Source organism: Carassius auratus, chromosome 15 (genome assembly GCF_003368295.1).
Source record: "Carassius auratus strain Wakin chromosome 15, ASM336829v1, whole genome shotgun sequence".
Classification (NCBI taxonomy): Eukaryota; Metazoa; Chordata; class Actinopteri; order Cypriniformes; family Cyprinidae; genus Carassius; species Carassius auratus.
In genome coordinates this window covers 11,257,401-11,401,579 of record NC_039257.1, presented here as the reverse complement: position 1 = coordinate 11,401,579, position 144,179 = coordinate 11,257,401, and the positions used below count along the sequence as shown (strand labels likewise).

The window sequence follows — 144,179 nt, the reverse complement described above, 5'->3', positions numbered from 1 at the left end:
GTTATAGCTCTGCTCCATAGCATGGTTCGGACAATTTTAAGGGTTAGCTGAATCTTCAGTTACTGCTTTATTGTTTGATTGACAGTGCAAGACTACATGGCTAAAGACATGTACTTATAATTCTTTATGTATTTAGATAGAACATTTTGAGATCTGGTCTCGGTGGATCTGCTCCTGGATAGGGGTACCAGGGCAAGTGGCTAACTAGTTTATCCTGTCAGCATGGGGTCTGGCTCCTCCTCCTATGCTCCCAAAACCATCTATTTGGATGTAGATGGTAAAGTTCAGAAGGTGAGTGCCTCTTTTTGGTGTATATTTTTTCTGGATTTAAACTCACAAGCTAGTGTTTCTCTTGCAATCTTGAAGTACTATTGGTGGTCGACCAATAACTAGAAAGCAGGATGTCTGATGGCCAATATAATCCTGACAACTTAATGAGTGAGTGAATTTAATGCACACACAATTTCTTAAATTATATGGATGCATTTTATAGAACAATGCTGAAACAGAAATATTATCAATTGAAAAAAAATGGTCCTGGTCAATATATATGTTTATTACAAACTGTAATGATGATTGAAGAACTCTTGTGTTTAAGTCCAATTTACAGAGTGTTGTTCTACCTACAGATCTTACAGATGCTCAGTCATACTCACAATCTGCATATTATAATCTCTGATTGATGAAAAACATTTTATGTATTTTAGAAATGCATGTGTCAGATTCAGCAGTTCATCTTGACCCATACACACAACTTCCCAGAGAAGCGAAGTGGTCATCGAGAGCGTTGAGTGTGGCATATGTTTACTGGCGATCTCAGCCTGTCTACCACAGCTGCCTCTTTCACCTTTTGTTATTCTCTGTTTTAATGCTTTTAATTAATAAACTCATTTAATTGTACATATTAATTCTAAATTTAAATTCTATCTTATTTACATTTCCCTTTAAAATGTGGGGGGTGTAAGATTTTTAAATGGTTTTGGAAAAAGTTTTCAGAAATCATTTTAATATGCTGATTTTGTGCTCAGTTCTGAATTAAGTTTTAGACCATTAACTTGGTGATACTGTGAGTATGTGGATAGCAAAGCTGAAGTACTTGATGGTTGAGTTTATATTTTGGGCTATGACTTTTGATGACAAACTTGGTTGTCTTTGACAATCTGAGTAAAGTGTGAATCTTGAGCCAAAATCTCTATTATTTTGGTTTAGGAGAAACATTGAGATAGTAAAGATTTTTTTTTCTGGTGGAATCAAATTCATTAATTTATCTCTGCACCCCATAAACACAATCAAGCATAGAAAAAAGCTGATCAGCCTCTTCTTTAAAATCCCCAATATTTTCAATGATATTTGAAGATAATTTTCTCAAGTTCTGTGTTTGAATTGCACTGGAGTATTAATAGCGCAGTAGCATGAGACTATTAGTACAGGTATGACAATAAATACACCCATAATACAACTAACACACCCTTATTTGTCCTGCTCAGGTGCTTTTCAGTCGTCACTGCAGCCCATGTGATATTAAAGAACTGCTGTGTTCCTCCTCCAACATCCCTAGGTCTGTATATCACTGATAATCTACACATCAATACATTTTGCAAATCTGCATAGGTTGAGAAGGAAGTTCTCTGTAGAGTACAACATGTTCAGTGCCAGACATAATACAATCATACATTTTTTATTTCTTCTGTCTATAGGAACACTGCTATAATGATGGTGAACCCTGAAGGTGCACTTGTGTCCATTGATCCCACAATGCCCACCAACACCCCCAAGTAAAACCCAGCCTGACCCTTGTTTCTATAATCAATTAAGTTTATTTTCAGTTTAATCTGTTATTTTGTTTTTTTAGCTCCCTGTACAAGGTAATTCCTTCGTCTGCTGGCCAGCTGGGAGGTAACATGCTTATTTTTTATTTTTATTTCATACAGTATTTGACTCACTTACTGGAAGACCTTTAGTGCCCATGTTTACATTTGCTTATTATAATGTTTCAAGCTATGAGGTGTCCTGCCCTGATTTATAGCCTGTGTATTTAACTCAACAGAAAAGGAAGATATGTTTCAGACTGTAATCTCACAGGTAGCAGAGCAGTTCAGCAGGTAACGGACATGTTTGTTTTCTCATGGACTAAATATGAATCTTTATCACCATAATGGTTTTGTACTTAAACCAGGTTAACATGTTTCCTTCCATCTACAGAGCATTCAGGATCAACGAACTAAAAACGGAAGTGACCAACAGACTGGCAATGCTGGAGAAGAGAGTAGAACGTATGTAATGACAGTGTTGTTTGACTGCACTACACTTTTCTAGTTATTGCACGAAATAAACATGAATGAACATCAGAAGGTTTCATGTTTCAGTCGCAGAAAGATGTAAATACACATCATTTTTCAAGTTCAGGTTCACATTAATCTACTCTCCTGTGTGGTTTGTTTGTCCGGAAAATGGCATTATGATTGGTCAGACTGCCTGTCAATCAAACTCCTGGCGAAGGGTCAATTATAGCTTGTTGAGGAGAGGTGCGATATTGCTTTTGTAAGCCTTCACACTTCTGTTAAACATCCTGAGGAGAACCCTGCACCATATGTTCTTTTGGCTCAGGCCTCCCTAACAACAGCACAGACAAGTGATAACCACTCTTCTTACTTTGATGATGTTCTATGCAGTGGAGGGGTTAAAGGTCATAGAGATCGAAAAGTGCAAAAACGATTTGAAGAAGCTGAGAGATGAGATGACTTCCAGAGCAGGAGGAAGGTAAGTGAAAGAAAATATCTTCCAACGCAAGCGTGAGGATCTATCTGTTTATCCATCTAGAGCGGCTCTTTTTCAAAAAAGAAACAGATTTATATAAATGACTAATCAGCCGCTCTCCTTTTAGAGTAAATTGTCCATGCAAATACAATTTCTCAGACGATGGAAAGAAATTAACTCCTAGACGTGACGTCCCCAGCTACCCAAAGGTGCTTTAAAGTTTTATGACACGCTTTGATTGAATTATGGGCCCTGCGTGAGAACATCTTGTCTCTATGTGCTATTAATCTCTGTTCATCTTGATTTCCTCAGTACACACTTTCTCAGGAGACCATTGAAGCGCTGAAGAAACCAACCTTTGATGTGTGGCACTGGGAACATAATGAAGTGAGTCTGACTCACTTACATTTAGAGATGAAATCATGCACACATGCTCATTTTATGTTTTCCTGTTTATCAGATGCTGAGCTGCCTGGAGTACATGTACCATGACTTAGGCCTCGTGAAGGAGTTTAACATGAACCCGATTACTCTCAAACGCTGGCTGGTAAGATTGCTAGCATAATTGTCAAAATGAAATGGTGCAAGAAAGGTGATTTGCTCTGAATTTTCCAGGTTAACAGCTCTGATTCTGATTCTTTTTATATGTTCTCAGCTGGGCATTCAGGAAAATTACCGCAGCAACCCGTTCCATAATTTCCGGCATTGTTTCTGTGTGAGTCAGATGATGTATGGCATGATCCACCTCTGCAACCTTCAGGTGAGAACTTTTACGTACGTAGCAATTAGCACAGCAATTACTGTGGAACAGTAAAAGTGGAAACCCGTGTGTGGCCCACAGGAAAAGCTCACGCTGACAGATCTGGGCATTTTAATGACTGCTGCTGTGTGTCACGACTTAGACCACCCTGGATACAACAACACGTAAGATCTTCACCTCTGTGTAATTATGCTCTCGAGTCAGTTCTCATAAAAACATACAGGTGCACCCAGGTATATGCCTACACGTTCATGATGACAATTTTACAGCCTTATATCTGTGCTGTTTATCTTAGCAATCATTCCCATGACATATGACGAGATAATGTAGCGATGTCTTTATGCAGGTACCAGATCAATGCTCGTACTGAGTTGGCAGTGCGCTACAACGACATCTCGCCCCTGGAGAATCACCACTGCGCTGTGGCCTTCCAGATACTCTCACTGCCGGAGTGTAATATATTTGCAAATGTGGACCCGGAGGCTTTTAAAAAGATCAGACAGGTATAACACAAAATATCAACTTTATTGTGTAATGTTGCTGTTTGAGCATAAACAATATCTGCAAAGTTACAAAGCTGAAAGTTCAATGCCTACAAAAAACGCTGGTAAGGGACTACAATGAGCTTCTTCCCAGGTCTGTTATGTCACAAACCCAGATAAACCCCGCCCTCTGGAACACGCGATAAAGGGGGCAGGGCCATGCGTCGCTGCTTTATTTTATTTATTTTTTTTATTTTTTATTTGCTGAGCTGCTTTAGAGAAGAGGAAGAAAAAACTACAGGTGCACGTAAAAATCTGTTCATATATGAATCGCGATTCTGTCTTCTAATGATTCTAATGGATTCACAAGTTTCAAAACCAATGTTCTAAAACAGCGGTTCTCAATCCTGTTCCTCGCATTGCCCTGCTCTGCATCTCTCTCTCTCCCCCTCTCGCATTCAGATCGTGAGAAGCGTTATACATGGACGTGCATACTATTGATGTGCTGTATTAAAGCTTTAATCAGAATAAAACCGAACAGAAGCAGTGGCATTTACAAATAACAGCGGATCTAATAGTATGAGACAACAACAAACAAACATACCATTAAGAGCCGTGCTTGCACAGGTCCTCCGCGATCCTCTTCATTAATATTCTCTGCGTCTCAATCAGGCTCAAATTGATAAGGACGTCATTGTTTACAACACAAACGGAGCACATTCTGAGCTTGAGAGGGGCGGGATGTTAAGACGCACCCAAGGCCGTTAAGCGAATCATAACACACTGAGCCAGCTGACCAATCTCAGCCCATGACGTATTTCTGAGGGAGGGGCTTCATAACAACTGGAAATAAATTGAGGCATTTGTCAGAGAAGGGACAGTGTGGAATAAAGGTAAATTATGCAAAAAATAATGCATGAAAAAAAAAAAAAAAAAACATGAACACAATCAAGCCTAGAAAAAAACGGTCAACCACCCCTTTAAGAAATGTAAGGGGCTGTTCACACAGAATGCATTTTTTGTATTTAAAAACGTGAGATGCAGGGTAGTGCACACTCAAAATACAAGTGTAGGAAAGGGGAGAGAAATTTGTAACCATTACTGTACATAAGCATACAAAAAACTATTTCCTGTTGTTGATCTGTGCATGCTGCAGACTATGATGTTTAACTATGAAGGTATTTTTGATTCAAAACAACTGAACACCTGTGACAGTGCGATTTGTAGTTGTAGAGAAAAGCCACACATGTGTATCAGTAAATTTGAACTCACAGAGATAAATGTTTTAAGAGTTGCCAACCTGTAGACTTTTTTTCTCTTCCACAAACACAACACAACAGTTACACCTTCTCAAATTCTTCATTGCAGGTGCACAAATCCTATTCTACAAATCACACATTTAGAAACTCGTACGCTCACATTTTTGAAACAATTGCTGCAGTGAATGTGGTGCAAAATGCATTTACACACCCGCATCAAGAAATGTGAAGTCGTGGAGAAATGTTGAACATCCGCAAATCAATACGTGAATTCATCAAATTAGAGTTGCACACTTGTAGAATATTTTCTCAGAAATGTCTTGTATATTTTTCTAACACAAACACAAAGTACATAACTACAGCTGCTTGAATCTGCAGCGATGAATCTCAAACACCTTTCAGTGACAAGTTTCGTGCTCTCCCTTTTGCACCGAGATATTTGGTTCAAAAGTGATTTGTGCATCTGTAGAGGTAGTGGGCGGGACTGTTTAGAGATTAGTGAATTTCAGCCAATCAGAAGAGCTACTTTGGCTCGTTGCTGAGTAGGTGGAGGCTTGGGAACTGTAGCCGGTAGATATACGCCCCAAGCAGTTTTACGCCCCTGTTGTTCCGCATGCGTCCATTAGGGGGAGGCTGCAGACCTATGACCTACTGTAAAATGTATTATTTATATTTATTTATAAACTGTATATACAGGAGACTGACTGATATACTGATATATATGACTGATATATGATGTTGTGCATTTATATTAAGTTATATTTAGATATTAACCATATTCGGGCCATTAGACATACAGTACTGTGTAATCATATGGATCCTAAATGAAATATTTGCTGTACAATTCACAATTGCTCGTCATACAGCAACAAAACATGTCCTACACAGCATTTTATGAAGACAAACACAATTTAACCCTTTTCTAAAGTTCCAAGGGTCATTTCAAAGAAAGAGACAACATTGTTGTTCAAAAAAAATATTTATTTATTAACACCATGACTTGGTTATTTCTTAACAGCATGACTCCTGTAGATGACTCTCCTATGGCTTGCCACTCTTCTTTAATTGTTTCTTTATCCTGCTGTCAAAGTGATCCCACTCACTGATAAAAATAAATAAAAAAAGCAAAAGTTGCATAGTGGTATAAACAATGGTTATTTATAAATAATGGCAGGATGTCATGTTTCAACATTTTGTCCTTTATAGGATCCTTACAGTAGCTTGCATCAATGACAGGTCCTCGAAGGAATTTCTCCTCAGCCTCCAAGATGGACACATCTTTCACAACAGCAAGAGCACAGATGATGGACTACCAGAGAAAGATTTATCACAGCCCAAATAAACCAGCATCATTTAGCATTTTTATTTTTTATTTTTTTACAACAAAATCAAAAGTGCCTTTTCTATATTAAGCACAAAACTATTCTATTTTAGCAATGGTCTAACATTATGGATAAACTATTTGACATTAAAAATAATGTGAATATGACACCATGAGTCTATGCTCAGCAACGAGCCAAAGTAGCTCTTGTGATTGGCTGAAATTCTCTAATCTCTAAACAGTCCCGCCCACTACCTCTACAGATGCACAAATCACTTTTGAACCAAATATCTCGGTGCAAAAGGGAGAGCGCGAAACTTGTCACTTGAAAGCGAAAAACATTGTTTGAGATTCATCGCAGCAGATTCAAGCAGATGTAGTTATGTACTTTGTGTTTGTGTTAGAAAAATATACAAGACATTTCTGAGAAAATATTCTACAAGTGTGCAACTCTCATTGGATGAATTCACGTACTGATTTGCGGATGTTCAACATTTCTCCACGACTTCACATTTCTTGATGCGGGTGTGTAAATGCGTTTTGCACCACATTCACTGCAGCAATTGTTTCAAAAATTTGAGCGTACGAGTTTCTAAATGTGTGATTTGTAGAATAGGATTTGTGCACCTGCAATGAAGAATTTGAGAAGGTGTAACTGTTGTGTTATGTTTGTGGGAGAGAAAAAAAGTCTACAGGTTTGCAACTATTAAAACATTTATCTCTGTGACTTCAAATTTACTGATACACATGTGTGGCTTTTCTTTACAACTACAAATCGCACTGTCACAGGTGTTCAGTTGTTTTGAATCAAAAATACCTTCATATTTAACACCCCCCTTTTTTTTTACAGAATCCAAAGAATACCCATATTTGTGGCTAACTTATTTTTTACTTTTAATTACTTTTTTCAGGTGTAAATAGATTCTCTTGATTTCATATTATCCGACATGCGCAGTATTAGCTTATTCTGTGTTGTCTTTTCTTCCTTTAATTATATGACAGGTAGTGTTAAGGTGCAGTACTGCCACCTACTATGTTGGAGTGTCAGCAAGATGAAATGTTACTGGTGCTGGGTTACTTATGCTATTATTGTATGTGTGCTACTAACGTGGTATCAATATATATATATATTTATATTATGTTTATTGTCAAAATCGGTATATAGCAACACCCTTACACAAGCTACTGAAAAAGATGTAAGAGCAACCATCAAAGACGTCTGTCTAGCACATATTAAATTAAGAGTGGTAGAAAGCAAAATCATTCTGTGTGAATGGCCACAAAGTTATTTCTTGCAGTAAATGTTCGTACAATATCTAAATATGTTTTTATTATATGCCAATGGCAGGCTATCATCACACTGATTTTGGCCACGGACATGGCCCGGCATGGAGAGATTCTGGACTCGTTCAAGCATAAAGTGGACAATTTTGACTTCACCAATGAAGAGCATGTGACTTGCGTATGCCTCATACACACTTTCTGCCAAAGTCGCATCTTACACTAGCTATAACCAACAAAAAGATGTATATGGCATGAATTTGTCAGGCACAGATTTGTTGACAGACAAGTAAGGATTTGTCATCTTCTCATGTGTTCAGCTGAAGATGGTTCTTATCAAATGCTGTGACATTTCCAATGAAGTCCGGCCTACAGAGGTGGCAGAGCCGTGGGTGGACTGTCTGCTGGAGGAATATTTCATACAGGTTTGCTGACTCTATGTGTTATAATTGCTCTACAGTGGCAGGTGGATTTGTTTACGCTGTCTTGCCTTTGTTCAGAGTGATAGAGAGAAATCTGAGGGGCTTCCTGTGGCAGCCTTCATGGACAGAGACAAAGTCACCAAGCCCACAGCCCAGATTGGCTTCATTAAATTTGTTCTCATCCCCATGTTTGAAACTGTCATGAAGGTAGGTGAAATAGTCAAACAGTAAAGTAATAGCTCACCCAAAATCCAAAAACATTTCATGATGTTTCAACCCATCTCATGTTTTTCCTCTCAGCTCTTTCCTCAGATTGAAGAGATTATGGTGCAGCCTCTCAGAGACTCACGGGACCATTATGAGGAGCTGAAGCAAATTGATGATGCCATGTCCGAGGTAAACACTCCTCGCCTCATAGTCATAGCTTAATGAAAGAAATATAATAATATATAAATAGACGTGTATATATTATATATAGTATATAGACATCATAGACAAAGTCATACATATCATAGAGCCTCATTATAGAGTCCCATCGTGCTAACATAAAGGTATGTTTTTTGTTCAATGAGGCACAGAAGAAAAAATCAGAAAATATGTCATTAGGAGGGAAGAAGAAATAAGCACTGCTGTGAGCATAATATTTGATCCATTATACAGTGAGTACAGTGTTTTGTCCTTTTTAATATAACAGAAAGCCATTCTTTTCTGTTATTTGCTTTGTTTTCTTGTTCCTTCACTTGAATCTTACAGTCATTTTCCAGTAATCTGTGATTTTTATAGTGGAGGATTATTGGAAGAGTGATTATATGGCTGATGAGTTTAATTGTGTAATTTTAGGAGTCTGTTTTTTGACGCGTCTGCACTGTGTGGACAGAGTTCTGGCGCGAGGATCTGGGAGACGCTGGGCTGCTGTTGAAGACGGCTGGTTTGAATCCACTGAATCTAAAGGGTCACCTGTTTGACTCACAATATCACAAGTTGATTCCTTGTGCCAACAGACTGCCAGTCCAGTCTGATTATTTCTTTTTTGTCAACCCTTTTGGCTGACATGGGCATATATATTTATCACTGCAGTTTTAGTCCTGTTTGTTTTGTTCTGTTTTACAGTGTTCAATGGAAACATTGCATTTCTATTGCATGCAAATACATAATATGTAGTCATCTAAAAGATTTGTGATCTCAAAGCAATTTGGAGATCGAATTACAGCATAACGTGTGAACATACCTAGTGCCTTTTGAAAATATGTTTTGATGAATATAATGGTCAGTACGATATGATACGGTTCCTTTTATCAACCTTTCCTCTCCTGAGTTCCTCCAGAACACAGCATTTCACATTTTAGGTGGTTTTGTGGTGAGCACAATACCACTGTAAATCTGAACAGCAGCTTTCCAGGAACCTGAGAACTCCCTCTGCAGGGATTTGATTCGGTTTCCCATTATTTATTTGGTTATTGAGATTTTAAATCAATGCATTTGCACTAGAACATCCAGATAGATGATACACTTGAAAGGAAAATTAGATCATAATATACACACCCTCGTGACTTTTTCCCTACAGAACATAAAAGAAAATACGTTGAAAAATTTCTCAGTCCTGATTTTCATTGTGTGGACAGTTGAAACATTCTTTAAAATATATATATTTTTTATGATTTCTTACACATTTGTAACAACTTGAAGGAGAGTAAATAGCAGAATTAAAAATGTTGGGTCATCATCCATTTAAATTATTCAATTTCTTCTTTTGCTGTCTGAAAGTTCACACCAGAAGTCATGCCTTGCTTACCACGTTCTATATTTGTACCCTTCAGCTCAATGTTCCCACCAATTTTTTTTTTCTCTGTATCCTATTTGCTCTGGTTTGCTTCTAATACGTCCTCCAAATAAGACAATAAAGTCTGTGGGAGTTCTGCCTTGTGGCTGTTCTTTTCTCCTTTTATCAATGTGGTAATAAAATCTCTCGCCAGGAGGTCACATGTGTTTGTTATTATGACAAGGTTAGGCCTGAACGCATCATTTCATTCATATGTTCACTGTCAGCATTTGGCGTCTTAGAGCAGCACATTTTGATGGATGGAGATCATGGCACATATTTCCTTCGCTTAGGGCTGCGTAACTTGTGGAAACAAGATTGGAGTGCAAAGTTTGTCATTGCAAGCTATCAATTAAAGCAGCTCATTTTAAAAGACGAGTGGAAAGTGGTGTATAAATAGACTTAGTTTTAAGTCACGTGACTCAAAATGCAGGTCTAAAGCACAAATTATATAGCGCTGTTTGTCTGTCATTGTTCCCGGTGCACAAACTGGAACATGTACACCTCAACCTGTATTTTAGAGCCACGCTTTTTCCATCCCAACTGTATCTGTTTTCGCCTTTGGCTTGTTTTCATGATAAATGGCATCATTTTATACACATTTCTTCATCTTGTTGCCTCTATTAGATGATGAGCTTTAATTTAAGCTTTCAATTACCCATCTGCTGGCGTGTCTTGCTTCGTCTCCACTCGACTGTGACATATTGAGTTCACAGATTATCAAAGCCTGTTTCATCACCCACTTCAGAGAAGCGAAAACATTCATTTGAATTAAAACAACGCTCCTTCTGATTCCAGTGCATCCAGGCCCGCCTTTGCTTTTAGCTACATGCGCAAAATATTTACATTTACATTTTATTTCTTTTTTTTACAACTCTATTTATGTCTCTGACATGTTCCAAAAAGTCCCAGCATCACGTTAATCCTTCACATACTAAATAAGAATGTTGTTTTGTGCCTAGAAGGCACAGACTGACCCATTAAGTTGTGTTTTGTGTGTGCTGGCACCTTCAGGTTTTGTCGCCTGTGCTCCACTGACTGTTCACAGGGTGGCAATATTACTCTAAAGAGCCCTTTATGCTCTCCACTCAGACCACTGAAAGAAGAGCAATTACATGACAAAAGAAAAATTCTCAAGAGTGGAAACTGAAAACGGTAAAGAAAGTCACACCCAGACATATAAAAGCCTGGTTTATGGTCATATAATTAACTTACTGTGTGAAGTATTATATTGCTGGGTGCCATCTGCATTTACTATATTTCTGACATATAACTTTTTACCATTTCTTTATATTAAAATTTTGTTTAATGTATTTTTTTTTTTGTTTTTGTTTTTTTTTTTGGTTAAATGTAACATCGGTAGTTGTTGAATTTAATTTTCGGGAAATAAACTTAATAAAATATAAAATATTCACTAGAAAAATGCATTTCTACAGTAGGTCACTAATCAAATATGCAGCTTTTTGTCGATTCCTCAATCACTTTTTAATTCTAATCATTTAATTTGTAAAACAAATATTAAGTTAGAAAAAAAAATCTAAATATAAAAGCAAAATAACATTTGCACTAGTGGTCTCTAGTGGATATTTTTATGAATATGAACATGAAAGTAAAATGGAGTGCAATTTACTTATATACATATCAAAAGTTTGGGTATGATCTCAGTATGATTTCTTAAACACTTTTACTGTTAAATTGATCAAAAGTGACATTACTAATGTTATTTAAAATAAGTGAGCAGAAGAGAACCTTTTAAGTGTACAATATTAAAACTGTTCTGGTCATTTTTAAACATTGAGGATTATAAGTTTGCTATCTGGTGCTCATAGCTTTGCTTTGCACAAGTGTCAAGAGTGAGTCTCCTGGAAAGCAGCACACATTATCTGTGTGAGGAACGGGCCTCTGGTAATTTGACTCCGCTAAAAATCTCTCTCCTCCACTTATCACCATTTATCTGTCCAGCGTCTCACTTGAAGCCGTGCTTGTCAGTGAAAGTGTGTTGGAGATAAGTTTCCTGGAACGTTTTTCCAAAACAGATTAAATCTGCTTTGTGTCACTGCGGTCGATGTGGTGTAAACAGTAAAGTCAAATTAAAAGTGATTTGGATTCTCTTTAAAGGACCGTGTTGTTGTGCATTTCCTTTATTGTCATTAGTTTCCAAATCCCTCTTGCTAATTAGGGGCTTTCCCACCAATGAATCCCATTTGAAGTTTTCTGATTTTCAGGGTATCATGACAACAGATATGTATCGCACTTCAAAGAGCTGGATGTGCACAGTAAAGAGACTGTCAACGTTTATTCGTCAAATGTGCAACCACACAGTAGTATTTGTTGATAATGAAAATGTGTGAAAAATACAGCTGTCAACATTTGATGTGGATCAAAAAAGTAGTTATGAGGCAAGAATGCATTTTGGGCTTTAGGACAACTTTGATGAAAGGTTTTGATCCACTTCAAATGCTGACTAGTGTATATGAAAACAATGATATAAAATAAGAGCAAAACTAAAAAGATGTTGAAAGTTTGTAAATGAGAAGCTCTGAGTGAGTAATGGACAGCAGTGGAGCTTTAATAACATTCCTCATCCAGATGCTATTAAACATCAAAGCTGTAGAACTCGCTCCTCGTACTGTATTTCCTCTCTAGATACTGTCTTTGTCTAAACACATAGGTCTCCTTCGGTCTGTGTCTCCTTTCTGTGTTTTCTTAAAGGGGGCCAGAGTTAAGGGTCAGTGTTCAGGCTGTCAGGGGCCTCTCCTTTAGGGGGGACGTCTAGATTTCAGTTCACCACAGACCCATGAATCATCTTCCTTTAGGAGAAGAAACAGTACTGAGCAGAATGTTTCATTTCCTTTCTGCCCCAAAATATGGGTTCCCAAACTCTTTCACCATTCTGAGACCCACCAAAGGCTTTGTACTGAAATATAAGGAGAAATTTGCATTTGAATTATTTTAGTAATTTGTTTTTTCCAATGCAGTAATGAGTCATAAGGATGATTCATTAGTTGTACTGATTCAGTGAGTTCATTCAGTGACAAATTTGTGTGAAGGACTCAGTAGACTTAAACTGCTAACTGTTAGTTTGTGAGTCTTTCTAAAGCATATGTCCTTAGGTGGGACTCCTTCTATGATAATCACCAAAAACCTTATAATTACTTTTTAAAATAACAGACTGAGAGTTTATGAACTGAGTGAGATGCACTCAAAAGGTTAATTAAATATTGTAAAAATACATTTATTCTGTTTACGCTAACACTTTTTTTTTTCTTCCTGGCAGTTCAGTTCAGTGAGTCATTTGTTGATTCACTGCTCAGAATTCATTTAGTGAAGGCTTTGTGGTGAAGAACTGATTCTGAGACTGATTCAAACCCTTTTGAGTCTTTAGAATCATTTAGATAACCTGCTATTTTCTTTTTCTTTTTCAGTTAAAAAGAATGAAATATGGGGGCTGGGGGATATGAAATCTGTCAATTAACCCTGTTTATACAAATAGTAAATGACATAGAACTTTAGTTTTTTTGTGTAAAGGATTTGTGATGAAAAATCAGCATAAGTGATTCAAACCGGTACCATTTGAGTCTTTTGAATCATTTAAAAACTCATTTGTTTGTGAATCAGGTGGGACCAACTCCTTTGTGGCAGGCTAAAAAATAAATGAAATACAGGAGGCGGGATGTATTTAATCTCTTTACATCACCACTTTTTAATTCTTCTTAAAGTGAATCATATATTGATTCAATGAGTTTGCGAAGAATTCGTGGAAGGATTCAGACTGATTCCTGAGTTTGTGAATCTTTTAAATGCATACATTTGAAAACCTGCTCATTGAATCGGTGGTAAAAATCAGTTCATGAAACTTTTTTCCCTAAGCCACAGCTCTAAACTGTTAATACAAACCCGTTATTTAATAGAAATTTATTAAAAGACACAATTGTCCAGTTCCTCTCAGACAGTCCAAAGGCAAACCAAGAATGCTCTTCCTGTGAGGTTTGCATGGCTTCAGGGGCATTCCATAGATAAGGACCACAAACCGCAATCTCCTCGACAGACAGCTTTTACAGGACACCTCGCTCTTTCCAGACAGTGAACACCTGTAGTGCTCATCAGGTCATTTGCAGTCTAAACAGTTAAATAAAGTGTTAGAAAAATACAAAAACCAACTGTCTGTTTGTGAGTCAGAGTGGGGATATCTGGGACATCTCCCAAGATTCATCAACAACCCGACGGTCACATCCAGACAATGTGTTGATAAATATTTTGTTTAAAAAAGAGAAAAAACAACATGCCTCAGAAGAGATGGAACAGACAAGCTTTAAACGTCTGGAAGCCTCTTCTCAGGATGGACCCACAAAACCTCAATCTGCATGAGCTCATACTGCTCAGAACATCACAAAATACACTGTGTGTCCATCAGTTATGCCTGGAGAAAAGCCGAACATGCCTCAACCACGTTTTAGAAGAGCAACGTTTATGTTCGAGCAATAATGTGTTTGGAGAATTGCCTTATCTGAGTCATTTGAGTGCTACATTTTTTCACCCCTATCAACCTCTGCTGTGCTGTATTTTGAAGATGTTACCGTTTGAAGTGACTTCAGTAGACTATTCATCTGTATATTCAAAACAACTGGGTCGAACTGATTTGAGATGTAGTTGAAATCTCATTATCATCTTAAAAACAATTGCACGATTGGGGCATTTCTCTAGACAGCATTGCCTTTGCTCCGACTTCTCTTTATTCTTTTCCCTTACATTTTTATTTCTCCATACTGCGATGAAACCAGAACATTTATTTTGCTCGACTGTGTCCCACAAGAGTTCATAACTTTTTATTTGCAAGGTTCTAAAGGTTTTATATGTCTGCAGCCGTAGACACTTTAATGGGTGGTTCTTTAAATAAAACAATAAATATAGGCCTCATTGGCGTTTCATTTTGAACCAGAAAAACATTACATTGAGCATATACTGAATACTCCTGTTGAAATGCTCTTTTTTGTTTTAATACAGAACTAAAAATAGGATTTACAAACACTTTTTTTCCCTTTAAATTATTTTAATATGTTCTTCTGACATACCGAATCAAAATCCAGTAGATAGTAAATAAAAAAAATCTGTATCCTCTATAGAATAACTACAAAATTTGAAAATAAATTCACCTAAATAATAATTCAAATGTTTTAAAATAAAAGTATTTATTTGAATAGTTATCTATAATGTGTATATTTTATTTTACATTCTAAATAAATTTGAAAAAAATAAAAATCACATTAATATTTATGCATAAAACACTTTAGTTTGGGGTCAGTAAGATTTTTGTACTCAACAAGGCTACAGTTATTTGATTAATATACAGTAAAACTGTAATATTGTGAAATAGTGTTATAAGAATTATTGTTGAAAAATATGCACACATAATTAAGAATAAAAAAATATTTTAATTATATATTGCAATTAATAAAATATTTATTAATTTATATATATATATAGAGAGAGAGAGAGAGTAAAAGTGTAAAATTGTGAAATATTATTACAATTTCAAATATTTTTTTTTTCTTTTCCATTTTGATATATTTTAAATTGTAATTTCTGTGATGGGAAAGCTGAATATTCAGCATCAATACTCTCTCATCGTCAGTGTTACATGATCCTTCAGAAATCTTTCTAATAAGCTGATTTGCTGCTCGTAACATATTGTAATTTAAAGATTTAAAAAATGGCTCATCATTCCAATACATTTCATGAAGGATTTTTATTATGTTCACTTCTATTATAAATAGGAAAGGCAAGATGATACCTGAAATGTAAAGTATGCTGCATTCACATTTTAAAGTGCCTTGGGATCCAAAACAGAACTTAAAAACGGTAAAGAAAAAAAAAATCAAGTTGTCTGCGAGCGATCGGGCCAGATGTGTTTACATCTCCGTTCTGCGTTTATCTCCAGCAGGCATCTTGATTGCAGTTTGGCAGCAGATCAACAGCTGTATGTCGGCTGTGCCTTAAGACAGAACATAGGATTGCGATTATCAACGCCTCTTCTGAACATTAGCACTGATATTAACCCTAACACACTTTACTGATGTGCTAAAGAAGACCTCTGCATCCCAACACACATGTAAAGATATTCAACCTATCATTAACACCTACAATTCAGTTTGTTCTTTATTTTCTGGTAATAAAAAATAAGTGCGGAAACACAGAGTGTTGCAGGGTATAATCACATATGGAAAGAATGATTTGGGTTTGTGTAAATCGGTTTTCCAATGATTTTCCAAAGGGAGATTTGCCAGGATTGTTGCAACCTAAAGTGGAAATGCAATACATTTTCCATGCAATTAATACAATGCATCTTTTCTTGCAAAAAAAGGACGAGGTTCACATGTCTCCAGAAGATTCGACAGCACCTGGTCAAGGCCCATAAGCCTGCAGCACCCAAACCGCACCACTGGAAGAATTTTCCAAGAATTACATGGCAAATTGATGGGTGCAGCGATGACTTCACATGCCACAGATGACTGTTCCCTCAAACTCAGCCGGGAACTCTTATTTATAACCAGAGTGTCAGTAGATATAATCATTTACAGACCGACGTGATAGAGCACTAGCCAGATGTGTGTGCACAGGCCTGCGACAGCCAGTTCTGTAATTACCAAAAGACCAAGTCTCACTCATGGTATTGTAAAGACAGACGTGGAGTGGAGCTCCAACCGTTCCATTATGCCATTTAAATGTGGATTTTCTTTCATCTTTCATTTGAGTCGAAGCTACTTCTGAGGTTCCTAATGCTTTCCTAGGATGAGCCAAAACATGTTTGTTTGTTTTGTCATCTGAAAACCCTCTTCTCGCTTCTCACACTTTGGGAATTTCCTCAAAGAAGTCTGTGTGGAAAGACAGTTTCCACTAGGAGTTAAATAAGCACACTAGCTGCTCCAGAGCTTTCACACTTTGGAACGTAACGCAGGTTTTGCTGGGACGGTCCCATCTGGACACCAGTCGTTCGGGTCAAGAGACAATGAGGGCTGGGGAAGAGGTCTGTCACGTAGGTGAACCTTTGGAAGTCCAAACACACTAATAATACACCACTATTTGTTTTCCACAAGCAAGTCAATTCAGGGTTGTCTTGGAGTTTCTTGTATAATAGGAATGTTTTGAATTTAATTAAATGTGTTTCATTGTCCAGTTTTTATTGCATCACATAATCAATAATAAAAAGTCTAATAAAAATCATATTTATTTTACTATATATATATTCACATAAATGATCATAAATATTTTTAAATATTTATTTTACTGTTTATATATTACATTTTTAGGTAGTATTTATATCATATATATGTCATGTATAGGTAAACACATTTCAATGTTTTTAACAGAACTGTGAAACGTTTTTTTTTTTTTCAGGACACTTTGAAGAATAGAAAGTTTAAAATAACAACATTTATATGAAATTGAAATGTATTAAATTGAAATTTATTAAATTATGTAACATCATAAATGTATTTACTATCAGTTTTGGGGAATTTAATGCATACTTGCTGAATAAAACTATTAATTTCTTCCAAAAAAATCCTACTGACCCCAAAAAGTATAACAGTATATCAAATAGTATATCAACAGCATATACAACAGGATATCAAATGAGTTTATACTATATTATTAATGTTTAAATATATAATATATTGTATAATATAGATGAATAGAAAAAAAAACTATATACATATACATTCACAGAACTGAACAAAAGTCTTAGGCCTCTAGTATTTTCACCAACAAAAAATGGTTTTAAGTAAGTTATTTCTATCTTTTGCTGTAGTGTGTCAGTAGTAAATATCAGCTGACATTTCCAAACGTTATTTTTTGCCATTAATTGTAAGAATCCAGTGAGATTTTTGTTTGCACAAGAAGTCTGACAGCAGCCAGAGCTTCACACAGAGATCTGATCTTACCATCATCAGTCCGTCTGGAAAAACATGAAGAAACCGAGACAGACTCAATCCGGAAGAACTGTGACTTTTGCACAGTACAGTAAATATATATATATATATATATATATATATATATATATATATATATATATATATATATATATATATATATATAATCTTTTGAAAACTGTGACACTTCAGCTTCAGCTATTACTAATCCTCAGTGCTCCTGAGCCTTTAAATCCAGAAAAAAGGCCATCGGATACAGTTACATCAGTGTTTTGCCAGCTTAACACAGTTGTCACGGTTTGCTGAAATAGGGAATGTGATGTGCATGTGCTCTGCAGATGTTGGGCTCTTAGTGGAGATGAAAGTGGGGTGGCATTGCACATTGTGTACCCACTCAGACCTCCCTGAGCTGTTTACTAACACACCCACTTGAGAGATTCAATCCTCATTATAGCATGACACACTGAGAGTGGGTCTGCAAACATTGCTTATGGTCTGGATTGAGTCCTGTTCTCCATTTGTGCTTTTACTCCAGGGGGTGAAGTGCTCTCAGAAGCACACATGTAATGGGATACCCTTCCATCCACCATACACAGACCAAAGCTGTGCAGACAGATATTTCCACCATGTGGAAGTGACTTAAACGTAAAGCCAGTAGGACTTTTTATATAAATCCCTCTTTATGTTGCTCTGGAATAATGATCAAGCTCCAGAATTCAGATCTCATCCATATTGCATGCAGCTTTTGGAATGAGCCTACATGCAGACATTGCTTTTCAATTTTTCTGCCAAGTTCTGTGTACGGGGCTCTTGAATCATATTGATTCTATGATTTCTCTTATATTCCAATGAAAAGTTTTTCAAAGAACATGATTTACCAGGGGACGTCTTTTTATCTGAAAAGATTTACTGATGTTTTAAACAGGAGTAGGATAAGTTTTTAAGAACTGAGGAGTTGTTCCTATTATCTATTTGAATGTCAGTACTTTCATTATAAATCTTACTCCCACCAGGGAGAGGAATTTAAGGCCTATCTTTGGAACTGATAAACTTTAAAACAATTCAATATCAAAGGACATCCTGCTGGCCCAAGTCAGAGCTACATCGTACAATTTTTTATAATCTATGCATTTTACGCTTGCAAACTTAAACATTTTAAAATGATATATTATTTAATTGGATAACACAGATGAGGTTTCGTCAAAATTTCAAGAATTAGTTGTGTAAAAAGGACTAGCATCTGTAAGAATGGGTGATAAACTTCAAACTAATCAGTAATATTTGGCAATGTTTGCCTTTTTTTAAATGAATTCTTATTCATTTTCTTATTTAATTTTCTTATGACAATTTCCAGCTTAAATTAAAAACTAAAATCTAAAATATTTAAATTATTACATTTTGTTATAAATATTACCAAATAAAATATTTGTGAACTGAAAAAGAGTCATTTGATTAAAGCTTATGGAAATGTTTCTCTCCTTATGGCACTTCTTAACCTTAATCCTGAACCGACACAAAATCTCCATTGAGGTGTAAATGCACTGTGTGAAATACAGTACATTCTTTTTCAACAGAGGAATTCTGCATTAGAAATCTTTAGACTCAAGCACAAGTTTAACCCAAATACCACACAAACATTCTCGCCAAACATCACATAAGAATACATTCTCAGGAAATTTTCTTAAGTAAGACAAACATTTCTTTGTTGTTGCACTGAAAGAAGAGGAAATAAGAAGCAGGATGCATTATTTTTTTATTGTTTGCTAAGTTATTAAGTCATTGCAACACCTCAAGGGGAACGTTTAGAGAAATTCAGTTTAAATAAAAGCACCTGCAGACTTCAGTCTATACAGGCTCATTAGACAGAGCGTATCCGCTCAAAGACAGTTTGCATGAAGACATACAGGCTGTCTTTATGTGAAAGGTTACCTGTTTGTCACCTCATTATAGGAGTTGCGCCTGCACAGGCCCTTATTACATATATGTGCATATGTGAGCTCTAAATCTTTGAAAAGGGTCGAAAGCACAAAGTAGGAAATGATGATCCTAAGATGGCATAGATGATGATTACAATGGAACAAAAACAGTGGCTAGACTCGTCAGTGCTTGTCCTTCTCGTCGTATTTCTGTCATTGCACTGCATATAGAGACAACAAACCTCACACTCACGATCAAACACACCCAACGCCTGGCACGCAACAGCATTTTATTTGGGGTGGACTACTTTGAAACTGCTATTTCTTTTTGAAGTTATAAGCTATCTTTAATGTCCTCTTTATGAATGCATTATATATCTGCCACATAAGCATTGAGATTCTCAATAAGGTGACACTGTTAAACATGTATTTTAAAAATTTTCACTGAATACAACTAATGCAACTAGAAATAGAGTAATAAACATCTCATAAACATATCAGGGTCTCAGAGTCCGGAGGAAGAGAGGAGAGGCACACAATCCACGTTGCTTCAGGTCCAGTGTAAATTTCCACAGTCAGTGATGGTTTGTGGTGCCATGTCATCTGCTGGTGTTGGTCCACTGTGTTTTCTGAGGTCAAAGCTCAACACAGCTGTATACCAGGAAGTTTTAGAGCACTGCATGCTTCCTGCTGCTGACCAACTTTATGGAGATGCAGATTTCATTTTCCAAAAGGACTTGACAATTGCACACAGTGCCAGAGCTTCCAGTATCAGGTTTAAGGACCATGGTATACCTGTTCTTAATTGTCCAGCAAACTCGCCTGACCTTAACCCCATAGAAAATCTATGGGGTACTGTGAAGAGGAAGATGCAGTATGCCAGACCCAACAATGCAGAAGAGCTGAAGGTCAATATCAGAGCAACCTGGGCTCTCATAACACCTGAGCAGTGCCACAGACTGATCGACTCCATGCCACGCTGCAGTAATTACAAGCAAAACGAGCCCAACTAAGTATTGAGTGCTGTACAGTACATGCTCATACTTCTCATTTTTATATTTTTTTAGTTGGCCAAGATTTCTAAAAATCCTTTCATTGTATTGGTCTTAATTTATATAGTAAATTTCTGAGATACTGAATTTGGGATTTTCCTTAGTTGTCAGTTATAATCAACATATGAAATATTATCAGTCTGTGTGTAATGAATGAATATAATATACAAGTTTCGCTTTTTGAATTGAATTAGTGAAATCAATCAACTTTTTGATGATATTCTAATTATATGACCAGCACCTGTATATCTTTACCCAAATGTTTTTTTTTTTAAGTGAACCGTTTCTTTAAAATGAATCAATAAATCAATTATGAACCAAAGTAAAATGGTTGTAAAATGCAACAAAATTATACAGGTGAAAATAATTTTAACAGGAATCCATACAATTTAGAATTTTGAATTAGGGGTGTGTTAGGCCAAACCCCCTGCGCTGGATGGGAAAATACCAAATACCATGTGAAATACATTATTACTTAAAGAAGAATTTTAACAATAATTTAAAATATGAAATATTTAAATCTACTTAAAATAAAGATATATTTTTGCAACCCTGACCATATAACTCACCTATAATTTATAAATTGCATACATGTCCTTTAGGCCAATATTTCATATTTTACAACACATGAAGGATATAAATCAGCCTGCATATCATTATTTGTTGATAGCCACATCACAGCATAAGTGGAAGCACATTACATAAGCCACATTTTATGAAATTAATCATATCAAAATAAACGTTCATCAATTATATTGGTATACAGCAACAAAAGTTAAACAAGACACATTTTAGTGTGGTTTTTATGTGGCATTAATGGTGCCAAATGTACCCAAAGAACAGGAAGTGTCAAATGTCCACTCTTTGTCTAACCATAAACAAATAACTCCGTACTTGTGTAGCTCTAAACACATTTAAGGAGTTTAAAAGATCAGAAAAGGCTTGAAACAATGGCATGTTCCAGTGTAGCAGTGTGTAAGCATCCGATAGCTAAATTAGAGAATGACTTGTTAATGATTTACAAAAGTTAGACACTATAACCTTACCAGGACGCCAAATGTCACTTTATACAATACTTGGAAAGACTATAGATGCATGATTTCCAGAAGAAGAAAAAAAACTATTATGTAAAGCAAGAAAATATTGTCTGTCTAACTCTGACGTCAGACGCCAAAGATTTACATTCGCACTAAATACATTTTACATTATAATTCAAATAGACAATGTGCATCATACAGTATGTAACTGCAAAATGATGTAAACATTCAAAACAAAAATAGGGAGTAACAGCTGGTCAGATGTTGTTGACTTAGATCCACCCTCACTGACTCTTATACCTCCTCCAAAGCTGTAAATGCTTTAGCTTAGCCAGTCACAAAAGGCCATGTTTACCTGAACTTCCCTCCAATCTGTCACCTGTATTGACCAGTGTCCTGACAGTGTTTACTCAAGCCCATAGTCTGTCTGTTTGCTTTCTCCTCCAGTGAAGCTCTCCAGCACATGTGCCCAGTGGTGATGTGCTCCCTGAGAAGGTCACATACTTGGGCCACCCAGCAAGAAACACATCACCTGGTAATAAGAGCTGTGATGAGCCACAGCTGGAGGATCTTCTCCTCAAGAGGCAGTTTGCTGTGTAATATGCCACTTCTATCAACATAAACATTTCCAGATCTGGTGTATGGAAATCATTATACTAGTAGATCCAATTCAGTTAATGAACGTTATTAAAGTTGGCATAGAATAAAAATTTATCAAAATTATACAGGCTGAAGTGACCTCAGTACTTGATTTTTTTTTTTTTTTTTTAGATAAAAACATTATATTTTTGCCCTGTAATAAAAGCTACAGAGCTTGGATTATAAAACTAAGCATTTAAATATCATCAAAAAGACACAGTATTGGAACAACTGCTATTTATAAGTTTTTTTTTGTTTTCTTTTTTAAAAATCTAAGTAGTCTGCTATACAATTATAAATATCTCAATGTTTTCCATTACAATCATAGTTTCATCTTATACTTTCTGGCCAAATGACAACAACTGCACCAAGCTTAATATTTTTGCTTTGATTAAATTAAAGCATTTTACCTCTTAGATATTTATGGTTCCATATTATCACTTTATGGACCATAAAAGCCTGATTTATGAAATATAACACAATATATAAAACAAAATTTTTTTAGATATAAAGATTTTGTCTAAAAGTTAAATAAACTGTTGCATGCTAGGCATTACAGTGTTAACATGCTACCATTTATCATAAATAAACACAAACAAACAAATATAAATAATTAAATATGTTGGTCTTGTTGGACATTGAAATGTAGCCTATGTTTTTTTACCCCCATGTTATGATTTCCGTAGTTTAAAAAGTAAGCTACTTAATATTTTCCATGGCTGATTTTCATATTTTAAGATTGCAAATCTGGGGGAAGCTGAAAACTGTATGTCAGTTTTAACCTCTTGAGACCCTGTGGCCTCATATGAGGACATTATATTTTTGTGAATTTCTCTGAGTCTGTTCATGCCACATTTTTAGATCTGGATGTCCTGTACAGAGCACATTCAGGGCTTTTCAGAGATACCAAATGATTGGATGTTTCACATGACCACTCCCTCTCCTTGGTCATCAAAATGTCTGAAATTAATTTAATGACACTCTTATAGAAATATGATAATATTTCTATAATATATTGTAGTTATCATTTAAATCTGTCTAATTTTTAAATTCTGTGTCATAAATCAACATCTCAGAAATATGTTATGGGGTTTCAAATCAAAATATGACTTTCTGTTACTAAACAGGACATTGATTTCATACATGTCCTCAGATGAGGACACCGGGACTAAACGCATGCTTATGACGCATTTTTGGAGACATAACAAATGAATAGAGAAAGAAATTATATTTCAATATTCTATGAAATATTATATATTATTATGAAAATCTTGACAATTATTACTCACATTATTACACTTCTTTTTTCATTACATGTTGCCCCAAAAACACATTTATATGCAAATTAGATTTAGTTTATAGATACATTGTATATAATTAGAAAACCCATTAATGGTAATTTTACACACATTTTGCAGAAAGAAAAATGTTATACTGAATTATTCTGTTATACCATAGTTGAGAATCATCTTTATACAAAGTTTGGTAAAAAAAAAAAAAAAAAAATCTTGAACATTAAAAATTTATTGGTGATTTAAAAAAATCTATTGTTTTTGCCTATGCATTTTCATTCATGTCTTTTCTTTTTTTTTTTAGAAATTGAGTCCCGATGTCCTCTGCCGAGGACATAACATAACTTTATAAATGAAATGCATGAATGCAGAGCACAAGGCTGCACTGGGAAATCCTGTGTGCGATGCATGACATGCAATGTGCATCTGTGCTTGCAAAGTGAATGAAACTGCTTTGCAGCATTTCACATCATGATAGACCCACTGTCCTCACATGAGGACATCTTTTTTCTGGGAAAACTACTTCCTGTACAAAAACAAATTTTAGGTATTATACTTATTAGGTCCTACATATCCCAAATAGCAAGAAAAATTATAAAATGCACAACAGGCAATCTCTCGGGTTTCAGGAGGTTAACGTGACCACAAAAACACAAAACGTTACCCGTCAAGTCCCTAATGAAAGTAGTTGAAGAACTATATATTTTGGATAAATCAAAATAATTTATCATAAACATCCCCCCATGATCTGTCTTGTAAATCTACTATCAAATCAAATTAAGAAACATTTAACTTTAAGTGTGATTTTGAAATTTCTGTCTTCTAAATGAAATAAAACAATATTGCCTAATATAAATTTGTACACAAATTTGTTTTTGCTTTTTTAATGAATATGAGATATCAGTTACCTACATTACACAAAGAGTTTAGTGCTAGAAATGTATCTGAAGAGAGGCGTGTTACTCAAGCTGTTATTTGAGAGGGCGCTATGCCTTTAAGAGTTCCCGAGCGAGCGCTGCCTGAGAAACTTTGGGAGGCCGTTGGACTGCTGCACTTTGGATAATGAAGGAAGTGACGAATCCGCATTACTAGGAGAGAGAGAAAAAAAACTCCAAGGGGAAAAACAGAAACTTACGTAGAAGTCAGCGTGAAGCTCACTGTACTGAATGAAGGCGAGCGTCAGAGGCATGAGCACGAGTCTGCAGAAGCTCGCGAATCAAAGTTCCCTCAATGAGAGAGAGACGCGACACGAGTGCAAACACCAGATTTGATCCGCGCGTGACGCGGCTCTCCTAAATGTTTATTTACCAAACGTGAACAGCCTCTAGACCCGTTTTAAAGGACTTTATGAATTCTTTTGTATATCCAGCTTCCAGAAAATATGGATGAAGCAGTAAAAGTGGAGCCGCTGTGATGTTTTGAGGAGATCTGTTTGAAGAGACTTGTGGAATGAGTCGAACCGCATCGGCGACTGTTATTCCCGTGGATTCTCCTTCTGAGCTCGCTTTTTGAGTTTTAGGATTATCTGGAATGTTTGCGAGGTGGATTTCGCCGGGTTCAGGTCGTTTAACTCTTTTGCTTTGGCTGCTCACGGTGTCAGTAACCCTCGGGTCTGCTTCAGAGCTGAAGGTGAGGGTTCGTTTGGCCGATGGACAGATCACAGATGAACTTCTGGAGGCGGACAGCGAGAGAGACTCCATCACTGTGGAGTTTAAACAGGGAGATGGGACACTTATAACTTTTGTGGCCGATTTCAAGCAGGTAAGTTGCACATTGTGGCCAGGATGAACGCTTATGTATGACGGTTTAATTTGATTGTCACATATAACAGAGGTGTGTAGAAATGCAATACATTTCTTGACTTTACAGGAGGAATTATTTGTTGATTAGTCTGAATGTCAATTCACGCATTTCATTTGTACAGTTTTACTCTTAAACCGTTCTACGTAATATTACATAAGGACAGATGCTCTATTACTTTCAGAATAAGTAGTAGGATATTCTGCGCATTTAAAGCGAATGATCTTAAAATTATATTAAGAATCAGAAGTTATTATGTGTTTTGGATTTTCACAAATTTCACAAACCTTTTGCAATTTTTACATACAGTTGCATTTATATTCCTTTAGTTGTCTGACACTGTATTATACTTTCAGACAAACAAAATATGCAATATAAATTTCAGTATAAATATAGCATATTTAGCATTTTATATGCTATTAATAATTATAAATTTTTATTACCAATTATGTGAAAGAATATACATATGTAATTGTCTTTAAATGATATTGAGAATCAGAAGTTGTTTTCCTTTTTATATATATATTTTTTTATAGAGTTGCATTTAATAATTTAGATGGCTGACACTGTAATCCAAAGCAAAGAACCATGCATTTAATGTATCTTCTCAAAACCCATGTGATTTTATCCTACATTTCTAGCTGGACTACATTTCTTTTTTCATTTACCAGATCATTTACAGTGATAAAGCCTCACATATTAGTGATTAAACTTGTAATTTGAGAAGTGGTTAAGTTTCCTTCCTTATACCATTATAATCAGTGCATTTGAGTTAAATCATCCACATTAGCGCTGAACGTCTGACCTGAGGTCAGATTCTTTTAGTAGTGATCATACCATCAGGATTAGCAGTGGCACTGTCACTGCCCTCATCTGCCTCCGTTCTGTCACGTCAGCAGCCCTCTGCCCTCTCGCGTCCCCTGATCCTGCACAGAAGTGGTCAGTGTGGGGGTTTGGTTCACATTTGGGAAGGCTTGAACTTTTCCTTTCCTCTTTTTATCAGTTCCACTGGCAAGCCTGTCTCCATTCTTCTCACATGTGTTTCTCATCTCAAGTTTCCCCTGTATCTCAGGGATTTATGGAAAGCTGAATTAACGATGACTTCCAGCTGGATTTACTGCACGCTACACTGCAAAGGCTTTAACGGGGATGGAGGAAGACACGTATTACTGAATGAAGTATGGTTTTGCTGGCATCCGTCTATACAGGTGCTAAGTGAACCCTCTGAATTTGATCTCCGTAGCAGAAGTATTTATCTTTTGTTATCTTTTCTACTAATTTCTTTCACATAAGCATTCGATGACAGATTTAGCACAGCTCTCAATTTGTGTTTCATTTATCAAAGCTGCCTGTGATTTCTTCACATCAGAAAATATTAATCTTTTGGAATTTACATGGATGAAATGCCAACCATGGCATATTTTAGACCAGATGCAGCCAATTTTGTAATGGTTAGAGAGTCAGACTTGCAATCCAAGGGTTGTGAGTTCCAGTCTCAGGCCGGCAGGAATTGTAGGTGGGGAAGTGCATGTACAGTGCTTTCTCCACCCTCAATACCACGACTTAGGTGCCCTTGAGCAAGGCACTTAACCCCAAACTGCTCCCCGGGTTCTGTAACATAAATGGCTGCCCACTGCTCCAGGTGTGTGTGTGTTCACTGCTGTGTGTGTGCACACTTTGGATGGGTTAAAAGCAGAGCGTGAATTCCGAGTATGGGTCACCATACTTGGCTGAATGTCACATCACTTTCACTTTTTTCACTTTTACATGACGTAATTAAAGAGAGAAATTCAAAAAGAGAGAAAGTATTTCCTCCTGTTTAAGGTTTTAAAGAAGTCTCATACAGTTTCCTCAACTCTGCACAAATGACATAGCAAGGTGTTGTTGCTATGTCACCATTCAGTTCCAGTTTCAATAGAAATCACCCATATCTAGAAGGAAAATATCAGTGGTTTTAATTTTTTTTTTTTTTTTTTTTTGCATACATTTCCATTTCCAAAGCATACTTTTTCATAAAATAAAAGAAACAGGTATATCTGACTCAATCAGAGTAAAAGACTAGCCTTTTTCCAGTCTGTGTGGACTGTTTGAGATTCTTCAACCATGTGGTCTGCTTCAGCTCCGTTTCGGGGCTGTAGGAATTCCAGTAACCAATCACAATCCAGCGGTTTGGTGGAAGAGAAACCATGTGTTATCATGAATCTTTCATCTCCAACTCAAGCTCTTCTCTTAAACTGTTCCATTGTTTTTCTAGTGGTATTGTGTTACTCAGAGCTCTGCCTCTGCCCATCGGCAGCATAGACAGCAGTGAAGATGAATTCATCTCAGCTTGCATCCTCTGCCAACTGAGGAGCAGAGCGGTCTGCTTTTATGCTCATCTCCCTTTTGGGATATCTGTGACCAGTTTGGACTCAGTCCAACTCTCCTTTTTGCTTTGAAATGTTATCGGCACGTAACTTTTGGGCTTGCTGGAAACTTAATTCTATTAGATTCAACTTTAGGGCAATCATTTATTGTTGCTTGTGGAAAGATGTGTTGCGTTGGCTTTGGCATGGGAAACTCATCATAAGTTCAGTAGCATTTTGAAGTTGTTTCGCTTGTCATTTTGTCACTTGTGGGAACTTGTCTGTCTTTTATGTCCCAGTTTTTCAATCAACATGCAGTGTGGGTGAACCTGCCCAGTCTAACCTGTTTCAGAAGGTCCCAGTGAGTCTGAGTCATGTGAGATGGATGTGACCTTAACCACACACCGCACACGCTTGAACAACCTCTCTCATGAAGCGTTATGACACAAATGGATGTTTAAAAGATTTATGTCAAGATGAATGACAGACCACACCCGTTGTGTAGACTTTGCCGTTTTACATTACAGTAAAGGAACTAAGAAATTGCATGACTGGTGAGGTATAAATATTGCATTGCAAAGTGCTGTATTTAGAGGTGGTTTGTGTCAGAATGCAGAAATGGCATAATTTGCCTTTGAAATCACTTTTTTTTCCACTACACAAAATATGCTGCTTGAAGTATGGAAACCGGTGAGCATTGTCTCTACATAGTTTCAGATAAATACAGACTGAATAAAAATTTTCATGCAAGTGTGTCGGCAACAGGCAGGCCATCTCTGGCGGCCCCTTGGCTACAAGCTGATGTCTTTATTCAATGCAGAATAAGGCAGATGTTGACCCTTTGAATGCCGCTGAGTAGAAAGAGGCCTCTTTTACCCGTAGAGAGAGCGGCACACACTGTTAACAAAATGCTTTGAACTGTTCTAGTCAGTTGATCCAGAGCACATTTGCGCAATGAGCAACTGAAATATGCTGATTTTTAATCATACTTTCCTTGAACCTCCAAGCACAGCAGTCCTTTAATTTGTGTGTGTTGCAATTTGGTAAAACTCTTGATTGCAGAGCACAGATTGCTTCAAACAATCCCTGTGTGAACTCAAAATGGACTGTCTTCATGTTTCATAAACTGTCACATGCAAACGGCGATTTGATTGCTCAAGATTGCTTTCCTTGTACCTTAGCAGCATATAGTGAACTTAATCAACATGGTAGTTTCTTCCTCAGTCACTGGATTTGTAGATAAGAAGGATTCACAGATTTACACTTTTTTTCAGTGGCAAGAGAATGGAGACAATAAATATTTGTAGTAACTGTGCATTGTAATTTATATTATTAGTTTTTGTTAATTTTTTTTTGGAATTATAACTTCTAACTTCTTTAATTATAATTATAACCCTAACTTCTAAATGAACTTCTGATGGCAAATTGTTCACTTAGGAAGAAGTTCGAGAATGTGAGCATTGCAACACATGTTTTACCTATTATTTAATTTTTTATTATTTTTTTTTTATTTATTTAAATGTATTTTTAATCACTACTGAGTCGTCAATTGCTTTTAATCCTAATATATTTCCCCAAATCTAGTTTTTATTTGCATAGGAACTTTACCTTTTTTTGCTTTTGGACCCTGAAGGTATATGAAGAGCATTATACTACTCATAATTCAATCGCTATATAGCCAGAATTAGTTTTCATTGTAAAACATGCTTTATCATTATTAAGGATTAGCTGTTTCCTTAAAGCCCCTCCAAAATGGCATGTCTTAACAGCCACAAGAGAATAAATAAGCTCTGATCTGTTTGATTCATTGCTTTATGAATCAAGCCTTGGGTTACGTCAGGTCTTGTGGAGTCCAACTTCCCACTGAAATGCATTGTATAACCCAGGGTAACATTTTTTAGTTTTCTTGATGAGGCATATCTTTATAGAAAAATGAGATGAACTTCCCCTTTTAGTTCACAAGAACAGCATGAATCCTCCCTGGTGCGTTAGGGTCTTGTCTTTTCTTCTCCCACGCTCTGACGTCCACCGCCGGGTCTTGTGCAATACCTTTGTCTTGGTATGTTGTGTTGAAATATTGGCATAACGGTTGTAAAGAGGCGTCAGGTTTAAGATCTTGATTTATTATTTAACACATGAGCCTTTGTGCCAAATCAGGAGGTTTTGTTAGTTATGAGATGGTTGTGGAAGGAGTTAACAGCTCATAGGAGGTACTGCCGTGATCTGACTAGAGAAGATGAGCATATACAGTGACTGTAAAGCACAATCAGACAGCTGTGGCAGGTCAAAAACGTCCCTGCCGTCCCGCAAGAGCTCAAGTTAGCCACATGCCAAATGGGAGTCAAAGGTCACCCGTTGACAGCTCTGTGGAAGCAGTGGTCTTCCATTACCATTAGAGCCAAGTGCCTCTATTTTTGCCATGCTGTTTGGTTTTTGGTGTCATATTCAGAGGAAATCCACTTTTAAGATGTTACCAAAACAGAATTGCGTTGACTTTTGTTTAGCACAATAAATGTTGTGTTTTTTGTTTTTAGGTGTGTAAGATGTCATATTCTTTGTAGTTATGAAGCACAGCTCAAGCAATTCTCCCATGCTCTGTCTTTTGTCCGAGGTTGCTGTTCATCAGAGCGAAAGGTTAAATGCTGGCATGCACCTGTGCCTTTTCACCAGCCTTCTTGGGAAACCAATTAAACATCTCTGCCGTCACAGAACGAGCTATAATCCAGTTAAGGGAAATTCTAGACAATAGCATTTCCGTAAATTCTCAAAGAGGAACCACGTTTACAATAAACATTTAGCATACCTGGTTCTTCTGGCTCATGTCTGCATGCCTTGTTATTTGTTTGTATTAGTCTTGAAACTTTCCCCTGGTTACCTGTAACTGCTCTGGGTGTTTGGTTATTTGTAATGCATCTTAACCGTTCAATCTTTGAAGTCTTGCCAATCTGGAACTTTGTTTCACGAGGGAAATTTTAAAGCATACAGACCTGCATTCTGACTCGATTACTTCAGTCTAGTGATATGGCTTGAAGGAAGAGTTCACCTGAAAATGAAAATTATCACTCTTTACTCACCCTCATGTCGTTCAAAAACTGTAAGATGGTCTTTATTCTGTGGAACATAAAAGATAGTTTGTAGAAAGTTTCAACTTTGTATAGACAATGAAAGTCAATGGATTCCAAAACCACTTTAGAGTCCACTGACCTTCATTAAATGGACAGAATACATGAAGACATCTCAGGTTTGTCATAACTTATGTCATGCAGGTTTGGATCGACGTGAGGATAAGTAAATGACTTTAGCTAGGAAGGCCAGAAACATACTTTACGCATATCAGTGCTTGGCGAACTTGAGTTTGTATGTATTTATGTGGTACTAAAAAGTACTCAAGGGGCTTCTAAAGTTACCTTCAAATGTATAAGCCATTAAACCAGATGCATTGTTACTCAAGTAGCAGCTATAGCATATATGTCTATAGCAGCTAGAATTTTTAGTTTTCTGACAAGCTGTGCAAAACCACATCCATAATCGCAGACGATATAATTGTAGGATTATGTAATCGACGAAATTGTTTGCGATAATGACAACTGTTGTGTATCTTCTCAGTGAACTAATGGCTCTGTTTAGAAAATGCTGCTCCATCTGAGAGCATGTGAAAATACCACATTTAATAACATGTTATAACTCCAAATTCACTTCATAACGTCAGTTAAGTGTTTAAAATAAATCCTTCTGTGAGATGATGTTGCTTCTTAAACAGAATAATTAAGGCACACAATATTTCATTGTATTCTAAGCAGTGATAAAGGCTATGTCAATTAGCATTTCATTATAGATATACTTTATTATAATGAAAATTATAATAATAAGAACTCCAATAAACCATACAGTATATTGCCGTAGTCGTTTGTTTATAAGTCACATTGAATCAATGAAAGTAGTTTAATCTTCTGTTTATTCAGCTGCACCGATTTCCTGGATTTCTTCTTCGTGGCATATTTGGATGGAGATTTACTGCAGATCACAGATATATAAGTTGACATTAGTTAATTCATTAGTTAACAAACTGCCAATGAAAGGACCATGATAAAAGTTTTAGCAATTAATTGCGAAATGATTTTTATACTGGCATATACCTACTTATGGCACATTATGAATTATTTTCAGATAGATTTCAGATATATAGTATGACATGGGAAACATACACACATCTGCATGGATTGGGCATTAGAGTAATTGTTGTGGGAAATTAAAAATCTTTATTCCTTCAACTAATCAATTCATCCACAACTCACATTTTTGATATGGTAATGCAGAAGTTAATAATGCATATAATGTGAAATCTTGAAATATACCAACTTATTTGGCTTTTTTCTCTCTCTCTCTCGTGTATCTTTTGTGCAGTACAAAGTGTTTTTGATGACAACATGTGCATTAGATTGCAACCACGCATCTTAAGCAATTCCACTTAATTCCTCTTGGGTAGATGTTATTCATGCCAGTTGATACAATGGAAAGCCGCACTTTGCAGACACAAAACAAACATCTTTAATGTGGCAAAACAAAGAGCATTTAATTGAAATGGTTTATAAAATCATTCATCAGTGTCACTGAAAAGTACTGGCAGAATTAACAAAAATACATTCTATCACGTCTTTCATAGTTGCTAGTCTCTGGAGATGAATTGAGAGAGACACAAACAAACATGAAGTTGGAAGCCTAGTCTTATATAAACTACCACAAATTCAGATCCAAACAACAATCACTTAGAAACAAGATCCAACTTGAGCACAAAATAAAGCAATAATCCTTGGAAAACCTTGAGTCGTCTTATTTTGGCTTTTGTTAGACTAACAGTCAAAAGTCTGGAATAATTATGTTTCTTTTTTTCAAGATTTTTATACTCACCAAGTCTGTGATAAAAATTGATCAAAAGAGACCATAAAGACATAATGTTACCAAAAATTATTGTCTATTACAAAATAAATGCTATTCTTTAAAACATTCTAGTCATCAGTGAATTCTAACAAAACATGTAAAGCAGCAAATAGTAGTCAACCAATTATCCGCAAGGCTGATATTAAGCATTTTTATTGTTATCGATATCGGTCATTTTGACAACTTATTTGCCGATAAAATTATTTTAACTTATTTAAAGAAAGCATTTGTCAGAGCATTTTATATCGGTTATCAGCCTACTTGATATTTAATAATCGGTATCTGCATCGTCCCTGAAAATTACACGTCGGTTGACCCCTATTCCTCAACATTGGTAATACTAAGAACCAAATCAGCGTAGAAAGATTTTTGGATTTTGTCGCGACTCTGAAGGCTAAATTAATTACTGCTGAAAATTCTGATTTTGTTTATTGTGTTTTTGATCAATTAAATGCAGCAGTGGTGAGTAAAATATATATATTTTTGTAAATTATAAATCACTAATTATTAATTTTCTAATGCTTATAATATTTAGATAAATGTCTCTCCCCCACCCCCCCAACACTCAATGCAAGTCAATGGGAACCAATGCTGCTTTGGACGCCACAGAATTTCATTGCATGGACAAACAATCAAACAATCTGTCAAAATATCTTTGGTCCAGCCAACCTTTCACCTATAACTTTATTGTTCTTGATAATGAACGAACAACATCTGACTTGAATTTTATAGCATGAGCACCGTTTGGAACTGACAGTGCAAACAGTGCCACAGTCAGACGTCAGCATAGTCCAAATAAACACGTTGTGTTCCTACAGCAGAAAGCAGGACCAGGAGCAGAAGCTAATGTATGCTTTGACTTCAGAGATGCCATCTATTTCTTCAGGACTGTCAAAATAAACTTTTCAGCACTAAGATTTATGTTCAGCCTCTAATCTGGGCATTTGGTAGACCTGCTGAAGGTGGGCGAACAAATGAAAAACTGAGCCCAGGATCAAGCTGACTGAAGTATTTACTTGCTAACCTGGCCTAGACATGTTCCTGCATGGAATGGGTCAAACAGAGAATTGTAACAAGACCCCGGAGGAAAGCGAAAGAGATACTCACCGCAGATAAGGAAAGAGGAAATGGCCAAGCAATGAAGATAAAGCGTAGTTGTAAAGAGAAATCAATGATTGAGCTACTGATATCAGGTTGGTTTGCGTTAGCAGATATGAGCGGTCTACCTGTGCAGTGTCAGTTTGCTGGGTTTCTCCCTGTTGTCATTGAGGTGTTTGCAGAGCAGTGTCGCCAACATTTCCCTGTAATTAAACTGAGTGCCTAGAGCAGTTCCCCCACCAACGCCCCCTTCTCAATCCAAACCGCCTGTCTGCCGGCTGGAAAGTCCTTCAAGTGCCGGAACTTGAAATAACAACGGCCTGCTCCCTCCCTCCCTCTTGTGTTTGCTGATTGTTCTGTCCCCATGCAGTAATTCCAGCAGGTCTGCCTTCTCCGTCAGTCTAATCACCTTCCTGCTGCTTCCTCCTGAGAAGAGGTTCCATGCAGGACAGTTCTTTATTAGCACTAATTTCATGTACAGAGACTGGGGGCTGTGTACTTGCTATGTTTTTATGTTGTAGTGTCTATTGTGAACACAAATGCTAGAAGATAGTATTTGAACCACAAAATTATTATTTTGTAATAAAGATATGACCTTTAGATTTGCTTAAGCATTGTAAAAATACACTACCTTTCAAAGGTTTTAAGTCTTTTACATTAAAAAGTAAAATTATGAAATATGATAATAATTAAAATAAGCTTTCTATTATTATTATCAATGTTGATATAACATGTCCTGTTATTATCAGTGTTGAACACCGTTGTGCTGCTTTTTTATGTAAAAACAAAAAAAAGTCTGAAAGAATAGCATTTATTTAAAATAGAAACATGTATATAGGTGTATATATCTATGTGTATGTTTTTATATATATATATATATATATATATATATATGTATATGTATATGTATATATGTATATGTATATGTGTATATATGTATATGTATATGTGTGTGTTTGTGTGTGCTCTTGTTTTTGTGACATATCAGGACACAACTCTGTATAATGACATGGGTATGACACAGGTATTACAAGGAGGGGTGACTTATGAGGACATAACCCATGTCCCCATTTTTCAAAACGCTTATAAATCATACAGAATGAGTTTTTTTGAGGAAGTAAAAATGCACAAAGTTTCCTGTGAGGGTTAGGTGTTGGGTTGGTGTAGGGGGGTAGAATATACAGTTTGTACAGTATAAAAACCATTACGCCTATGGGATGTCCCCACTTTTCACAAAAACAAACGTGTGTGTGTGTGTGTGTGTGTGTGTGTTTTGGCCTTTTAACTTAATAGACAAATCTAAAATGGTTAAAGAAATGCAGTTTAAATGTTGCATTAAAAATAACACTTAATATTTAGTACATTTAACTACCTTTTGAAAACCGTTGTGCTTGAAACTTTTTTCAGGATTCTTTGATGAATATCATTTTTAGGAGAACCGCATTCATTTGAAAGTATTCAGTGTCACATTTGATCAATTAAATACATCCTTGCTGAATAAGAGTATTGCTTTTCTTTAAAAAAAAAACATATTAAAAATATATATATTTTTCAATTTATAGTGATTTATATTTACTTTTTAATATTATTTTAAGTGCCATTCCTAGTTATCCAAAGAAAAGCAGGTAATTTAACTAAAACATTTTGCCAAGTTTGCACAAGTAAAACAGACACGTTTAATTTGGGTTGGATAGCAATGGCAAAGTTTGTCTGCGGAACTGAATTTACACCCTCAGGCAAAACTTTACAAATACGATCATTGTCATTCAAATAGAATGCCAGAGGAGGTGTATGATTCTTGGCTGTCTGTCTGCCACGAGTTCGGTGAGACTGCTGCTCCTTGAGTTTGGGGATTGACCAACTCTGGAAACCAGATGGAAGATTCTAGAAAGTGGGTGAGATGAGAGCTCCAGAGCAAACAAAGACAGCCTGGGCTTGTTTATTTGGATTGTCTGAGAAAACCTCCTACTTTGCGAGCGAAACCCTGAAAGCTTGCTCCCTTCTGTCGGCTCAGTGCTCAAGACCTTACTGTGAAAAACAAGAGGAGGAGGAGGAGGAGGGAGTGAGGAGAATGTGTGTGTCTTTCTGCTGGCAGAGTCATGGGGATGCCAGAGCAAGGAGTAACTGATGAATGGGTAGACAGGTCCACGGCCTTGCTTTCTTCTCTTAGGTTTCCCATAATGCCTTTACATGGAAGTCTTTATAGGCACGGGGCACTGCCAGATATCTGGTCTGGTTGCTAACAGCAACTTAATGATGTGCTGAAATATACAGTGTCTTTCTGTTGTTCTGGGCTGGAACGCTATAAAATCTTCTAATGAGGGTCTGACTGTAAACTTGAAGGTCGACGGCTGACTTTCATATGCTAAAAAGCGAGAATTTAGGAGCCAGAATGAAACAAATTGATTGGTATTTGATGCCATATGCCATTTACTCCGATTTTCATTGTCACTCGATCCTTCAGACATCATTTTATATTAGATGCAGATTTGATGCTCAAGAAACATTTGTTGAAAATAGCTGTGTGATTGCTGAAAATTCAGCTTTGCGATCACACAACATTAACACACCAATTTTAGTAGTTTTTACTGAATTTTACTTTGAATAAAAGCTTATTTTTTGTCTTTTTTATGATAAATGGGAAGTGGGAAGTGAAGTGGGAGAGAAAGAAGGGGATGGGATCAGGAAAGGTCTGTGAGTTGGGACTTTGAACTCCGGATGCCCAAAGCACAAGAGCACTATATCTCGGCACGCTGCCTACAAGCCTATTGGTGCCAACTGAATAAAAGCTTATTTCAAAAACAAAAAACAAAAAAGTAATAACTTCAGTTCAATTTTGACCACTAGTGCATTTCTTAAGGAGTGGCACAGTTGAAAGATGACTAAATGTTTTTCTTCCCAGGATGTGAAGATCTTCCGGGCACTGATCCTGGGAGAGCTGGAGAGAGGGCAGAGCCAGTACCAGGCTCTCTGCTTCATCACACGGCTCAACCACAATGAGATCATCCCCAGCGAGTCCATGGCCAGACTCCGACAGGTCAGTCCACTGCTCCCAGACTCCCTCAGAAGCTGATGACAGTCACTGGGGTGAAAACAAGCAGATGCTGAGTGTTAGAGTTGAGCTCATGGGTTAACTGTGCTGCGTAGGAGTGTGATGTTTTAAATGGGAGATCTCAGAGGAACAAGGCTGTAAAAGGCCCTTGATGAGCAGTTCCTGGGAGGGCGGCCAGATGTGTGGATATGAATGAAAGGTGTGAGAAAAGAAGGGAAACATCTAGGTTTAAAGGACGACAGGACTAATACTACAATCTTCCTTTCTGTATTACAGAAAAATCCCCAGGCCATCCGCACGGCGGAAGAGAAGAGAAGCACGGAGATGCTGAGCATGAACGTAGCAGTTAATTTGACACGGACGTGGCAGCTGAGCGCCCACATCCACAACATGTGCAGCGTCGCCCGCGAGGCAGTGTACACGCGGGAGGCTGATGTCAAACACTGGCTGGACAGAGGCAAGCATGCTCACTGCGTCCCTTAATTACACCCTACCAAACCCAGCACACTTAAATATATCACTGACATAGTGCACTTCACTTATTAACCCTCTGTAGCCTGATGTAGGCAATAATAGTCGGACAAATCACTTGAAGTGAATCAAGAACCTTTAGACAAAATATGTAAAAAGTTAATTCATTATTTCAAGAATGCACACTGTAGGTCATGTGTCATTTGACACATCAGGCCTTAATGGTGAATTAAAGAGACCAACAAAAGTGTATTTTCATGATTGAAATTATAGTCTTTAAAAACATTGATTAAATTCTGCATGTTTTGATGCCAAGAAAAGATAAAACCAGGTTATGAATGAATATAAATATATTGTAAATATAAATGTGTATAAATATATTTAAAATGTATTTATATATTTTATATGTAATTATGTATTTGTATATATGTATGAATAATATTGAACATCTGTAACACTTTAGTATAGGGACCAATTCTCACTATTAGCTAGGTGCTTATTAGCATACCTATTATTAATGTATTGGCTGTTTATTAGAACATATAAAGCACATTTCTATTTAAGATAATGTGATTTTAATAATTAAAGAGCAGACTATAATATATTTTATATAAAACATATAACAAATATATAAAATAAATGAGGCATCAAGAAAAATTGTATAATGAGAAGTGATTTTTAATAATTGTAGATTAATTGTAATATATAACACTTGTCTATCTCTATCTATTATGTTTATTAATATCACATAAAAATGTAATGAAATTATTATGAATAATTCAAATAATATATAATAATAATTCAAAAATAAAACAAATACATTGTTATCTTGAATATATAGTGAAAAGTAATATGATTTTAATAATTATATCAATAACTATATTTAGACTATACTTGTAAAATATTTATATTTTTAATTAATTTATGGTTTGATTGGGTTAAATACTAATATTAAATAACGAGACTCTTGAATTATCATGTTTAACTATTATTACATATATACATGTCAACAGTAAAACAAAAATAATAATAAAAAAAAAAAAATTGAGCTATATCCAACTCTTTTCCACATCAGTTTACTGTAGTTAGACACCGTACAGATGCATCGCTCTTTTAATTGGAACACATCTGCATTTGTAACACCTCACTGACCTACATAGCTTGAAGCTTGATGATTGTTAACTATACAAAAGGATTTTTTTCTGATTCTTCAGGCATGGACAGCTCCATGTTCGAGCCTCAAGCCGTGGAGGTGCCAGGCCTGCAGAGCTGCGGGACAGTGAAGGACCTGTGGCAGCCGTGCTCCTGTAGCTACAACCTCCGACTGGAATGGTACCCCTGCCTGCTGAAGTACTGCCGCAACAGAGACGTCTCCGGCAGGGGCAGCCCGTATAAATGCGGCATCAAGAGCTGCAGCAAAGGCTACCAGTTTACTTACTCCGTGCCCCACAAACAGCTGTGCCTATGGGAGGAAGAGAACTAGAACCACATATGATTCTGCAAAAACATATTTAATGTGACCTTCAACACTTCCAAGCCTTCAGACTCGTGCCTTATGCACAACGCAGAAATGATGGAGTGTGATTTGAGCAGTTTGCCACATTTTTAAACTGGTCAGTAGTTTTATAGTTCTTCCTGCTCTTACCAGCACTATGGAATGGAATTGAGACCCAATTTCGTCTGGGACGAGCAACCTGTGAATTAGTCACTATATAACAAGATGTAATCTTAAAATTAGCTGGATCCCATCAGGTTGCCAATTGTCTTTTTATTTTTCTGAAACTGGTATTATTTATTTTGCAGTGGGACATGATTGAAGACACAAGCACAGCGCACACGTTCAGAGAAAATGCCTTTTTTTCTCACTCTTTTTAGTTTTATATTTTGACTGTTAGATTCAAAGCACTTTGGTGAACATATACATGCTTTGATTAATATTGGTGCAGACAGAAAACTCTATTAATCAATCAATCAATCGTTCAACTTTTAATTCAGACCGATTCAATCATGTGAATTATCTCCCCTCACGTCTTAATGCTGGGATTCTTTGGGAGTGTGTTTTCATTTAGTTGAGGATGGACTTGTCTTTACTCTTTTGCACAACAGTATCATTTGGGTCAATACAGTTTGAAGTATGGCCTCTGGAACAGGCAACACTTCAAAAGTGACATGAGGAAACTAAAATAAGTGTATGTTCTGAGGGATAGAAAGTATAGAGAAAGGCATGATGGAAGGCTGATGAAATCCCATCACAACTGTGCATCCAACACTACCATCTTCTGGTTTTGCAGGATTACTGTCACTCAGGCTCCTATCAGTATAACCTCAGGACAACAGCAGAGCTGTGAAACCATCACAAATACAGATTCACATCCTTTTGTGTGGTATCAGATGCGCTAGAAGAAAATTGCTTTCATTCAACTGGATCAAATGCACAGACTGAGCTCTATCATGAAGAAGAGAAACCCTTCTATTGTTTCACATTTCACTAAATTCACCCTCAACTCACGACTGGCCTCTCTTAACTTCTGAATGTTCACGTTTAACATGCTACAGTTGATTAGGTTGTCATTCATGGTACTAAAATGTTTATACCGATTTATTTAATTTTGTTTCAGAGAGTTTTAAGTGTTCTGTTCAAAGTGTTTTCGAGATTACGCCTCCCCAAACAACAGCCATTGTCTGGGACACAAGTGCCTTGGTGATTCAGTGTTTACTGATTCTTTTTTTTAAAGATAAAGCTGGTATGAATAAAGTATCAACACTATTTTCCTATGAAAATGAATATGAGCATAATATGAAGTCATTTGAAATAAAAGCTCCTTCAGCAAAGCGTCTTTTATAACCTGAGTCTTTTTTTTTTACAGTTAGGAAAACCGCTGTTTTTTAAATGCCTCTGCAGAGCTGCAACATTGTGATGGTGTCAAACCACCTTTATGTTTAACATGTTATAATGTTTTGTTATACAGTACACTACCGTTTAAAGCAAGCGACACAACCGAGAGGTTTGTAAATCCCCTCGCGTGTCACCCTCTAGTGACCGTGCCTCGTGCTAACACCGGCGGTAACTATGAATACGTTGTGATTTGTTGTGAAGTCCGAGCCAGCAGAGGTCGCCCTGCTGCAAGGGAAGGATGCGTCTTCCTCTTTGTTGCTATCCTTGCTGTTGTCCAGCCGCTGAGGGACTGAGAGGCTGAAATGTGGCTTTTGTTTGTGTGGTGATTTGCGTACCATCTCCAAGACGATGCCGGAGCTGCTCACGGAGATCCCTCGAGGCCTTGTGTCGCTCCGCTGCCGCGCTTCTGTAACGGACGTGATGCAGAGACTGGAGGCTCGGGGGAAGCAGACAGCATCCAGGCTGAGCCTCAAGAACCCTCCGGCCTGTCAGTGAACATGCTTTTGATGAGACTATTTTAAGAGGTATATACTTTTTCCTTTTTTTAAACAACAGATTTAATTTCATGGCTACACGTTGAACCCGCTCATCTTAATTTAATGAAGGGTGCTAATTAATTTAACCTCAGTCAGCCCACGGCTCAGAAGATTAGCCTGTCTGGATCCAGCAGAAGGCTATCCGTTTTGCACTGTGAATTAATAATGTGTGTGTGTAAATGTATACATATATATAACTATGACTCTTTGACAACAGTAGGGATGGGAATCATAAGAAACTATTAGTGATTAATGATGTGCTTTTAGTAGCACTTTTAATATGGAAAAAAAAAAGAAAATCCACATGGTTAGAGAATTTAATTTTCCAACCAAACAAATTAAAATAACAAAACACAAAACATTTATTTATTTTACTTTATTTTTTTTAGAAGTGATATAAGTGCAGTGAAACAATTGATTCTTCATATTTATTATAGAAAAATAATAAACACAAACATTGTTAACATTTTATTCATTCGTTTTAATTCATCTGTTTTTTTACACAGTTTGCGTTTTATGTTTTTGATTAACCAATAGCAATAGCATCATATGAATAAAAAAAAAAAAAAGTTTTCATTGCATAGTTTGGCCTGAAGCAGGAGCATGTTTTAAATTAATCTAATTTAGTTAAAATGTTTTATTGTATTTATTTTAATAAATAATTGTATTGATTTTACAAATTTTTTTTACTGAATCGATTATAAATATAAGTTATAAGTTCTAAATCTGCTCCTGTGGCTCAAGTGGTAGAGCATTGCGTTAGCAGCGCAAGGTTGTGGGTTCGATTCCCAGGGAACACATGTTAGGCAAAAAAAAATGTTAGTCTGAATGTCAATTTGGATAAAAGCATCTGCTTAATGCTTAAATTTATTTATTTATTTATAAAGAAGAATAAGAACCCTTTCTCAGTTCCAAAACCTATGTATATATCAGTATTCTGATGTATGTTTGGTAAAATACCCTAATATTTACGTAGTTTAGCTGCTTCACTTCCATAGTTTATAGCAAACAATAGGAAAAAGAACTGTACGTATAAGAATTACAATCCTTTCTCATTTCCAAAACCTATATTAGTGTTTTGATATATATATATATATATATATATATATATATATATATATATATATATATATATATAGGTTTAATAAAATAACCTAATATGGACTTAGTTAAACTGCTTTATTTCCAAGGTTCGGACAACATTAGGATAAAGAACTGTGGATAGGGTTGCCACAATAACTTCTGTGTGTTCATTTGATCAAATATTTCTTATCAAACCTGCTATGAATAAGAACGCTTTCTCAGTTCTCAAACTTCCATACAGGCTTTATCAGTGTCTGGATGTATACGATAAAATAAAGTAACCTAGTACTGACCCCGTTCAACATCAGCTGCTTTACATCCGAGGATTGGACAACATTAGGATAAAGAGCTGTGTGGATAAGGTTGCCACAGTAACTTTTGGTCTACTTTTGACACACCCAGATACCAGCCAGACTCTTGTATTTCTCAACTGTTAATGTGAAATCCACTGCTAGCCCTTCAGACATCCTCAAGTGGTTTTAGGAATCAGAATCTAAGGAAAAGAATAATTTTTAGACAGTCACTCATGTGCTGTGGTGCTTCACGTAAGTACTCTCATGAATGCATGCATGCAATCTAACATGAATAGTTTTGTGAATGTGACAGCTCATTGTATTTGATTAGGTTCACCGAATAAAGATGTCGCCGTTGGTGCTGGGAGTCGGAGTGTGCTTAGCTGGGTGGATTGCTCTTTATGCTTTGCTGTGCTACACAAATGGCTCTTGTGGCTATGAATGGAACTGTCGTCTAGTTACACTCTTCCATGGCATCCTTGCAGTCTTTATAACTGCTTACATTGGATACATAGATGGACCGTGGCCTTTCACCTACCCAGGCAAGATGTACTAAATTCTAATATATATAATAGGAGTGTATGATATATAGAGACTATTTAATGCAGCTCAGAGATGACATAAATGCATTTACACTGTGATTGCAATTGCATAATTGATGCTAAAAGATTTCGAATGTTCAAGTACAAAATTATGAACATTAAATAAAACTAAAACCACCAGTAGTTGTTGGCAATTCAGTTGCTGTGTCCAAAATAGGTACTATATTTGATAAGTTTGCGACAGTAAAACCACTTACGATGTCAGTTGTGCCATTTCACTGACATTTACAACTCTTTCTTATTATGGAATCTCAGTTGAACTTGTAAATTCTCTCGTCTACTGTTTTATTAATATGAATTTGGACATACTACTCTTCTCATATGCTGTTTTTTGCTCTTACTTATTGGGGAAGTAGGCATATTCATTGTCTTAATGATCTTCCAATTCTTATCTTCGTTCAGCTGGCTGATTTTTTTAAAATAACACAGGCAAGTGGCAAAGCAGCCATTTTTGAATGAGTCATTGAATTATTCACTCAACTGATTTGTTCTAAATGCAGATTCAGGCTGTTACAAAACACCAGTTTTTGTTTCTCAGAGATTTGTGTTTGAAACTATTTTGGTTGGTAAAATGGAGCCACAACAGACAATATTTTTTCTATAAATACAATATACCGTATTTTCCGGACTAGAAGTCGAACTTTTTTTCATAGTTTGGCTGATCCTGCGACTTATAGTCAGGTGCGACTTATTTATCAAAATTAATTTGACATGAACCGAGAGAAATGAACCTAGAGACATGAACCAAGAGAAAACATTACCGTCTACAGCCGTGAGAGGGCCATCTATGCTGCTCAGTTCTCCTGTAGCCTACACTGAAGAGATAGAGCGCCCTCTCGTGGCTGTAGACGGTAATGTTTTCTCTTGGTTCTTGGTTCTAAATAAATGCGACTTATAGTCCGGTGTGACGTATATATGTTTTTTTCCTCATCATGATGTATTTTTGGACTGATGCGACTTATACTCAGGTGCGACTTATAGTCCGAAAAATACTGTAAATATAAAAATGTAATAAAAATCTAAATGAAACTCACATAATATTAACATCGTCTTTTTTGCACTGTTGTATAAAATCAATATCACATTTGCAATCATGCTGATATTTTATCATTTGCAGGTACAAAGAACACCCCTCTGCAGATCACCGCTATGGTGGTCAGTCTGGGCTACTTTATCTTTGACATGGCCTGGTGTGTATACTACCGCACAGAGGGCCTGGTGATGCTTGCCCACCACACCATGAGCATCCTGGGTATTCTGCTCACTCTGTGGCTGGAGGAGTCAGGCATCGAGTCTTGCGCCGTGCTGTTTGGCAGCGAGATCACAAACCCCCTCCTTCAGACGCGCTGGTTTTTGAAACACTCGGGCCGCTATGACAGCTTCCTCGGAGATGTGGTGGACGTTCTGTTCGTGCTGCTGTTTGTGTTCATGCGTATTTTCGTGGGTGGCACCATGTTGTACTGTGAGCTGATCTCTCCAAGACCCAAGTTTATCATTAAATGTGGCGGTGTGGCCATGTACGCGCTGTCCTGGGTGTTCATGGTGGACATCGCCCGCTTCGCATACCGCAAATCCCAGCTCAAATCCCAGCGCTGGATGAATCGGCGCAGGATGGTGGAGGTCAACGGGCAGGATGTGAAGAGAGACTGAAAGATCTCTCAGATCAGTGCTTTGGCCTCTCGTTTCTAACACTGGAGAGAAGAATGAGAATCAGAACAAGTGTACCAGCTAATAAATATCTGCAGCTAATAGATGTTTACATATTTTTAAAAAAGGATTAGATTTGGTCTTAATGTTTTTTTTATTATTATTTGCCATTATGATTAACTCAAAATTCTTACAATCAAATCTAATTTGATATATTTGTACTCATAAGGAATGACGTGTTTAAACTTTTAAGTACTGGAAATATTTGATATTTTTGTAATTAGGAACACTACTTGTTATAAATTTTAATTAGTGATGTTGCTTTTACATTAAACTTTTAGTACGTGCAATATTCCAAAATGATCACGAAACACTACTAAATGTTTCTGGAAGGTTACTGAATGATTTGTTGTGTGATTTTAATGGTTTGAGTGAAAACGTAAATCTTGTCTTTGAAATGTAACCCATTTTGAAATGATGTCTTACCAGCTGTTTGCATCAGTTGTTTATCTGTTATGGTGATTTGACCACACCTTGATAAATCAATAAACATCATCATCACCGTCATCTGCATCATTACAATAATGTATTTTAGAATGTTGTAATGTTGAAGTTGATCAATGAAAATGTATTAAAGTTTATTCAAAGTCATTGTGACTTTAATTCACCACTTCTGATTAATGTGATCGAATTATGAATAACAAATCCTTAAGATATTGGGGTTTAATAACCGAAATCGAGGTTTAGGTTGTTTAAAGAGATTGTAAAAAAAGTGCTATTAAAAGGTTACAATCGGTGATTTGTAAGTGATTTGGCATACTGTTTTATTATTTGTTTTAAAAAGTGGTGACGCAGTTTTGTTATAATAATTATATATATATATATTTTTTTTTTTTTTTTGTGTGTGTGTTTTTTTATTCAGGTGGAAATCTTTTAAGAAATTATTTAGATTCATGATCTTTTTCTTGCAAATAAGTAAATATATGTGCATCTTAAACCGTATATTGTTATTATACAAAGTATAATTACTCAACAAAATATGTACGTAAAAGGTCCGACTCAATTAAAACTAAGGCGTTGCAGTTTTGTGAACGTCCACCATGTGGCAAGCGAACATAACACTTGAACGGTTTTTCGCACTCTAGGGCTTGACGTTTTTAATTTAAGCAGCGACTGCCTCATTTTCCTAAGGATTAATTCAACTGATGTAGCCAGTTGACTTCAAATCTAAAAATTATCTACTTTTACGTTAATAAGAACATAATATGACGAAAAAAATAGGGCGAAAAGTGAACGCCCTGTCCGAATCACTATAGATACTCAAATGTTCCATTCAAAACAAGTACGTTTCAATGTAAATATGAACAAAATACTAACAAGCCTATACTCAAAGCTATCTAAAACTGCATCAACTGTATCACAGACAATTTTTAACATGTCCTAATATTTTATATTCCACTGACTGAACGCGTTTACAGAGTTAGAATCTTCGCGAAAGAGAAACTTTGAATTACCACCTTCAATCTAAACTATAACCAAAAACATTGTCAGTTTCTTAAATTCCAGTGAGCCTGTCTACCTAGACAGCATTTTTGTGCGCAGAGCGAGCTGGCATGAACTGGGTTGAATCTGAAGTGCTGTCTATGCAGGCGGCACTCTAGGTTTTGAGACGCAACCTCGCGGGAGACACGGCACATCTCAACTTTCTCCAGTCTAATGGACCGGAACCAACAACCTCTAAACTGATTTCACTGTGGACCCTCGCTTTCATACGCACTCAGTATCATCTGGAAACACACTCAGGAAGAGCCACGCGAACTTTGTCGAGTGGTTTTGTTTATTTTGATGCTGAAGTGATATCGTCGCCGCTCCATGGAAACTCTCCGCGAGGTGACACGTGTATGAGCGTGTTTTTTCCCCTGTCTGGGTGACTGGGATTGGTGCTGGATGCACACGGTTGTTTATTGTGGTTGGGAAAATATCGCGTCTCATTTTTGAAGTGGACGTTATTAGGCTGCTGTTAGCTTTAGCATAGCAAGGCCTCGTCTGCAAGTGTGGGTTTGCGGTATTGCTGCTGCTGTGTTGGCTGTGGACGTACACACATTCAGCATTAGAAAGCCCAAAAGTGTCAAAGGAGTGTAACTTCGAGCAATAGGAAGTGTTTCTTCTTCACCTGGGAGCTGCTGCTGAATATGAAGGTAAATTTACAGCTCCACTATAACGGAAAATCACAAATTGTGAGTTATTTTGGTACAATTATTTTTTTACTGATCTGTACAAGCCTCCTGACGTATTACTATATTGTTAAAACTAGCAAGTATAACGTTTTTATAAAGTTTTTGTGTACACAGAACATAATTAGGTTTTTTTTTTTTTTATGTCCAAACTGCAATTACAGTAAAGGTAGGTGTTAATGTTATTGTTGCAGGATTCATTTTTGGTGAACGGCATCATTACTCGAAGAACCAAGTGTTATTTGAGTTACTTCAGGATACTTGGTTTAAAATAATAATAAAAAAACACCTGTTGGTTTTTGGAAAATATTATGTGTAAGCACTTTTAGGTCTTCAATATATATATATATATATCATATGCTTTTACATTTCTAATATTGAAATTAATCTGCTCATGGGTTAAATACAATTGTTTTATATGTTTATGATTGTGTGGAATCATTGGTATAAATTGCTGTTTTGGTGCAACTTCTATAATAAATCTTTTGTTGTTTTGTTTTTTTGTAAATAGTGAACCTCCTGGTCAGCACATCAAAATACAGATGCAACAGCCTCATGCAACATCATAATCCGATGCCTCTCCTGATGCATCTGAAAATGACTATAGGATATAGGACGAATAAAAGCTAAAAACAAAAGCCCAATGAGCGACACACGGTCCACAGTCACTGACAGGTATGGATGAGTTATGTTTGTGTTTTACATCTGGTATGATCCACATACAGAAATTTCAGCCTATATCTGTGTTAACTCTCTGCATAGCGATCTGCATTGGACTGCGTTGAGCTTTCATTGATTTGGTTTTGTAATTGGTTTGGTGTAGGTTTATGGTCATGAAGTCTGGTTTTGTGCTTTACTTTCGATTTTGAGAGCTCTGTTCCCATTGACCAATCAATGCATGTATGAGAATTTGGATGCACTCAAGTATGTTTCTTTAGGTTTGCAGGTGTGTTGTATAAATACATTCACAAATGCTGTGTGATGTGCCATGTTGTTGTTGTTTTTTGACCTGTATGTCTTTTGACCTATCAACAGTCAAAATGATTTAACTTAACAAGTGAAATTTAGCCATGATGAGCAAATTTCATGAAGCCTATAGCACAAAAGTCATTTACTGTGGCAACATTTTGACTTTGACAGCTTCTGTGGCATTTTGGGAGGGTTTGTTTTGAATATCAGCAAATGCAGTAGTTCATCTGGGTCTTTTTTGCCTACTGTTTTGTGAAACTGATATACTACTTTTTGCATACTATATAGTAGAGAATTAATCAGACCATTGGAGTACCTGTTTTATTTTAGTAATACTGGTATATATATATATATATATATATATATATATATATATATATATATATATATATATATATATATATATATATATATATATATATTTAAATACAAGTTTTATATCTGAACTAGCTTTTTACGCACAAATGTTTCAGTACTTTTGTGCTTTTCTCAGTTTAGTTACCTTTAATTTTCTATTTAGCTTTTATTTATTTTTATTTCAGGTTTAGTAGTTTTAGTACTTCAGCTTTAACTTATTTTATTTATATGCCAAGGCAAAGTCTTCTAATATTTATATATTATTTTATTTCAGCTGTTGAAAACAATTTTTAGTAGTTTTAGTTAACAAAAAAAAAAAAAAAAAAAACGCTGTCCTGAACTGCTTTTTTGTGCATGTGAAAAATATGTACTGTGCATGTATGTCTCGAAAAAGCCTTTCAACATCAGATGTTAGGCTTGTTTTCAGTACTACCTTTCTTTATTGATTTTTCTGTTGCTTGATATTCTTGTTTTAGCAATGGTGGCATCTTGTATTCTGCATCAACCAGTATCATGCTTCGGTTTGGTTTGGTTTGTTACAATACTGTAATGTTGATTACAGCGTGATCCAAACGGTTTCAAATCTAATTTCTGAAGCTAAATGGCAACACAATGAAAGCCTTAAACATTTGCAGATAGCGAAAATGTTGATCATTTTATATAGACAAGTGTTTAGAAGAAAACGGTTGTAATGTTGTTTTTTATTGTATTGTGCTGCTTCACAGCAAAGCGTGTTACTTGGTTACTGGTTTTTAGACCAGAACACAAATCAAGTGAGAATTCTTGTCTAATTTCATCATTCTGCCATTTGATATTGATCATACTCAGACTTTTTCATAACAAGTGATTAGTGGAAACTAAGCTATGGGAAAGTTCAATGAATGTACCAATAACCACTATTTGCTCAGCCCTCACACATACTTTTCATTCATGATGGCTGAAAAACGTCAGTCAGAGAGTGTTTTCTAATGGTAAGCTCTCACAGGTCTTTGCCACTGACGTCACTGTGGAACAGCAGACTGGTTGTCTGTCTGGTCATCTCTGTGATGACAGATGCTTTCAGTGCTGCAGGGATTGAAACACAAGCATTTGAACTTAACTCTGAGGGAGAGACTCGCTTGTTTATCTGCCTTTCATTCCATCTAGAAGAGTAGCAATATCAGGATTGAACAGTTTTGGCCACCCAGGCCTAGTTGAAGATGATTGGTGTTCGTCTCATCTGTTATCACTGCAGGTGATGCATTGTCCGGCACAGTGTATGTGGCTAATGTGTCTTTTGTTACCTTCAGCCATGGTGCATTCTGTTTTAATCCTAAGGTTATGCCAGTTCAAAGTCATTTGTTGTTTCTTTGTGTCTAGACCTCATTCGCTTTCACTCCTACACTGAAGAATGACATGTAAGATTTAACAGGATATCCTGTAAGCAGATTGGTTAACAGCTTTTAAGTCTGTGAACCGATTGTTTTACTTAGACATTATTCCTGTATAGTATTTAGGATTGAAGTAATAGTTTAGTGTAAAGAAGCATTTCTGATTACAGCTTTACAGGACATTGAAGGTAGGCACTCTGAGTTTTTTGTTTACTGTAAAAATAAAAACAAAAACAAGCTGATGATTATTTTTTTTTATTAGCATTCATTTAATTGGAATAGCAATTTCTTTATACGCGAAAATAGATTTACAAATTGATTATAAAATTGTGTAATTTCCTATAATTTTTTTGAAGGCAAAAAATGTAAGTAAAAAAAAGCAAATATTATAATTGTTTTACAATCTTGCTCATTAAAGGAACACACCACTATTTTTGAAAATAGGCTTATTTTCCAACTCCCCCAGAGTTAAACCGTTTTACCATTTTCTGATCCATTCAGTCAATCACTGGGTTTGGCGGTAGCACTTTTAGCTGCAGCTTAGCATAGATCATTGAATCTGATTTGACCGTTAACATCTCGCTCAAAAATGACCAAAAAGGTTAGGTATTATTCCTATTTAAAACTTGACTCTTCTGTTCTGAGGCCGATATGGCTTGGAACTATACTCTCACTCTGGAGAAATAATCAAGGAACTTTGCTGCCGTACCACGGTTGTAGCAGGCACAGAGATATTATTATTTTAAGGCACTGTGTAAAATCATTGCGCCTGCTGTGAGATGTTAACAGTCTAATCATATTCAATTATCTATGCTAAGCTAAGCTAAAAGTGCTACCACCAAACCCAGAGATCGGCTGAATGGATTCGATTTCGAAAACGGTAAAACTCAACTGTTTTACTTTAGAGGAGTTGGAAAATGCGCCTATTTTCGAAAATAGTGGTGTGTTCCTTTAAAACTTTTTCCCATCATAATAATTAATAATTTTTGTATTAAACATTGCTGACACTCATGCATGTTCTTTTTTTTCACACTTGGAGGAGTTATAACTGAAACGTGTGATAAGCATACAGCAGCTTAATAACCAAGTTGCTTAAAATAGCTGTGCTGCTGAGCACTGATGCATAGCTTCACTAATGATATTTTGACACTCCAGTATTTGAAACTGTACTGGCATTAATAAAATCTGAAATGAAATGCATGTTGTGGTCATTACAGCTGTAGCTCCAGTAGTGTAAGCTAGTTAGCATCAGTTAGCAACGATACAGGACTAGTTTCATGAAGACATTATTATTTGGACCATTGTTTTTTTGTTTTTTGACATCAGAAACTCTTCAATTCATGTTACTGTAATGAAATTAATCACATTCCTATCCTTATCCTGATGTTTCCTGCATCAAGCATGCTGCGTTTCTGGTTAATCTGCCGCACCGTGACCAAAATATAATTGTTGTATATTTTAGCTGAAACATGTGAGTTTGTGATTTTTGTATGGAGAGAGAATAAAAAACTTGGGTATTGGAAAATAATCTTTTGACAAAAAACAAAAAACAAAACTGCTTTTCCAACACTGGCTGCATGCAGCAATAAACCTACTGCAGAACATGCTGTTCAGTTCCCCACTGAATCACTTGATTAGGGCAGTTCCTTTTAATGAATCAGAAGAACCAATCAGACTAATTAAACACAGCCCTTTACAGTCTGAATCATCAGCTAATGTGATCATTGTTGTTTGTAGTTTTTTATTATACAGCTGTTTGGGTGTTCCTCCAATGCATACTAAATTAGGGGAAAAAAACAACCAAAAATCATGGTTTTTCTGTCTATACATACATACATGCATACATACATAATTAAAATTAGTACATATGTATTATAATTTTTACATGTGTATATATGCCTATTTTATTATCTCATGTAATTGGTTTTATTATTTTATATAACTATGTATTGGAGAAGGAAACCATCTCCGCTGTGTAATTATGATTAATTGCACATAGTTAGTATTTTAGCTGTCAGTATATCAATCTTGCTGCATTGTGGTTAATTAAGCTGCTGTGCAGAGTGTGCATGTACTGTGCACATGCAGAGCTCTCTTGAATCTCAGATGTTCAGTCCATTATTTCTACGCACAAAACCGGTCGGCCTGCTGTAGCTTTAGATCATAGTGTCAACACGAGGGCTGTGTTCTCCTGACACACGCCCATCGCTTTCTGCAATACAAAGATTTACGGTTGAGGATTTATGAAGCAGTACGCTGATGTTTTGAGTATGATATTGTTGTGTACTGCTCATCCTTGTGGCCATAGTGGCTGACAGACGCTCTCACTGGAGTGTAAATGAAGAGTGGAGTGGGCCGGCCTCACACCCTGCTGCCACTTTGGCATGTACACAACAGCCACTCCTTCTCCTCTCCGGTGCTCTTTCTGCACCAGATCTGTCTCAGTAAAGATCACCAGCCCCTGCTGAGACACAACAATGTCTGACACCCCCGACACCCCCCCCCCCCTTCCCCTACATTCTCCCCTGCCCCCTTCACCTCCAGACAAATGGGCCTTTCACTACAGTACCGGGCCACACCTTTGCTCACCTTTACCTTGGGCGAAGCAGCTGAAAGTCTCAGAAACACACCTAGTTACTCCGTTTTCAGACATAAATATATGAGTATGTAAGCTTTGCTGCAGGTGAGTCATCCGTCTTGTCAAAGCCCTCATTGTGATTTCAGCAGTGCTGCCTTGTGTCTTACACCCTTCTGAGCTGAAATAGAGAAATTCGTTTCTTGTTGTCTTGATGGATGGGGTGGAAATGCTGAAGTTTGCAGATTGACATAGATGTTTGATTTTGGATTTGGACAAGAATACCAGTTTTGCCCAGTGGAAAATCTTTAAAGAAATGCACAAAATCATAGTTCGAAGGAAGGCTGGTCTGTGCGGGGTGGATATTCTGGTTTCTCTGGCAGTGTAGAAAATCGGAGTTGACAGTCATGAAACCCAGACCGCACTGTGAAATCAACTGAAAGTCTATGAATAGAAGTAACTCAGAAATCTCAGTCTCACGCAGAAGATAGCCATGAATGTGCATTTTGTGTTACAGAATGTCCCTTCGGGAGTAATGGCAAGAAATGCATTTCACATGGCCATTAAAGTAATTTTAATAAGTATGGGCAAGTTTCAGGTATGGTGTTTTTCCATTTTTCAACACCCATTTACAGTCAACGTCCTTGACATTTGAGGCATGTGTTTTTTCAGCTTAAAACCACATTTGGTTGTTATTGTTTTCATCAGGTAATAATCATATGCCAGATGTATGATTACAGGAATGGCTTAAAGAAGCGTTTTGTTTTGAATTAGCTGTTAGCATATAAATTAGCACATGACCGTTTTGATGGTGATATCATGTGCTGCAAATACTTAGCAACCTACAAGGCTCAAATGTCATGAAAGGAAACAAATATTTTGTCACATTTGGCAGATTTGGAGGTTTTGTATGTAATCATTGGGCGGACACATGAATATTTGAAGAAGAAAAAAAGTGATGAGTGGTGCTACTCTGGCAGCTTTTGCTAAGGGGGCTGGTCACGTTATTCGTTTTGTTCCATTGGCTTCCATTGATCCATGCATACATGCAAATAAATTTTTCTGTGTTCCAAATTTCAAGTTTGGTGCAGGGCATCCAAGATGTAAGTGACTTTGTTTCTTCTGTAGAACACAAATTATGATTTTTACCTTCAGTCATTGCAGTCTCTAAATTGTACAATGCATGGCAAATGGTAACAGAATAATGCACAGACAAATCCATATTAAACCCTGCGGCTCAGGACGATACATTGATGTGTAAAGACACAAAAAAATTGGTCTGTGCAAAAAACTGAACAGTATTTATATGTTTTTTTTTTACCTCTGATTCACTCAATGGGTCTCATTCATGAAACATTCGTAAATATACGAGTAAATATGTGAGTGATTTGCGCGTAAAGAGAACTTCCCGAAAACTCTTCTCCTGATTCACAAAAACTTCGTAAACGTCAGATGTGATAGTGAAATGTGTGTGTGTGTGTTAATGAATTCCAATCAGTCGTAAATGCGACGCGCGTGCACGCTCATTCTCAATTACCATAAATCCCTCCCATTAAATCCGACTGACAACTATATATGAGCATCATATTATGACACCAAACGAATGATTCCAACACGTCTTTTCAAAAGCGAATGAAAATTAAAATTTCTCAGCTGCAGAATTTGAAGTTTTATTATCAGAAGTTCATTCAAAACGCCACGTTTTATTTTCAAGCGTACATAGTGGCGTATCAGGTCCTAAAAAAAAGCATGCTTGGTAGCATATTACAGACGATGTTAATAGAGTTTCATCTGTTAATCGAACAGTCCCAAAAGTGAAAGGAAAAACCCTATGTAATTACTATATATAATATTTTTTTTCAAAATGCTGTGTAAATATGTACCCGATTAAGAATTAAAATGCTGCAGTATTAATGAGCAAAACGTTCAGACGTTAAACGCACTATTTACGCGTGACTGGGAGCAGGTGTAGATTTATTTCGTACCAACTAACATTTGGAAAATACGAACGTTTTAATGAATCCGAAAATTTACGCCAGAACCACTTTACACGCGATTTACACAAAAATTCGTTCTGCTCGTGTTTCATGAATGAGACCCAATGTCCGAACTGTTAGAACTCTTGTGAACACGCTTTACATCAGCAATGCTGCTTCTTCTTCTTGTTTCTTCTTGCGGATCGCAGACTTATAAGTGCATTACTGCCACCTATCTCTCAAGTGGACCATTAACACTCCTAATGTATAACAGATCAGATGTCATTTATCCAGTGAGGAGAGTGAGTTGAGCTGACTGACAAGAAGAGTGAGGTGAGACAAACAAGACGATTGCAGATGATTTAGTTTTGAGACAAAATGCAAAAGTGCGTGTTTTCCACTATTTTGGATTTAGAAAAGCCTGTTGACTTTTTCCATTTATCGAAGGTTTTTTCGAAGTTCTTTTTAAAACATTAGTTTCTCATTTAATTGGTTCCACATTGTTTGCTGATTTTTACTTTATTTAAACTCTCTGTCATTTATTAATTTTATTTGACATCAAGGTATATGCCGTGCCTCCAAGCTTTCTTATTCAGTTGCTGATAAATGTTCTGTGTTTCTTATTTATTTGGTTATGCAGTCCCCTCCATAAGTATTGGAACAGTAAAGACAAAATTGTTCTGTTTTTGCTGTGGAGTCAAGAAATCTGTAAATCTGATTAAAAGATGAATATGTGACAAAACTACAGAATGTCACATTTTATTATTGGGTGATTCAACAAATATGTTTTACCAGCTACGAAGATCAGCACTTTTAGAATTTCATCTTCCTGTGTGATGTGACCTCACAGGTGTTTCTAAGTGTTCAGCTGTGTCCTGTTTCATTAATTCTTCCGATATTAAAATCAGGGAATGTGTCTTATCAGTTATATCCATTGCTTCTGCATTCTAAGTCTTGCATTCGACGATGACACACACAAACCAGGATGAAGACGAGGAAGCCGACTTTGAAAGAAAAGCAAGCAATTTGGAGGCTGAAAGATAAAAGGAAGTCAATTAGAACTATAGGAAAAACAAAGGGCATGGAGAAATCAAGAGTTTGGAAACTACCGGCGACATCAGCAACCAACAACGACCTGATTGGCTGAGAAAAACAATAATAGTTGATGACAGACACATCATAAAAGCTTGAAAATTAACCCTAAAATTCATGTCTGTAAAATCACCTACAACCTTCAGAAAGCTGGGGTGATTCTCTATCAATATACAGTCCGCAGGAGAAGTTGAGACAGAATTACAGAAGCTACACAGCAAGACACAATCCTCTGAACACCGAAAATAGAAAGGCAAGATTCTTCACAAATGTGAGCCAGTAGAGTTTTGGAACTGAGTTGATGGACCAATGAGACACAGATTAACCGTTATCTAAGTGATTGGAAAGCAAAAGTGTGGAGAGAAAAAAAGGGAACTGCAAATGATCCTAAGCATACAAGCTCATATGTAAAGTTTGATGGAGGTGGTGTCATGGTATGGGCATGCGTGGCTGTCTCCAGAACAGGACCTCTTCATTTTAATAATGACTTAATGTATGATGGCAGAATAAGTTTGGAAGGGTACAAAATCATCTTGGCTACCAATAATCAAGACAATGCCACCAAATCATTAGAAAGCACTTCATATTAAATCAGGACAATGACCCAAAACACCCTGCCAGTTCAGTCAAGGACTTTATAAGAGCAAAGCAATGTAAAGTCTTAGATTGCCCAAATCAATCTCCAGATTTAAATCTGACTGAACATTAATTTCACCAGTTGAAGACCAGACTAAAGACAGAAACTCCCCAAAACAAGCAACAGTTGGAACTGGCTGCATTAAAGATTGAAGAAAAGCATTTCAAAGCATAAGAGCAAGAGTCTGGTGATGTCTATGGGTTGCAGACTCACCGCTCTGATTGCATGTAAGGGATCTGCAACTGAATATTAGCTTTTAATCATTTACATCTGCCTTAAATGTTCAAATACTTATGCTCACATCAAAAAGTGGGATAAACTATAAAAGTACTGTCCTTTTTATTTGGTAAAACATGTCTGTGTCAAAAGACCTAATAATAAAATGAGACATTCTATAGTTTTGTCGCATATTCATAATTTAATATTTGCAAATGTCTTGATTCCACAGCAGAAAAAGCAATTTTGTCTTTACTGTTCCAATACTTATGAAGGGCACTGTATATTATACACTTACTGTGTACTTAGCCTATTTCCAGTTTTGTATACCTATTTAAAGTTTATGCAAGTTATTTATTATTTTATATTAGGCATAGCCTGTCCTGTAGCATGGTGTATTTTTATTTGTTTTGTTAATAAAAGTTATTCTAAAGTGAGTTTGATGTTGTATTTTGTTGTTGCATTCAAGCAATTGACTCTGAACTGCCACTAATTCGAAAGTGAAAGTAAAATGCACTTGGCGCTTTTAAGCTATTTATAAGCGAAGGATAGCTAGGAAAAGAGGGAAATTTCCAACAAACTAAAAATGAACAATTGCTTTACGTTGAATTGGTGCTATTTGAAAGTAAAAGCTAAATGTGCATGCCGCTTTTATAAGCTATTTAAAAGTGAAGTAAAGCAAGGAAAATAGGGAACTGACCACCCCCACAGTGATACCAGTATTACCGGTGGGAAACATTCCTCACCGTCACAACCCTATCTTAGCGCTCTGCCTAATTAATTTTGATTAATTGTGCAGCCCTAGTGTAAATGACTTTCTTCTTTCAGAAAATACAATAACAGTAACATTAGAAAAGTCCTGGCTCTTTTAAGCTTTATAATGGCAGTGAGTGGTGGTCAAGATTTTGAAGAAAGTGCCTCCATCATCATAAAAAGTACTGTTATAAAGGCCTTCTGAAGTGAATCAATGCATTTGTGTAAGAAAAGTAACCATATTTAAAACTTTATAAACTGTAATCTGTAGCTTCCACTAACTGTCATGTGTCCATGAGAGAGTGGCATTACAGTGAATGACGTAGGACATAATAATAGCTTTGAATATGTAATAAAAAGTTCATATTTTATGGCTTTAATGAAAATAGAAGATTTCAAACAGCATGTTGTCTATAAAAAATTTCAGGCTTATTTTCTCAAAGGCTCACACAGTAATGGTTCTTTATACGTGAGAGTATATAGTTGCCATTGACACTATATTTTAGGAGAGGGGTCACTAGCAAGGGGTGAGCATATTTAGACCTCTATGGCATCAAAACAGTGGAAACCCCCTAATGTGTGTCCAGCTGACATGTCAAACAAGCATGTTTGTCTTAACATCTTCACATTAACTTTCAGTGTGAGAACATTCAACCATCAAAATGAGATGGTGTTTGCAGATACTTTAGAGATGTGTTTTTTTTAATTCTATAAGCAAACATGGAAAAATCATCTTGTGTACGGCTTGAGATTATTGTGAACCATGTAAACTTCAACAAATCAATTCTGATAACTGGTAAACAATATAACTGGTGTTTCTCGACAGACAGACATAAGCTCTACACCCTGTCTCCTGAAAGATATGTGATTTCTAATCAATCAGATGAATGATTTTTACTGTACACCATGCTTCAGATGGTCCAGGAATTCTCCTCTGTGTATTGGGACAGAAACTACATTACCAGTCCAGTAGTTTTTTGTGACTATAACAGATATCAATAAAGAGCTCTAAAATTTGGATTCCTAGCAGTACAGCAAATGCCAGCCGAGTTTGGAGAGTCCTTTCACAGGGTTTGTTTGAACATAGATTCCCCTATACACCCTGGCAGCGAGTAGGAAATGTGGAGCTGCAGCCAATAGCCCCCTGGCTGTTGAGAGGGGGAGGGACATTGACCGAGGGTTTGCAGTGTTGTGATGTAGATGTTAATGCTCGCATATACTTGCCAATACCAAAACGCATGAAAGGTGCAAGTCTTCACCAATGATATGATGCAAGAAGACATATGTGGCTGGTTACAAGACGTTGAAGCTTGCCGCCAGTGTTACTTTCAACATCAAAATGAACATCTTATATTCTCTGTTCCCTGTGCCATATCGTTGAGGTCTGATATATTCCTTCTCCATTTGCAGTCTTGGCTTATGCAATCCCTGGCCTTCTGTGCCAAGTGGAGACCAGACTGCTGTGCTGTATTTTCTCCGGTGCATTAAGCTGTGACTGAAAAGTGTGGGGAGAGAGAGACGACTGCCTCTCTGCAGAAGGCGATTGGATATGATTAATTCGCCTGTCCTCTTTTCCCTCACGCTGCGTGGATGCTTAAATCTTATGTAGTTTCAGGGGCAGCGTGGCAAGGCAGGCTCACTGGGCCGAGGTTAATCCTTTGTGTTGCGTGCTTCACTGCTGTGAGATGCTATGACAGTTGGCTGCAGGATTAACGTGGAACTGATGCACTAAAATACAGATTTTCTATATGGTGTTTTGAAAGAACTTGGTCATTCAGGAACATTAAAGGCAAATTAAAGATGCAGGTCACTGCAAGTCTTTTTTGTCTTTTTACTCTGTTGTCCTAAACTGATTTAATTAATTTAATACCATTTTATTATTATTATTATTATTATTATTATTATTATTTTTATTTTTTAGTAGTGTTGTAAAAAGACCCGGTACTTCGGTACCAAGTTGGTACTAAAAAAATGAAAATGTCACGGTACCCGATTTCTTTAAGTATCGGTCAACCCGGTTCATGACACATACAGCGCTATGATTTCCGCGAAGCAGAAAACACGGACGGAATCTCAAAATCCAGTCATGAAAATGAAACTTACATTTTAATATGAACAGTCACCGAATTTGTCAAAGTTCGCATACATTAATCAAATCAAATCTCCTTATGGACAAGTATCTGTAGTTGTTAAGTTGAAATATGAATCCTGCATGTTCTGCGCGTCTCTGTGTGAATGAATGAATGGCAGAGACGTGCGGGTTTGTTTTCTACATAGACTGAAGCGTGTGACGCTTACAGTTATTTCAGCATCTGCCGTCTCAATGAGGACATAAATACATAAACTACATCACCAGAACTGTTCAGAGTCACTTCACAAGCATTTTAAGCAAACGCATTGTGCTATAAAATTCAATTTGGGTGAAACTTGTTTACTGTTTTTCATAATTATATTACTTGTAGAAAAACACTTAATACTGATGTACTTAATTGTAAATAAGTATAAAGAATGGCATTGGTTTTATTTTTAGTGATACAGTTTTTTGGGGTTTTTTTTATGAACATATTTTTGTGTTTTGCTTTGGTAGATTTCACTGGTATCAGTACCAAATACGGAAATTTTGGTAACGTGACGACACTAATTCTTACAGTTTTTATTTTTTTATTTATTTTTTTATTGTATTTATCTTGTCATGTGTACATATATATATATATATTATGTAGCAGGCTGCCTGTCTTTAGTTTTTGACAGAGAAGGACCCGTGTTGGTTGTTTTGGGAGGCATGGATTGGCCCTTGGCGTCAGCTTGTCCTCCTGACCCTGGCGACAAAGTGTGTTTTGAACTTGTCTTACTCTCTGCTTTCCCACCTCCTCCTGCAATATCAAAGAATTTAAACAGACAATCTAGCGTGAAGAAATGCACATCCTCCAGCCCTGTCAGGACGGGTGATTGAGTTTATTGGAGCAGAAAAGGAAAATCTCCCCAGGCCGCTGCTGCTCAGCACCCCCCACCCCCACCCCCACCCCGTTCCTCATTGTGATGTCACCTGGGGGAGGGGCCGCTCATTTCAGAGGCCCAGCTCGACCTGTGTCTTCTGGCATTACCCCAAATGACACTTCCACATCCACTTACCTTTTCATTTCGGTTCTCTTTTGCTCTCGCTTCCCATTATTATGTAGACTGTGTGTGTGCACTTTCACAAACACACACAGTCGCTGTGCTCTTGTTTGATCATGTCATTACTCAGTCATCACTGTTTAATGGGTTTTAACAGCTGATGTTTAGAGCAAATGTTGGCTCCTGTTGGAGCCAGTTGGTGCGCTTGGGGCCATAAAGACTGCCTCTCCTATCTGTCCGCAAAGCATTTGTCCTCTTCTTATTTGCCTAGACGTTTCCCGGATTTGCTTATTCATTTTAGTTTATAATGGCTTTGCATGAAGCCTTTTATTTATTAAATGACTTGATTGAGCTTTTGTGAAGAGACATCCGCAGTGTTTATTTTTCAGTTCACTTCTCCTTCACTTATTTTCACTGACACAAGCAGCCAAAATTTGACAGATCTGCAAATGAGACCTCATCTCTTGACGCGGGTGATTTTGGCACTTCTAGTTTAGCAACAAGTTCCTCATGTGGTATTTGAAGGGGAAGTGAAAGGATGTAGTGTACATTTACTCAGGGGTGTCCATGTGATGTTATTTCTTATAAAAAAAAAAGATTTTCTTCATGTGAATCAGTTAAGGGAATATTCTGGGTTTTCTTTCTTTCTTTTTTAATTCTTCTCTATTAACAGCATGATATCAGTTTCCACATAAAATAGTTTAAGTAATTTTGTGTTTGCTAAGATTTTCTTTTTTCCTTTGCTTTTTTTTAGAACTAAAAAAAGATCTTTTTTTTTAGATTTGTACTCATTAGACAATTTTTTTTTTGCCATGATTATTTGTGAAAAAGAAATGTATACTTATATTTGAATTTAGCCTAAATTAGTTAAAACAAAAAAACTTAAAGTATTTGATTTTTCTTTAAACATTGGATTTTTATATTTTTTTATCTGAATATCAAGTTATTAAAAAAGTGTTAGTTTTTTATTTAAATCAGCAATAAATACTCAGACTTTATAAATAAATAATCAGAAGTTATACAGCTGTAATGTAACTTCATGATGGACATAAATTTAGAAACATACAAAAATTTATCATAAAAATGATGACATAAAATTACATCCTGTAATTTGTGTATTGTTTTGTATGTATCTTTCTCCTCCATGCTGGCCAGATGACTTTACACTAAAAATTGTATTATAGCAGGGGGGAAAAAAGCAAATTGCTACAACTATGTTCAATAACTCACAGCCCAACATGTTGTAAGATCATTTAAAAAGTAAAGTTAGAATAGCTTAATAATAAAAATTTAATATTGCATAAGTGGTCACACCACTATATTAACTTATAATTGTGTTAATGTATTACATGCATACTTAAGAATCAAATCAAAGTTATAGTGTGTGCTAAATCTTTCCAAGGTTTTTTTTTTTTTTTTTTTTTTTACTTATAACTTCTAGCTTATTAAATCTAAACATTACTTCACATTATTACACGGCTATGTTGTGAGTCCTTGTCCTGTGGTGTGTGTTGAGTATTGCAGTCTGGCTGTTGGGTCAGGTCACTGTCTGACGCACACAGACTCTTGCAGAAACACATACATGACCATTTGGAGCGATGCGGCCGTGCTTGACAGTGGTGATGTCATTAGTTGGAGCACAGAGGTCCTCTGAACCGCATTTTATACAAACAGCAAGTGTTCTTTCTTCTGCAAAGTCACTGCTCCTTCTCGGTCGCTGCCAGCCCAGCACTCACTTGTTTTTTCCTCCAGTCCTCAAGCCAGCACTGATTTCATCCCTCGGCTCTCCGCACCCCCATATCTTCTTGCCAGCCTGCCCACCGCAACCTGAGCATGACACCATCACATGCACACACATAATGCATGCCCTAAAGAAATCTGTATGTTTAACTTCCAGAAAAGTGTGGAAGAGAAAGGACAACGTAGCAAAAGAGCCATGTTTTCCACCCCGTTTCCCACTTTTCCTTCAAGTGGTTTCTGACAAACACGCCTTTCAGAGTCGAGTAATTGGGGTGTCCCTCATGCAGGCCTTTCTGGCTTCGTGTGGAACGTTTTTCCATTATTGCACAAAACCTCAATTGAGCGGAGAACCCGCCCCCTCCACCTCACCAATCCCCTCTGTCGTTCTTGCACTTCCTTTACCCCATCCAACTCACCCCCATTGCTGCCTCCTCCTCCAGGAGTGAAGATGGCCTCATTTGCATCAGATACTGTTGTTGACTCCTACATTTACAAACTCGTCTAATGCTAGAGAGTATTGTTACTCTAGTAAAGTTTGTTTTCGACATAGGAGGATGAAATTAAAAAGGTTATTGTTTTTTTTTTTTACTCATAATTCTGAGATTACATCTGGCATTTCTGATTTTATGAACTCAAGATTGCAAGAAACTTTAAAATAATTAAATTATAGCAATTGTGAGGAAAAAGTCAGAATTGTGAGATGAAAAAAAGAAATAAATTTTTTATTCTGTGGATGAAACATGAAAAAAATAAAAGAATTGTGTGATAACTCAGATCAGAGAGCAAAAATCTAAATTGCAAAGATGTAAACTCAAACTTTCTGATAAAAATGTCTGAATTGTGAGAACTTGTAATTGAGTTATTAACTTGCAATTTAGAAGAAAAAAAAATGGCAGAATTATGTAATATGAAGTCGCAGCTAAAAGAAAAATTGTAGGAATTGTGAGATAAAAAGTTCCAATAAAAAAAAAAAAAATCTTATTCCATGGTGAAAATAGGAGAGGCTAGACCAGTCGGAGAGTAAACAAAAACCTTTATGCACATTCACAAGCATTACTTGTAACTGTTGTGGTCATAAGCACAAATAGCAGTATTCTTACATGTACCATCATCATGCATGATTCATTAGGGAGAGAATAACATGTAAAAAGTGGGATTATTGGCTGCTTTTGGTTGTTTGCATTTACTTTTCCATTCCTCCTCTTTAGCGGGAGGTTTTTAGCTGAGTAGACCATGGAACGTTTTACAGGCCCTTTCATAAATGGCCCATTCAGTTCCCTCAAACTGCTCTCAACAGGATCCTGTGTCACTACAGAAAGCTCTGATGCAATCAAGAACATCCCCTGCTTGAAGACTCAAAAACTATAGCTGCGTTTCCACCGCCGGAACTTTACCCAGGAGCTAGGGACTTTGGGCTGGTACTTGGTGTGTTTCCACCTCAGGAACCAGGAACTAAAGTTCTGGGTAAAATATTGGCCCTCAGAAAGTCCCTGCTGGTCAGGTAGTACTTTTTCAAAGTTCTGGAACTTTCAGGGGTGGGACTTGGACGCTAAACATGCTGATTGATTGTGTTCATGCAGCATTGTCATTTCAACCACCATTTATTTGGATAATTTTTTTAAATATTATTGTTATTGTGTCATGAAATATAGTTTTAAAGTATTTCAGTTGAGAATGTTTTTTTTAACTCAAATCTTTGGTTTATTTATAAAGACAGCGCCTATTTAAAAATGTGTTTAGCCATTTTCGGAGACGGTAAGCTCCACGCGATCAGTGGGAGTTCAGTGATCATGTATCTGCCAAGAGCATTCTCGACTTGGCTAGTCCTTCTGACATTTGCCGCTGGCTCTGATGTCCCTTTAGTGGTTAAACATAAAATATAATTAGTTTTGGGTAAATCTAACAGGTAATCTTGGTCTTTATTCAATTGATCTATTTATATGTTAAAATAAAAATAAAAAAAGGCAAATGATATAATATTTTGTTTCATTGTCTTTTTGCAGCTTATTATTCATAGACACTCATTCATATCTTCATTTGATTTACTTGTACTGACGTACTTTTGATTCATTTATCCAAATTTTGACATTTCGTAATATTCTGCGTTAAACAGTAAATTCAGTTTTTATGACTGAATTCCACCATTCCATCAGTGTTTGTTGCATCACTAGCTGCGTTTAAAAATGTCACATGTAAACGCATCAATCGGATTGAATTGGCTCAATCTGACTAAAATTTGATCGGATTGTAAGGGGTGGTTTATCCCTTTTGTAATCCGAGCGAGAGGACATGTAAACACTTGATTGGATTGAAAACCAAAACTGGAAAGTACTGCACAGTGATGTAGAAATAAGAGGTGTTCTTCATGGTGAATAAAGTGTCAAAAATAAGTGATCTGTCATTATAAAAATCCCCTTTCACTCATCATTTGTGAAGTGGAGCAGGACAGCGTCCCACCAGTCCTTGTTTAAGACTCTCATCAACAGACAACTGGTTTTAGGTGTGGGAATCAGTGGGTGTGTTTTTTTTATTTTTTTTGGCTGAAGTTAGTGTTGTACGGTGCACCGATACTTCAAAAGTATTGCGATTCTCGGAAATTAAAAACGTCACGATACCTAAATTTATTAGTATCGATACTTCAAAGAATGACTGCGTTCCGGATTTGTAATAGACGCATTTCATTTTGGTGCGTGCAACGCACGCTTCCAGTGCCTCCCTATGGACGTCTGTGTTTTCTTTTCACGCAAGCAGCAAAAAAACACTACAGCGAGATGTCTGCATTAGTGGCTTTACTAAACTGATTTGACTTTACTAAAATGTGTTTAAATAGTTTAAATAAGTTGTTCAGATTAACAAAGTTAATAAAAAAATATTCACATCAATCGGGAATTAAACGTGGAGTTATGTTCTGTATGCTTAATATGAAAACGAGCGTATCTGCACAGCACCTATAACTGCGCTTTGTATCTGCTGATTGCTGATAGAGATTTACATGCTTGGCTCACTCATTTCGTTCATAAACGAGATGTATCAGATCATTCAGCTCATTCACGAATGAGAAGGTCTCTCGATCTCTTTCAGTGAAGGGCGGATTCGTTCACTACATTCAACAAATCACATGCTCCGTCACATCTTGAGTAACTCTTTGACAGGATGAAACAGTTCACAGAGCTGTTCACGAGCTGCGCATGCACTACTAATAGCGCCGAGCTCGCTCGCTGCTGTGGAGGGAGGTGAACAAGAGAGTCTAGTAGCAACGGATCTTCCGTGATGTCCCCGATGCGCTGGTTGGGGTGGGTAAAGAAATGTTTCTTTATTTGGCCTGCCCCAGCCCGCAAATAATTTCATAAAAGCGGGACCCGCGGGTTGAAAAAAAACCCGACCCGCGCATCACTAGACTGCATCTGCGAGCAAAAGTGATGCTGTGGCCGCCGGTCCACGACTGGTAGAAAAAGATGACGCTCACTAAAGATGACGCTCATTAAAGCTCACTGGCTGTGTTTTCTCCTCTGAAAGAAAAGGCTGCACGACAGAATAAGTTACAATATCTGAGATAGTGCTGCTAAATTTTATTAGCTTTTTTTTTTTTTTTTTACTTGAATACCATTGCTTACATTGATATTATTTAGCGTTTGACATTTAATCTTCTGAGTTCAGAAACATTGTTTAATTTAATCGCTGTTCATATTTTTATTCAAAGTTCAGAATTAAGATAAATGTATTACTCTTTTGTTTATAACTGAGATAATGCGGCTAAATTTTATCTTTCTTTACCTTGAATGTCATTTTTTCTATTTTATTTTTCACAATTTTGATATTTCATATTTTGTTCAGATGTATAATATATCTGTTTTTCATATGTTCATTTATTAGTGTGTTATATGATTACAAATGTTGTCCCGGTTTTAAAATGAATATTTCAATGATATTTGAGAGTGTATTTTCCCTTTTCAGGAAAAGTATCGAAAAAGTATCGCAATTCTTGACTAGGTATCGGTATCGAAACAATAATTTTGGTATCGTGACAACAATAGACCCAAAGGAGATAAATATAACGTGTGCTTTCTAAAACAGCAGCGGAAAACTCTGTATATTCATGCATGTCAAAAGAGTAAATCCGATCAGAAGCTTGTGACATGTAACCCGATCATTTTATTTACCGTTCATGTAAACACTATGTTCAGATTAGGGCTGTAGCTATCAAATATTTTAGTAATCGAGTATTCTACCAAAAATTCCCTCGATTAATCGAGTAATCGGATATTTCAGCCCTAGTTCAGATTTGTCAATCAGAATGAATTCATGAATTCGTGTCCAATGTAACACACCTACTGATATCATAGGGCCCTAATTTTAGTTTTTTGTTATTCAGGGAGGGCTCAATTTCAAGTAAATGCTATTTATTTGAACTTTCTGAATTTATTTTATAAATCAGCATCAGCAAGTCAGCATATTAGAATGGTAGGCTATATGAAAAATTATGACACTGAAGACTGGAGTTATGGCTGCTGAAAATTCAGAATTGCATTTTGAAATGATGTTGTTGGTGTTTTTTTTTTGTTTTTTCAGCATCTGCAAGTTTTGCAATATTCAGAGTCTAGTCATGATAATGTCACTATTCACTCACAATCCTGTCCTCCAGCAAGCCAATCATTTGAAAACCTCTGTGTCTGGATCATTGAGTTCCAGTCGTACCCAACCAGTTCAGTGATCAAATTGTTCATTTAAACTTGTTCTTTTCTATAAACTGTTGGTCCGGTTCATACATTGAACTGATTCATTCATAACTCAATGATCCGTTTGCAGTAGTTACAGTTAACAGCTCATTTGAGGGGAAGGTTATCACATAATAACAGTGACTTAAATGGAGTCATTCCACACCAAGCTATTCACATCAAAAGACTTGAGTTATAGCATATAATACGTGTAAACTACTTTTGTATACTACTATGACTACAACTTTTATGATCCTTTCAAAATTACAGTTTTCTTTTTTTCTTGCTTAACAGACATGGTTACTGTTGATTTTACATAAATTGAAAAGCTAGAATAAATGTGTAAATCAAGACCCCTGTTGGGAGCGGGAAGAGAACTGCTTCATATTGGCCTGCGCCGGTGCTCCAGGTTAATTTTATTAATTGAGTTTTAATTGAAAAAAATCAGTGACTGCTCTCTCATTAGACTTATCTAGTTTACCAGTGGTGACAAATTGCTACAGGCAAAAAGGTGGGCTAATCCCTCTGAGTCCTTTCCTTTACTTGGATGCAGTGTTAATTTCACAGTTAGCTGACCTCTGAAGCAATCTTAGAAAAGTAAGTTTCATTCGCGTGATCATTCCCTGTGTTCAGAGCGACACTGCAAATGTCTTGCACTTCACTTGTGAGGGTATGGAGTCCACTCTCTCCGATACTGTCCCGTAATGAGTCCGCAGAATGAGTTCAAAATCCACAAACTGCCAGACAAATGTGAGCTCTAGCTGACCCTCCATCATTTCTATTGCTGAAGTGATTGTCTCGCAGAGATGTTTCTCATTCTGCATATTATTTTTAGTCAGTTTGGCGTTCTGCGAGGTCCACAGGTCAAGCGAGTGAGTCCAGGTGAAGCAAATGGCAGTGGGTTGTTAGTACAGTGGCTCTCAGTTAGACGCAGTCAGACAGGCCTACAAAGGGCTTTTTCAGCACTGTGTCCCATCACTGACTAGCCTAGAAAACAGAGGGTTCTCATACGGCCTGTGAGCGGGAAGCAGAGCGCTGTTAAATACATTCACCCCACCTCGACTCGCTTTTCTGCCTAGGCTACTTTTAGACCTGGAGTCATAGCTACTTCAGGCTTTTCCACTTGCCTTTGTGATAAAGAACCGGCAGGACTCATGCGGAGCCTCTTAATTGATGTGTGTAATGAATAGGGCGACATTAGCGCAGTGGGGCACATCTGTTGTCCTAGCAGGAAGTTAACTAAGCAAATAGTCATTGCACAAGAGGATGCTGCTCAACACTTCACAAAAAAAAACTGTGCCATCAGTGCACTTAAAATTAATAGTTGACTATATGACTTCTTTAATGCTGTCGCTGATATCTAAAGAGAAAGGTTGTCAATCTATCGATGATGCAGTACAGTTAGTAAAATTATAATATACTTTTTATCATTTTTCCAGAATTATGTGTGTATAGATAGTTAGATCTATCTATCTATCTATCTATCTATCTATCTATCTATCTATCTATCTATCTATCTATCTATCTATCTATCTATCTATCTATCTATCTATCTTATCTATCTATCTATCTATATATACAAGATAGAAAGATGGATAGATATAATTATTTAATTATTCCATGATTTAAGCTTAAGAAGCACAATGTATAATATCATGATATATTAGCCATTATTATTATCATTTGATAATAATATGAAAAGTAGCTTTGACAAACACGGTCTTTCTCCATTCAAATAGTCAGGAGCTGTAGTTGCATGCCTGGAAATAGCTGCCCAGGGGCGTTACCTATATGGCCGCAGAGTGAACTAACTTGTCTTAAAGGGACCTAGGGAGTTTTGTTTTTGGAGATCAGGGCATGTGTCACAACCAGGTGCATGTTGGCATCTGACACATTTTACTTACTTTCACCAAGTAGCAAATTAATTTGTGTTAAATATTGTTAGGTTTGATGTCCTTTTGTTTCAGCAACAACAAAAATAAGAGAAGAGTTTTCTCGTGTAGTTTATGGTTTCATTATTTGCATTTAGTATTTTTTTCACCTAATGTATTCAACCCTATTAGACTGCAGCACATTTTTATGTCACAAGCCGACCCAGAGAAAAACCACTGGTGTATTATTTTATGTGCTCATTGCAGTGTGTTAATGTATTTCATTGACTTTGTATATTGATTTCTCCTGTTTGTGTTTACAGAACCGGTAGCACCCTCAGCAGAGACCACCCTCCCGATAAGAGACCCGAAAGCATCAAGCAGCCTGGTACCCCTACACACGAGTTTGACCCTACAGGTACATTTCATCCGAGGGTTTCTTTCACACTCTACTCATACAGAAAGGCAGTGTTTAGCTGTACTAAAGGCTGTCCTGACTGCTCGTGTGTGCGTGTGGTGTGGACTGAAGCACACTGCTCCTCTCACACAGTCTCTTCAGTCTCTTAAATGGAAACAGTTTCCTCCACACACAGCACAGATGGAGGGCTGCACCCATCCACTAACTGCAGTGGAACGGCTTTAAACAGCGGCATGATTCATACTTGCTGACCATAAACGATGCACATGTTCCTGGCCCCGGTTTTGGCATTTGAAAGACATTGTCAGTGTGTTTTTCTTTCAAGTTTCGCCTCTGTTTTTCCTCTCAGCCGCTGGTGAGGGTAGAGAAGGAAAAGCAGTCCTGTGCATGAACATTAATGGGAGGTTTATGGTGGAGAACAATGTGATAATCATATAGATTAAAGTGTGATTCACATTGTTTGGATGGGGAGATGTTTTCCTGTTTGATTGAAAGACGAGTGAGATGATGACTGAATTTCGTCAGCGGTCTTTTCAAAGATTTCTGAGCTATTCTGAAGCAGGTTTCACATGAGCATAGTATGTTTTATTGGTTTGATCTAACAAATATCTCACTTTCACATGTTAGAGAGGATAGCGGTGAATGGAGGATGTGATGCATGTTTATTTCTGATATTCCTTTGGTGTTGGAACTGCCTCTTCTGACGCATGACTAAAACAACTTAACCACAATGTGGCATTCAGTGTACTATGGGGTTGGGCAATATAACTTAAAATATATCATATTTTTTCATTGTTTTGACAGTGTTTGGAATCGGCATATTTTTTGGTTTGTTTTGTTTTTCAACCAAGCAACCATTTTTGGCCACTACTTTCAAAGCGGCTTAAAAATAATCAATGATGCAATACTAGAAAAATGTATATACACCAATATAAAATTATAATTAAACACAGTAATATCTACAATAATATTTATTTAAAAAAATGCAATATGTAAAATTACATATTTCAGCAATGAGAGGAGCATTGGAGTTGAATCAGAGATTTGGAGTGCTGCTGAAATGAGTCTTAAAACCCAGAAACAAGTTAAAATTTTTGCATATCCGGTTCCTTCGGCCCAGGTTTTTTGAAGAAGTCTTTGGTCAAATGCCTGAAATAAGGTTTATGGATGATAAAAGGCTGAAGATATTTTCATGTTTTATTCTATGACAAAAAAAATATACCAGTAATACCCTTTCTTTGTTGATTGAGGTTTGTTGGCCACAGCTTATTTTCTGCAACAATCCAAGAACAATGGAAAAATCCTGTTGGGTTTTTGTTGAGGGGTCCAGGATGATGCTTGCTTCTAGCTTGGCCTACAAAAAAAGTCATCTCTCAGCATCTCTCTGATTCATGGAATGGATTCAACTAGGGATGGGCGATATATCACATATGATTGTCACGCAATATCGCGTTCATTATCGAAGGCGATCCATCTGCGATAATGAACGTCATATTGCATAGCTTGTCAGTAATCTACGGCTCTGTCTATTAAATGCCGCTCCATTTGAAAGCAAGTGATGACGATTTACCGCTGATCAGGGAACCGGCTTTACTGACGAAATGCGCGTGACAATCGAATGCGATATATCGCCCATCCCTAGATTCAACTTACAAACATTAACACAGTTTTGCTGCTGAAATTTAAAGAGGAATAAAAAAAATAATTACCTAGAAGCTAAACAAAAACAAAAAACACCGAAATTAGAATCATTGCACAATTCAAAATGTTACTTAATCTTACATTTCCAGGAAGTTCATTGAGAATACATTGATATATCGCCCAACCCTAATGTCTTCCCAGTATCTCTTTAGGGAGTGTCTGAAAAGTGTGGCTGTTTTGTGTGATTAATTTTAACCCAAAGCTGTATAGCCTCACGTAATGATGGAGACTATTGCTGTAAATCATATACGTTCCATTAAACAATATCACTGACTTCTTTTTTGTGAGAAATTCAAGTAGGCAAAGGCTAATCAAGTTATTCTCTTGTGTTATGATTAACTATTATTAACCATAAAACCAACATCATTACGTAGCCGTTTTTGAGAATGTTTTCTTGTTAAAGTACTTTTCAGCTCAACTTTGTTTATTGGTTATAATCTGCATCTGCGCCAAGCATTGATTTCTGGGTTAACACCTGGGGTCCTTAATACCTGAACACCTTATTAATAATTTCAGGGTAGACAATTTGTTCATATGTAAGACCTTGGGGATTTGACTGCTTATCAATAGACAATGACCCTTTCCAAAACAGCCACACTGTGTGTGTATTTGTCATTGCTCTTTTTTTTTTTTTTTTTTTGTCTGAGTCCTCTCTCTGTGTCCTCTGTGATATGTGTGTGTGTGTGTGTGTGTGTGTCTTATGTTTTATCATTATGTTGTGTGGCTCAGAAGTGCTGGTGCAGAAGAGTGGATTTGTAGGGACTGACAGGAGACCCGAGTCTTGTGGTAAGATTGCTGTGTTTCTAGTAGTGTTTTTACTCTTGTGCAGGTGATTCTTCTCCAACACTGTGAAGTTCAAGTGTTATCAGCATTTATTTATGTTCAGCTTCCCTACTGAGTTAATTTTGGTCTCTGTGTGTATTATTGGTAAATAACATATAGCATTATTCTTAATGGTTCAGAAGATAAAGACTGAGAGAGTCTGGGTGCTCTCTTTAAATGCCTGATACTTTAACTATTCAATGATACACTTAGAACTTTTTTTGAGCAAAGTGAAATGTTTGCACTACAGTTATATGAAATATTATTACAATTTAAAGCTTTTATATTTTAATATATTTTAAAATGTAATTTATTTTTGTCAGTCGAAATTGAGTTTTCAGCAGCCATTATTATGACAGTTCGTATCAATGTTGAACACAGTTGTGCTACTTAAAGGATAGTTCACCCAAAAATGAAAATGCTGTCATTAATTACACACCTTCATGTTGTTCTAAACCAAAGAACTTTGTTCAGAACAGTGTTCTGACATAGAATGTCCATCTCTCTTGGTTCATCGACTGTAAATTCTGGTTGAAGAAGTAAGGTTGGGGGGGAAAAAAGACATTAAACTGCAGGTTGTTTATTACTTTAAACTTTTTATTTTACAATTTGTTTAAACTTTTTTAAAATACTTTTTAATAAAATATATATATAATAAAAAAAAGAATAAGAAATAAAATATTGCTGCAAAGTTCTCCACTAAATAAAATACTCTGTCTCAAACCAGTATCATATAATAAAATATAATGAAAAATATAAATAAATAACTATGATTACATTGAACCATTACCAATCCCAGCTTGTAGGCCTGCTCATATTTAAAAATATATGTATAACTTTTCCAAAGTGTAAAGTGCAGCATCAACAGTTCAGTTTTTAGACCTGGTCAGGTTTCGTTATTGTGTTGGACCTATCTAAATTAAGAGCAAAGGTCTGTTCAAATGCCGACGGGAGCTGCGTTTGAATTACAATCATTTTTTTCCTAGTTGTAGTGATGTTCACATTCGCATGATGCCTTTTGAAAACCTTAGGCCGGTGACACACTGGCATATAGCACCTGTCAAACATAGTCTATTTTGCCGTCAATACTGTTGACGGTGTCCTTTATCAGTAGGCTTTATATTTATGCTCAACATGAAGTATAGAGATTGTTGTCGTGAAGAGAAGATCCTGGTCTGTCGGCGGTCTCCCTCTATGTCGCCTACAAAAGGAGCAACACGGCATCGCCACGTCAGGCACGATTCTGGTGTATAAAGACATAGAAAACGCAAAGCAGCCGTCACGCAACTGACACGCATCAGAAACGCCACGCTCGCACCACACAGCCAGTGTGTCACTGGCCTTAGAATCAGCTGCAGGGCGGGATTTGCGCTGAATGCATAGACTTCCGCCACTTAATATGTTCGTTTGGAAACACGAAAATGTACCTATGTTCTGCACACAAAATATTGCATTCGGTCATTCGGTACACACGTGCACCGTACCAAAAGCCCTGTACCGAAACGGTCCAGTACGAATACACGTACCATTACACCCCTAATATATATGCAAATTCATTTTCTGCCAACAGGAGGCACTTTAAGAGTGGGAGAGAGAGACATTTCTCCGGTAATGGCTGTAAAGCAGCTCTGACCTCACAAATGCTGCCTTATCAAGCATTACATGCAAGATGAAATGAAAATGAAATCGAAAATTCAGTCCGTTTACTTCTGAAATACAGTGATATAAAAACACCTGAACCGGTTTTTGATTTTGAAACGTGCAGTGCTCATGTTTATTCAATGAAGTCGAAGCCTTTTGGAAAATCTATTTATGGCAGTCAGTTTTTGATATTGTGGCGGCCTGCCATAAATAAATCAATGTGTGGGAAACCCGTGCTAGGACTGTGTATCACCAGCAAAGTCACGATACGATATGTATCACGATACAGGACTGCACGGAATTTCACCTCAGCAGAATTGATTAAAACAGCTGTTTATTAAATATTGCATACTGTAGTGTAATTGCTAACTACTGGCATATTGGGCATTCCCCACCAGGTACAATATTCTGATTGTTTGTATCTTGTTTTTAAGCCCATAAGTAATAAAGTACTCATTGTAATAAATGTATATTGTGATGTACTCATTCTAATATAATAAATAATAAATTATATTTATTTTGCTGTTAGGTTATCACTGCACAAAATAACACTCTCTATGTTTAAAAAAACAAAATAGAGTTCTAAACTAATGCGCTGTTTTCACTGTGTCTTACGCACACACACAAGCTCAGTCACTCACACAGATAACATTGCGTCCACACTCAGACGTTCTGGAACATACTTCCCCCTGGGATTTTATCAGCTAAATAGCTTAATCGCTCAAGAGCTACATTATCTTTCTCAACAAAGAGCTGGTAACATTGTTTTTTAAAGGAATTAAAGCCACCGCTTCACTGTTAATAGAAAAATGTGGCAAAACGGTGGTAATTCATAAATACATACCCTCTCTCTCTCTCTCTCTCTCTCTCTATCTCTCTTATAAATGAACACATAATTGTATTGTAAGTGTATTTCCATATTTCGTAATGTCTCTTTATATCAGGCAACTCGGTTATGTTCCTTTGCAGTCAGATTAAACCTTGTTGTAGCCTATGTATTATGTTCTATTCATTATTATTTTTTTAGAAACCACGCACTTTTCTACTCATTTTTAAAAGTTGTTCTTGTATATCGAGGTACTCTAGTGTAGGGCTGCAGCTAACAATTATTTTGATAATCGATTAGTTATCCGATTAATCAATTAATGATATATATTTTAAAAAGAATTTTATTGACAATAGCACACTTTCACATTCTGCCCAATGTCCTTCAAACAAATGTGTCAATTAATTGTTATAAAATCATGCAATGCTTATCAATTTATTACACCACCTGTCATAATAGAGAAAACACACATATTTTAGGAATCTGTGAAAAAAGTAGTTTAGATCTAAAAATGTTATTGCCTTTTATTGGACAAATTACAAACCAAAAAAAATTATTTATCCTGTAAAAGCAACTGACATTTATATTAAGATACTTATATTCAATGACACACTGCTGTCCATTCACACTTCCTACTTTCATAAATTACTCTCACTGCATGTTGACTTTTTAAACCTGAATTTAATGTTCAACAACAGATATTTCTCCCTCTCCACGCCGTTGCTCTTTCAGTAAAGAATTCAACTTAAAGCAGGCTGTTAGGACGTGCCTTTATGCAAAAATGGAAAGGCTTGCATGAATTTGTGACATTTACAGATAAGGACATGACCGTTAACTGAAAGTTTTTTGCACTGAGGATGCATCTGTCAAAGTGCCTAACAGGGCAAGCCATTATGCTAATGCATCAGCTTGAAGCTTAAAATAAAGATTTCTCATGTTTTGGGCAGATTTGATCAAGTACTTTTCCTGCTGGAGTTCATTCTGTTTCCTGCACTATTTTAGATGCATTTTGTCCATAGAAGTGCATTATTCAGTGCTGTAATTCGATGCGACCAGCTATACATGTCTATGATTTTTATTATCGATAATAATCGATTTGATCAATCGGTGGTTGCAACCCTACTCTTGTGAACGTGTGTCTAAATTTTTTTCATAAAGTAAAAAAAATGTAAATTATTTGAACCACTGATGTCAAATGGACTATTACATTGATATCCTTAATACCTTTCTGGACCTTGAATGTGGTAGTTGCATTGCTGTCTATGGAGGGTCAGAAAGCTCTTGGATTTCATGGAAAATATCTTAATTTGTGTTCTGAAGATGAAGGAAGTTTGCAAAGACTTATGAAATAAAAATTTTCATTTTTGGGTGAACTATCCCTTTAACATTTTTATAGAAACCATAATGAAAAAAATTCTGTATTCTTTGTTGAATCTAAAGAACAGTTTTTATTTGAAGAGTTATTTTAAAACATAAATACTTTTGATAAGCGATTATTGTTACATTAACTTCAGAAAATCTTTAATTCATTATTTTATTTGAATTAGTTTTAATTTGGAGGGTTAAACCTGTCAGGCAGCATCTGTATGGTGTCCAGTTAGCAAGAAAATAAATGGTATTAAACTATTAAACAGTTAAATTAAAATGACTTATGAAAAACATGGTTACTTACAGTAATGCACTTGAAATCATAGCACTGGATCACAGTTTCAGAAGTATATCCATAACACCTAAACATCACATGGGTTAGCATGAAATGTAATCAGTTACCAGTTTTCTTGGTTAAATTCAATCTTTTCAAATTGAGTCATGACCGTTTAAATCAAGTAATTTTCACAACACATGCAAGGATGTGAGAAATATATGTGATATAACTATATTTTAAGCATAGTTTTTACTCTGTGGAAAACAACACTGACTGTAGTCTTGTTTAAACTGTAATATTTCTCGAATAGTTGAGGGTATGTTACATATGCGTGTGACTGTTTGAGCAGTTCATATTCATTTCTGTGATCTGAGAACTGCGGCTTTTGTTTTCAGATCTGATGAGCTATCAGTTTTGAAAGTAGGCCCATCTCTCACGCTGCAGCATTAGATGACCGTGATAACCCACGTCTCCATTGCTCTCATCATTTCTTGTATCTCTCCATTATTCTGGGAAGGGGGCTAGATTTTAATTGGATTGCGCGATTGATGGTTTCATTTCACGACACTGCAGATTTTTTTATGTTGCTAAGTATTTTATGCCTGTGACTGTCTGCACTAACTAGCTCTGTCAGTTCGATCAGGTGTCGGAGTCATTGTTACATTAATCTGCTTTGATAGACCTCTCCTGATGAATGCTTTAATAAAGACATTGGCAATCCAGTAAAATCAGTTTCATAGCTCAATTTGTCTCTCCTCTTGTTCTCTCTCTTCCTCCAGGGCTGGTTCAGAGATGCGTGATCATTCAGAAAGATGAGAACGGCTTTGGGCTGACCGTCAGTGGGGACAACCCTGTTTTCGTGCAGCTCGTCAAACAGGGTAAGATGCCCATCTATCATGCTGTTGTCTTTCTGGCTCCGCCCACATCAGCTTCTGTGGACGTCTTTCGAGACTCTCTCTCTCTCTGTCTCTCTCTTTCTTTTAAAAAAAAAGCTGAATGTTACTCAGCTTATTCATTTTTTAAAAATCTGAACAGCAAAACTATATCTAAATATAAATGGTATATATAAAACTTTTTTTGATCTTAGTCTGAAAGGTGGTCATTCAGGACGCAATACACGTCATACAGTGTGGAATATTCTCTAGAAGCACACTCATAATTGCTTAGCTTTCTCAAAGTTTTTAACTACTTGACATTGTAGTGAATTGTGATCGAGTCAACATGTTTCCAAGAGACGTAAATGCATGAATACCCAAAATGGGGGTTTCGTCATTTGCAAAATGACAATGGAAACCCATTTGTGTGCAATGTAAATGGAGCACATAAACCACACAGCAATGTGCTGAAAAACCACCCAGAACCCCTTAGCAACCAAATGGCTGCACTCTGGCAACCACTCATTGCATCAGGAAATGCTTTCAATTCATAATTGTCATAATCGTCTCCTGTCTTTTGGCAGATGGCGCTGCAATGCGTGCAGGTGTTCAGACGGGGGACAGGATCATTAAGGTGAGACGCTTACAGATGCAAGAGCTGTGTTTCTCACTGCCCACTCCTCTCTCTCTCTCTCTCCACCACTGCATTTCAGCATCTGTCTATTCTGCCACCTGCTGGTCACAACAAAAATGACTTCATGTTTGAGTCTGTATAAGAGAACTTGCATGTATGTTGGAGTATAATGCATTTTAATGTTTGTCTCCTGTGCTTTAGGTGAACGGGACATTGGTGACGCAATCGAACCACGTTGAAGTGGTGAAATTAATCAAATGTGAGTATAAATCATTTGCTTGTGTCAAGACAACATGTTTCCACCGCTGACCAAATCTCATTTGTACTTCATAGCTGGCTCATACGTGGCCCTCACAGTGTTAGGCCGGCCTCCCGGGTTACCCCAGATCCCCCTCTCGGAGGTAGACGTGGGTCTCGGGTCACCGGGGGATTATGGGGACCCCTTTGTTTCATCTCCCAACTCTTACAATGCAGCGAAACGTACCTCCTCTCCTTTGGTATCATGGGTAAGATGCCCATACGCCCATTCCTGAAAATTGTTTTCCCATCTGATTTTGTTTTGTTTTTCGTTTTGTGTTTATTTGTTGTATGTAAGTTCACTTCCTCATGTCTCTCCTCCAATTAAATTACATAATCTGTGTTTATTATTTGCTCCTCCTTGTCGTTTGTCAACCCAACCCTACATAGGAAGAGAACAGTTCTCCACTTATCCAAAGAATGGACAACAAGAGGATGGTGTTCATAGAACAACAGGACATAAAGGTCAGAATCTAAATATCAGACTCAAAACTACTAGTTTAAAGTGGGCACACATGGTACTTTCAATTTCACAAAGTGTGCCTGTCAGTAAAGTGTGGAGTTATTTTGTATTGTTGCAGTATGACTTAAGATGATAAGAAGGAGGCCTTTCCTGTTTAGGAGGTAATTTAGAGATTTAGGATAGCTGGTAAGTGAGAGGGGAGACTGAAGCACCTCCCACTATGTTTCGACACCGTTACCACCTTCACATGTCTTGTAAACCAAGATCTGTCATTCTCTTTCTGTCTTGGAGAGCAACACAGAAGTAGACTTTTACAGAGCAGAGTAACAAGTTGTTAGGTTTAACTCGTCTGTTAAACTTTTGTCTGTGTGTGTATGAGATCTGATTATATAGTATACAAAAATGTCTCTTCTTTAGGGACTGAAGGAGGACTACAGCAGAGTTCCTACACCCAAACCACTACGGGATATCCAGCAAGCCAAGAAGCACATTCCACATCAGCAGGGCCTGCTTAACAGGGCTCCACATGTATGACATTTCTGAGTCTGACCAGTTTATATGATACTCATATTCAAAGCATCAGTAACACACTGTTAGGGAGTGGTCAACCGATTTGGATATAGCTAGAGAGATAGATTGTTTGATTATAAATATGTATATATCATATGCTATTAAAATCTTACACAGCTCAACTGTTTTCATCATTGATATATTGATGATAATAATAACAAAGGATTATCAAATAAGAAGATTAGAATGATTTCTGGAGGATCATATGACAAATTCAGCTTTGCCATAAGAGGAATAAATTTCATTTGAAATGTATAAATATATATTGCATAATATCTATTTAAATATATATAATTTAAATTAAATATATAATTTAATTAATTAATTTAAATATTTTTTTAATAAAAAATTATTAAACAAACCTGAAATTAAAATTTGAATTACTAAAATTAAAATGTTTGTAAAAAAAAAAAAAACATACTATATAATTTTTGGTAATAGCAGCTTCCTCTTGTTTTTTTAAGCAATTTTTTTTAGACAAACAGTCTTCAGATATATCATAGCTTGATATATTGCTTGACCATCAATTAGAGATTGTTAATTTCAAAAGCTCTTTAATAGTCTGATTTAATAGTTTTGAATTATGTGCACATGTATTGACTGTAAAGCTGTGCTTTAGGAGAGTGTCAGGAACAGTGAAGATGGCTGTTGGCTGAATGAGGATCAGAATAAGGGAGATTTCAGCCCGGAGGGTTTCTGGAGTGGAAGTTCAGTGTCAACTGTAAGTGCACACTGTTCTCTCTTTTCTTTGAGATATCTTCACTGATCTCAGTTAAACAGTGGCACTTATCACGAGTGTACTCGGTGGCTCTTGTTCCTTGCTTCCCTGTGGTGTGATTAATTGTGCTTATGGTGTTTGATGTGCGGGTCCAGCGCGGTTTCTACCCGGCCTCTCCAGAGAGCCAAAGGGAATCCAACTGTTCCAGTCCGAAGTGCACCCCCAGAGACAGCCTCAACTCCTGCCCCTCCCTGGAGGTCGACGACAGTCCCAACCTGGTGAGAACCACTGCTTTTGACAGACCTTTCCGCCTGATTTCTGATGAGCATGATTGTCACACCTCTCTACTTCTCGTAGAATTCTCGTTTCCCATCCACCATTGGGATCCCACCCCCCCGCCTGGCTTCAGAGATCATTGCTGCTGAAGATGATGACTTTGACTCTGAGCAGGAGCAGGTATTTTTTAGTTCCTTTCCTTCAGTGGTCTTGGTCGCCTACTTCTTTAACCAGATCTGATGTCTCTCAGGTGAACGGACAGTGCAGCTCCTTCCAGAGTATCGAGATTCTCAAGACTCGCCCCGCTCATCTTGCGGTCTTCCTACACCATGTGATCTCTCAGTTTGACCCTGCACCTCTGGTGAGTTCCAGCAGTAATTAGCAGTGCTTTTTTTCACCTGATGGGCAATAAAACAGACAAAAGAATCTCATGGAGTTATTTGAAGAAGTGATTAGACCAGTGGTTTTCAACCTGTGGGACAGCGGTGGTATTGCAGTTGGGCCGCCAATTACTATTAAAGTAAATAATAATATTGTTAATATATGTAAAAATGTCTAAGTGATAACATAATAACATCATTTCATATAATTAAATAGCAAAAAATAAATATTAAACTGTAACCATGCTTCCACTATTAGAGCTCGCTGATTGGTTTAAGAATAAACCACCAATTTATATTTTTGCTGCATATGCTACAGAACAACAAATTCAAACATGCATGAATGGCTGTCAACGAGGTCAACATAAATGGCTGCCAACATGTTCCCTCTACCTGCTGCCGAGCTCTGCCTGGATCTGGTTTTCCCATTTTGCTGAGCGGTGCCAGTCCGAGTTATTTTCTGTTCATTGCCAGTTCATTCTAGGGCTGTGCGATTAATAGAAATTGTCATAAAATCATGATTTGAGTGTGCGCGATTTCTAAATCACTTTATAGCACGATTTTCCAAGGCCCTGACCTCCCTCAGTATGCTATCCGATCCAATCCGAATGAAGTGCGCACAGAACCGAACACTGTCTGTGATGCGCCTTTTTTCTGAGCCCATGTTAATGAATCAGAGCTTTCACACTGCATGCAGTAAAAGGCTATAAATAAAAATATTTAATTAATAATAAATAATTAATATCTATCACATGAGCATAGAGAGAGTTATGAGTGCACAGGACGCAGTTTAAGTGAGAGGAAACACGTTTTAAGTGCACACACTCTCTGTGCGAGAGCACCGTGTATCTGAGCAAGCACGTCTGGTTTTGTGACGGAGCAAAGGAAATCTACGTGCTAACAGAGAGATTCATGCTCGTGCATTATTTTAATGTGCTTTCGCGTTACAATAATGCACTCTCGCTGCTGCTTTTGTACCACTTACACATACTGTATACACACTGCAGACAGAGTATGTATGAACCTGCATAATGTATAACACATCTATTTCAACCCCTGAGGCATCGCTACAATTAATGAGCTCTATGAACAATGCATGGCAAAAAAGTCCCTGGACACGGGATTTATTTATTTATATATTTTTTTACATAAGTCTAGAAATTTTGTTACACCTTTACTATAGTGATTATTTTGACTTATGTCTTTTCTAGAGAGTTTTGATAAAGCTCTAATTTGTTTTCTTTTGGAAATATGTTTTAAATTCATCCTGAATGTGTTTATGACTGTAAAGCATATCTGTGTGTGTCAAAATTGTGATTAAAATCGAAATCGCAAAATTGATCAAAGAAATCGCGATAATACAGTAATAAATACAGTTAACAATCTAGCTTCTGAGTACTAAGTTATTACCCCAACAATAGCTCGGTGTCAGTAAATTTTTTTGCAGTGGGCTGCGCAAACATATGTGTTTGGTTGTGTGGGCTGCTAGTTGGAAAAGGTTGGGAACCACTGGATTAGACTTTGGAGTAAGATTTTTGCTCAAATATGTTTTTTTTTGTGTTTTTTCTTTTTTTTTTTTTGTCGAGCTGTTTAAGCTATAAGGATGTCTGCATAGATTTGGTTCACCATATATGAGAATTTAAATTGTGTTGCCATTGATTATGCTTTTCATAAGCAGAGGATCCAAATCCCAATGCATTCATTGCAGAAAACATTGTTAAAGAAAAAAAGCATATGCATATTTGTAGCATATGTGTTTCACTGAAGTCACAAACTCTGATGTAACAACCAGTTGCACAATGAAAGCACAATAAACCACTCAAAATGCATGTCCAAACTGCGTGTTTGGGCTAAGATGCACTGACAAAATTTCATAAAGTTAAGAAGAAACTAATAAAAATACAAACAAAAAATTAATTAAATAGACAAAAAAAGGAAAAAGCTGTTGTAGACTTATGGATAAATATACACTACGGTTATGGATAAAGAGAAACTACTGTTCAAAAAAAAATTATCAATGTGGATAATGTCACCTATTATAATACAAGACTTGACATATATCGTTGCTGTCCATTTTGATCAGTTTATTGCGTCCTTGCTGGATAAAATTGTTAATAATAAAAATAATAAAAACTTCTGACCTCAAATATTTGAAACCTAGTGTTTATCAGTGACTAAATCTGTATCATTAGTAATGTTTTAAAGTAAAGGGATACAAATCTACAAGTCTGTCTCAAATTGCTTTATTGCTCACTGAATCTGACTTCCCTCGACAGCTCTGCTACCTCCACGCTGACCTCTACAAACAGACCAACTCCAAAGAAGCACGGCGGATCTTCATGGACTTCTTGACGTTCTTCATAGACCGGGGGGCAGTAAGTGGAACTTTTCACACCTCTTCTCTTCTTGCTCAAACCCGTCATTGTCTGCTCTGACTTGGTATCATCTGGTCTGCGGGCAAGTTGAGGCAAAAGCCTGTATCCACCCAGATCAACCGTGCCTTTTGTCCAGAGAGGTGTGTGGAGGGTTACTCCTTTCCCAGCACCCTCAGGGTCAGGAAGCAAACACGCTCTCAGACAACCTTTTACCTCCATGGTCATTGCATATTGTTGTTCTCGAACTCTGTGTGCATGTGTGTGTGTTTGAGTGCGTGCACGTCTTCCCTGCAGCAAACTTTTTTCTCTTTCTGCAAGATGGATGGGTAGCTCATTTGGAACTTGTGCATATCTTTTCCTACAGCTCTGCTGTTTTGTTACCTTGTTATTGTAGTGTTTGTAGTTGTTTTGCAGGAGAGAAAAAATACTGCTGCTTTTGTCAGAAAGCCCTTTTTAATTGATTATTTTCATTCAACAGAATTTGAAAGTCGCTGTGCCTGAATCCATCTCCTCTGAGCTCGGTAAGCACAGTTAATTTTAGAAACGTCTTAATGGAAGCACAAACGTCGTTCTCACCCTCACACTGTTGTTTGCGAGTTAATTTCAACATCCAACCACATAGTCATTTCTCAGCCCTCGGTGGGAAACCTGCAGTTGTTCAGAAAACACCAATTTTGTTTAACATTCATGTTGACTCTTCATGTAATTATGGATTTAGCTTCTGAAGGACATGTTGACATGTTTAGTGACTCATACTGATGCCGTTTCTGTTCATGCAGGTTGTTTACTGGTCATGTATGGGTGTGTATTTGTGAGAATTGTTTTTGTTTTGTATGCTCCTAGGTATAATTTGGGGGAAAATTGAGGATGTCCTTAATTGTAAATTTATTTATAAATCATACAAAATGTTTTCTTTTAAATAAGATTCTGGTTTGTCTCTAAAGCAATTATTAAAAAAGTTTTTTTTTTTTCTATTATATGGCCCCATTTAATTTATGTATATGTGAGTCTGACATTGTCACGCAGACAGTAAAGCTTGATATCACATAGATTATTGGATCATCTAATGATCCCCATGAGAATTTGCTCAATAAACATACAAAAAATGTATTTATTGAAATGTAAAAAAATGAAATCCTAAACTTAAATTAATATGAACCATGAAACCTGTGACTACTCATTTTTTGTGTGTACATGTACTCAGAGCGACGCAGACCAGAGCTGATTCCAGAGGAATTACACAGGCAATATATACATACAATGCAGGAAACTCTCCGTCCGGATGTACAGAGAAACTTGGAGGACTTCAGGTCAGGAATATAGACATTCTCATTTCCTCACTAACCTGTGCTGCCACATTGCACTCTTTCAGACTAACAGTAACACGTACAAAACAACTGCATCCACTCTTACAGGCAGAAGCGCAGTATGGGCTTGACCCTGGCTGATGTAGAGCTGTCTCGTCTGGACTCTGAACAGCTGGCTCCAGAGAGAGAGAGATTATGCGCTGAAAACATCCTCTCCAAGATAGATGATGTCCTGTGAGTATCACACACAGACTTTTTTATTAAACAAAACAATATTCTTTTTAAGTTTTTCTTGACATTCATGACAATAGTCTAGTTTTGCAATCTATTATAGTCTTGGTATGACTGCTATCAATAATATGTATGATTTAAACCTCAGTTGCAAAAATTTTTCAATTTGAATCATGAATAATATGTATTAATTTTAGTGCCGCCAAACAATTAATCGCAATTAATCGCATCCATAATAAGAGTTTTTGTTTATATAATATATATGTGTGTTCTGTGTATATTTATCAGGTACATATACATGCAGACATACATTTATATATTTTGAAAATATACACTTATTTACGTATGTTTTAAAATCAATAAAACGTATATTTAATATATATGTTTAATATATAATCATAACATTTTTCTTATATATATATATATATATATATATATATATATATATATATATATATATATATATATATATATATATATATATATATATACATCCATGTGTGTGTTTTTATATATACATAACAAATATACACAGTACACACACATTATAATTATTTATCTATATTATCACCCTTATAACATTTTTTAAATCTGTTTCAGAGAAAATACATAAATATCAAAATAAAAATGTATATTGTCATGTCAGTAGACTAAAAATAGAAATTGAGAAATTATTTAGCTATATTGTTTAATAAAAATGTGGCTACATTGTTTTCAAATAAAAAATGATTTAGCTCTGTATTTATCACCATTTTAGCCCTTTAATTGAGCTCTTTCATTGCAAATTCATAAATATCAAAATATAAATGTGATGTTGTTAATAGACTAAAAGATTTGAGAAATGATTTGGCTATATTGCTAAATAAAAATTATTTGGCTTTTTTGTTCAACATTTAACTTATGCATTTCATATCAAAATATATTTTGAATATCCTACTCCACATTCTCAAGATCGTCTGCTCGGTGACTGTTCTCCATCTTACACGCGTGTCTCTTTCAGGTTGTCTTCACAGCCCACAGAGGAGGAGAAATGGTGAGAATTTTTTCCTATTTTCCTCCAGAAAACCTCATCCATAATGATCGACAATAAAGACATTAAGGATGAGGGTTATTTAATTGTGCGTAAAGATGTTGCGTTAGATTTGTTTGTAAATTGCCAGCCTGGGGTATGCCAGCATATTGACACTTGACACAAATGCAAGATGCTGCAGAACAGAGATCTCTTAATGAGATTTCTGATCTTCATGCATTTCCTAGTCCTCATTTACCATAATGGAGGCAAACATATTTGAGATGCCATATGGAAACACCACAAGCCTGTATGATTTATGATTGTACAGGATATATGTGAGAAGATAGATGGCGAACTTGTGCGCGTGTGCACGTGAGTTTTGAGACATATGGCAGAAGGCACAATAAGATAGGAGTCATGTGGAACAGAAGGAGTTGGCCACATGCACTCAACAGGCACAACAAAACCCTCAGAGAATCGAATCTTAATTAGGAAATGAAAGACTTTGATGCTCAGCGCTGTGCTCTAGTTACTAAGCTTGGACAGCGAGTGAGAAAAGTGCTCAATTAAACCCTAATACACAATTTTGTCTTTTCCAGCAACACCATACAGTATGTGATCTTTCTGTACATGAAGCATCTGGGAGTTCGAGTGAAAGAGCAACGAAACCTGGAATCCAAACGAGTTCGAATTAATTTTCTTCCTTCTAAACTAAGGGTATGTGTTTGTACTGACACAGCTGGATCACATAACACATAAGGTTCCAAAACCTGACTTGCTGTCTAAATAGGCAGTTACCTTCTGAGGGAACATTCTAATGGAGATTGTTTTGACTGATTTAAAGCATTCTTTGTAAAATACTTTGACATTAGTATAGTTATGTCAGCATATTAATTCATTTAAATATAAATATGAATAGTGCACACAAATTGGTGTCTTTTTTTGGTTTTCAAAATAATAGTAAAATCAAAATAAAATATTTATTGCTACTGTGCTGTAAAAAGTGTAATTAAAAAAATAGATATTTTACTACATGGCGCAGGAAGATTATGTGGTCATGTTGAACCCAGGGGAAACAAAATGATGTAAATGCATGAACACGATCCATGCAATCCATTTATTATTAACATTTTTCTCTTATTGTATGTCTGTTGTGAAATTTAGCATGTCATGTAAACGATACGTAATTAGTGTGGCATAATTGTTTTGTTAAAATGTCCGGAGCTCACTTATAATGTCTGAAATACTCCCTCTGTAGGCAGTTTACTAGGTTATGGAAAAAAGCAGTTGTCTTCTCAGTCTTCCCGAGGCAAGGTTGTTACCCTAAAGGTTGTTTTTTTATTATTCATGAACAGAAAAGCAAAACAGAGAAGGAAGGGGAGAAAAAGCCTCGCTTTCCCATCCGGGTGCCCCCTCGGTGGCCCAGTCGCATCGATTCCGTACCATGTAAGTCTAATGCAAAGTTCTACAACCTGCAGCTATTGAAGACACAGAATATTTTCGTAAGGCTTTGAACTTTTTTTGTCCAGAATTAACCAGTGGCTGGTATGAAGAAAAAAAAAATTTACAGGACATGTATTGTTTACCAGCTATGAAACTGTCTTTGATGTTATTTAATTGAAAACGGACATATTAGTAGGCTTGAATTTTTTTTATTTTTTTGTAAACATGTTAAAACTCCGTCTGCATTTGTTTGTTAAAATATTCATCTGCAGTCAAATATACACTACCATTCAATATTTTGACAAAAGTCTGGGATTTCTGACTCACAGCCTGTGAATAGTAGATTTAAATAATTTGCTAATGATGATTCAAACGCGAGTTTTGAGCAGTTTTGAGCTGATTTTGGTAAAATAAAGAGTCAGATTTTTGTTTGTGCTGTTTTTCCACATCATTTCAGGTAACTGATATCAATCTCAGAATGGTTTGGTCAATAGTTTGCCAAACCAGTCTGGCAAACTAGGATCTCCAGAGGATCTGGAGACTCCAGTACCCTAAAGCACCTGTCTGCTGCTCCGCAGTGGCTTTTTTACAGCTGGCATTACAATACAGATCATTTGTTTGACAGAAACCTTCCTTCATAAATCTTCATCTGACCATGATCTTCTGTGCTCGAAGTCACTCACAAATCTTTTGACCAAACCAGTCTGAGATTGATACCTGAACAGTTACCTGAAATGATGTGAAAAACAACACAAACAAAAAACAGGACTCTTTATTGTACCGAAATCCTATTGATATGTCACTTGCATAATAATTTGGAACAAGGTGTATTACAATAGAATAAAGTTACATTTGATCAAATAAATGCAGCCTTGGTGATCTTAAGAGACTTTCAGAAACATAAAAAAAAAAAAAATCCACAGACTTTTGGTAGTGTTGTGAATGTTTGGCCTGAAAGCTTGCAACTCATGGCAAATTCTAAAAGCAGAAGACTTGCCCTCATTTCACTTTCCTTCCTCTGGGTGGTGAAAGATTCATGTTGATGGAGAATCTTGTTTGCTGTGTGTTTGAGCAGCTGGGAGGGTCGGGGACAACATCAAGCATCGGCCTCAGAAGCAGATGTCTCAGCCTACTTTGGGCGGGTTAGAGTTTATGGAGGGTGGACGTTTTCGGAGCAGTCAGTCAAGTGAGGGCTCAGACCTCCTACAAAGCCCGAGTTTGATCACCTCTCCCTTCTTCAGTGCCTCTTACGGCTCACCCTCAGACCCCTTGGGCAGGGACCCAGAGTTTGGTGAGTACTGCCTCTCCATCTCATTCATCTGAGTTATTGTTTCTTTAATTTCCTGGACATGCCATCTGAAACTGGCTCTTCTGTGTGCTCAGGTATGAGCCCGTCTGCGGTGGTTCCCCGGCTCAGTGATGGGCTGCAGTCTGGAGATGTGCTAGACAGCATTTACCCACCCTGTGACTACATCCCATACAACATGGACCAGCCAGATGAAGATGCAGACAGGTGCATGTTTAAAAACTTATGCAGCAAAGCATCTCTCTTTGTTTTTTTTTGTTTTTGTTTTCTGAGATATTTCTTACAGTCTTGAGTTTTCATATTTACTGTTGTTTTGCTAAATTTAGTCAGCAGAATACAGCCAATTGAGTAGATATCTGCGCAGTTTTGAGTTTCACATGAGTGCAGAAAACTCGCTTCATGCATCTCTACACTCTTGACACTGGACACTTTTTTTCTGGCATCAAAATTTTGTTGAAATTTCACTTATGTGACCATCCCTATAGTGTGTGATGCTAAAAAACTAAGAATTCAGATTCTTTTTTCACTTTGTTAAAGGGATAGTTCACCCAAAAAAATAAAAATTACTTGATGATTTACTTACCCTCAAGCTATCCTCGGTGTATGTGACTTTCTTCCTTCAGATGAATACAGTCAAGAGTTATATTAAAATATGCCCTGGCTCTTTCAAGCTTTATAATGGCAGTGAATGGGGGTTGAGATTTTGAAGCCTAAAACAGTGCATCCATCCATCATAAAAAAGTACTCCACCTTCTGAATAAAGGCTTTCTTGACATTAAACAATGCATTTTTTTCATATAACTCTGATTCTATTAGTCTGAAAGAAGAAAGTCATATACACATAGGATGGCTTGAAGGTGAGTAAATCATGGGGTAATTTTCATTTTTGGGTGAACTATCCCTTTAAGTTTAAGATTAAGTTTAAGTGTTTAAGTGTCGTATCAATTATTGGTATATACTAGAGTTTTCATTTCCTTCCTTCCTTCCTTTCTAATTTTGTACTTATCCTTTTTGATTTGATATAGAAAATTTAATTATGTGTGCACATTTTTGCTATTTGTACATTTTGAATACCTTCATTTTTCCACTCATTTAAAGTTAATATTTTTAAGAATAAAAATTGAATAACACTGTTAAATTATAATCTTCATCAAATCTCAAAATGAATATCCAATTTTTTACATAATGTTGGGTTGTCTAATTTAATTTGTATATTTATTATTATTATTATTATTATTATTATTATTATTAATGTTATTATATTAATACCAGCCATTTTTTGCTTATCCATAAAAAATGATTTATCTTATACCAGGATTGTAATATCATGGTGGTCACTTTATGTCAGTGAAGTGAGCAAGTATGTCTTGTTTTCCAGACTCCCTGATGGGGGCACACCAAAACTGAGTAGAAGGTACTGGACACTGGCTGCTGTCAATCACCCACATCACTTATACACTGTGTCCTAACCAGAAGTGACATGATAAAGCGACAATCGATAAAAGCTATTTCTTTCTCCCTAACCAGCTGTAATGAGGACATTTTCTCCACTGCCTGGTTTCTGTTTTGTGCTAGGCTGCCATGCTCATAGTGCAATCTTATTTGTTCAAAGTATCTACCACATTGAGCATCAAAAATCGACTGATTGGCTGAGATTATATACCAGTGGTTTCACAGTCTGAATAAAATGTTTTTCACATAATGTTTTGCATTAAACTTGGTTAGAATACAGTGTTTACCCTCTTTTTGATGAGCTTCCTGTGTGTATGCCCTCTTATTGTGCGCCAGCTCTCAAATTCAGATACACATTGAGCTTAATGAGATTGTTAATCTATGTACCATCTCCTCCCTCACAGGTTTGAAGAGTTGCAAAGTGAGGATGATCAGGGGAGTGATGTTTTCTCCGATGTAGATCCTCCAAACTGGCAGCAGCTGGTCGGGCGTGATGTTTTAGCAGGCCTGACGCCCCACGAGATCAAGAGACAAGAAGTCATTAATGGTACGATCTTGTTCGCTTTTCACTACATAAATCAGACAGGTGCACGTCAGATTTAACGTGCACAATGCATTGTTAGAGTTGCATCTTTGGTTTGCCTCTGAAGTAACTCTCAGTCTGTCTGATGCTCGCAGAACTATTCTACACGGAGCGAGCCCATGTACGCATGCTGAAGGTCCTAGACCGTGTCTTCTACCAGAAGCTCACCCGAGACAACATACTGCCCCCTGCTGATATCAAGAACATATTCACCAACCTGGAGGAAATCGTCCAATTGCACAGTATGTTTTCTTCCAATCTTTTTTTTTTTCTTCTGATAAACAGCCATGTTTCAGATCATGGCATCTGCTTTTTACATTTTCAGTGAGGATAGCAGATCAAATGACGGCGATACGCAAGAAGAACGAGTTGACGGTCATCGACCACATAGGAGATGAGTTGCTGTCTTGGGTAAGGGCTCATGTTTTGCTCGTATCCTGTGGCCGTTGTGATAGGTCTTCTCTGGGTGATAAGACTCCCACACGCTCACAAATCCTCTGGCTTGTTGTTTTCTAGTTCAGTGGTGGAGAGGAGGAAAAGATCAAGCAAGCAGTGGGCACTTTCTGCAGTAACCAGCCCTTTGCCCTGGAGCTCATCAAATCCCGGCAGAAGAAGGACCAGCGTTTCACCTCCTTCATGCAGGTGGGTCGAGACTCCTCGCTGGCCGCAGGGCCGTGAGAGCTGAAGTTCACTGAGAGAGAGACTGTGTTTGGAGCATTACAGACATACAGTGCTGTTCAAAGTTTTGGGGTCAGTAAGATTTTTCAAAAATTCTTTTGAAAGATGTTTCTTATACTCATCAACACTGCATTTATTTCTTCATCATCAAAAAAAAAAAAAAAGTAATATTATTTATGTAAGCCCGTTTCTGCCACTGAATAAAAAATGGAAATTGTGAAAAAAAAAAACCATTTTTTTTTCAGAATTGTCAGTTCATATCTTGCAATTCTGACTTTATAACACGCAATTACGTTTATATCTCGCATTTCTGAGGGTTTTTTTTTTTTTCTCGGTTGCGACTTTAAATCAAAATTGCATGTCCATATCTCGCAAATATGACTTTTTTCTCAGAATTGCGAGTTATAAAGTCAGACTTCCAAGATATAAACTCATATTTCAGAGAAAAAAAAAATCTGAATTGCTAGTTTATATCTCATAATTCTGACTTTATAACTCTCTTTTGCAAGTTATAAAGTCTGAAAAAAGTCATAATTGTGAGATAAAAGGTCGCAGTTACCTTTTTAATCTTTTATTTAGTGGTGGAAACAAGCTTCCATTAGATATTACTATCAATAATAATTGTTTTCTTCTGTAATATAGTTTTAAAATATAATATTGAATTTTTACATGATTATAATTTTAGAATTAATTATAAATATATACATTATTACATATTATAATATTAAACATTTAAAATATAATTTTAAAAAGTTGAATTTTCAGCATCATGATTACTTCAGTCTTTAGTGTCACATTATTCGTCAGAAATCATTCTAATATGCTGATTTGATGCACAAGAAACATTTCTTATTACAACAACTAGTGATGAAATTTAGGTTTTATATTTTTGTTGAGACTGTGATGCATTTTTTTTCAGTATTGAAAGTTTGAAAGAACAGATTTTATTTGAATCAAAAATATTTCATTACATCAATTTCATGCATTCCTGCTGATTGAAACTATTAATTTCTTAAAATAATCTTAATCAGCCAAACTGTTGAATGGTTGTGTACTTTTGCATGTTTCATGGAGTTGTTTTCATTTTCCTTGTTTAGGGCTGTCAAAGTTAATGTGTTGATGCGTGTGATTCATTCAATAATGCTGGTAGCACATTTATTCACTTGACTATTTTATTCTGTTGTGCATGTATTTTTTTTTTATTAGGAGGAAGAGAATGTGTTAATGTGTTAACTTATTTTAATTTGCAATTAATTAATTCTAATTGCATTTTAATAAATTGACAGCCCTACTAATTTACAGAAAATGGCAGGTTTGGTGTGTTGATACAGTGTTACAGCAGAAGAGATCCTTATCTAAATAAAGTCATCTCTGACAACCAAACAGAGAAAAGGAAGACAAAAGAGATTTTGTTTAATTGGAGCTATATTTGTATGATATACTGTAGAATTGGCTTATCTTGGAGATAAGAGTGTATGAACCTCAGGCAGAGGTAGTTGTGTTGAGCCTTGGGAGGGTTGAGAGCTTGTGTTTGTCTCTGCACTGTTTTTATCTCGTAGTAGAAGTGGATGCAGGGAACATGGAGAGTAAGACTTAAGATTTAAAAACCTTTCCACATACACTGCATTTTCTGAAATCAACCACGTTAATCTATCCATTGAGAAAACTAGTGTGGAAGCACTAGAACATAAAGGTGTAATAAAAATGTCAAATCCACTGTAATGCCTATTATGCCTTTGAGGTGTATATTAGAGAAAATAGAGCTTTTTCACATCTTAAAGAAGCAGCTGCTGCTGATTATTCACCTCCACGTTGTTCCAAATTCATTTGACTGAATTTCTGCTGAGGAACAGAAAAGGAGATAGATGGGAGAAATTTCCCGCTATTATTTTTAATGTATTGAGAATTAAGAATATATATTATTGAGAATATATATATATATTAGTATACCATTAAAGAGTTTATTAAAATGTTCAGTTAGGCTTTATTTTATATTTTCAGTTTTCATTTTAAATTTAGTTTATGATATGATGATATGAACATATTTATGTTTTTGCCATTTTTATAAGTTATTCAATATTTCTATCTAACATTATTTTTATTTCAGTGCTAGTTTCATTATTAGTATTTCCGATTTAACTTATTTCAGTTCGTTTGCAAAGGCACCATTTCTAATTAATCTAATTTGTCATTTATAGGATGTTTTATTTCAGCTTAATTTGAATTAACAAAAAATAGTAGTTAACAATGACAAAGCTGGCATGGAAAAGAGCAGCATGAACATTCTGCCAAACATCTCCTATTGTCATCTACAGAAGCAAAAGTCAAACAGCTTTGGAAAAAGTTGAGAGTGAATAAATGATGATAGTATATTCATTTTTAATTAACCCTCTGCTGAAGTGACAGTATATTTACAGATTTCAGAAATTTATTGTGGTTGTTTACCAAGACGTTAGTGATTCCAGATACCTTGCTGACGGATCACAATGTTGTGACTTGCAGAGGATTACTTTCTCACTTGAGTGAAGGATAAAACCCACTCTGAAGTGTATTATTCATGACATGAAATATACAAAAGATTAGGGAGGACTTTGTTGTGGATTTGCATGTACTGTTGTCCTCAATTTCTTGTTTGATTGTCTGCACCATCTGCAGGAGGCTGAGAGCAATCGACTGTGTCGACGATTACAGCTAAAGGACATCATCCCTGCAGAGATGCAGAGGTTCACCAAGTACCCTTTACTGATGGACAACATTGCCAAGTTCACAGGTATTCTCCCTCTTCATGCATCCAGTCTTTTTAAAGCATTGCGTTGCAGCAAGGTTTACACTAAAGTTAAGTGAATGCTTGTTCTACACAATATTTTAACCAAATTCAGCACAAAAACATTTAAAAACAAAATGGCAATGTTTAAGATTGACATCCAGTTTAGCAACAGGTGTGACTTCTGTTCTGCTGTGCTCTTAAAACAGATCGAGAACGAGGGAGAACATCTGTTCTGTCGTTTTCTCTCACCCAGAAGGGGTTGTCAATCATAGCATTGCTGATTGACAGCAAAAAAAATATTTGTTACACTCTCACCTCATGCCATAGGTATGTCAGTGACTTGACATGTAGCTAGTTGTTGACTAGAACAACCAAACTCATTAAAAATTCAGTATTGAGCCATGAAAATGATTAGGAAGTCACTTGCGTTATTGAATGCAGGTGACGGTCCTTTATTTTTATTTAAAGACAACAATTAAATTAATCACGGACAAAAAGACACAAAAGAAAGTTTTCATGAGCAGCAAATCAGAATATTAGAATGATTTCTGAAGGGATCACATGACACTCCAGACTGGACTAATGATGCTGAATATTCAGCTTTGCAACATGATGCTGAATATTCAGCTTTGCAACACAATGATAAATTACCATTTGTATATATATATATATATATATATATATATATATATATATATATATATATATGTATGTATGTATGTATGTATGTATGTATGTATATATATATATATATATATATATATATATATATATATATATATATATATATATATATATATAAAAATGGTAATTTATCATTGTGTTGCAAAGCTGAATATTCAGCATCATGTTGCAAAGCTGAATATTCAGCATCATTAGTCCAGTCTGGAGTGTCATGTGATCCCTTCAGAAATCATTCTAATATTCTGATTTGCTGCTCATGAAAACTTTCTTTCGTGTCTTTTTGTCCGTGATTAATTTAATTGTTGTCTTTAAATAAAAATAAAGGACCGTCACCTGCATTCAATAACGCAAGTGACTTCCTAATCATTTTCATGGCTCAATACTGAATATATATATATATATATATATATATATATATATATATATATATATATATATATATATATATATTATAACTATTTTAAATTGAAATATTTTCAAATAAACTAATTTTATAAGATACTATTATAGTATAAAATATTTATTAATATTTATATTATTTTTATATTTTTAGTATACATTTTAAATTGTTTTAGAAATTTTGTGATTTTGTTTGACTTTTTTCAGCTTTGCCATTAGTCATAAAATACCATTTAAAATATAGAAAAACTTAATTTAAATTTAAATATTTCAAAATAAATCTTATTTATTAATAAAATAAATTATTTATTTATTTATTTAAATACATGTTCATACAAATCTATATTATATGTAAATTAAAAAAATAAGCAGATTTGGTTTTTATTTCTCATTTTACATGTCATTTTGTAAGATAATTTTATTTTCCATCAATTATTTTATCGCAGATTCCCATCACCCCTTGCAACCCCTACATTTTGGGGAAAGTAAGGATTATTCCTGATGTCCTGTGTGTGTGTGTGTGTGGGCAGAGTATATATGTTAGACAAATAAGAAGTCAGACCCTCATCTTTATAGTGTTGGCTGTTCAAAAAGCATTTGCTGTCTGAACAACAACCATTAGCAAATTAGAGCTATGCCTGCTTTTAAATCCCCTATTATTATTATTCAAAAAAATGGTTTGTGGCGGGATCGCACACTTTCAAAGCGTCTCTCACATTATTTGGCAGACGTGTTAAATTGTGACTCACTTGGCATTGTCAGAGAAAGGCATTAAAATCTAAAGTATAACTAGCGATTAAAGAGGAGGTGGTCCTCCTCATATTCATCGGCACTTGGCAATAGTCTCAGTGCTGGGCACTAGAGGAAATAGAGGGCACTTGGCTGACCAGGATGTCCTTAAAGAGTTGATTAGTCTCTTCTTGAAACGTGTGTGCATGTACGTTATGTCTCGTCTTTACCGACAGATGAGTCAGAGGAGAAAGACAAAGTGAGACGAGCAGCCGAATGCTGTCGGCACATTCTCAGCCACGTCGACCAGTCTGTGAAGGAGTCCGAGAATAAACAGGTAAGCACCCAGTGCAGCTCTCTCTCCAGGCTCCAGGTAGACAGACTTTATAGCCTCAGGTCAGCTTAAAGGAAAGACTGGAAAACCTCAAATTAATGATTGACAGATTTCATCTTTAGGGTGAAAGTTCCAAGTCATCTTACATCAGCCCTGAAACTGCTCTTAGAGTAGAAACATGATGATCCAACCTGCTGGAGAGAAAATTCATTAATAAGACTCCTTCTAGGAAAATCTGTTCTTCTCCAGGATCTGCAGTGTATTTCTTAAACGATTGCGGCTTTAAAGGTTTTATTTTTTTTTCGGGGTGTCTAAATTCATTAGAGGTCAGCCAATGTTAATGGATTCTTCAGCATAAATATGTATTGTGTTTGTGTCCCACAGAGACTGGAGGACTACCAGAGACGACTGGACCTCTCTTCCCTAAAGCAGAGCGAGAACCCCATGATCTCGGAGTTCAAGGTTAGTGCTTATCATACAGATTTGTCCAGGTTTTTCCCTAGAAAACCCTATTTGAGGAACAGACAATAGCAGGTTATCCCACCAGTCTCTCTGTCATGCGGATCGATGTCAATCATATTTGTGGGTCTGAGATTTATTTTTAGGAAGACAACATTGTAAGGAGCTGAAATCAGTGTTTTTTTTTTTCAGACAGACAAAAATATGGTTGGCTTGGCATCCTTTTAGTTTTTGTATCTTGGAGACATTTTTTTTATTTAATTTATACAAACTAAGTCCAAACCCAATCCATGTGTGGTTTTAAATTCAAATAAAAATAGATTGAATTGTTTCAGTCTAAAAGTTTCAGTCAGATTTAAAGCTTTTATTATTCAGGGCATGACATGACCAGAAAAGTTTTATTAATATATTGTTAATATTTTAGTACATTATTAATATTTTTTAATTAGCTTTTGTATTTTTAATTTTAGTTTCAGTTTTTAATTGCTTTTGTCACTCTATTTCTAATTTTTAATTAATTTTATGTCAGTTATTTGCCAAGGCAATATTTCTCATTTGTAAGTTTTTATTCTGTAGTATTTAAATTTGTTCTAGTTCAGCTTTATTTTAACTAAAAAAGTAATCGCTAGCATTCATAATTGTATTTTGTGATTGACTCAGAGTAAGGAAGTTTGTCTAGTTTAATTTTGATCTTTATTAACAGATTGAAACTCTTCTATTGGTTTATTGTTTTTGTATCTCTCTGATTGAATAGCATCCATAAAAAGAGTTCAATTTTGAATGTACCCTTTAACGTTCATATGTGGCATTCACAATGTAGTAACTAATCTAGATGGGGGACATTTATCACCCTCTCTGAAAATGTGGACCCAGTTTCATTTAAGAATCAGATTTGAAGAGCACATCTAAATCGGGTGCAAGCTAGCAAGTCCTTTCTACACTGAGGATTTTAAGGATGTAAGTTACTCATTCATTTCTTGTCCCGCAGAACCTGGATCTCACTAAAAAGAAGATGGTCCATGAGGGTCCTCTGTCCTGGAAGATTAACAAAGACAAAACCATTGGTAAGCCACTGCACTCAAACTTCCCAAAAGCTTGCTCTCTTGATGATTGTATAATAACACTAGTTTCTGTGTTTGCATCAGAGCTGTATACTTTACTCCTGGAAGACATCCTGGTGTTATTGCAGAAGCAGGACGAGCGTTTCATTCTCAGGTGTCACAGCAAGAACCTCGCAGGAACGGCTGACACAAAACACATATTCAGTCCCATCATCAAACTCAGCACTGTGCTGGTGCGCTCGGTGGCAACAGGTGGGCATCTGACTCCTCATTTGTCAAAAGTACACACTCTCCCCACATGTATTTCAAGAGTGAATCCTTACAGGGTTCCTTGTTTTCCCCACACAGATAACAGATCATTCTTTGTGATCTCCATGTCCAAAAACGGAGCACAGATTTATGAGCTGATGGCACAAACAGTGTCCGAGCAGAGAATGTAAGTTTTCACATTTTTGCAATCCACTACTCTCTCGTTTATAGAGCAGCGTTAATTGTCTTTTACACCAGGTGGCAACGGCAGATTGCTCAGAGGGCAGATGTTATAAACGCCAAACCCCATAGCATCATTCCTTTGCCTCAGCACGAGTGAGTTCCTCTCTACTTAATACATAATTTATATCTTTTTTATCTTTGATTTTCAAAATCTTAGTCTGGGACGAGAGTAACAATACAATCTATGCATAAAATGCATTAGAATGTAGCAAATCTAAACGATAAAGGCCTTCACCTTACATAACTGTTCCTTTGTATTCTAGTGGTGACAGAGACGGTGTTGAGTTAAACAAGTTCAGCAAAGGCTCCGAACGGATCTCCACAGGAAGCATCCAGTCCGCAGGTAGCTGTGCATGCACAAACGCTCCTCTGATTGTACAAGGGTTGATTGCCACCATACCCAACTCCAGCCTTCATCATCTGTCCTTAGAGAAAGACAGTGAAATTTCACCCACGGCAGCCCTGCGGGATTGTGTCCCGGACGCCAACCCTGGGGAAGAGGACCAGGTCCCGAGAGCTGGCAGGGATGCCTCGTATCTGGACTCTGAACTCTTGAACGGCAGGGACGCAGACTCTCAGTCCTGTTCGTCTAAAGCAGATGAGGCTCTTAAAACCTGTAAGATTGCATTTAAAATGCATTACCTTAAAAACGCATCACTTTCGTATTGTGCTTATTTTTGGCAACTTGAAATAATACATGTGAAATAATCATTTGCATAATAAATTGTGCTTGCCAAACATCTTAACAATACCAGATTCCTAGAGCAACACATATACTTGAACTTGGGATCATCTCTATTTTAACATGAAGCTTTTTGGTATTCGTATGAGGTCAGCAGGGGTCTTTTAGTATCTGAGGATCATGTTGGGAAGTAGTTTGTTTTAGTAAGTCTCATTGCTACAAATCAGTTCCCTTGAATGGTTTGTTTCAGTGAACCGGTTAAAAAAAAGCACACTAAATGATTGCTTTACATCCCTGATAGCCTAGTGTGGTGTATTTGAATCTCCTCTAATATATTGAAATAAATCCATAGATAGGTGCAAATTCTTTTTTTTTTTTGTTAAAGGGATAGCCAACCTCAAAATGTTGGTAACCAAACTTTCACACCATGTTATTCAAGGAACTTAGTTCTAGAAACTAGTCAGCAGGGTAGTTCCTAGAGAACAAATGTTCTCCCTCGGGCCGTTTTCCTGGTTGCATTCGCACTGGCAGCAGGAACTCTGAAGCGGTCGACAGCAATGTCTTTTTATAACGGAGATGGATATGTAAACGCACAATTTATGAGATTGCAAGAGCAAAAAATTGGGCTGAGAGACCATTTTTTTATGACAGCTTGCAGTGTTACATATCATCAAAGCTGAGAAAAGAACACAACACTACAGTTAAATGCAGTTATCACTGTTTTCCAGTAAATATTTTGACATCGTTTTTTGCCGGGTGGCTGGTGTTTCGTGTGCATTTGGCCAATCAGCGTACACTTACGTTACTGATAGTTCCTATAAGACTGTTAGAGCCTGCTCTGGAGTAGGAGCTAATTTAGTTCCTCCAAATGGAGTTCCTAGCACTAAAAGCGTTCCTAGTTCCTGCGATGCAAACATGCCAATAAGTGGGTAGTTCCAAAATTAGTTCAGGTACTATGAAAAGGTTCCCGTGGTGTGAAGGGCCCTTATGTTATCAACATCTTCATAATTGAATAAGATCTGTGTGTACACGTCATGATGTTTTTCAGTGGCGGCACTGAAGCAGGTGCTGGTGACCCAGCTGATGGCTCAGGATGAGGGCGAGCAATTGTGCCGATCGGCCGGCAGTCGTCTCCTCAGGACCACCTCTCTACGCACACCGGTGGAGCACAGCTCCATTCGCACCCCTAGTCGAGCTAAGGACTACAACTCTGGAGATACGGGCTTCTACGAGTACCCAGAGGACTATGGTGAGTGTTTGACCAGGAAACTTCCCGAGTTAATGCTGGTTTATATGGAGAGGTGGACTGTCGAGATATGGCATGGAGGGTATTACACATGCTTCATCATCCATGTGTCCCGGCTGATTGTGGTTGTGTTTTCCAGCAGCTTACCTGGTTCTGGAGGGGTACGGTGGCCCAGGCGAGAGCAGTACAGATGATGATATTCAGGTCCGGAGAAAGGAGTCAAGTTTGGCCCACAGCTGTGCTGCTGACTCGGGCATCAGCCTCAAGTTCTCCTCACCCTCCTCAGGCAGCACGTCCCGCCTCAGCAGACAGGTCCTCACACATTTACGCTGCCTGCAGGCCAACCTCAACCACCTCAAGGTCTGTCTGCTCTCACCACTCTCTGTTCCACAATATATTCAGTATTTACAACATACTCACATATACAGTTTTTTTTTTGAGGCCATTAAATTCTTAAAGCCGATCATTAGGCTAGCTTTTTCATTTGCATCAGGGTTTTTTTTTTTCTGTGTGAATTTTATATATATATCCACATTTTTGTCTTATAACCAATATGTAGAATTTATAGATTTTTTTAAATATATATATATATATATATATATATATATTGTAATTTATTAATTGTAATTAATAATTTTTGTAATTTATGCACAAGTGTGTGTGTGTATTATAAAAAAATAAGTTTTCAAAATGTAATACATTTATTTATTCATACATTTATGTATTAATGATCTTTATTACATTAATAATAATTGTATCACTGTTGATTTAATTATAGTAATTATAAATCATTTATACTGTATTTATATTATTTATTTAAAAAATATTAAAATATATAAATTTATTAATGATTAATAAACAATTTATTGTTAAGGATTTCTTAATAGTAATAATATATATGCATTATAAAAATGTTGTTTACAATAATACAATTAATTATATTCATTTAATGAGCAATACTATCAATAAATATAATATATTAGTGCTGTCAAACGATTAATCGCATCAAAAATAAGTTTTTGTTTACATAATATGTGTGTGCTGTGTAATTTATTTATATATAAATGCACGCACTTGCATAATATATTTAAATATAAATTAAATGAATAGAAATACATGTAAATATTTTCAAAATATATACTGTATGCATGTGTATTTATATATGCATATTAAATATAGACCGTACGCACACATTATGTAAGCAAAAACTTTTATTTTGTATATGCTTGATCTTTTGACAGCACTAATACTAATTAATAATATAAATATTTTTTTTATTCTCATTTAAAACTATTATAGCTGTTTGAAAAATCTGTTAATTATCCAAATAACTTATCAGATAATAACTAATAATTAAGCCACCAGATGTTGCTTTTTATGACTAGACTTAATATTAAAGAAACAGTTTTTGAAGTTTATCGACCAATTATTAATGTTCATCAGTGTTTCTATACATTTAAGACCAAATTAATTTGGATCATACCTTTGTAATGTTTTTCAGGAGATGGAAACAAAATATTATAATCTACTTCGCCAAAGGCCGGATGGCTCAGCCGCTGATACGGACGAGAGCAGAGGTAACGTGAACACCACAGTGACTGCTAAACATTTCACATCATCTGTTTGAGGGATTATTCCATCATTCTGCTCTGTCTCATTCCTCCCACAGATAAGAAATAGGGTGGCAGAAGTTCCCAGCTCCTGTGATGAAGAGGGCATCGCATCTATCCATAACATGCTCCGCACAAGCCTGTCTTCCTCACCGCTGAACACCTCCATCCAAAAATGAGGGGAATATTCTAACAAGGCCTCGCGCTTCTGTCAGCACTCGTCAATTAGGGAAGACGGACTGTCTCCTCTCAGCCTTACCTGTCCCGAGTACATGTCCTCATTCCAACGAACGTGGGCAGCCCAGTCTCTGCTCCTTCCCCAGCAGCCCTCGCTAAAGAAAGGAGAACCATACCAAAATGTACAAAGCTGTGTGTTTAGAAAATATATAAGTTGAGAAAGGATTTTTTTTAAACTAATAATGTATTAAGCAGTTTTTTTTAAACCCAAGATGTATTTATTTTTCCTTTTAGTGTTTTCCATGTTTCTCGCATGCTTCTGGCTGTCGAAACTCTTTAAGCTGTCTGTCGCTGTAGGCTCCAGTGTGACTGAACGGGGTGAGCGCTCCAGAATTCAGACTCTTTTTCTCCCCCACAATCTATACGCGTGGAAGCCCAAGCTTGTGCAGTACATAAAGAGAAGTTTTTGCTCAAGGCCTCCCTCAGTTACTCCAGCCAGCTGACATTCCTCCCAGAGCCCTGGACTGATTCATTGGCCCCGGAGACCCTCCTGCTGAGATGAAGAGTGGATGGAGTCTGCAGCTACATTTTGATGATTGCAAAAAGAGAAGATTGGCCATCAGGATTGAAGGTGATGCAAAACCTGGAAATAAAGATGCAATGACAAAATCTTTATACTGATCAGTTTTGGCCATTTTTTTTAAATGCAGGCGCTGGAGGAGTATAACGAGTGCATATGTGCTGGAATGTTGTTGTCACAGAAAGGGAATTCAAGTAGCTTGTCAATCAAAATTGCATATAATAACTGCAACTCACTGTTGTGATTTGTTTTTTAAAATGGACAAGAGCTTCTGGCAAGTTCCTCCTTAGGAGTTTAAGTAGTTTCATATTTCTTTTTTTTTTTCACAACAAGACAGGAAGCTTTTTAGTATTAGTGCTACTAAATGGAGAGCAAAGTTTGCGAGCATAATTAATGCTCTAATTATGTGCCGCCACGGAGAATGATGGGAAATTTGGTTTGTTTTTGAACTCGTGCAAGCCTCTCTCCTCATAAACCAGCTGAGTGAGTTGTGTTTTCTGGCAAGCTTAACGTCAGTCCTCATCAAGGGTACATAAAAAGGGTACAAACTAAATTGTACAGTCATCATTCACAGTTACGTTTTATGATCAATACCAATTTGCTTCTGCCCTGATTCTTTCCTTGACACACAACTAGTGTGCAAATTACACACTTGACTGTCGCTATAATGAATCTTTATAGAGCTTTATGTGAGGGATTTTAAAGGAAAGTCTAAGGTTTGGCTTTTGGCACCCATAGTCTTTAAAATCTTACATAAAGGAATATTTGAACAAAATTATTTTATCAGTTTTGTATATACATTTGGAATGTAATGGATTACCTTACTAAATTTTTTTGTCATGTAATCTGTAAAGGACTACAATTTGTAAAGTATCTACCAGCACTATTCAATTCCCCTTCAGTTTAAACGATTTTGAGCCACTCCAACTCCAAAATCGGTTCTCGCTACAAATGCAAGTTCTTCACTAGTAAATATAACATTGTGGTGGTGTTCATTATTATTATTTTATAAATACAACCCTTCCTATATAACATTTGCTTGAGACATCCAACATTACATGGTATAAATAACCAAGTATGCACCAGATGTTCTTGTTGATTATACAGTGACAGGCCAGTAGAGGGCAGTTAGTGCTTGTTGTCTGTCTAGAGACTCTGTGTTTGCCCATAGGGCTGCAATGACATCAATGCTCTGGGTTTAACTGGGCTCTCCAGGTTCGCCATGCAGATACAGAGCAGAGCAAGTGTTTAAAACTACAACTCCTGTTAAGCTCAGTCAGTCCACCTCAGGCATTGCTCATTACTTTGACACTTGTTACAAATCATTAAAAGGAGAAGAAGAAAGCTTCACTTAACCATGCTCTTGCATACATCAGTAGTTCTCATTCACATGAATCACAGAGCTGCATTGTAGCCTCAGTCTAGTTTGCCCTAAGCAGTTTTAGAGAGACACTGTTCCTCTGAAGGAAAGTGGTTACCTTTTTACCTTGTGTCTCCCCTGAGGTAGTATGTCCTCATCGTTTCACCCTTAAAACACAATGCCGTTAAGTGCAGAGAAACAGACGGTCAGCAGGATAATTCATTTGTCTCAAGTCTCGGGGTGCACCTGTCAATTATCTAATTGAAGCACTGAAGAAGGGTGAACTGAGTCGCATCACATCTCTCGTAGTCTCTCAGGTCACCTGGACCAACCCAAGAGCCATTGCTGTTTCCATACGGTCTGTTCCACACACATGAAAGAAGTGTGCATGATTACACAAACATAAACTACTGAAATATGCGGCCTTATGAAGATCTAAAAAGTGCTGTGGTTCTTATCGAAGGATGGGGTCCAAGTCGAGACCTTTAGTGAAAAATACTTCCAAAATGTAGATGGGTTTGTTTCTTCATCTGAACAGATTTGGAGAGACTGAGAATCGCATCACTTGTTCACCAGTGGATCCTCTGCAGTGAATGGGTGCCGTCAGAATGAGAGGCCAAACAGCTGATTAAAAACTAGTAATTAACATAATTTTTTTCTCCAAATCTGTGCTGATGAAGAAACACTCAATTACATCTGCGTTCATCACAATCTGCATTTACATTAATAAAATCCACATATTATATATTGTGCTCACTGCTCAGTCAGATACAGAATTTTGTCTTTTAACTTCAGTTTTTGCGGTAGCTATATAGCCTGTTGAGAATTCGCTGGTTTAGTGGATTTACACATTGTAGCGTTAACCAAGTTATCATGTACACTTTAATGTTCGAAGCAGATGTCATAACAGATGTTATAATTTTAATACGTACGGCTTTACCTTCATGCTGTGCAAATACAAACGGAAGACTATGAGTGCAGCACTGGGTCTGAGCTACACAGAAAGGTAAGAATAAAAAGACTCTTCTTCCTTCCGACTCGTGTGTTTGCTTCACTATTTAACATTTTCCCCTCAAACACCATGTGAATGTGAGGCGCCATTGGGTGTCTGTTGCTAAGCGGCTAATGGTAATATCATGATATTTGTAAAAGTAGGTCTGTCAGTAGGGTAACAAAATATAGATTTATCAATTTTAATCGATTCTCATTTTTATATTTTATTTATATAAATAACTTGTAAAAAATAAAAGGAATGTCACATTTACCTTAAAAAAACATATTCGGCGACTCGTTAGTCAGCTAGAAAAATGGAGAGGTGAGGAGACTTGCTAAATACATGCACATAAAATTCATAATCTCGCTATCGCTCTCTCTCTCTCTCTCTCTCTCTCTATATATATCTTTTTATTATTTGAATGTTTGTTAGAATAAATCCGTCGTTTATTATGGCAGCCAACATTTAAATGTTTGTTTATATATATATATATATATATATATATATATATATATATATATATATATATATATATGTATATATATATGTGTGTGTATATATATATATATATATATATATATATATATATATATATTCTGCCTAAAACTGAGCTACTTCTTAAAAATAAAGATGATTCCCGATGCTATAGAAGAACATCTTTGTCTAAATGGTTCCATTAAGAACCTTTAACATTTGCAAAAACTTTGTTTCACAAAATATTCTTTGTGGCGAAAGGTTCTTCAGATTATAAAAAGGTAAGAAAGAGATGGTTCTTTAAAGACTGAATGATTTTTTGTGGAAACAAAAGTGGCTTTTCAATGGCACTTTTATTTTTAAGAGTATCATGTATGATTTTTGATGTTGTTCTGCAGGTGCACATATATTATGTGTGGGTTTGGTTAGCTCATTCATTACTGTACATCAGCACAGCCACTTACTGCCTGACATATAATGCTACCCATATTTTAATACATTTATTAAGGTATATAACCATAGTTATTTTCCACTTGACATGATGTGATACCCATGTTTTAATATTAAAATAAGTCATTATAACAAAAAGCACATTTATAGGCAAGCACGACTGTTAAAGTCACCCTGAGTGATTTTCAGAGTAGCAGGCCGTGGCACGAACAAATACGCATGCTTGACATGAATTTGGATTTTTATTTTTATGCTAAAACAATAGTACTTAAAGGCTTGATTTCTCAAGTTAATGTAAATGGGATATGTTATTGTCTTTTGAGACATCTGAGTTTGACCGAGAGAGTTTTTCCCAGTACAGTGAAGACAGTAAGCTGGGCTATTAAAACCTCTCAAGCTTATTATTGCATAACACGGCAGCAAAGAGAAGCAAGGAGAGGTTACGAGTCCCCCGTAGGATGCTAGTGTTTGATTATGACCTCACTTCCACCCCTCGGTGAGTAATGAACCTCTCCGCTCATATTGACTCGTCTAAATGGAACGTTACCCCTCGGCATTTAGTCTCACTGGAACAGCACTCAGCTGCTTTTAATTACATAGGTGAACAAACCTGGCTTAATATAGAACGAATTAACACGCCCCCACCAAATTATTATTTAAACCACTCAGAGAAGAACACACAAGTTAGTGTGAATGACATTTGTGCTATAGGAGATTGGATAAATTGAAAAAGTCATGCAGGAATTACTTTTCCAGTCGACCTCAGAATCGCATCAAGCTTACGAATTAATATTCATGGATTTGATTGAGATTTAGAAGTTTATCACTGATGATGGGAAATGCTACAACATGCATTGGCTTGAAATGCAAATCAAAGTTGACAATGACACAGTTGTGTTCATAGCATACTATTATATTTAACTTTTATACAATACAGTTCTGCATGTTCAGCCAGGGCCCCACATATCCTAACTATGGCCCTGTCAATGAAATGTGCATTTCATAATACAGAATGTAATTGTATCCCCCTTTATGCCGTTAAAAGATATAAACTCAGACTTGTACGAAGTTGACTTTGAAATCCAAGAAAAAAAAAATGATGAGGTCAGAATTATGAGACATAAACATACAGTTCAGAGAAAAAGTCATAATTCTGAGAGGTTAGATCAGAATTTTAAGAAAAAAGGCTGAATTGCGAGATGTAAACTCAACATTTTGAGAAGAAATAAAATACAATACGTTATCTTAAAATTCTGCGAAAGTCTGAATTGCACCATTAACTGAGAATTCATAGAAAAAAATCAGCGACATATTAACTTGAAATGAAATAAATTAAGTCAGAAGTGAAACCAATTTACTCAAAAACAAGACCGACAACCATATTCTGCTTCTGTGTGAATAAGGCCTCTAATGCAGAACTATGGTAAATGTGCAAAGAAATGGATCAGCGCTGACAACAGACTACAACGGAGTAAAGACTGGTGGAGTCTCTGTACGATATGCTTCACGGCCCCTCTCCTCCCACTCTCATTGTGTTCGTATCTCCGTGTCCTGTCCACAGGGAGCGCGCGGCTCAGCTCAAGTTCATATGGATGGTGCCCCATAAATTTCTGCAGCCCTTTCTCCTGTAGAGTGCAAACAACATTGATGTACTTATAGAGCAGTTGGTTGAGATGGAGTTGAAGGCACGAGGGGATTTAACCATTGTCTTATTAACACAGTAAGCAATCCAACACGTCTCCTTCTTCATCCTGGTCCTCCTATGAAGCGTTCATATAAGAGATACGGATGCCAGGAATGACCCCGGTATGTTCAGGGGGCCGGTGCCCTTTCTCTGGCCGCAAAGCAGTGAGATAAATGTATGACACTTCCATCTTCTTCTGTGGCAGTATCGGATACCTTAAGCCCTGTTTAATTATGATGGAGTCTGGGCCTGGGTGCTTTGAGTGTGACATCAGAGAAGATGAAATGAGTCTTTCTAACCTTGCACTTGATAAGGTCCCATGCAGTTACAGTCTGGAAATTCTGGTCATGATTTGGCCCTTTTTTTATTGGGTTGTGGGTTACTGCAGGCGACTTACAGTTTATTCACTCACCGCTGATACAAAATTGGAAATTTTGAGAATTTTATCACTCTGCCAAAAAACTAAATGAAAATTATGTTTACAAGCTACTGAGTTGGGTCTAATCATTGTAAATTCTGCCAAAGTGTGCGATGTTAGTGGCATCATACAGAGTTTTGAGGCTCTGTGTGTGTGTGTGTGTGAGTGTGTATATGTGTGTATACGTGTATATATATATATATATATATATATATATATATACACACACACACACACACACTGTGTACATCAGCTTGCCAGTTATTTACTGTAAATTTGACCTATTTTTTACAGTATATATATACTTTTTTTACAGTGTAAAACATTTCGGTAAAATACCAGCAAGCTGAAGTTGCCAGAATGTTACAGTAAAAAATACGGTAGCAACATTTTATGGATTTAACTTGGATTTACATTTAAAAACCATACTTCATTAACTGATATAATGTTAATATACCAACCTATTGAAGTACTGAAATCTGTTTAGCACCATTGTCATTCATTGATAAACACCAACATCAGGTGGTGCATAGGAAAGTCACATGATGAATCAAAGCTCATCACAAGCAGCTTTTCCACAAGCTTAAAAGGAAAATACTAACATGTATATATGTGGTGCAGATGGTCATTCACATAAACACTAAACACCATCATGGTAACACAGATGAGACTTAAATAATGCAATAAACATTTATTTAAACAATATTAAATGTTACATACAAACAACGTTACACAACTGATAAAAAAAAAAATTGTGTGTGTGTGTGTGTGCATTTCAGTGTCTATTCTTGGGTATGAAATGGTGCTAGACAGTGTTGGGGAAAGTTACTTTTAAAGGTAATGCATTGCATTAATTACTTTTTATGGAAAGTAATGCCTTACAATTCTTTTACATTACTTTTTCTCATCTGAGCTGAGCTTTCTTGTTTGTTTGTTTTTAATATGAAAAGTTCTATTTTTGGCAAATGTGCTAGAGCCACACTGTATGCATGAATGCTTTAAAATACCAATGAGATCACTTTGTTTTAGCAGTATTTTCTGTACATCCATTCTCAAAATAGATTAATGCACTAGTCATTTTTATTAATATGTATAAAATAGCATTGTTTATTTCATATTTACCCACCCTAAATGGCACAAAAAAAGATTTACAAGTGGTCGTTTCCCATGTCACTCAGACCGTCTCCTCAAGCGAGTGAATCTTGACTAGAATTAGCTGCACTAAACTATGCCAAGAGGCGAACATATGTTATATCACAGATGTGATTCTTATTCACAGCCTGGCCAAAAGGTCAGCTCTTTGATTTGATGCTGGTGTATGATACATATGTTCCTGCCACTCTTTATCCATTTGAAAAGCATGCCCATCAGCGAGATAACAGCAGTTGAAATGAATGCCTCTTTTGGGAATGCTGAATTGTTTTGTAAGTGACAAAAAAGGTCAGGTGATTTAATCTATCTGAAACACTGTCACAGGATTCTGATCAATACGCTCTCATGGTAATGTCAGCATGAGGAGAAGATCCTCGCTACGAGGAGCAGGTGGATAACAAAAGCCTGACTGGAATTAAAATGACTTTTGTGCTGTTGTCCATTACCTTTGCAGGTCAAACTCAATACGGAGCCCTTCTAAAGAGACAGTCAGACATCCTGCTGTCCACTTTAATGCATCTGATAGCCTCCTGGCTTCTGCAGCAAAAGGGCACTTGTTCGCCAGTATTGCCATTCTTCCAACTGCCCTCTACGCTGCTGAAAAGTTCAATGCGCCTTTTACCTACTATAATTAGTGCTTTGGGAGATAAAGAAACATACACTTAGTAGAACAATGAATAGATTCCACATGTGTTGTGGACAAATCAAACTGAAGTTCTACTTGTTCAGAAGTTTTATTTTCAATTCTGTGTGTTTGAAACGGGATAAACTGGTAGCTTCTCCATTCTTAATTGTCTCATTACAAATGCTCTTACGGTAAATCCAGTCCTCTTGATAAGAAAAAGGCCTGTTGACTCTGGTCAGCCCTTAATCAAGTTGAAGCTTTTGACTGACATCTAAAACGAATCACGTAGACCTTAAGTAAACCAACATACACGATAAATGAGTCCAAAGATTGTTTTTCAGAAGAGTGAAGATAATCACAGAATGAGGGTTGTCAATTGAACAAAGATCTTAATCAAATGAACTACATGATAGGCTGATTCATTCATCAAATTAACGGCATGATGCCACTGGTTTGGTGAGATGAGTCGTGATTAAACATTTAACACATTATTAGAAATCATTGTACTTATTTAACAAATTCAAAATAAAATGCATTCAAAAATATGGCCCTCGAGACACAATTTATTGTTTCAGATATGTGGACAGATGGATGGCTTTTTCTTCATGCTCATCAACACATCACCCATGAGGTTTGGTTATTGTGAGTATAGCTTGGCATACTGTATATCTGATAATATCTGTTTAAGAGGGGTGCATTTGCTATCAAAGGCCAGAGAGTTCAAGTGAGGACAGTTTTTTTTAAATAGAATGTTGGTCCTATGCTTAGTCGCTATGTGTCTTATTTTAAATGTATTACTTTTTACTATTTGTTTATGTATTTATTGTATATTCCAGTTGCTGTTCTGCATGCTATATGCTGTGCTACATGTGCTAGGCACACTACATTTTTGGAGAAACTATTCCTTTAAAATCAGTTTAACTCATTTCATCTGATTGCATAATTGACTTAACCCTGTTATATATCATCAGAGAGTGAATGGCAGTTTTGTTAAATGAACATGGGTCTTGGTTTTATGGCTTCAGAACATTAGGCTTTCTGTGGTTGGATATTGGGAGAATGCCAGAGCCGTTACGCAGCTGTCTGTCTGAGAGAGGAGAGGAATCTATACTTCTGGCTGACACAAACACAACAGCACAGCAGTGCATTCAGGCCCAGGAGATTGGCTGATTCATAACTAATGAATATTTTCCAAGCCTGCTCAGGTTGCACAATACACTTCAGGAGCCACTGAAGCAGTTCTGGGTAGCCCCTCATGAAATCTAGACACTGTTTTTGATTTTCTTTTTCACTGATTGCAAAGGGTAAAAAGGCAGAATGGATTTAAATATTGTAAACCGTGTTAAGCTGAGCTGAGAGTATACTTCAATCTAATTGGCAGCTAAAAGGCTCATTGGCAAATCACAAAGGCTGACAATACTAAGTTAAGAAGTCTGCTCGCAGCAAATGGTCTCTTGTCAAATGTGCATGTTTGTTGTGGTGCAAATTGCCTGGTCAGTGAAATAGAATCTAAACTATTGTCAAGGTATAATAAACTGCCAATAACCTGACATCTGTTCTTCCAGTGGTTCATAAAGTATGTTGCACACACTCCTACATTCATTTTCACACATTGAAATCTAAAGTGTTGATGATAGAAATGAGAAGTAATGAGGTTTATGTGCAGCAGCAGCTTCTCTCCCTTCTTCTCGTAATTGAGCACACTCATTGTGCATATTTAAACACATTGTCATTCTCGCTTATGCACCATGTTCAAGTGGAGGTGTACAAGGTTTTAACTTTAAAGTTTTGTCTGGTTTTACACACAAAACAATTAAATGTCTTCAGGAGACTTGGAATAATGTGAACAAACCATATGGGCTACTTTGGTAATACTTTGTATCATAAAACATGAACTACTTTATGATAACGTGTGCGTTCATGTATTCACAGATGAAAATTCTATATGGCAAGTAGTAAAAATGACAGAATAACGCACCTGCAAAGCAGTATGGGAGTCCAATACTGTATATACATTTTAAAAAAATGTTTCTTATGTTTATCATGGTTTTATTGTGTTAGCTTTAAGTTATTTTTTAACCTAATAAAATAACCCAACTGCAGTTTGATTGAGATTAATTGGAATGCACAATAAAAAAATTGTGTTATTATTTTGATGTGCCATTTACATGGTAATGCAATGTCTGATTTTAAAATGGGTTTTAAAGGATGAATTTTGAGATTTTATGTTTTCAAGTGATATATAACTTCTGATGATTTCTAAAAAGTGATAGGGAAAAAGGCAACGAGGAAGTCTTTTTTTTAAACAAAGGTCAAAGCTCCTTTTGTAATGTAGATTTCTGAGGGTGCACTCTTGTCATAAATTGATCTATTACTTTTCCTACATAATTTTTAACAAACAGGGTGACATTTAACAGGTTAACTCTTAATACAGTATACATATACTTTTCTCAATTATGGATTTATATCCCAAAATTCCAAACACAATTTTCAGGCGGATTATGAATGGAATTCGGTCTCGCTAATTATGACATGTTGACTGTGTTTAGCACAGGCTAAGGTCAGTATAGTTTAAAGTTGTAGTGGTAGTGAATTTGATGTTGGTTATATTTACATGAATTGCCCTAATCAACAATTCTTAGAGCGTTTGTGTTTTTCTTTTATTACAGCTGGGAGTGTTTGTAGTTCTAGCCTTGCCCCCCCTGGAGACAGTGCTGTTCTGAACATATGCTTCACCAGGCACTGATGTCAACCTCAACAAAACTATGACGTTCCATCAGGTACACCGAAGACCCATTACACCATTTCCCCGGCCGGGATCAGTTCCCTCAATCAATAGGACCAGTGTTCTGTGCACAGAGACGAAGATAAACAACTCATCCTCATGTTGGATGGTCCGCAAAAGCAGTCCTGGCAGAGACTTTGATGGGCGCAAACATCATAATGCAGTCTCAAAACACTTGCCCCAACAAGGACAACCATGACTGATTTCCAACTCAAAAGAATCCTTTTCAGTAGCAGAAGTGTCACCTCTCTTTTGTCCAGTTCATTTCTCATTACAGCCATGTTTGTGCGTCCTGCACTGCATCTTGTCTACTGATGGTAGAATATTGTCAGAATGCGGGGATCATTTATAGCTAAAGCTCTGCAGCATAATGTGCGTATGCATTTCGCAACAATGCATCATTTCTTTAAATGGAGCACTTGATTGATGGCCTGTGCCATTCCAAACACCAACCCATCTGTAATAATGCATCACCTGTTGCGCTCTGCTTTGCAGTTTCGATTTGAAATTATTCTGTGATAATGAAGTGCAAATGCCCTTGGTTCTGGCATGAGATTGAACTGCCTCAGTGTAACAACCTTTCTACAAGCAAATCATCTCCTTGGCCCCTTATAGCTGAGTTAATAAATCTAGGTGCTATGAAGAGAAGAGACTGTCAACAGATTGTCTTGTGCCGTTGTTGATGGATGAAATTTCGCAGCAACCCCTAAATCCTCACTGTAACAAGTCAGTGTTACAAGGGATATGTGTGCTTTATAGATGATAAGACAGGTAATCATATCCATCACCTCAGGAACATACACACGCTACATCTGTTTACAACCCAATGGGTTGTCTTAATTTCTTTCAGCATGAATTTATGTAGCCTGTAATGGAAACTCAGTGACTTAAACAGTAAATTTAATGATCACATTTTGTTGCTTTGAGTTCAGTGCCAGGGGAATCCAAACGATGCCTCAGATATTCATATTTTGTGCAAAAACTATAGTGTATAAAGATGAAGCTTTGTATCATGTGAGGTAAAACAAACATGACATTTTAGATTTCATTTCAACTTGATACAGAACAAATCTGTTGCCTCACGGGCTGTGGTTGCAATACAGACTCCATAGAACAAAAGTATTGGATGATAAGTTTCAAACTGGGCTCACTTAGATATACGTAATGTGAATGTTAAATCATTGGCTCGGATCACACAGTCACAATTGATTTAAGGTTCAAAGTGCCATTACATCTTTGGAGATTAAATGTCTGTTCTCTCTGTTCTTGTACTGACAAGGTGATTATGTGCCTTTATGAAAGATAAAGTGGATGTGCATGTGTAAATTTCATTATACTTGCTAGTCCTCTCTTTTTTTATAGATGTCAGATGTTTTCTATATGAGGAAGGCTCATGAAGAGTCTCACTGGGTGAAGGCCTTTGACAGCATATACTAGAAACGAGTAAGTAGGCCCACACCGAACCAGAATTCTTTGGAAGTAAATTAAGATAAATGTAAAATGTCTTATCGGTATCTAAAATACTGAAAGCATTATTAAATGCTAAATATTTCGTTAATAAACAAGGGGTTGGGGATGTGTTGAATTTTGTTCAAATTCCACTGATGGGACAGTGACGACATTTATTATTCATCATTTACTCTTTAATAGTTATAGCACGAAATAAACATGAATGAACATCATAAGGTTTCAAAATGGCAGATTTGGGCATTATGATAGGTCAGATCGCCTGCCAATCAAATTCCCAGAATAGAGTATGTTTTTACTTTCTGAAGTAAAGAATTTTTAATTTCTGTTTTTGCTGTAATTTCTGATGCAAACAAAGTCAAATGATATTCTTGACAAGAAGATTTGATTAGGTTTTTGGAACATTATTTTTATTATTTATTAGATAAATAATTACAACAAAACCGCTTCACTTATTAATTTATGTAAACTCATGTCTGGAAATTATTGGTGTACATTAAAAGAAAAGAAAAGACATTTTGGTATTCATCCAAATACCATCTTTAGTAGTAAAAAGAAAAAAAAGTATTAATATTTAAAAACGTGTCATGTCATGAGGTGCAACCAAAGAAGAAACATAAAACAGGACCCCTGCAGACCCCTGTGAGTCAAGACTGCATGTCATTTGACCTTTTTATAACAATAAATGTTAATAAAATTTTATTTTATGAATAAATAATATTTAATATATTTTTAATAGGCCTATAATATATATATATATATATATATATATATATATATATATATATATATATATATATATATATATATATATATATATATATATATGAAAACTTTTTTTTTAATAATAATTTTCTTTATCATGGACACAAATATTTGACATGGACCCAGAAATCTGTGGAGCTTTGCAGTCATCAGTTTAGCAGAGCCTCCCGCTGGCCCTTTCCTCACCCGTTCTCTGGGAGTTCAAAGTGTGCACCTCTACTGGAGTGACAGGTTGCGTGATTGGTGTGTGTTCGAGGGAAAAGGTCACATAGCTTGACATCTGTTCTTATTATCCAGCAGTGTAAATCGACTCTGGGACCAAATGTCAAGAAAACGTGGATTAGATCCAGCTAAGATAGGGCTCTGTAAGAACTAGGTCTTCATAAAAGGCAGATTTGTTGTGACTCTCTTTGCACCGAATCACAGATGCGTATCTCCTAACTACAATTATACGTCCGTTTAACCTAAATCTAGCTCTCAGTCCGTGGAGATTTGTCCTACTCACTTAGCAGAGCTACAGCCTTTGCTGATTCATAGGCAGTTCTATAGGGATGCTGACACACAACTATTGAACACCTGCACTGCTCAACACAAGGTTCAGAAAATGCATTAAATTTTAAATACATCATTAAGGGTGGTGGGATAAATGAGAGGCCTCATTAATTATTGTCTGCAAAAACTCGCAGGGTCTGTAGATGTGTTATTTGTTATTGACAATGATTGATAATTTCTGCAGCACATGTGAGAGTAAGATTAGTATTTATTTGAGTCTAGTGCACACTATTTAGCCATTTCAAGAGGCAGTTGTACTGAGGACCACAGATGGGACAAGAAAGAGTGTCTTTGATCTCATGTTAATTTGGGAATTTCCTTTTTGGGCAGTCGACTAAATGAAAGCGCTCTTAGTTTGCTGATGCTTATAACCTGTTTCCTGAAAAATGAATTTCTACTGATCACTTTGGTAAATCGTTATTCATCCGTGATGATTCTGCTTGGGCTTGAGTAAAACTTGCAAAATGTTTAGAAGTTTATGGAAAGATGTGATTCATGACTTTCTCATTGGCACCAAACAGAGAGTAGACCCTGCTTATGTATACTGCAAATGAACAGAGCACGTTATGCACTCCTAATGAGAAATACAGGGGATGTTTTGGCTCATACATAACATGATGGAGCAAGAAAGAGAGTAGGCTAGAGAACGCTGCTTTGACTGAAGAGGCTGCTTCTGTGCTGCTGCCTGCATAGGAATGACCATTTCATGCAGGATTGGATTCATTTAAAAAAATACCTGAACTGGATGATTTATGAGACGTTCGGTTAACGCTTCTTGAACGTGCTGATGGAACACCGTACAGTTTTTCTTCCATCATTCAGTGTCACCACATTACCACTATGAACGAAAAGCCCACCGCACAAACAGAAGTTCGATTCCTGAACTAACGACTCATGTGAATCGGTTCTTTAAAGTGAATCATTACCACAATGCGACCAAGGTATTTCACCTGCGAGTGACCTTTGTGAGCCGGTTCTTTTGAAGGCATAGGTTATCCAAATCGCTCCCAGTGTAGTCCGTTTCCCCTAACGAATGACTCTTTTGAGTCGGTTCTTTTTAATGATTTTAGTTCTTTTTAGTCTAGCCGCAATAGAGTAGAGACAATTTCCCCTAATAAAAGAATGACTCTTACGAGTCAAATGAATCAAAAGATGTTTGATTCAGTCGGTGCGGTTACTAAATTTACTTGTTAATTTCGTCATGTCCAACTCGAAATGGTCAAGTTATATGTTTTATTTATAACTCGAGGTTTAAATCGTTGTAGCTGAGTCATTATTTGGATGAAAGCTTATTTGAAATCACTATTTTATATTAGTTAGGCTACATGTGACAGCATTTCTGTTTGTTTATTAATAACGTTAAATAGGCCTACAAATTATTTTATTACGTCGGGTCTAAAGAAAAATTCCTAAAGCTTAAACACGTTTTTGAAACACTTTTATTTTTGGTTTGTTTTGTTAAATTGCGAATTATCTCAGTAATTCTAACAGACTGCTGAGGGCAGTAAACCCAATAATTTCTCCGATTTCTGATGAATCCTTTCCAAAATTTCTTCTGCAAAAGTAGCCTACTAAAGAAGGGCCGGTAATGGAATCACCAAGGTAACATGAATCATCAAGAACAATTGGAATCGCATCCAGAATCATTCTTATTTAATTTCCCTTCCATGTTTTTGACAGTCTAACTTGCATTCCTATCATTTGCAATAAAACCCACGAAGCCAGAGATGCACGCGGAGTGGGAGATCGTGTCTCGAGAAGAAGAGAGCAGCGTGAAGGAGTGAGAGCTCAGAGCTGTATCAGTGCAGGTCCTGAAGCACGAGAGAGAAGAGAGAGAGAGAGAGAGAGAGAGAGAGAGAGAGAGAGCTAATGGGCTCTTATTACACGCGTTTAAACCCGTTATTTAAAACGATTCATTTCTGGAAAGAGCAAGAAGGGAAGTGAAGAAAAGAGATCAAAAGAAGAACGCCAACCGATGTTTGACTTAATTTGACATGAGAGAGGATATCAGTTTCATTTATTTCTCTGGGATGCGGATTTTTCCCCTTCTTTTCTTGACAGCGTGCGTCTGCCCCGCATCGCTCGTATCACACGGATATATACAGAGAACAAATTAAGATGAAGTGACCTTCGAAAGTAGTTTTTGACGGCGTACCGCTCGCTAGGGTTTTATTTTTCCTCTATTCGTGTTCACCAGCGTTGCACCGGGCACGAGGGAACGGCGGGAATTGATAGGGCACGCGCGCAGTGCTTATTAAACAGCAGCTGACCACTAAAGCTCACATCAAGCCAAATAAAACACTACCAGAAGAAATAACACCACTGATTTTGTTATACAGAAAACGCGGGGGCATAAAAACGACGAGCTTTAAAACAGGTAAGAGGATTCGCATCATTGCTTCATGCAGTTACGGTCTATTCTGCATTTAGTTTATTCAACATGTGATGGATTGGATTGCATGGAAAAATTGCTGTAGATCGCGAGACTTGTTAATGCTGTGTTTGGATTTACATCTTTCTAATTCCGTGGACACTGTATAGGAATTATAAACACTGACTGAAGCATCATGCAAATTGGATTTACGCTAAACTTGAATATCATTATGTGCAATTGGAGACAATTTAACGTTATGCCACAAATGTATTTTATTGTAAATTAGCACATTTTCTCCCAATGGTCTGCATTAGTCACAGCAACAATTGACAGTCAGTGAACATGGCATGGTTTGCATGACAATTAGATAATAATTTATTATTTAAGTGGTGCTAGTGTATACACACTGAGCACACTGGAGTTACTATGACAAATTCTGGTGTAGCCTATTTCGTATGCGTCCAGATTTTGGGGAATAAATAGCTGTATGAAAGGCAGAATATCAGGACTATTCCTGTGATGCAAGAAACTTAATTGTTATGCTCTATATTGGTTCCAAACATCATGCAAAGTCGAATAAAGAATCTTCATCTATTAAAGTGACCTTAAACCGGTTATGGTGGTTTGTTTTATAGGTGTTATGTGTGCACAAGGCACACATTGTATTGTATTAGGACGTGCAACATGTGTGTCTTAAACTTTGCAGCATTTGGTTCAGCTTTTACACAAAATTACAATAATTATTGAATGATTTGAAATCCACCTTGGTAGAACTGAAATGTACCTGATGTATTAGAGAGCTTGCTCAGGTTGTGTTGAAGGGTTTCGGCTGAAGATGAGAGTGGAATAGGTGCCATCTTTGCACCCCCTGGTGGATAATGGCAAGCGAGTGCTGGAGAAAAAAAAAAGAGATGCTGGAGAAAAAAAAAGAGATGGTTTCTGTTTTAATGTCGTTCATTATTTGCTTTCAGTGTCTGAGCTTACTCATACAGTGTTTCCGTTTTGTTAAAAAAAGTGGTCAGATTCTTATGTAAAGCCCTAATGTTCATGAGTGCTTATGATAAGTGGTGAAAAGGTGAACACTGTAATATCAATAGCTTCTTTTATAACTATAAGGATATTCATACCTTCTCCTAAATGCGTCTTTGACGTGAACTTTCAAACTTAGAAATTATGGCCTCAATGACTAGAATCTTCAGGATTCTTGCACTTTAAAGATTCTTTCACTCGTGCACTCGATAGGACTTTCCGTCGGTTACATTGTTACGCCAATAGGTGGCAACAACAAGTGAGTTTTTTTTTTTTTTTGCTTGTTTGTTTGTTTGTTTGAACGAGTCATGGAGTCGTTCACTCAACCGATTCCATAAAAAACATCAAGACTAACCCGTTGTTAAAATTGCTTGACTACAAAAATAATGAGACCACAATAGAGTTTAAGCATAATTTTCTGCACAAATGACAATAAGGCTGATGTGTTATTTTATTATCACCGCTTAGTATGCTTTGAAGCAAATTATGAAGGTTATAGAAACAGCAACAATAACTGTTAATAAATCCCTAGTTCCTGAAATGTCTGCGGACTGAAAGCAGAAATCAGACAACATATATAATAAATATTCAAGGGAAGGAGGATTGACAGGATTGATTGATTAACAGGCAATTAAACTCTGTGGGAAGCATTCACTGTTGGCCTGCTCATGGGGCACAATTAATGTATCTTTACATTGCGATGCATTACTGGTAGATGCAGTCGTTGTTGGTGAGTAACATGCTCTGTAAAGGAAAAATCGGCATGCTTCTTTATTTGGAAGGCCTTTCCGGCTTTTTCCATGGTAATAAAAAGAAAGTCTTTGTTAGAGAGATACGATATTTGAGTCAAATCAACCAACTACAAGGAGAATCACAACATTACAGACTTTGATTTGATGCATAATAATAATAATAAAAAAAACATAAAAAGACAAAGGTATAAGACTGTAACACATAACTACTATGGATGAAATGAATAAAAAATTATGGATAAATATGCAATTATTGATTTTTTAATTCATATGTCGAAACAGCGTATTTTACGTTTATTGCATAATATGCATATTTATAGGCTACATGTTTTTAAATAGTCTGAGACCACAGGACACTGATTCTTTGATAAGTGGAAATATTTGCCGAATCTTGGGTCATGTATTGTTTTTTTGACCAGGAATCCCACTTTTAATCATGAATATTGAATAAATAATTTTAAATAAGGCAGACTAATGGCTTTATGAAAAGTAAATACCATTAACAATTAGGCCACTTAGCTCACAGTAGGTCTATCTTTAAGGTTAATAAGTTATTGCTAAATCAGATCCCATTTTGAGAATATAAATGTGATTTTTACCTCTTAATACTGTGCTTTTGATTTCCCCCTTTACAAACCAAGCCCAAAGTATATGAGCTGTGAAGGTTGTGTCATTATATATCAACATGGTCAAACATCCAAAATTATTAATATATACAGTATAATGTAAAATGTGAAATGTTTAGTGCAGAATTTCAATGGAACAAAGGGATACACTTTATCTCATTTATTATTTACTGCCTTATTTATTTTACATGTAATAAAGTCGGCAAAGTAAAGTCTGCTGCAGGCACAGGCATGCTTGAATGGGTTTCTAGAAGGCTTCCTTTATCGTCTTGTTGCAGAATTGCTTGTATATGTATTTTTTACTGGCTGGTAAAATGAAATATCAGCACTGGAGTTTTTGCCTTATTTAATGCATAAAAGTACTAAAACAGTACTATATCAGTGGCATAGGATTGGGGGTGGACTACACCTGTCTGTCTGAAACCTGTCTGGAAAGTTCTTATTGCAATTCTGTTTGGTGCAGTTGATAGTGGCCGAATCACTTACAGCAGCTTTAAAGGTACAGTATTGATTTCTGGCATTGGTATTGGGTCTGCTGTAGTTCAGTGATATCAACAGTGTGTAATTATGGATAAAGGTGGCTGAAGCGAGGGTTTCTTGGATGGGTACTGCTGATTTGCATTTGTTTTCACAGAAAGCCCTGTCCCAGTAGACCGAATGTGCCCAGCAACTGAACAAACACGATTAAAAGGGCATACAAAGCCCCACACTAGTTGGAAGTCTGAGTGCCTGGCGGGTAGCACATATGTATATGCACCTGACAGAAAACAGAGGAAGATGCATGATCTCATTGGATGCCTGATCATTTGATGGATAGGTCACGGAGAAGCACAACTCTCTGTTGTAGTGAAGGTTAACCAACATGGTGTGACAATTTGTCAGTATCCATGAGGTCGGTCTCCACAGAATTGAGACAAGGGCATCATTCAGCACTTTCTGTGTTGAGGGCCACTCACAGGACATTTGCCAATCTGTAGAACACCCATGAGACCAACCCTTCACAAACTCAACACTCAGCCCATTTTCCTAGCTAATGAAAACCCTTTTTGTACAATTGGTGATGCTAACAAACATGCTTCTGTGTTGTCTAGAATATTTTCAGTTGGGATGCACAATACCTTTTTGGTTATTAAATAATATTATAGTTTTTATTTTATAATATTTCTCCTACATTAATCAGTATTTGAAATATTACTTTATACATGCCTATTTAGTTTGCCTGCTAATATATATAATGTTGCGATGGTTAAATTTGCATGTACTGTACCATTTTAAACAACTGATTTAAGTTTTTTCCCTGTTTTTGTAATTTTTTTTTTTTTTTGATAATTTGCCATAACACATATTATCAACATATCGGTAAAAGAAATATAAGTGTATATTTGGTATTTAGTTGACTGATTTTTTTTTCCATAATACACAATTCAGTTTTTAGAAAGCACTATTAGCAATATTTAAGTAAATTAATATCCAGTTTTGATATGGTAATGTTTAGACACACACACAAAAACACACACACACCCCATATAATAGTTTTACTGTGTTGCAGTGTTGTGATGCTTAAATTCCCCAAAAGCACCATTTTAAACTACTGAATTCAGTTTTTGCATGTTTTTACATTTTATTTTTTCACTTATTAATCACAATAATATGATTATATTATTAACTTATAATTATTGGGCATATTGGACGTAATTTCAATGCATGTCTACTTTTCAATTGGAACTTTACTTTAGTTGAACCAGATTGATTTGTGAAATAAAAACAAAGTCCCGAAACGTTTCTTTTGCTGACACTTGTAATGGTGGAATAACGATAAACATGGCAGCAATGAAATACCAAACATTCAAAATCATGACATGTTAACACCATAGAGAATTGTTTGAGCTTTCAATGCCTCCAGCAGCTAAGGCCGTTTCAGAATCCATATGTCAGTCAATGAGCAGAATATAATGCCAGAGAGCATGACATATCCATATCTATCCTCTGTGTCTCGTATTGATTCTGTGGTCAGTAGTGTTTAAGTGAATTTTCCAGGCCTCTCCAGAGAAGCCCAGCCCAGCGCAGTCAGTATATCAAAGTTAATAATTATTGGCACAAATCAGTTTAGCGCAGGTGAATGGCTGAAAATTGCAGCTGCTATGTTATTTTCCTTGAGGCTTGCACAAAATATAATTCTCTGCAGCTTATTTAGCTTTATTATTATTATTATGCAGCATTGCTTTTGCACTTTATATAGCACAGAGTTGCCACCGTTAACCTCTTGGCTCATGAAACATCATCACAGTAAGCTTGGAGTTTGATGTGTGCTATTTGAATTTAGCAAGATGTTATTTACGGACATTTGATTTCAGTGTTTTGGCTGTCAAGCACATTCTGAATGTCACCCACCCTCCGAAAATGCCTCTTTCGAGTTGCCCTGGAAGTGTCAGTAGTCAGATGTGTCTCCAGCTGAGTTTCCTTTCAAGGCCATTCGAGGTCACATGAGCAGCGTTTTCCTTGCAGGATTCGCTTTTTTATCAACTTTGTGCACCACCTTTGTAGCGCATCTCATCAAGCTCATGCCTAGCAGTCGTTGCCATGACAGCAGCTACCACTTTGTGTCACTCCTGTGATGAGAGCGAATGACGTGCATATATCCTATGAGACATCGTTGAAGTTTAAGTAGTCTAATATCTCAGAATTAGCAAATATGCATCTGTCGAGAGCGAAAAAGCAGTCCAAGGATCTTTTCATGATAGCAGATTCCCTGCAGGGAATTCATAACCGGCGAGTGACTGAATATTGTACATGATCTAATGCTTTTGCTTGAATGATCCGCTTCTGCTTTCACTTAGGGAAGACTCAGGGTGAACATAAAAGATTGTTGTGACTTAAAGCATGTCATATCTTCTAATTGACTGATAAATTTAGGAAATGCATTTATTAAAATGACCTTCTAAGGTTTTACAAGACATAAAACAACCTAAAGGCTGGTCCTATTTAATGCCTGAGGACTTTTCATCAATCTTGGTAAGGTCTAATTTTGTCCTTTCAGATCTCGCAAGGGCCTTGCATTGAAACAGTGTTCATTTAAAGGGATAGTTCACCCAAAAAAGAATATTCTGTCATTCATTACTCACCCTCATGTCTTTCCAAACCAGTAAAACCTTTGTTCATCTTCGGAACACAAATGAATATATTTTTGATGAAATCTTAGAGCTTTCTGGCTCTGCATAGACAGCAAAGCAGCTACCATGTTCAAGGCCCAGAAAAGCAATTAAGGTCATTGTTAAAAAAGTTTAGTGGTTCCAATTTACAATCTGGGGAAGACAATGATAGTTGAACGATTTCATAGGAAATAGCACAGATTATGATGGATTAAAACTCTAGTTCTCATTTAGTATATTATTTACTGTTTTTCTCAAATCAGTTTATTGTTAAAAAATCTGTGTAGTGGATTTGAAAAACTGTGTTGTGTATTTCAGCCTTTGGCATCTTGTCTAAGACCTTTCTTTATCATATTTCCCTGACATGGCCAGCCAGGAAAAAAAAAACACCTGTATAAAAGATTGTTTCCCTGTTTCTAATTTCGGGAAAATGTTTGTCAATTATTGTGTGAAATTGCTCGTTGTTTTTAGATATGGCCGCACTATGAAGGAGGCTCTGTGAGCAGGAGCTTGGCTTTCATTTTTCCATTTTCTGTTTCACTGATTTCTCCAGTCTGCCAGACCTGAAAATTAGCATTGTCAACATCAGTTCTCCCATACTACCCTCAGATTTCACCGACGTGTGTCCATGAGCCCTCACTCAGAACCCTGAAGATTACATTGATATACAAGTTAGGATTTTTGGTATGTCCATACAATTTGAATTATTTATATGTCGATACCAGGCTGCCATTGAGGCAGTCCCAATGATCACTCACTTCATGAGTTCAACAGGATCTCTATTCCTCTTTTCGCCGCTCTTAAGTCGATACGTGAAGATGTCTATACACTTTTGAAAGATTCCACCTCTGCAAATAAGCTTCCCGGCTCAGAGAGAGAAGTTCATTGGTGACAAATGGTGCAGATTTCACAGGTAGGCCTTTGCAACCGCTGTGATTTGTTTCATTGCTAATAGGGGCTGAAGTGCCGGGGCCCCAGGCCATTTGCTTTTTTAGAGTGGCAGTCTGAGCGAGTACAGCCAGCATCTCTTAACAGCTCTGAAAGAAAAAACCATCAGCACCAACTGAGTTCCTCTCAGACTGGGCTTCCAGAAGACTTTCTCTTTACCTCTCCTCATTACCATACACAGGCTCTACAGATAGAATCTCTAATGCCCACAGGGCGCTTAACACACCACAGAGGTGACTGCTGAAGCTGCCTAATTGGCCGCCCAGGCAAAGCCATGGAAGCTACCTAGGTGATTGACAGAGGCCATGGAGAAAAGGAGATCCCAAGCGGAAGGCTGGATTGTCCTGGCTCCTTTTTAATCATGTCGTTCAGCATTGTCGATAAGAGATGTACTGAGATTAGAGTTCAAGGAGGACAGCCTTGTGCCGTGACTGTGGGATTTACTCAACATGTGAAAGGGATGAATGAATCAGTATTCAGTAGGGGGAGCAGAAGGTTACAGCAGAAGGCTTCAGCCCCAGCCCTCGTCTCCATATTTAGTATGCAGATCACATTGTTTAGTACACAGAACAATTTTTTTTTTTTGAGTAATGATGTGAAGCCAGACTTATGGCTTTACCACTGAGTAAATCTTGTAATTTATAGCTACTAACGTTCAAAAGTCTGGGTTTAAGTGTTTTTTCCCCCCCACTTTTTTATGTTTTTGTAAGAAGACTTACAAAGAAGGCATTTATTTGACCTCTATATCTGCAGCCAGTACTCCAGGTAATTATTTCTAATTACTTCAGTGTAATTACTCCTTTACTTCAGTGTCACACGATCCTTCAGAAATCATTCTATAATTAAGAAACGTGGATGTATCATGATTATAATGTATTTTTTTTTTTAGTATTGTTTGAGTAGAAATTTCAAAGGAAATTCATTTATTTAAAAAATTGTCTTTACTGTCCCTTTTAGGGGTGCCACGGTTCAACTGTTTTAATGGTTCGGTTTGTTTCACAGTTTTAGAGTCACAGTTTCGGTACAGTTCGGTATGTGCTATGTTAATGGAAAAACTATACTGTCTAATAATAATAATAAAAAAGAAAGAATACTCTATTCAACTACAAGCAACAGCACAAATAAATACAATAGAGTAAAGATACAAACAATAAACAGTGATTTTCAGTTTTTTTATAAAAAAAAATAAAATAATTTTAGGTAGAGAAATTGAATAAAGTAATCAAATGTAAAACAGCATTGCATATTGAACTGTATAAATTAAAGATTAATCTTCATTAAAGTTACAAAAGCTTTTTAATCAAGAGCAGTGAGTGATTTCTTTGTTGTTGCTGTTCGATTAAGACTGTCACTTTAAGAGAATGCACTGATCCAGTAGGCCTATGTTCAACCGGCTATGTCTGCTGTAGGATCCTTACCAAGACGGGCATTTTGACTGAATTTGTCCTTTTAAACACAATACTTAAGAGAGAGCTTAATATCTGTGCGTGTTCTGAGGCGCGGGTTTGCGCGCTTCGGATGAGCGCATGCACAAATCTTCTCACTGCGCACGCGAGATCGCGTCCTTTGGCTCTTAAATGTTTAAACTGGCCAAGCTTAAATGAGTTTAGTTCAAACACATATCAACGTGTTCTGTTCAGATCTCATCTGTGAGCGCACATTATCAGCACCCGGGTGATGACGGAATAAATGAATGCTACTATTCCATAATATGGGATTCGCATTGAACAAAATGTGAATGATTTGTCCAGGGTTGTGTTATTTATTTATTTATTAATTTTTCCTCATTGCTGTTGTTGTAATGTCTGGGAAGCCAGAATGTGCATCCATCAACAGAAACACATATTAGTTGAACTCTGTTTATTTTAGGTCTACATGTTATTTATAGCAAACAGTATTACAGATGCTTTGTCAGATTTAAGTTGAATCGCGGTCCGAGCACGTGCCTAACAATGTGTGGTGAACCGAACGATTTAGGTTTTTTTCAGCAAACCGTGCCACCCCAAATCCCTTATGACATTTTTAACATGTCCTTGCTGAATAAAAGTATTTATTTTGTTCTTAGATTCATTTTTGGCATTTTGGCCTATATTACAATAGGTGTCACTTGTTTGTTTCTGTGTAGTTCCTGTCTGCCCTTATTTGGTTCAGTTCCTGTTGTCATTTAGATAAATATCATTCATTCAGATCACCTGTGTTGTGTTGATCATCTCATTAGTTCCCTTTGTTTGGTTTAGTATAAATAGCCCTGCTTTTCCTTAATTCTCTTGTCTTGTCTTAAAGTTATAGCATGGTTGTAGTCTCCCTCTGTTTCTGAGTTTTTTTTCTCCGTTATTGATAATTTAAGCCTCTATCGTGCATTTCTTCCTTGCCGTGTGCTTATGCAAGACCAGGCCAAAATGGATGAGGACAGGCTGTGGGGTTTGCGGCAGTCTGGTCGGATATTGGAACGGTATGTGGAGGATTTCCTTGAGCTTGCTAACCAGCTGAGCTGGCACAACGCCGCTCTTGGTCGTGTTATCAGCTGGGGGACGACGAGATGATCCGCTGCAATCTTCCTGTGTGTAACTATCCCCTGATCAATCTGATTAATCTCGTCCTTCTCTCAAATGGTTCACATCCATCCCCCTCTGAGGCATGCCGCATCTCACCGGCTCAACCCATGCCAGGAACCCCCACATACTTTACCAATGGCTCAGACTGCCTGCCCAGCCCCAGACACCCTCGTATCCTCGAGTTCCACCATTGTCCTCAGCCCAGAAACTCTAGCCGCTCGGAAGTCAGGCCCATCTGCCGCCATGAAGTCAAGCCTGCCGGCCGCTTCTCACACCAGTCCGCTGCTGACTCGGTCCTTGTGGCCACCGCTGGCTTCATTTCTTTTGGACCAGGCGCTGCCTCCAGAGTTCTCTGAGCCTATCCTCTCTCCAGAGTCCACTCCAGAAAGCTCTCCTGAGTCTCCGCTGGTCCCGTCCAGCCCTTTTGAGTCTCCTCAGCTCCCTGTGTTAGCAAACTCCATTCCTCGCAAGCACTCTCCATTGCCCTGTCCTCCAGAGCTCCCCCTGCTTTTCCTCTGTTCCCTTGTCTTGTGTTAAAGTTACATCTTGGTTGTCTCCTGTATCAAAGTGTTTTGTTCTTGTTTTGGATTAACACCAGTGCCAGTTCATGTCTGGTTGCTGACAGGATCATTATCTTCTAGGACTTTGCAGGTGCAGTTAAAATTTAAACTGTCCTGGTGGATCTTTTAGACAGCAAGAAGATGGTAATGACCAGGAGGAGACAAAGACATCAAATTAGTGCCATTGAGATACCTACCGGTCATATCTTGCCACCATATGCTTGGTAAACAACTGGTTAAATTACAAAACTACCACAGCTAAGAAGTCTCTGTGGACCTCAAGGACATCCGTGATAACAAAGATTTTGGTCAAGGAGTTAAAAGTAAAGTACAGCAAAGACATCAATTATGGAAAAGATACAAGACAGTATTAAAGGATTCGGATGCTGTGAGGGGAAACATTGATTCAATTAGAAGGAAGTGGAAGTGGCAAACCACTTAGACATTGGCTAGGAAAGGTTGTCCTTCAAAACAATATCAGCCGTTAGACTTAAAATGACATTTGAAATGCCTATGAAATGTGACTTATTGTTTTACCTGCACAACTAAGTTATGCCAACCATAGATGGAAGTAGTTTCATCTATTATTTAATTTATTTAATTAATGTGTTAGAATTAGTAAATAGGGTTACTTTTGATTTCATGTTGACTTTAGAATGTTGTTATTGTTAAAAATATTAAAGTCTTTTTAATTAATTGAAATAAAATATTATAAATATTAGATGAAAAATTTCAACTGTAACTGAACTAACTGTAATAAGTTGCAGTACTAAAACTACTAAAACATTCTAAGATAATGAATTCTAAGAGTAAATATTTAAAAAATAAACAAAAAATGACAAAAGCATGTAACAAAATGACTAAAACTGAATTTGAAAAAAAAGGCAATTAAGAATATTAATAACTAAATTAAAACTCATATATAATATTAAAACAACTCTGACTTTAATGTTGAACACTTAAGCACTTTGAAGGAACTGCAAATATTATGTTTTATTTCTGTATTAGGTCGTCTAGACGCTGAGCTGCAGTTTACTTTGCCCAAACGACTCTTTATATTTTTCAAGTTCTAGATCCACAGATGTGTATTAAAACCCAACTTTGATTCATTCTTTGTCATGCATACATAATGGGATGGGATGGTTGCAATATGGAAGTCAGACACTGAGGGAGAAGGCAGCTCATTAGTCACCGCTTCCCCAAACATAAGTTGTGTTACCAGATGCTGGGCCTCATCGCAAATCTCATCTTTAATCAACTGGAGAGCCGAACAGAGTCTGTCTTTTAAACCAATTGTTTAGAGAAGAGTCGCATTTAATGCCACTCACACTGTCATCGCTTGGTCGCTCACTGGTTCAGCTGGTATGCAATGCTTCAGCATTCTTATCAGCTTAAACCTGCGGTCCTGCAGCGAACACGACACCGGGTCGACAACATTTGGCTTCATCCACTCAGCCCCAGCTGCACAATGACAGCTTAGATAGGTGTCCCCTCTTGGGATAATGACACATTTACCACTCAAGTGGATCGGGGCAAGTTAGGTACTTCACAGAATGGAGAGAAAAACACTGCAAAACGTGCTGCCGCATCTCTGTTTGGTTCCCACAACATGCGATGTGGATTTCAGGTCAGAGCAGTGAATGAAGTCTGGCTGTAAGAGCAAAGGGACATGGTGCACAGACTGGGGTAATTACCCTTTCCTGGTGAACAGCTCTCCGCTCTGATATATACTGTAGCCCTGTGTGTGTTGTATGCACAATCATAGCCATGTGGAGTCAGTCACTGCAGGAACCGTCAGTCTAAACGCCGTCTTCCAGGTTAAACCGTATACCTATAGAATCTTTGGCTCAAACATGTTCCTCAGTTTGTGAAGCCACCAAAATGGACTTAAAGAAAATGATTAAACTTATATCATTATGCACTCTTAAAAATTCTTCATTCACCTGTCCACAAATTAAGGTCTATAAAGCTCTTAAAGTAGACTGGGAAGTCTTTAAAGGGATTGTGCACCCAATTTTTTTTTTATTTGCCATTAATTACTCTTAATACCCTCATGTTGTTCCAAACCCATAAGATCTACGTTCATCTCCGAAATACAAATTCAGATATTTTTGATGAAATCATGCTTATTTGTGTTCCGAAGGTAAACTAAGGTCTTACGTGTTTGGAACGACTTGAGGGTGAGTAATTGACTGTTCGCAAAGAGCTTGATTGACAGGCGATCTGACCAATCAGAACGCAGATATTATGTGCCGCTGCAGCTATCCGCCATCTTGAAACTTAAAATTAAACTTGAAAAATGGTGTGTTCCACTGTTAAAATAAAATAATTCCTGATGTTTATTAATGTTCATTTCATCCTTTAAGTAAATACTAAAAGGCGATGGGTTCATGTTTTTAACATGTTTCGGCATGTTATAATGAGTGATATTGTTTCAAATCATGATATGTGTTGTCTGCTGTTATCTTGAGCACAGTTTGCAGCGCAGGCACTGGAAGGTTTTTTTTTTTTTCAAATTCACATTTGACAGTAACGTGAGTTGACAGTAGTTCTATCTTGAGCTCAAATGCAGAAGTAAATTTTGGTTCATTGTCAAAAACAGCAACATCAGTAAAAAATAAAAGTGAGTGACATACAGCCAAGTATGGTGACCTATCTCAGAATTCATGCTCTGCATTTAACCCATCCAAAGTGCACACACACAGCAGCGAACACACACACATCGTGAACTCACTACAGGAGCAGTGGGCAGTTGGGGGTTCGACGTCTTGCTCGAGGGCACCTAAGTCATGGTGTTGCCGGCCCGAGACTTGAACCCAACAACCGTAGGTTTATGAATCATACTCTCTAACCACTAGGCCACGACTTCCCCATATAAATAGTAACTATAACCATATCTACATCTGGATCTCACAGCACTATACTATCTATCTATACTTGCTATCATATGCATTGATTCTGTGTGGGATTTATTCTACATGCATTTTATTGGCTCTGGAATGAACAAGTAATTAACAGGTGAGAATACACATTAGCGGCAGTCTCTGTGTGAGAACTGGCACTCTGTAATTGCCTTTAGTTTCAAGATGGCAGGATATGGCAGCTCCTAATGCTGTTTCAGTGTCCCATAACATACGCACTCCATTGGTATATCTGTCAAATTAATGAACCGTCTAGACACGTGAATTTATGTTGAATAATGCAGGAGGACTGCAGGTAGCACCTACCCAGATCAGTCTACTTCTACTCTTCATCTGCTCTTCTCTTCTTCCCAGTCTGTCAGAGAGCTTGACAGGAGCTTGCTGGCATAAAGGCTTGATTGAGCTCATGGCTGAATGAAATTTCCTCATTTTCCAAACACTAGTCCGAATAGGCCACTCGCTGCCCAGTTATTCATCACGAGAGCTGTATCTGTGTGTGTCTGTGAGTTATTTCTGTGCTTTTTTGGACTGCAGACAGTAGTGTGTGTAAGAGAGCATAGGCTGTTATCATCGCCAAACAGTGAGGGGTGAGATAAGTGGGATGCTTCAGGCCATTCTCTCTCTCTCTCTCTCTCTCTCTCTGTTTTAGTTGTTACATTGTCTCTCTACAGTCCAACTCCTGCTCAGTTCCTCCAGTTTCTCTTCCTTAAGCCTCACTAAACCCCACTGAGCCAAAATGTGCCTATATATGTAATAAAATGTAGGCCTATATATAGATATTTTACATTATAAACTTAAGTGCACAAAGCTTGGCTAAAAATTCAAAACGATTGATTTTATAATATTCGTTCTTTTTTGTGTTTATTTTACATAAGCGTTTTGTAATAAGAAGCTTTACTCGCACTAATGTCAGATGGATCATTTATTTGTTGTGTAATATAAACAGTTTAGTCATTTCTAACAAAAATAACTACATCTTGATATGTAACCTACAATTATTATGATGTAAAATTACTCATACCCCAGCGTTTTACTATCTGTAACACTGAAAGGCAAGCCTTACTGAAGGGCACCGTGTTAAATCAAGACTGATTCATTCATTTGGGAGGAGCACTCGAGAAACAAGAGGCGAAGATCGGCAGTCTTTTTTTGGATCCTTGGCTGAACCCGCGTCGTTATCATTCTCGTGATGTCAGATTTACTGTTGAAATTTGGCCAGCGAGCCGTGAGTCAGAGCGCCACAGCTCACTGCGTGGTGGAAGGCGGGTGTGGGTGGCTGGCGCTACTGTATGGCAACTTCATGTGCCAGCTTCATCTCCATCATAATCAGACCCGCAGGCACAAAGCAGAGATTGCCTGGGCTGCACACATCACACTCCGCTCATCTTATGAGGTCAGGAGGACACAGTCTTGGATCTCACTTTCATCATCCTGGGAAAGTACACACAGGATGAAGAAAGCTAGCAATCTTCACCCTGCCCTCCTCCTCTGGGAAGGCTGTCTTGCCCCCATTAGCGTCACTACTCTGCTAATTAAACCCACAAACACAGCATAAGGACTGGAAGTGGATATGGCGTTTTTGGTAAGCAATTAAGCTTGCACCTTTAAAACAGCTTTATCTGCAGGAAGGGAGGCTGGGTGTGATCTTCAGTCCAGTATTGATTCAGGACTTGTGATGTCAGCGCAGTGATTACTCAGCCTCAGTCTGTTCTAAAGCCATCGTTCTCCAGCACTGACCTCCACCTGCAGGCTGACACATCCAATAGTCAATCGCAACCACTCGTCCAAATGACATTTTCTGAACCTTTCTTTACACTTCTGTGCTTTGATGTACTTGCGTTTCTAATTACTGCTGTTTGCTGAGGTGCTAGTGCTCATATTAGTCCTGATGTTAATGATACCTGAAATCATACTGCATGTTGAGTTTTGTGCTTGTACTTTTCTAAGCAGTCAGGTGATATATTTATTAATTTATTTGCAGATGCAAAGCCAGACAGAAAAAAAAACCACATATTGTCTAACTAGCATACTGTCTAAAGAAAGCAGTTATAATATATGTGGTATTGTTCATTTTTTAATCTGACTGTTTAAGGCGAAGATTTTAATGTTTTAAACATGTATGGTTTTACAGATAAAAATGATTGATATGAGCTTTTAGAGGACCAACATGTTAGGTAGGGCGCCCCTAGTGGAAGCAGGAAATTTTAATTGTCTTATATCCCAAAAAGATGGAAGAGGTTTAACAGATGGTTTTAAGGTTGACAAAACATCCGTTCTGTTGTAAATGTTTTTAATCAGGTTAATCAAAGTTAGTTTTAGAAAATTTCAGAAAATAAATGTAATTTAGTTTCTAATTTGAATTGAAAAATGTAAATTAAATTAAATTGAAAGTGTTTTTTCGCCATGAATACAGCCTAAAAAGCTGGGACTGCTTTAAAAACAAATAAACAAGCAAACTCTTTTTTTTTTGAATTATTACAATGTATTTTAATTAGTTTAACAACTACTTAGCAACCACTTTGACAACCTTGAATGCCCTAGCAAGTTCTACATGGGCATGCACGGCTTGTGTTTCCTTTCATCAAATGTAATATAAGCCTAGCTATTTTCAGCTTTTAACATGCTAACAACATACATATTTGTTTCAGCACAAATGAGCTCCATATGTTCATGTTCAGAACAAACTTGGTTTTAAAATTGAATTAATTGATAATGTTGTCTGGCTCTCAGGATTGTAGGGTTTCATCGAGGTTGAGCTTCAACATCTGTTGTTTTCTGAACGGGGTTAAGCCAGCACTAGTGGGCTAACAAGAAGAAAAAACTCAGTCTGTCTGGTGTGGTTCAGAATTAGGGATCTGTTTCACATTTGTTCTATTTTTATTAATTTCTTCCTGCTTTTTGTGTGTGTGTTCTCAGAAGGTTTGCATTGGTGAATTTGCGATCCACTGGGCATCTACACATGTTCAGGTTTTCTGTCACTCTCAATGCTATAAAGAGTTTTCTGTTATTTCTCTTAAAAGCCTTGTGCCTTGTGAGTCCTGTGGGGTTAAGAAAGGCATTTAATTTCCTGTAGTAGAGCTGGGATAATTTAGCACTGTGGAATGAATCACATCTGAGGTTCATTCTCTGGAACGCTCCTCTGAGATACATGCTGAGCTTTAGAGATGGCAATAGCAATGGACATTAAAACACAGAGTAATGAAGACAGAGTGCTCTGAGAAGAATGAATCTCTTTCTCTCTCCTTCTCTCTTGCACATAAATCCTTTAGTTTCTCAAACTACAATTCGTGTGGGATGTCAAGAAAACTGAAGTATTAGCTATCGCACTAGGTCACAATAAGCCACTGGTATTTGTCTCCGGCTTATGCTTTAATATCTTGTTTGAAATAGGATGGTTCCTCAAGCTCTCCATTGCTGACATGGAAGACAACCCTGCATTTTGCACCAAACCGGCTTCTGTGGAAAGTCTGGATTATTGCAAGATCCTCAGAGATAAAACCTTTCTCTTTGATCAAGCAATTGACAAAACCCCATCATCCTTAGTAAACATTTAGTCCTTTTATTTTATTAGTATTTTTATTTTTTTTGTTGCTCATAGGTTGCTTTTTTTTTAATTCAAAAGGTTCCACTGAACAGACCAGTATTTTATCAAAGTAGCACTGTCTAGTGTACGTTCAAAGGACTATCATACACTTTAATCTGACAGCATTTATTATGTTGTTGTCCTTGTTCTGTAAAAACCAGCTGGAATGGACCTGTAATCAAATATGTCTTAAAATAACCTCAAACCGGTTGAGTGAAGATGGTCGGGACTCAAACAGTGAAAATAATTACAATTGATTTGCTAATGAATAGTTAGTTACTCATGGTGAAATGTAATATGGGGTCTTATTCCGTTCTTGGAGTTCAAGTGGATATTTGTTTTAGAGTGAAACGTACTGAGGCAGAACTAATAAAAAAAAACACAGCAGTGCTCCGGCATGAATTTGTGTGGCTTTTTGCCACTTTTTTTTTTTTTTTGGTCAGTATCATTTCTTTTCTTCGTTTCTCATTACATACTGATTGACTTGAATACCCACGGATCCCGGCCTAATTTCTGTTAGGTTTTGTGGGGTGATGAGCGGCCTCGCTGAAACCTCTCCACCAGTGATTATTTTTTATTCCCTCAGTGTTGAAATAAAGTGAAACAACCCATGCAATAAAATGGCAAAGATTTTAATGGATTATAATAATAGCAGTAAATTGGCTTCTTATATTAGATATCCCAGGAGAGTTTTCTGTTTCCAAGAAAGCTGCTTAGTTTTTTCTCGTTTTATGTATTTGAATACTTTTTTTTGCCCTTTAGAAGTAAGAAACCTAAGGGGTCTTATTTTTAACTGTCCACTGTTATTTTTTTACAATTATACTTCCACTCATTTTTCTCGCAGTGCCCTTGAAATACACTTCTCCAAGGAGTTGGGAAGTGAAATGCAAGGTATCCCGCTGAGGTTGACCCTCTGACCCAACACTGGGGTTACATCAGCCAAACCCGAGTGCCATTTTTCTCCATTTGTCTGGCTAACCGGTGCTGTGAAATGGTGTTCTGGACGTACGATCCACACTACGATTTGAAGGGCCCCACGCTGGTGTGTTCCAGCCAGAAGCTCATTATTCTCACTTTAGGGTCAGGTGTGCTTGATACTCCATGCTGGCTTTTACAGGCGCTGCCCCCTCCCAAGTGTCAGATGCTGTTGTGTCTGTTGTCAGATCTGATTTGTCACCTGCATCCTCCTTGGGGCCGGTCTCCCATAATCAAACTACAGCAGGTTTATCCACACCATCCCCAGCTCCAGGTGGGCTGTCACAGCAGCTTTATGGCACGTACGCCCCGCCACAGCTGCCCACGCCGAGCCACACCACTGTTTGAATGCAGAATGTCAGCGCTAATGCTGGACAGAGGCACATTTCCCTGCTGGGTTTCGATGTCCGCGGCAGCGTGCTGGCGGAACACCAGCTTTCTCTCAGTTGTGTTGTCCAAACCTCTGTTCCTCAGCTAGCCAGTCCCCTTCCCAGACACGGTGACATTTCCTCTGTGCGAGCTCTTCTGAAGCCAGGCTGTCCCTTACTGCCTTTCATGTTTAATGTCAAATAAGAGCTTAATTGTGCCATCATGGCAAAATTGATAAAGCCGGGCCATTATGTCTGGCTGTCCAAGCACAACGCTAATGAATGGCAGCAATTAGCAAAGACTTGGTGAGTCATGGTGGTCCATTCAGGCAGTGTAACATTAAGTCCACATAAAGAGCAATAAAAATGTCAGATAAATTGAAAATTTAAGGCATCTCATCTCTTTTTCTCATGTCTTCATTCCGCTGGTAGCTGGTCTGCAGGAGCCTTGCAGTTGCATAATGTAGATGCAATTGAGTGCATTTGATGGTGAGGTCAAAAAGGACTCTCAAATCTTTGCATGAACCAGACACTCCATTTCCACTCTGTATCAGACAGTTACCCCTCTATCATGAAAGCAGAAGTACATTTGAATTTCAACATTTGCACATGTGCAAAGAGGATAGAAAATCCACAGTCATGTCGCCCATTCAACTCATGCGCTGTATTTTAAGGCTTCTGTTGTCGTACAATCTTTTTGTATGAGGAACACACCAATTTAAGCCATTTTTCACAGAAAATATCTTGTGTTGATACAGAACTTGAATCTCACTTGCATTTTTCTAACTTATGTTGTGATCAGTCCAGAAAACCAATGCAGGGCTCAACAAGAAGGATTTTTGTTTACTACTTGCCCTGCCAACATTTTAATAACCGCACCACAAAATAATGATCCATTTTTCTTAGCAACACATTTTTATGTTTTCTAGAAATAAGTATATTTTTCACTGAATGTTGTATTTTCATAGCATTTTTGGTTATAGCTATAATGTAACTACATGAATTCAGAAGCTTTGCTTGAAACCCGTTGCATAAGATGCAGAGCTTGAATAATTTGATTCTAGTTTTCATCACATTCTTACTGAAGCTTTCAAGTCTATCAAAAGTCAATTTTACATCAACTGGCCCCAGACCAGCAGGCCATCCTTATTGTAATGGCATTTGGCATCAAAGACTTCAGACCTGGTGCCACATGTTTAGAAATGCCCGTTTTAATTGTGAATAAGATTTGAGAGCAGTGTCTTCAAAAGGTACACAAGTCCTATGGGCTTTTTTTCCTATTTGGAGCTTGGCAGGAGTAAATGTAACAGTTTCCATTTTTGGGGGTACTATTAATTATTTAAAGTTTATTAATTTGAAGTGAGGCAAAATGACAGTTAGAAAAGTCATACATTCAAATAGAGAGCAGTCGAGACAGATTCAAACTAATGAGAGGTTGTGACCAATATTACCATGATATCATCACTGATGGTTAGATATCCAAAGATAGATAGAATAGTGGAAGGTAAGACAAAAACAAAAGGGGAGAAAGGTTGGAAGTGCGACTGTGCCATATGTCAACGTGCTCCCTTTAAGGCTCTGGCTCCTCCATCCAATGATTCTGTTAGTGCGAGTCAATGGTAATCAAAAGGAAGTGCCTTGCAAGCTCTCTAATTATACACAGTAAAATTAATCCAGTCACAAACTTCTTAATGATTCCTATTCCGGCCCATTCCTCTGGGCACCGTGCCATCCCAATCTATGCTAATATTGATACAGGAAAGGGTCTTCTGATTTCCAGGGATAAGCTCTAATGACTCTGACTCATGTGTCTGGTTCTGGGCTAGTGGAGTATTCACAGATTTCTCATAGCCCGAGCCAGTACGTGTTCTTTTAATCCCATTTTATTTTACCCTTTCAAACGCAGGCTTATCAGATCCCAAATGGACGCATGTGCATACAAATCTCCCAAGGTTTCGCTTGAAAGCGCCTGATAATACATTTGGGGAGCGCTGCTGGAGTGTTAAGGGGAAAGCAGGACCGAAGCCAAGCCACGTATATGGCGACATATGGTGATTTAAACGTTAATAATTAGGAAGCTTTAATTCATTACATGATGCATCAGTCTCACCTCTGTTGGCATTGGCCTTTGTGTCGACCCGGGGAAGAAATCAAATGGAGTAATTAGCTACACACTCTTCCTTTACTCTAATAGAGATATACTGTACAAGTCCCTCACCATCGTGACCTTTACTGATGCCACAAACAATTTCACTACATTAATGTGCTTGTGATAAAAGCCATATTAAAAAATCTCTGTAAACTTGTGCTAATATTAAGCTCACATGGTGCAAATCTTGTTTGTTTGCTCAGATACAGGGTTTTGCTCTCCGTAAGCGTTCTCTGTGTGGTTCACGACGGCCTTGTGCTCGCATCGATCGAGAAAGAAGCACCTTATGGCTGATGCAGTGAGAACTCACTCAAGAGACGCATCTTTTGTGTGCGTACACACGGTCTCTAATGTGGAATCAAGGACGTAGCTTGAGCCAGTGAATATGATCGTTTGCTGGATTGTTTTTGACTAAAAATGTGCTTGGTGTCAGCACATCTGTGGTGGATATTCCTTCCCTGAACTTCCTATTGGATGTGGGTCTCGTCTGAGTGCTGAATATCAATGGACATGCAGGATGTGTTAAGAATTCAGAGGGCAGCTCTTGCATAAGTGCATAACAGTAATTAGACGGTCTTTTCTCTGCATTGTGCCGTCCTCTAATGGAAGCTATCATTACGCTCTCCTTCACTTGTGTCGTTCCAGTATCAGACTGTGTTCGGGTTAAAAACGTTGGGTCTGAATACTGCAAGTGTGCAGAAGATTTGATTAGGTTTGATGTGCAGACAGATGGTTAATAAAGAACAGGGAGGTCAATGCCAGCAATGGAAGGACCAGGTAAACAGAAGCACTAAGATGTCCATCTGCAGATTAAAGGTTCATTAGTGAAGTGCTGTGATTTTGGCTTTTTGTAGTTTATCTTTTGTTCCTGTTAGACCATTTTGTGGCTGTTTTGTTATAACTGCCTATTGATGGCTTAGACTTTCTTTATTTTTCTTTTACTCACATTTATAAAACAAATATTCATAAGCATTCACCTGATACTCAATGTGAAACAAAATAATCAATTTAAGTACCTTTTTGTCTCCTGATTATTAGGTAACTCAAACATAAAAAAGTTTTTTTTGCAATTATACACTTCTGTTCAAACGTTAGGGCCAATGAGATTTTGTGTATATATGTGTGTGTGTGTGTGTGTGTTTAAAAGAAGTCTCTTATGCTCACCTTTGGTCAAAAATACAGTAAAAGCATTACTGTGAAACTGTGAAATATTGTTACAATTGAAATTATAATAGTAATAACTATTTAATAATAACTGTTTTCTGATTTAATACATACTGTAAAATGGAATTTATTCTTGGGCTGACAAAACGGAATTTTAAGCATCATTACTCCAGTCTTCAGTGTCACATGATCCTTCAGAAATCATTTTAATATGCTGATGGCTGGTTGGTTATTATAGATGTTGAAAACAGTACTTAATATTTTTGTGCAACTGTGATATATTTTTTCAGCATTCTTTGATGAATACAAAGTACAGCGTTTACTGTTACTTATCAAATTAAGCATTTACTAGTCAGTTAAAAATTTATTTCTAGAAGAAACAAACCTTACTGACCCCAAACATTTAAACATAATTGTATAGGGCCTATGGGGGAAAACTTAAATCATGTTACAATATTAAAGATGTATTAAGTGATTTTTGAAAATGCTTTTAACCACAGTGTTGGACCAAGTCCCAAAACACACTTGTAGCCAGTCAGCAGTAAGGGGACATGTCGTGCAATGATAGAAAGAACAGAGCAGTCAGTTTTAGTGCACATACAGATATTAACAGATCAACTATAGATAGAGAGAGATGGCAGATAAAAAAAGAAGAAAATATTAGAGAAACAGAACATTAAAAAGAAGGTTTACGTTTAGGCAAGAGGTAGCACCTGCGTAAATATTGGAGCAGCTTTCCATCAGTGAAGAGAACTCAAGGAGCAGGAAGGCCTGGAATCGGATGCCAAGGTTGCGTTGTAACATCTTGATGGGTGAGTAATGTTAATTTTTTTTTTCGTTTCCCACAACTTCCATGTTGGCACTGGTGATCGCCTTTGCCATGGTTGCATATGTACTGTACATGTAGGCGGAGATTTCAGAATGGGGCGAGGTCCTGTTGGGGTATGGGCGTGTATGTTTTGGTGCTTTCAAATATCAACATCGTTTGGCAAAAATCGCTTAGTGCACCACCTTTAATATTAAATGAAGTTATCGGTTATGAAGTTTGAGATCATGTGTGCATCATAACCATGATATGATGTATGGGTTCTAGCAAACCTTGACTTTATTACCTATTTAATAGCCTCAGCCCCAGATGGCACAGCAATCGCCCATGGGCCGCCTACAGCATGTTGCACACAAAACTTGATCTGGAAATCTCTAATCTGATTGGCTGACTTCTGGATGGAATCATGTTTATCAAGTACTTGGTTGACACAGTGAATCTGCCTTGTTAGTGGCTTCAGATGCTTCTTTTTATACAGCAAGTTAACAAGCAAAATAAGTGAGAATTCTTTGAGATTCTTTGATGAGAATAAGGTGCGGCCTTTGCTGGACTGATTGTGTAAAGCCTTTGCAAAGGTTAATTCACATTGTTTGCTCAAACTACAGCTTTTCTTTAGCTGTACCAAAGTTCCTATAATATCAAACTGTTGGATGTGACTGTGGAAGACTCCAACAATCCAAATAAAAGCGCTGAAAAATTGGATAAACATGAAGGATTTTTCCAAGTTTGAAGGATTTCTCAAAGCTGGGCCCTATTACAGTAACCTTCTCTTGCTCCCTATTAATCCTATGGAAATCCTTCTGTCAGAGCCTGCTGCTAATGTTAGCAGCAAAACAGAAAAAGAGCCCTTTTTTTGATTCTATTCCTTTCTTTTGCTTTTTTCGCAATGCTGGATCTGAGTAGGATTATGGTTCCTGAAAAGCCAGCCTTTATGCTCGTATCAAACAGCGACAATAGTCTGAGTGTGAATGACGCTGAGTGTTAGGCAGTGAGTGTTAGGGGTAATGGATGCTGGGAGACATATGTGAACCACTACACAATGTGAGGGGCCTCGGAGTCTCAGTGGTCTGTGGATTTTCAGTCTATCTCCTGGAAAAGTGTGGCTGTGTGTGCGAGTAAGAGCTGGTCTGCCCTGGGGTGGTTTGCGGGAGCTTGACTCTGCCTCCCCTCTGTGCCAACCTGTCTCCCTTGCTGTCAATCATCCACAGGCAGCCTGTCGACTGATTGGCCGAGAACAGGCCTGTCGGTTGGGAGCTCGACCGTGACCTTACTCTGCATTTCTCAGCCTCTCTGCACATATTTTCCTTCTCAACTTTCAGATTTATCAAATACCGTGACTTTTTCCGGCTGCCAACCTCAAAACGGATGCTCGACATTTTGTGGCCTTTTTGGCACATTTTTATTGTAGGAATGCACAACTCCAATACCTGGATCGGTATTGGCACCCATTTCGACCTTTTAAAATAGATTGCGTATTAGCTGGATGTGACAGATCCAATTTTATACTGTTTTTAGTTACTGTCATTACTGTCAAGCCCCAAAAGGGATAAGAGAAGCAGACTTGAGCCAGGGGAAATTTGGCATCACTGATGACAAGATGCAAATCTGAACATTAATTATATGTGAAAGTTTTACTTATAACTACTGTTACATCAGTTTATATTTATGTTGTTCTTTCTATTTATCAGAAATGTTTGGCTTATAAGAATTTACTAAGATGATACCAGATTTAGCAAGGTTTCCATTACATTTCCATTTTTAGAATTCATTGCCATCAGTATTTATTTATTTATTTATTCCACTATTTTTTTTTATTTTTTTATTTATTGTTAATTTGAAATAAATAAATATGTATCAAATATTTATACAAATATAAATAATTAATAAAAAAAACTAATTTGAGTTGACAACTAACTGAAATAAATGTAGGTTGAAACAGTTAAATAATTAAAATGACTAAAACTAAAATAAAGATAAATTAATGTTCAAAAGAAATAAACTAAAAATAAGAATGAAAATTACAAAAGCACATAAAATGACTAAAACAAGAAGAAATGCTGTATAAATCAAGAGCCAAAGACTGTTTGAAATGTTGCAGTACTTTTCCTAAAATGCTTCATATACTGTTTTCTGAACTAAATATTGAGTACTTCCAGATAGCAATAAAGCTAAAGCTGATGTGAGTAACTTTGGGATAGTTCAAGTTCACCAAAACATGATAATTCTGTCATAATTTACTCAACCCCGTGTTGTTCCAAACCTGTCTGGCTTACTTACTTGAAACACAAAATAATGTATTTTGAAGTTAGGTGATAACCAAACAGTTTTGATTTCTATTGACTTTGATTGTACCATCAGCAACATTAGTTCCTATTTTCTTCCTTTGTATAAAAGGGGGTAGATAAAATATAGATTATGTAATTTTCACATTTTTTAAATTATATGGAAAATATTTTTTTTTTTTAAACTTTATATTGCATACATATTATGTATGTATAGAGAGTGTGTGTGTGTGTGTCTGCCTGTCTATCTATCTATCTATCTATCTATCTATCTATCTATCTATCTATCTATATACAGTATATATTTTTTTCACACAAGCTACTGTGTATCTTTTTTTCTTTTATGTGTATGATATGTAAAATGTGTAGTCATACGTTTGTAAGAATTATTTTTACAAATTACTTTCTCTTTATTGATTGTGATTTTAGATACAAGACAGGAAATGATGGACAGGAGAGAGGAAACAGGATTCTGAAAACATTAGCTGGACTTGCATTACCTACATAAGCTGAAACACGCTATAACTGCTGGTCCAAGACTCCATCCATCTTTTTATCCATCAGATTGTTTAGCCAGATCATGAGCTCAGTGAATGAAAACAATTTCGTAAGTGCTTTTGAGTGTAGAGATCCATGTAAAGCTCTCTCTGGATGGAGAAAGGCTGAATCAAAGCACAGCAATAGCAAGTGTCTGCCAACAGAAGTGGGCTGAGGCTTCTCACACACAAATACTCGCTGATTTGATTTGAGCTCTGTTTGTTTCTGTTTATTAAAGAGTCATAGGAGTGGATGCCAAAAGACTAACGAGAATCATTTCTGGAGCTCGGTGAAGCTGGCAGCTTGATTTCTCGGTGTGGATTAAAACACAGTCATATTCTATGCATGAATTTCTTCTGTTGCTTTCAGTGTAGGGCGCAAATCAACTGTCGGCTCAGTTCGATTTAATTAGGTTCATCACATCAACTTTGGGTTTATCACAGCTGAGCAGAACAAATAAAACACAACATGTCAGTGTTTATACCTTATTCTTAAAGTGACTGGCAGGTTTTATCTGGTTACCGAAGGCAAAAAGCACTTCATCACAATGTATGATATTATATCTGTATCAGTGAACTGAATGTTGAGCAGATTTTCTGTGTTATCTAAACTTGATGATATGCAAAAATACATGTATGATTACATAACAGATAATAACTTTCATTTAAGAGGGACAAAAATTTTGGGTAAGATGTCTTTTTTTTTTTTTTATCTGAGCCACTGGACGTTGTACATCATAAACCATTTTAGTCTACTAAAAATACAATCCCACACTTTGCAAAGGAGCCCATCAAGTAGAGTAACTGCCGACATTGCCATTTTTTACTGTTCCTTCCGACTGCATGCCATAAATATCTGTCAGATCAAAATCCATGTTATTTTCCCTCCAAATAAATTATCCATTTGATTTGCTTGTAGCTTGCCGCTGATGTGCGTGCAGTCGAGTGATGCGTAATGCTAAATACAGAGTAGCGCTTGGGGGGCGCTGCTTCCTATCTTCATCTCCCTGGTACCCACAACCAAGCTTCCTCTGAGCATGTTCAAGTTAAATTCCATTGATTTTCATTACAGATTGCAGTGTACAGTATGTGGATGTATGGTGTGCTGCCATGACGGAATATATTGATTTAGCAGTCAGACTGAGAGAAAAGATGATATGTCTAGGATAATGACTGCAATTACTTGCAACCATTATTATTAATATTGCACATATTTATGGTTAGTTGAGTTGAACATCTTGATTATTAAAGATCTCATGTAATTCAGTCGGTCATGGATGTGTAACATGTGAGCTGGCTGAGGAGGAAGCACACAACAAAGGAACAGAGTCAGAGTATTTAATCATGAATCAGGGAAATATGGAAACAGAAAGAGAACCAAAACAGACCATAACCATGACAGTTCGCTCCCTCCCAGAACGGCGCATCCTCGTGCCAACAAAAATAGTCCAACAGAGGAAGGAGGGTGGGGGTTCAGGAGGTGGGCGTAGGGCGGGTGAGGATCAGGCAATAAGAAAGTGGCACAGTTCACTGGGCCAGGATGGAGTAGATGGAGGAAAGAGCCACGGAGGAGCCCAGGGCAGGAGGGGCCAAGTGCTGAACCAGAGTCCAGCCAGGAAAGCAGCCCAGGGTGGAGTCATGGGAGGAGCCATGGTAGAGATGAGGTTCAGGCGACACCAAAGGGCTGACTGATGGAGATGATGTCAGTGGAGTAGGAGTCCATGAGGGATGAGGGAGCCCAGTGGAGCTGGTGGTATGATGGGCCACGGTGGAGTCCAGGACTCAGAGGCTGGAGGTGGAAACAAGGGATCCTCATGCCAAGGTGGAGCTGGAGACTGGAAGTCCAGAGGCAGATCAGCGCATTCAGATGGCACTGACAGAGGTTGAGTTGAGTGACTGAGGGGCCCCAGCAAAGATGGGACTGAAGAACTGTCTGGTTTTAGAGGAGGCAGGAGAGGGAGGCTGGGTGGGAGCTTAGAAATCACATAGGGGACAATGGAAGTTCAGGGAAACTGGGAACAACCTCCACCAGTCTACTAAATCCAATTGAAAAATGTCCAAAAGTTCCTCATAGTAATAATGTCCAGAGACCAGCTGCAGCTCACCCTCAGTGATGGGAGTGCTGGCGGGGTTTCCCTCCAAGCCCTCAATCTCCATGAGGACTCCCACGGTGTAACAAGGTGTCGTCGACTCACGCACCTGGTCAGTCGCGTCATCGAGCTTGGGCTCCATGCAGTGGTGTGGCTGACTGGGCTCTGGATCAGAGTGGGGGTGGTGAATTCCTCGTCCGCTGTGTCTTTGGTGATCCACAATTCACCATCACCTACTCCAAAAAAGTTGTGAAATTCTCTTGGGGACCATTTGCCGGCAGGCGTGCCTTACACAGCTTGCTCAGGATGGTGATATAAAATACACAAATTGAGAAGTCGGGGTAGTGCGTAAGGCACACCAGATCTAAAAAGCCACTGGTATGGTCCTCCAGTGAACAGTCCAACTGTTCCTGGCATAGGAGCTAGACGGCTGGCAAATCCATTCCATGAGAGGGGAGGAAAAAGAAACTACCTGAAAAAAAATTCATCTGCTATATTTTACTCACTTGTAGGTCCACTATTCTGTAACGTGTGAGCTGGCTGGAAAGGAAGCGCAAAAACAAAGGAACAAAGTCAACAGAGCATTTAATCATGAATCCAGGAGTAAATCCAGCATTCAGCAACACAAATCCAAATCAACATCAATAGCGGACAGAGGACCAGGGGAGAACAAAGGACTAAATTACAGAGACGTAATTAGAGAGGACTGAAACAGGTGTGGAGCTAATTGATCAAAAACCAAGGAAACTAATAGACACGGGATCTCAGGAAAATGTGGAAACAGAAACAGAACCAAAACAGACCAGAACCATGACAGCATGTGGCAGTAGGGACATTTTATAATGTCTAAAGATTTTATTCCAAATAAATGCTGTCATTTTGAACTTTATAAAAAAAAAGGATCACTGTTTCTACACTGAAAATTTCAAGCGGTTTCAACTAATTATTTTTAGTAACTACAGTATTTCCACAGAAATTTTATGTTCAAAGTGTTATCTGAATTGTTATTTTTTTAGTTGGACCAACCTTTATTGAAGTAGTTTTATAGTCCAGTCAGCTAAAATGTTTTACTTGGTCAACCATTTAGAAAACTTCAGCAAGTTATATCAATTAAATTTTAACATTTACTCCATGTGTTTTAAAAGTGTAACCTCAACTAAGATTTATTATTTGTGCATCATAAGAAATTGCTGAGAAACTTATTGTTACATTTCATATATTTTTATAGTTTAACAAAATGATTTAAAATGATTAAATGGTGTTCATCAATCACAACAACACACATTACAACACATAATAGCCTTTATTTAATAACAATCTCCTCTTCTAATATTCCACAATGTTA

The 144,179-nt window shown here is 37.0% G+C and overlaps 5 protein-coding genes across 10 annotated transcripts in view; all 5 read left to right on the top strand.

The window, feature by feature from the left end:
- Nucleotides 1-153: 153 nt before the first annotated feature.
- pde9ac (phosphodiesterase 9ac) lies at nt 154-10,109 on the top strand. Its single transcript, XM_026283119.1, has 19 exons — nt 154-291; nt 1,488-1,558; nt 1,698-1,775; nt 1,853-1,896; nt 2,048-2,102; nt 2,203-2,273; nt 2,673-2,760; nt 2,885-2,966; nt 3,070-3,144; nt 3,218-3,304; nt 3,413-3,517; nt 3,599-3,681; nt 3,864-4,020; nt 7,928-8,041; nt 8,181-8,285; nt 8,361-8,489; nt 8,583-8,678; nt 8,855-8,941; nt 9,123-10,109. Exons 1-18 carry the CDS (start codon nt 223-225, stop codon nt 8,903-8,905), a joined length of 1,560 nt encoding a protein of 519 aa, XP_026138904.1. The 5' UTR covers nt 154-222; the 3' UTR covers nt 8,906-8,941; nt 9,123-10,109.
- A 14,872-nt stretch (nt 10,110-24,981) lies between these two features.
- LOC113115087 (out at first protein homolog) lies at nt 24,982-40,502 on the top strand. The gene is made up of 4 exons (XM_026282359.1): nt 24,982-25,726; nt 37,049-37,183; nt 37,475-37,655; nt 38,884-40,502. The coding sequence occupies exons 1-4, from the start codon at nt 25,496-25,498 to the stop codon at nt 39,150-39,152; spliced, it is 816 nt and encodes a 271-aa protein (XP_026138144.1). The 5' UTR covers nt 24,982-25,495; the 3' UTR covers nt 39,153-40,502.
- A 251-nt stretch (nt 40,503-40,753) lies between these two features.
- On the top strand, nt 40,754-45,393 carry LOC113115088 (transmembrane protein 136). 2 transcript variants are annotated; one of them, XM_026282360.1, is made up of 3 exons: nt 40,754-41,089; nt 42,809-43,019; nt 44,197-45,393. In XM_026282360.1, the coding sequence occupies exons 2-3, from the start codon at nt 42,824-42,826 to the stop codon at nt 44,727-44,729; spliced, it is 729 nt and encodes a 242-aa protein (XP_026138145.1). In that variant the 5' UTR covers nt 40,754-41,089; nt 42,809-42,823; the 3' UTR covers nt 44,730-45,393. The 2 variants fall into 2 exon arrangements, with proteins under 2 accessions (XP_026138145.1, XP_026138146.1); XM_026282361.1 differs by lacking the exon at nt 40,754-41,089 and adding an exon at nt 42,356-42,729.
- Nucleotides 45,394-46,336: 943 nt separating this feature from the next.
- On the top strand, nt 46,337-101,320 carry LOC113115085 (rho guanine nucleotide exchange factor 12-like). 5 transcript variants are annotated; one of them, XR_003293825.1, is made up of 42 exons: nt 46,339-46,924; nt 47,472-47,635; nt 68,672-68,766; nt 71,197-71,253; nt 76,181-76,279; nt 76,861-76,910; nt 77,112-77,169; nt 77,244-77,416; nt 77,598-77,672; nt 78,088-78,198; nt 78,860-78,961; nt 79,108-79,236; nt 79,316-79,414; nt 79,485-79,595; nt 81,891-81,989; nt 82,468-82,510; nt 83,194-83,299; nt 83,405-83,530; nt 84,528-84,560; nt 85,139-85,256; nt 85,895-85,985; nt 87,058-87,273; nt 87,366-87,495; nt 88,667-88,702; nt 89,145-89,287; nt 89,419-89,565; nt 89,649-89,734; nt 89,840-89,965; nt 92,657-92,771; nt 94,817-94,917; nt 95,299-95,376; nt 96,362-96,437; nt 96,519-96,686; nt 96,783-96,870; nt 96,942-97,019; nt 97,190-97,269; nt 97,357-97,542; nt 98,657-98,857; nt 98,994-99,214; nt 100,356-100,431; nt 100,524-100,823; nt 100,936-101,320. XR_003293825.1 is itself a non-coding variant. In XM_026282356.1 (41 exons), the coding sequence occupies exons 2-41, from the start codon at nt 47,604-47,606 to the stop codon at nt 100,532-100,534; spliced, it is 4,167 nt and encodes a 1,388-aa protein (XP_026138141.1). In that variant the 5' UTR covers nt 46,337-46,924; nt 47,472-47,603; the 3' UTR covers nt 100,535-101,320. The 5 variants fall into 5 exon arrangements, 4 of the variants coding, with proteins under 4 accessions (XP_026138141.1, XP_026138142.1, XP_026138140.1 ...); XM_026282356.1 differs by having other exon boundaries at nt 46,337-46,924; nt 98,997-99,214; nt 100,524-101,320; XM_026282357.1 differs by having other exon boundaries at nt 79,114-79,236; nt 100,524-101,320.
- Nucleotides 101,321-115,696: 14,376 nt separating this feature from the next.
- Nucleotides 115,697-144,179, top strand: part of LOC113115083 (glutamate receptor ionotropic, kainate 4-like) — a 297,646-nt gene continuing 269,163 nt past the window's right edge. The window contains exon 1 of the mRNA XM_026282354.1: nt 115,697-116,324. The gene's annotated coding sequence lies outside the window, so the exon portion shown is untranslated. The remainder of the gene's footprint in view (nt 116,325-144,179) is intronic.

Excerpts from the sequence above, each read along its gene's own strand:
- LOC113115087 (XM_026282359.1), top strand. The coding sequence starts at position 25,496 with ATGTTTGCGAGGTGGATTTCGCCGGGTTCAGGTCGTTTAACTCTTTTG. Across the intron at positions 37,184-37,474 it reads CCATGGCCAGACTCCGACAG|AAAAATCCCCAGGCCATCCG; the intron begins GTCAGTCCACTG and ends TCTGTATTACAG. Across the intron at positions 37,656-38,883 it reads CAAACACTGGCTGGACAGAG|GCATGGACAGCTCCATGTTC; the intron begins GCAAGCATGCTC and ends CTGATTCTTCAG.
- pde9ac (XM_026283119.1), top strand. The coding sequence starts at position 223 with ATGGGGTCTGGCTCCTCCTCCTATGCTCCCAAAACCATCTATTTGGAT. Across the intron at positions 8,042-8,180 it reads ATGAAGAGCATGTGACTTGC|CTGAAGATGGTTCTTATCAA; the intron begins GTATGCCTCATA and ends TCATGTGTTCAG. Across the intron at positions 8,490-8,582 it reads TGTTTGAAACTGTCATGAAG|CTCTTTCCTCAGATTGAAGA; the intron begins GTAGGTGAAATA and ends TTTTCCTCTCAG.
- LOC113115085 (XM_026282355.1), top strand. The coding sequence starts at position 47,604 with ATGAGCGACACACGGTCCACAGTCACTGACAG. Across the intron at positions 98,858-98,993 it reads CGAGTACCCAGAGGACTATG|CAGCTTACCTGGTTCTGGAG; the intron begins GTGAGTGTTTGA and ends TGTGTTTTCCAG. Across the intron at positions 99,215-100,355 it reads CCAACCTCAACCACCTCAAG|GAGATGGAAACAAAATATTA; the intron begins GTCTGTCTGCTC and ends AATGTTTTTCAG.
- LOC113115088 (XM_026282360.1), top strand. The coding sequence starts at position 42,824 with ATGTCGCCGTTGGTGCTGGGAGTCGGAGTGTGCTTAGCTGGGTGGATT. Across the intron at positions 43,020-44,196 it reads GTGGCCTTTCACCTACCCAG|GTACAAAGAACACCCCTCTG; the intron begins GCAAGATGTACT and ends TATCATTTGCAG.